Source organism: Amphiura filiformis, chromosome 3 (assembly GCF_039555335.1).
Source record: "Amphiura filiformis chromosome 3, Afil_fr2py, whole genome shotgun sequence".
In the NCBI taxonomy this organism is placed as follows: domain Eukaryota; kingdom Metazoa; phylum Echinodermata; class Ophiuroidea; order Amphilepidida; family Amphiuridae; genus Amphiura; species Amphiura filiformis.
The window spans coordinates 67413198-67557376 of NC_092630.1; the positions used below are offsets into that span (position 1 = coordinate 67413198).

At 36.9% G+C, this 144179-nt stretch overlaps 4 protein-coding genes and 2 long non-coding RNA genes across 11 annotated transcripts in view; 3 read left to right on the plus strand and 3 right to left on the minus strand.

Annotated features, from left to right (window-relative positions):
* Positions 1-24210: 24210 nt before the first annotated feature.
* Positions 24211-31456, minus strand: LOC140149014 (uncharacterized). Its single transcript, XR_011858547.1, has 4 exons — positions 31378-31456; positions 28324-28526; positions 26330-26423; positions 24211-25135 (listed from the first exon to the last, which is right to left on the minus strand). It is a non-coding gene; the product is annotated as an uncharacterized lncRNA (long non-coding RNA).
* Positions 31457-44249: 12793 nt separating this feature from the next.
* Positions 44250-54746, plus strand: LOC140147763 (uncharacterized). Its single transcript, XM_072169517.1, has 2 exons — positions 44250-44679; positions 53577-54746. The coding sequence occupies exons 1-2, from the start codon at positions 44377-44379 to the stop codon at positions 53826-53828; spliced, it is 555 nt and encodes a 184-aa protein (XP_072025618.1). The 5' UTR covers positions 44250-44376; the 3' UTR covers positions 53829-54746.
* A 12785-nt stretch (positions 54747-67531) lies between these two features.
* On the minus strand, positions 67532-89695 carry LOC140149016 (MSL complex subunit 3-like). 2 transcript variants are annotated; one of them, XM_072171150.1, is made up of 11 exons: positions 89502-89695; positions 82152-82234; positions 80918-81013; positions 79769-79842; positions 79348-79400; positions 78858-78965; positions 74196-74365; positions 73563-73706; positions 71121-71857; positions 70626-70710; positions 67532-70101 (listed from the first exon to the last, which is right to left on the minus strand). In XM_072171150.1, exons 1-11 carry the CDS (start codon positions 89604-89606, stop codon positions 70029-70031), a joined length of 1728 nt encoding a protein of 575 aa, XP_072027251.1. In that variant the 5' UTR covers positions 89607-89695; the 3' UTR covers positions 67532-70028. The 2 variants fall into 2 exon arrangements, with proteins under 2 accessions (XP_072027251.1, XP_072027252.1); XM_072171151.1 differs by lacking the exon at positions 89502-89695 and adding an exon at positions 89049-89130.
* On the minus strand, positions 84761-86238 carry LOC140149015 (uncharacterized). The gene is made up of 3 exons (XR_011858548.1): positions 86228-86238; positions 85238-86009; positions 84761-85130 (listed from the first exon to the last, which is right to left on the minus strand). It is a non-coding gene; the product is annotated as an uncharacterized lncRNA (long non-coding RNA).
* A 1476-nt stretch (positions 89696-91171) lies between the features above and the next one.
* On the plus strand, positions 91172-108666 carry LOC140149017 (TM2 domain-containing protein 2-like). The gene is made up of 4 exons (XM_072171152.1): positions 91172-91365; positions 104438-104525; positions 105166-105281; positions 106425-108666. The coding sequence occupies exons 1-4, from the start codon at positions 91184-91186 to the stop codon at positions 106636-106638; spliced, it is 600 nt and encodes a 199-aa protein (XP_072027253.1). The 5' UTR covers positions 91172-91183; the 3' UTR covers positions 106639-108666.
* A 33431-nt stretch (positions 108667-142097) lies between these two features.
* Positions 142098-144179, plus strand: part of LOC140149019 (fibroblast growth factor receptor-like) — a 124223-nt gene continuing 122141 nt past the window's right edge. For 4 of the 5 annotated variants that reach the window (XM_072171154.1, XM_072171153.1, XM_072171157.1 and 1 more), the window contains exon 1: positions 142098-142261. The gene's annotated coding sequence lies outside the window, so the exon portion shown is untranslated. The remainder of the gene's footprint in view (positions 142262-144179) is intronic. The other variant, XM_072171155.1, reaches the window with a different exon arrangement.

Genomic DNA, 144179 nt, shown 5'->3' on the forward strand with positions numbered 1-144179 from the left:
AACCATTATAGTAATCGATTGTCCAACGCAAATTTATTACCACGTGATAATATTAATCCAATGAGCGATCGAATTGTCCGCTACGGTCGACTAATCCAATCAATAATGACGCTATTGACATGTACGGGCGGAGCTCCACTGACTCAATTTTGGGGTATTTTTCATTGGTTTGCTGTCATTTACTCATCAAGGCGGTCCACCGTTATTATAAGGACTATGCTAATGATTTAAAGATTGACATGTAAAGAATAAACCATACTTGATTGACTGAAAGTACTAAATTTGTACCTATTACGGTTTGGTGACACCCCTCTTGCAAATGTGACCAAGTCAGGGCGGCCCGGTGAAGCAAAATGTGCATTGGAATAACACGGGAGTTTGGATATAGATGGTATATTTCTTTCTCATATAAATGTATGGTCCCCTGTTATTAAAGCTTGTATCGGGTTGAAAATTCAGATATTGTACTTTTTCTGAACCCTTCCTTATCATCAGAGGAACATTTTGGTATGAGTTTTAAATAAAATTAGCAGTTTAAAATTTTGACCGCTGCAAAAACTTTGACCTTGTAAATCTTGAATTGCCCAGGGTGACAATTCTACATCCCCCTTCCCAGCGAGGCCCATTCAGTGATTTGCTCATCCGGACGATCGTAAAATGATCAAAATTCAGATTTTGGTACCTTTGTCATTGTCATAGATGTGCTAACATAGCCTGCGAGTGGTTTAGCCGAAAGTCGTGTATTTAAGACAAAATAAGACATTTTACACGAATCTGTAATTTAGATACTGACAGTATCTAAATTTAGCTACATGTATTTGAATGGGGCTTCAACTTCGTCAGTAATGCTGTTTTCTTTGTTTTTTCCAAATTTGTCATTTCAAAAATACAAATGACAATTAAGCAATTTATAAACAATTTTAATTTTTTCACACTTGCACTGGGATCACTGAATGGGTCTTTAACTGTCAAAATCATCTAACCTGTTAAAACAATAGTGTGCAGCGGGACTAAAATCGGGATGTTTGTATAAGCTATTAGGTAATTACGATGGGCAAGTGGACTTCTTTAACTTTGTTTCTATAATTAGTCCCGAAGATACTGTCAGTATCTAAATTACAGATTCATGTAAAATGTCTCATTTTGTCTTAATACGTGGCTTTCGGCTGAACCACTCGCAGGCCATCTATGACAATGACAAAGGTACCAAAATCTGAATTTTGATGATTTTTACGATCATCCGGATGAGCAAATCACTGAATGGGCCTTTATAAAGTATATATTTGTTACTCTTAGTATAAAATAAGGAAGTACCTTGAGCTTTCATCACCCACGCACGAAATAAGAATACTAATTAAATAGCAATTTATGTAACAAAATACTAATTAAATAGCAACTTATGGAGTGGAGCAGTTGGTATAATTATAGAACAAAGCGTGCAATTAGTTCTATGATTCAAGTGTGCAAGGTCTTTTTCATCATGAGTAATAGTTATTGCCTTACATCAAATATATTCGTTTAGAATGAGATGATCGTGTAATTATTCGTGTTGGATTTAATCTTTTGTTTTTGTGGATGTGTTTTCTTTTCAAGATAGATTTATACATGATTACGCAATATCATATTTACTCACATTTGCATTTACCAATGAATACATACTAAACACATCCAAATTAAAAAGTCGTCACTAGTTCCATCCCCATTTAATCAGAGCATAGTGCACTTATGTCCACGGCAAATTCACCGCGACCTTTCCAGCCATAAACCCGCTTGGTGAAGATTAAACCGAGATATACAGTACTAAACCATTATAGTAATCGATTGTCCAACGCAAATTTATTACCACGTGATAATATTAATCCAATGAGCGATCGAATTGTCCGCTACGGTCGACTAATCCAATCAATATTGACGCTATTGACATGTACGGGCGGAGCTCCACTGACTCAATTTTGGGGTATTTTTCATTGATTTGCTGTCATTCACTCATCAAGGCGGTCCACCGTTATTATAAGGACTATGCTAATGATTTAAAGATTGACATGTAGAGAATAAACCATACTTGATTGACTGAAAGTACTAAATTTGTACCTATTACGGTTTGGTGACACCCCTCTTGCAAATGTAACCAAGTCAGGGCGGCCCGGTGAAGCAAAATGTGCATTGGAATAACACGGGAGTTTGGATATAGATGGTATATTTCTTTCTCATATAAATGTATGGTCCCCTGTTATTAAAGCTTGTATCGGGTTGAAAATTCAGATATTTTGAAAAGAATAAGTAATTGAAACATAGAGAAAGTACTAAAATCATAGCTTTATACTTTTTCATATATGATATATCTAATATATCTACAACACAGCGCTACCAGTAGGGTTCAATTGCCTATTGTGAGAGCCCCTGTGTTGTGTGCATACATGTAGTTAACAATAACTGCATGATGGTCTAATTAGTTTATGGCAAAATAATTTATATAATAATAACTTTCCTTCGAAGGTTGATACCAAATTTGATATCAAAAGTTTAATCATCGTGAGCATAGGAACCGTTGTTTAGAAATTCGTGCAATTTAAAAAATGATATAGGAAGTAAATCACCGTCCCGTCGGGCGTCCCGTACGCCATGTACGTACTGTGTTATGAACATCGTGTATGCGTTTGACACATAATTCCATCGTAATAATAAAACGACGGTTCCTGCGTTTTATTCAAAATCTCGGATTTTGACAAAAACTACAGCGCCTAGAGTCTTGATTTTTGCAGGGTATGTTCGTATAATAAAGTGCATTATAATCGTGTAAAAAATGAATTTTGAAAAATATTGAGGGCGTCCTCCTCAGTTAATGTTATAATCAGGCGGCGTAGGAAGCGCAACACGTGACGTACGAGGCTGGCGAAGATACAGGGCTGACAGCCCCATTCAAAATACACGGTTAGCAATTACAAATGGAAAATTAACATACTTACAGTGTGGTACATTGTCGTACCCCGACGGTTTTAGAGTAAGATAATTTTGCTTTGACACCACATAACAAATTTAGAATTGTTTGTGAAGATTTCATGATTATGTGTTAATCCAATGGCGACCTCAAAATTGGCGATATCGCTTCCATCACCGCCTGGTTATAAGATGACTTTAACTCCTATGGTGATTAAGCCTGTGAAGAATGCTATGTTTATTATCTCCTATAGGAGTTAAGCCTGTGACGAATGCTATGTTTATTAACTCCTATGGGGGTTAAGCCTGTGAAGAATGCTATGTTTATTAACTCCTGCGGAAGTTAAGCCTGTGAAGAATGCTATGTTTATTAACTCCTATGGGAGTTAAACCTATGACGAATGCTATGTTTATTAACTCCTATGGGGGTTAAGCCTGTGAAGAATGTTATGTTTTATTAACTCCTGTGAGAGTTAAGCCTGTGAATAATGCTATGTTTATTAACTCCTATAGGAGTTAAACCTGTATGGACGAATGCTATGTTTATTAACTCCTCGGGGGGTTAAGCCTGTGAAGAATGTTATTTTTATAAACTCCTGTGGGAGCTAAGTATGTGAAGAATGTTATGTTTCTTAACTCCTACAGGGGTTAAGCCTGTGAGGAATGTTATGTTTATTAACTCCTGTGGGATTTCAGCCTATGAAGAATGCTATGTTTATTAACTCCTATGGGAGTTAAGCCTCTGAAGAATGTTATGTTTATTAACTCCTGTGGGACTTAAGCTTGTGAAGAATACTATGTAATATGTTTATTAACTCTTATAGGGGTTAAACCTGTGCGGAATGTTATGTTTATTAACTCCTCTTGGAGTTTAGCCTGTGAATAATGTTATGTTATTAACTCCTGTGGGAGTTAAGCCTGTGAAGAATGTTATGTTTATTAACTCCTCTTGAAGTTTTAAAGCCTTTGAAGAATGCTATGTTTATTGACTCCTGTGGGGGTTAAGCCTGTGAAGAATGCTATAACTAAACCAAACCAAATTTTTTAGGCTCCTGAGACGACCCCAAAACATAATCTCACTGTAAAACCCCTGTTCTTTTGTCACCGATTGGCAAGAGTGATCATCTGTGTGTCCTGTGGACGCCAATTGTTCACAACAGGTTGAAACATCAAAAAGAGATCCGTGTTTCTCTTCCATTAGGTGAATCTCTGAGGGCCTTGGCTTGTCCCTTTAAATTTTAGTCATCTGCCTGTTTACTTTAATATACCTGCTGAAAACCTCCTCAGTTGTATCCGTGGGAAGTTTTTGCTGAGCTTGGTAAACTGAAGTCGGCCAAAGCCGCGGAGCCTAATCAAATTCCTCCTCGGTTGGTATTAGAGTTTGCATATGAACTGAGTGTGCCCCTGACAGATATATTAAATAGTTCTTACTCAGAGGTGAAGTTCCAAAACAATAGAAACAAGCAATAGTTGTGCCTATTCCTAAGCAAATCCCCCACCCCACTATTGAAAAACTGTGACCAGTGTCACTCACCTCTCGATGATGTTCTGCATAAAATTGATGAACGTCAATTTGGCAATATCAAAGTTCTCTCATCATCCCATTGCCTTGTTAACCTTCTTCACCATCTGCATTAAGGCGCAGAAGTAAGTCACAGTGTTGGAACGGTCAACGGTGGACCTAACGGATTTTTCCAAAGCGTTTGACTTGGTCGATGACCATCCTTGTTGATACGATAATCCGCTTGGGAGTCCGTGGGTCCATCGTTCCATGAATTTGTGATTTGCTTCATGATATGCAGCAATGTGTTCGCTTTAATAACACTCTTTCAGACTATGTTCCACTTCATGAGGGAGTACCTTAGGGAACGAAACTCGGCCCCATTGGTTTTCAGATTCTCATAAACGATGCTGCTCAAAATTCTACTTCTTGTTGTTGGATGGCTGACCTTTGCAGAATGTAAATAGATCGCAACCCTCCAGCTTTTTACAATCTGATCTTGATCAGTTTACTGAGTGGTCCAAGGGTAATGTGCTCAAATTAAATCCCTCCAAGTTTGCTTCAGTAAAAACAAACCCCAGACTGGCGGCTTGAGAATCGGTACAGAACCACTGTCATACGTCACGGAAGCTAGGATCCTTGGAATTTATCTTCAGGGCAACCTCAAGTGGGACACCCAGGTTACCATGGTTACTTACATGCTTTAAAAAGCCAATAAGAGGTTGTTTATGCTAAGGTCCCTCAAGAGGTTTGGCTTTGATAGTGAAGAGCTGAGTGTCGTTTACGTGGTTATGTTTCTTGAGTACGCCAGTGTTGTGTATAGCATTTCAATTAAGCAAGCCATAAACTTGAATGTATCCGAAAGAGAGCCTGTAGAACAATCCTGGAAGGAGATTAAAGTTCATATCACGATGCTCTGAGAGCTACTGTAAACTTGATTCCCTGTCTGATAGGGTGGAGCACTGTCGTAGGTTTGCTGAAGGGCTGCCGCCTAGTGAACGAACACGGAAATGATCCTTATGACATCCTGAACATATTAAAAATATTTGTGACCCCAAAGGTTAAAGTTCATGGTTCAAAGGTCAAATTTTAAAATTGGTCCAATCGAGCTCAAATTCAACAGGAGTGATCCTCGCGACATTCTAAACATGTTAAAATATGTGTGACAAGAAAGTTCAAAGTTTAGGGGTCATTTTGTCAAAGGTCATTTGGGGGTCATTTCTGCTTAACGACTACGGTACGGCTAGGTTCAGATCTACAGCTAGATCTAGTCGAACTTGCCTTCAGTTTTTGACTTGAATTTGTTTTTAAATTACAGCATGTAGCAGGGGCGGCGCCAGGGTATTTTGATGGGGGTGGGCAATACAATTTTTGACATTTGTTATGCGGCGCGACAGCGCTGCCCGTCGCGCTTGCGGCCCCCTCAGAATTTAGAAAATTTTCAAAATGAAAGCACAATGAAGCCATTTGATGCACCATTTTCACCCTTTTTTTGGGTTATTTATTTATTTTCCAAACGCATATTTTTATGGACATCACGGGCCCTACTTTCGGCCTGCTGGTTTTAGGCATGGACCTTCTTAACTCAATTACGTATCCAGCACCTTTTGGCAACAAAATAAGTTCATGTACAAGTCGTCGCTGATTTGGCATACTGTCGTATGACGAAAAATGCCGTTTTGAGAAAATCGCATTTTAAGTTTTTCCAATTTTTGAAGACCCACTGGAGAGCACCAAAGTAAAATATGTTTATTATTATCAAAGAATATAATCAATAATATATTTGTCTTTGTTCCCAACATAATACAAACTATTTACTCAATCACTAATTAGAAGTAATTAATCTGCAAACTCCTACGGCAGTATGCCAAAATATGCACAATTTGAAAACCTGTAAAAATATATGATACGCCATGTGATACGACAGTATGCCAAAACAGTAGGAAACTACAGTTATCATACCACTAAGGGAAACATCAAAGAACACCGCTAACCTGATATATTTTCGTATCTAGTCAGTGAGTGCGTATTTTACGCTTTATATCTAGTCAGTGAGAGCGTATTTCGCAAGCCCGATACGCGTGTACGGCGAGGTACGCGTATAAAGGCGATTCGTGTAAACCGGGCGCGTAAAATGCACGCAATCTGTAATACGCGGAACAGTCATCTATTTTTTGTAATGTTTTTCCTATTTAAGCTTATTTAGCAGCAATTAAAATGTTTAAAAACGTAATTATTTCAATATTTAGAATGACTTAGTGGTATGATAAATTCGTTATTAGGTTCAGCGTCGGTATGGTACTATTAGTTATTAGGTGAGGTTTGGGGGTGATACGGATTATATCTAGTCGAGGAGTCCGTATCTCCGAGACTAGATATAATCCGTATCACCCCCAAACCTCACCTAATGACGATTTTATCATACCAAAAAACAACCACACCATCACAACAATGACAACAACAAAAATACAAGAACGACATAGTTTCAGTTCAACAACAAAAAGTAATTTCAATATTTATTAAATATTAATATCAATATATTAAACTCAGTAGTCTTTTCAACGTGTCTATTCAGTTCAAGTGTCCATGCTTTTTAACCGTGCGTCGTCTCGGACATGCAGAAATTGTCAAGTTCAGTTATTTTGATAAATATTTACGTTGCAGTTTAGAAACTGCATCTGCCTTAGACGTGTTGCACTGGTTGGTGGCACATTTTCTGTATCAAACGAAGCAAATAGTTCTTCAATGTCCGACGCAGAAAGGTCAAAGTCAACAGTAGGCCTAGTTGGGCCTACTTCCTGAACCGCTGTTGAACTTGAAGCTTGTTTAGCTTGTATTGCCGGCTGTCTATTTAGGCATGGGCATGAGAGCATTTGTTAGGGTAGTCCCCATCAGTATCTTCTCCTCAGCTCCAACATGTTGGTATTGTGTCAGTGACTGCACTGACTTGTGGCCAGTCACTGACATAACTTGGGAATCGGCAAACCCACACTTAGTAAGTATCGACGCCCCGGAGCTGCGGCAGCTATGATTTGTGTACACTTTGCTCAACCCGCACTCTTTGCTCACTTCTTTCATAAATGTCCCGAGTTTTTTGTCACCAACCGGCTGATTACAGTACCATATTTCATCACCTTCTTGCACTTGCAATCTTGGCCGTTGCCATAGTCTGTCTAAGCTGGTCTAAGTTAGGATGCAGCTTGCTAATGTACTTGACAAAGCTGTCTACGGGGCAACGGGGATTACCTTTTGACTCCGGCATAAATCCTGAAAATGATTCGCTATCGTTTTCCCTGTCGTTTTTTGTCAGTTCATCCTTGGCTTTCACCACATAACGCACACCAGTGACAGTGTCAGCATCCGTTTGCACACAGAAACTCTCTTTCGTCATGCTGGCCATATTCTCTCCACCACGTCGACAGAAGAAATATCGAACGTCAAATTGTACCTTTCTGTACAAACCAGAAGGGGTTGAGGTGTTAAGATGCGAGCTGCCATACAGTTTAATCAAGTCCGACTTCTCAATTTCAGGGTAATGAGACGTATTCCCTAGTCCTTTTTGCTTCAGTTCAGCCATCGCGGCCTTGAAATTCTGATTTGCCACCCGAAACGCTGAGTCTTTGATAATGTCCATGTCTGGATTGACATTCAGCTTGACATACCTATTCAGGCTATGTCTGAAGTTGTCAAGACTGACTGGCACACTTGTATTCAGGGGTAGCGCTAGAACTAAACACTCCAGTGTCCGCAGGGACCCCCGAACTTGCAGAAAATTAAAAAGTAGGGGGTCCTGAGTAGAGTTTGGTGAGTCCGAGTTGCACAAATGCAGCATAAATGGTATGTCTGCAAATAGTGCTAGATTGAAAAATCGGGGGTCTGCAGGGACCCCTGAACTTGCAGAAAATTGATAAACATGGGGTCCGAACTCTATTTTGGTGGGTCCGGGACCCCAAAAAGCGACCTAGCGCTACCCTTGCTTGTATTCTCTTCCATCAATGGTCCTGGCTGCGAAGTAGTACTTCTCTAGAACCTGTGCAAGCTCGGGCGTACTGAGTTCAGTTAGGGGTTTCTCGCCGGTTTCCTGCCGGTAACTATCCAGTGCTCTAGCCGCTTTGTCGTTAGCCCTCTGTGTGCTTATGGGGGTCGCATTGCGACGCTTTGTCTCAATGTCTGCCTGAGTAAAAGTGGCAAACCTGCGCTTCAAAGCAGGCACTGGTTTGGTTGCCTGACACTGAAACGCCATTGTCATTGTTGTCAAACAGCCGTCGTCATGCAAGTTGCTATGCTAACTACGCATGCGCTGTTTTCTACTGACCTGATACAGCGCGTTGGGACGCATTCAGGGGTATGATACGAGAAATATCATGTCAGTAAATTGAGGCGATTATCCAATGAAAACACAGAAAACTACTTGATGGTATGATAAGGGAAAGTATCGTGCGCTCAGTGCCATACTGGGTTCAGCCTTCGGCTTCACCCAGTATGACACTTCGCGCACGATAATTTCCCGTACCATACCTCCGCTTCACCTAATAACTAATAATACACGGTGGCCTATGGCGACGTATCATGATACGACTATGATACGACTGTAGGCCCCCTATGCCAAAATACAGAATGAAAATTTAGGGGGGTTACATAAAAAACATGTCGTATCATACTAATTAGTGCCATATCTCATTAACTAATTACATTTATGTCTCAAAACTTTGTGAATATATAGAGTTGCATTCATAGATTTTGAAAGTTTATATAACTCATTTTGCCCAAAAGTCGTCATACGACACTATGCCAAAACAGCGACGAAGTGTGCACTGACGACGGTGCATGAAAATTTGCGATATTGAAACTAAACTGGTAAACTATGGTGGAAAAGTTAAATTAAGTCATCGCGCGAAGCGTGCAAAAATTGGCACTTTTTAGACTTACATGGCCAAATATGAGGTTACCATCTACCCTATCAAAATATTGGGGGATTTATACCCCCACCAAAACCCACACCCCGGGATTACGCCTATGGTCGCAACGCGGATATGCCGGTTTTTTTGTAAATAGGCACGATAAAATTTCAGTCAGAAAATGTAAAAATTTGCCCATTCCTCACTTTCTCTCCGCTCCCTTTTTTCTCTCCTTCTCTTTTTCCTTCCTTTTTACTTCTTTTTCGCAAATCATAGGGGGACAATTGCCTCCTGGTCGCATGTAGAAATTCGTTGTTACAATCGCCAATTTGCGATTGTACTGTTTTCCGTCGGTTTCTTTTTTCTTCTCTCTGTCAATCTTATTATAACGATCCATCGTCGTAGCCAAAATGCTTTAGGCGAGTTTGACCAAAAATATTTGGGATTTAACTTTCTGGTATCATGTCTGAAGTTTTATATTCATATATATGTAAATTTCAAAAGACTTCTCCCAGTTTCCAAGCTTTGTGAATATGAAACTTTTAAGTTAGAATGCCAAAGGAAGCTAAATTGGGCAAACATTTTAAGGTCAATTTGCCAGCCAACCTGATTTCAATTGCATTTCCTCTCTTTTTTTAGTTTTAGTTATACTTTTAAACATTTTTCTTATTCTGTAGCTGTTCTTTTTTTTCTTCTTTTTTTTCTCTGTCTGTTTCATTGTCATAATCATAAAAATCATAAAATTAGCCATCATTCTTTTTTGTGTTTAAATGTTTAATAAATCATAGACTGTGACACTATGGCTATAGGCGATAGGCGGCTGTCGAAAGATAACAAAATAAAAATTCCTTTAAAAAGGAATAGGGCGAGCAAATGAGGAAGTGTCAAGATAAAGGGGTAGTTATTTTATTGTTTGAACTGTTTCTTTAATATGCATTTATCATCATTAGTATTTTTCTACTTGCCTCAAATGACAATTTAGCCCATTTAATCTTACAATGAGACTGTACAGTGTATGGAAATTGTAGCCTATTTTTCTAATCATGTTGACTATTTGATTCTGACCATCATATGATTATAACATCAGGCTTTACTGATCGGTGAGCCATTGTTTACCAAGTGATAACGCCAGGCACGTAGGAAAAATACACTGGATATTTCACCGCCAAATAAATCTTAGTTTATTCTTGAACACGATTTAAGCAGTGACCTTCAGGCAGAATTTGAATACATATTATCCAGTAATGTTTTCTTGTATTTTTTGTCAATAACTGGAGTGCTTTATAATGACAAATTTGGACATTTAATTCTTTTTCCTTCCCCTGTTTTTTGAATGGATATGCCTTGATAGTTGTCCATGTTAAGAAACAGCATCATGGATGATGGTGTATAAAAAATGATTAAAATGTAGGCATTGTTATTTCAAATGTAGAAAATGGAACATAGGAAACTGCAATTAATGACCCCACCAGTCTGAGTTTTGCAAGATATATATATGGATATATTGATAGTACTTGTAAGACATGTAATAATTTGAATCTATAGAAAGTAATTATACATCAAATCAAACTATAGTTAAAACTACTACAATTATACAAAGTTGAACAAATATATATGCGCGGTAATAAAGTACATGTACAAGAAATAAAAAGTACGGTTGCTTTAAATCTAAATGTATGACACTTTTGTTCAACTTGGGAAATAAACATATTTACGGTATCTTAAGGTACAAGTTGATGATGATTGGACGGTTGTGCAGATATTACCAAAATGGTAAAAGTACTGTAAGAGTAAGAGAATGTTGCAATGTGTTAAATATATAAATAAGAACAACAAGTATAGAAATGAAACAAAACATTTTTACACAAATTGGCAATAAAATCAAGTTCTTAATAGCTAAATAGTCTACAACATGCCAACTTAGATTCCAAACTATTTGGTACACTGAAGTTTCCAAACTAGTTGGTACACAAACTATCAAATCGATACACAATAATAAGAAATTCAATCTAGTATTGCCAACAAACTATTGAAGTAATATTGAAGTAATATTTCTGACAACTTGAATCGATGTAGGCCCTAACTCCAGCACAAAATTGAGAAGATTGTCAAATATCTTTGTCACGATATTGATAAGGGGACGCCGATATCGACGCCACTTCAGTCAAGTTTATCACTTTAAAAGTATCAATGAATACAAAATGGTGCGCATCAACAACAATTGACCAATGAACATGATGAAGTCAAGTGGAAGTTAAGCACATGATCAAATCGTGCAATCTATAGGCCTACCTTATATCATGATGGCCATGATAATGACCTGCGTGTGTTGTGAGACGTGGATCTTTTAACAATTCAATGCTATTTTATCTCCGTGTTCTGACCTGACAATTAATTTTACCCGAACAACATTTTCACAAGATTTAATTTTTGTCTTTAGGCTTAAGGGGGTACTACACCCTTCGATAAATTTTTGACTATTTTTGCATTTTTCTCAAAAACTAATAACACACTGGTAACTAAAGTGATGCATATCATAGGGGCAAGGAATCCATTTACTACACTGGAATTTCAGTGACCCAAGACAAGCAGTTCGTTATTTATGATAAGAAATGAGGTACCGCTAGGATGTACCTCATTTCCTATCATAGGCCTATATACTGAACCGCTTGTCTTGAGTCACTGAAATTTTAGTGTAGCAATTGGATCCCTTGCCCCAATAATATACATAACTTTTGTTACCAGTGTGTTATTCGTTTTTGAGAAAAATGCAAAAACAGTCACACATTTACCACAGGGGTGTAGTACCCCCTTAAGGGATCTGGAATGAGCGTTTTAAGCGTTTCGACAGTATTTTTGTGGGACATGAGAGCACCTCAGACGTATCGAATTGCATTCTGAATACGAAGCATGTCTTTCTGATATCAAATAATTTTCATTTTTGAAATTCACGATAGGCCTATAATACAAATTTTATGACAAATTATTAAAATTTGATATTTTTTACATTTTTTATATATAACAGTCCTCGAAGTAAATTTTATAAATCTAATGATACATTCTGAAAGTGTATATAGCTGGGAGGAAAAGCCGACGATCAATTGAAAAATTTGACCTTTCATATTGAAGATATGGATTTTTTTTTCCAAAAAGACCTAATTTTTTTTTTTTGTTTTGGGAAAAAAATCCATATCTTCAATACGAAAGGTCAAAATTTCAATTGATCGTCGGCTTTTCATCCCACCTACATACACTTTAAGTATAAATCATCAGATTAATAAAGTTTACTTCGAGTACTGTTAAATATCAAAAATATCAATTTTTAATGATTTGCCATAAAATGTGTATTACGTTGCGAATTTCAAAAAATCAAAATTATTTGATATCAGAAGGACATTCTTCGTATTCAGAATGCAATTCGATATGTCTGACGTGCTCTAATGTCCCACAATAAATACTGTCCAAACGTTCATAACCCTTCCCTTAAGTGTTTCATATCCATACCCAAATATTATAAGCCTATAGGCCTAAGGAATATTTCCTGAGCAGTATATCGGATCCCTCAATCTAGTATATCCTAGTTTAGCTCAATATGAAGCTATTTACACACACTATTTATACCACCAAGTATGATACCAAGTGAATGTAGCTGGGATCGGGAGGAAAAAATTTACCTTTTAAATTGACGTATCATTTATATATAAACACAGCCAAAAAAGAAAGTCTCCAGTAGTTCCATCCCCATTTAATCAGATTCTGATGAGTTTATGGCAAAATAATTTATATAATAATTTTCTATACACTCTCCTTCGAAGATTGATACCAAATTTTATATCAAAAGTTTAATCATCGTGAGCATAGAAACATTTGTTTGGAAATTCGTGCAATTTTAAAAATGACATAGGGAATTGTATCACGTAGCAGAGCTAGCATGAGTGCCCAAGAATTACGTCGCCTGAATAGGCCGGCAGGTTAAAGGTTTGCCCATGCATGTCAAAATGCAAATCAAATACCCCGCTCTTTCAATTGTGCGCAGGCAAGTGTACAATGATTCCTGTACGGGCATGCTTCAGGCCACATAATAAGCTGATGTCGTGCATTGATTTTTGCGTGGTCAATTCGTAATTTGTCATTTTTAAAATTGCACGAATTTCCAAACAACGGCTCCTTTGCTCATGATGATTAAACTTTGATATCAAATTTGGTATCAATCTTCGTAGGAAAGTGTGTTGAAAATTATTATATAAATTATTTTGCCATAAACTCATCCGAATCTGATTAATATGGGGATGGAACTACTGGAGACTTTCTTTTTTGGCTGTGTTTACATCGAGTCCCAAAAAGAACTAAACTTTTTACAGTAAAAACTAACATTTTGTGGATTGACGAAATTGCCAATCTTGAATCTAGATCATTTTATGGAAATGTTACAATACGGCTTTAAAAAGTCCCATTCAGTGATCCCGGCGAAAGTATAAAAATTTAAAATTGTGTATAAATCCCTCAAAAGTTAAGGATAAGGCGTTAAAATTTTCATTGGGTATTTCTGAAATGAACAATTTGGGCTTGGGCAAAAACAAGGAAACAGTATTATTGACAAAATTGAAGCCTCATTGAAATGTAGCTAATTTTTATACTGTCAGTAAATCAGTAGCTTATATACTTTACAGATTCATGTAAAGTGTCTTTTGTCTTTCATACACGGCTTTTGTATAGCAGGCTTTGAATAGCCCAATGACAAAGGTACCAAAATCTGAATTTTGATATTTTTACGATCGTCCGGCAAATCACTGAATAGGCATTTAACCCAGAAGAAGAAGAATCGACCGATTGATCGATCGGCTTCTTTGAACCAGTCAACCAAGTAATAAAAGCTAATAAACTTAACATCTCAGGTAATTTAAATAACAATACTATAACGTGCGAACTTGCCTTTTTATCACGGCTTTTAATGGTCTGCATCATGGGGCGCCTAGTTCATCATCATGTGTTTTCACACATCATCTAGGGTAGCTGCAGGTAATATGGGACAGCAGGTAATATGGGACACCTGTTTTCATTTTAACAAAAAGTAGCTTAGAGAAGGTACACACTTTAAGTTGATTTGTTAAGTGTTTAGAGACATCAATTGTGCTTCTAGAAATGCAGTTTTGGAGTCTTGTATCAAACTCTTGGAAATCAATGCCAAAAAGAGTGAAATTGCCCAAAAATTTACGTCGTTTTTTTGGCTAGTGATATAAAATCAATGACGCCACATTTTATGATTGTGTATCCAAATACTCTGGTACTGAGGGTGCATTTGTCACTTTTTATGATCTTTAGGTGATGGGTTAAACTTATCAGCAGGTAAAATTCCACTGAAAAGTGGCACTTTCCTTTTATAAATGATTATTTTCTCTGATTTTCAACTGAATGGGTGCAGGTAATATGGGACACATAGGAAATTGTGTGCATTGTCAATGCGAAAAGCAAAACTATATAGAAAATTGAATTTTCTTGTTGAAATTTGCATTTAACATTCAAAATCATGTAGGCCTAACAAAAATGTTTTTAGAACAAAAGAGTGATTTTCTGAACATTTTGATTTTCACCATAGAGATAACACAGTGTCCCATATTACCTGCACATGCAGGTAATATGGGACACTTTGACGATGACGTCATTTTGACGTCATAGCGTCCAAACAAACATAAAAACAAGATAACATTGCCTGTTTTATTAATCTTAAAGGACAGGTTGTTCATCATAACAATCTCTTTTGGGCATATCTTCTATAGTTTTTATGCACATAAGCTAAACGTCCTTCCCATATTACCTGCAGGTACCCTATTTGTCACATGTTTATCGGATGAGCAGAATCACGGACATACTATTAAAGAATTAAAAAATCTTCCCGGGGAATCTTCTCTGGATAGGCCTATAGGCCTACCGGTACTTGTAATTGATACGCTTTCTTCATTTTTCCTGCGGCTTTTTTATTTCATCATTGCTATCATTTGGAGTGGTTTAATTAGTTTGTTTCTCGCAGCGTTTACCGGCCTCAAATCAGACTAATTTGTCATGATGGGAAGGTGAATCGAGGCTAGATTAAAAAGTCCACTTTTTCAAAATCAGCCCCCACCCCAAAAAAATCCTGGATTTAAGCATAGGGCCTGCACTTTGGCTCGTTTTTTGCAGGTTTACATGGTCCAATAATCACAAGATGACTGACATGTGGTAACAAAGGAAGCAGTCACTGCAATTTGATTATGTCCCATATGATTGGCCATTCCAGACACCCCTGTGAATATACTATAGCGGCCTTTTCAAAATATAATACCTGTTTGCTTGACTGTATTGACAATACCCGGAAACAATACACACAGTATATGCATTGGACAAACTTTTTACAATAAGCATGATAAGTGATGATGTGACCTCCAGATTTATACATCGTTCGTCTCGCACACTGACAACATTTGATTGAATGGACTGTAGGCTACTGCGCCGTGATAACGGTGAAGGACACCGGTTCAAATCCTTTGTTTGGAGCCAATCGATAAAAGCATGCAGGGCTTCTATACCCATGTACAGTTTATCCCTATCCATAACCTATGTCTTGAATACGCTGGCAAAGTTATGTAATAATCGGATTAATACTATATAGCAGTAGGTAAAAACAAGTTTTGAATAATCCGCGCTATAAAGTCCCATTCAGTGATCCCAGCGAAAGTGAAAACAAAAATCAAATTGTTACATTTATAAATTTTTTTGATGAAAAACAAATGGCAAAAAAACAAAACAGGAAAACGACAGTATTGACGAAGTTGAAGCCCCATTCAAATACATGTAGCTAATTTATATACTGTCAGTACCGGTATATAAATTACAGACTCACGTAAATGCATTATTTTTTGTCTTAGACACACGGTTTTCGGCTGAACCACTGCACTAGCAAGCTATGTTAGCACATCTATGAGCGTGTTTATAGTGAGACAATCTTTCCGTTATTTAGCTAAACTACCGCGTAGTCTAGATTTGCAATGGTTAGTAAAACATAAACAAATATAGACTGCGTGGCAGTCCAGCTAAATACCGCATAATCTGGCTCACTATAAACACGCTCTATGACAATGACGAAAGGTACAAAATCAGCCATAGGCCCAGGTAGCTAACGAGGTAGAATTCCACGATCTGAGAGTAAAGAGGAGAGCACACAAATAGGCCAAATCATTGATTTGAGAGTCTCTCAGATGCGCTAAAACATCGATCTGAGAGTCTCTCAAATCGGCTAAATCATCGATTTGAGAGTCTCTCAAATCGGCTAAATCATCGATATGAGAGTATTGCAGATTCAATGGGTTATTGGTTTTAGAAGATGAAGTGCACGAACGGATCGTTGCTCCCGGATATGGCCCCCATCAATGGTCTGTATTAAATAAAGCATATCGCGACTCGCGAGTAAACATTAAATTTCAAAATAACTAGGTGCACAGTTTTCATGTTTTTCAGAGCATTTTTCAGTTCAACTTTAAGATACTTTAATTTGAATTTTTGTTCAATAAGACTTCTGTTGTAGTCGTTTAAAATTTCGCACGTGTGATTTGACCAAGCTTTCTTTGGTGTTTACGATATCGGCCTATCATAAAAATGAATACTGGTATCATTGCCGGCGTGTATTTATTAGAAAATAATGATATTATTAGGGAGAGGCTTAAGTTATAGTAGGCTATAAATAATACCGGTAGGCATTAAGAAAATTTATTGCATCTAAGTTCAAACATTGAATGTTGGAAGCATTGTATAAGCCTATACACATGCAAAAATAACATACAAAAACAAAACAAAAAACGATCATTTTTATGTCATAATTATTTTTTTTCATAGACTTCCGTTGCAGTCGTTTTGGAATTCGCATGTGGTTTTTCGGTCTTTTGTCATTCCACCCTTGATGAAATATTTGATTTCCGAATTTGAGAACTTTAAGAAAGGAGTTTATACAAACAAAATAATGCATTGTTAACCAGAATTGAGGCGTCAGATCGTGCCTATGTCCTTAATACCGAGTTGCCTAATTTGTTCATAGACTTCCGTTGCAGTCGTTTTGGAATTCGCATGTAGATTTTCGGACTTTCACTCTTTCAAGTTTCATTCTTCTGCATAATATAACTCTAAATATTTGATTTCTGAATTTGAGAAGTATGTTCAAACAAAATAGTGCATTGTTAACACTGAAGCGTCATCAGATCGCGCCTCTGTCCTTTGCAGACCGAAGTTGGTATGCTGGCGGGTATGCTGGTCACTTTTGAGAAAACAAAATGACATGATGGACGAGCAAACAATCTTTGTCAAATGAGCTAGATATGTGTTCTCTTTGCACTTAAATAGACACAAGAAATAGATCGGATCTCTTTCTTTGTTCTGTATTTGTTTCTTTCTTTTTCAGAATGTCATTGTAATGACAAATTGATAATTTTAGCCCATTATTGTCATGATTCAGTACCACAATAAATAGGCCTACATGCGCACCCCTAAAACCCCCCTGTTTTTGTTTTGTTTTTGTTTTTTGTATGTAGGCCTATGTTTTTTGTTTTTGGCCCGTTTACCCCACCGTATGCCGGGACCGTATGAGACCTCATATTTTACTAGTGCCTTCCCAAGATTCCCCAGCACCATATTTTTCTTGTTCTCCTCCAAAAAGGCAATTAATGCTCTAATATTATGAGATTCATGCAATCCCCGACCCCATAATGCCTTGTCATTCCTCCCAAAAATGCATATTTTTGCACCCAATACCCTATACTGTTACAACACTCTGCTCCAAAAGACCCAATATTTAGCATCTGACCCTATACTGAACCCATTTTAGGATCTTGACCATCTTTAACGGTCATAGGGTGAGCTGAAACAAATTGACTCTGATCGACTCATAGTCATAATTCAGCTGAACATTGGAGTGGAAGAATCCTGGGGATTCACTTCAATTTGAAATGGATATAGGTGTAGGCACTTCCGCACTAAGGGGCATTCGGTGAGAGCAAAATGTAAAAAATATGGGGTCATTGGGTGAGAGCATGGTTTTAAGCATTCGGTGAGAACAAAATGTAAAAAATATCATCGGGGTCATTGGGTGAGAACACAACCTTTTTTTAAATGGAATCTTTGGGTGAGAACCGAAACAGCGTCAGCTAGAAACCTCGAAAATCGAATTTCTAGTTCTAAATGGCTTCAAATGTCTTCATTTTTCAAAATAAGCAGCAAGATCAGTGATAAACCAAGTTGCTGTTCAAATTGAACTGCCAAGGGTCTTTGGGTGACAGATCAAATGGAAAAATAAGGGGTCTTCGGGTGAAAGAGCATCATCCGTCCATATCTAGGTATATCAAACACCCAGATTTGGAAGCATTAATAGTGGATCGGTTTTATGCCGTGTGCATGGTCAGGCTGTCGACACAAATAATTAGCACCTATTTCTTAAATAAAGTAAGATGACTTTCTTTTTCAAATTAAAAAATATAATATATTTCTTTCTCTCTTTCAGTAACTTTCTTTTAATTTTATTCCACATTTTAACAAAACATTGCTTTGTCTTTTTAGCATGTTTTTGTCTATAAACACTATCTCTCAATATACTCAAACATGTTCAGCATTCAAACATGTCATCCGTCCATATCTAGGTATATCAAACATCATCCGTCCATATCTAGGTATATCAAACACCCAGATTTGGAAGCATTAATATCGGTTTTATGCCGTGTGCATGGTCAGGCTGTCGACACAAATAATAGCACCTATTTCTTACATAAAGTAAGATGCCTTTCTTTTTCAAATCAAAAATATAATATATTTCTTTCTCTCTTTCAGTAACTTTTTTAAATTTTATTCCACATTTTAACAAAATATTGCTTTGTCTTTTTAGCATGTTTTTGTCTATAAACACTATCCCTCAATATACTCAAACATGTTCAGCATTCAAACATGTCATCCGTCCATATCTAGGTATATCAAACATCATCCGTCCATATCTAGGTATATCAAACACCCAGATTTGGAAGCATTAATATCGGTTTTATGCCGTGTGCATGGTCAGGCTGTCGACACAAATAATAGCACCTATTTCTTACATAAAGTAAGATGACTTTCTTTTTCAAATCAAAAATATAATATATTTCTTTCTCTCTTTCAGTAACTTTTTAAATTTTATTCCACATTTTAACAAAATATTGCTTTGTCTTTTTAGCATGTTTTTGTCTATAAACACTATCCCTCAATATACTCAAACATGTTCAGCATTCAAACATGTCATCCGTCCATATCTAGGTATATCAAACATCATCAGTCCATATCTAGGTATATCAAACACCCAGATTTGGAAGCATTAATAGTGGATCGGTTTTATGCCGTGTGCATGGTCAGGCTGTCGACACAAATAATAGCACCTATTTCTTACATAAAGTAAGATGACTTTCTTTTTCAAATCAAAAAATATAATATATTTCTTTCTCTCTTTCAGTAACTTTTTTAAATTTTATTCCACATTTTAACAAAATATTGCTTTGTCTTTTTAGCATGTTTTTGTCTATAAACACTATCCCTCAATATACTCAAACATGTTCAGCATTCAAATTCAAACATGTCATCCGTCCATATCTAGGTATATAAAACATCATCCCGTCCATATCTAGGTATATCAAACACCCAGATTTGGAAGCATTAATAGTGGATCGGTTTTATGCCGTGTGCATGGTCAGGCTGTCGACACAAATAATAGCACCTATTTCTTACATAAAGTAAGATGACTTTCTTTTTCAAATTAAAAAAATATAATATATTGCTTTCTCTCTTTCAGTAACTTTCTTTTAATTTTATTCCACATTTTAACAAAACATTGCTTTGTCTTTTTAGCATGTTTTTGTCTATAAACACTATCCCTCAATATACTCAAACATGTTCAGCATTCAAACATGTCATCCGTCCATATCTAGGTATATCAAACACCCAGATTTGGAAGCATTAATAGTGGATCGGTTTTATGCCGTGTGCATGGTCAGGCTGTCGACAGAAATAATAGCACCTATTTCTTACATAAAGTAAGATGACTTTCTTTTTCAAATCAAAAAATATAATATATTTCTTTCTCTCTTTCAGTAACTTTCTTTTAATTTTATTCCAAATTTTAACAAAATATTGCTTTGTCTTTTTAGCATGTTTTTGTCTATAAACACTATCCCTCAATATACTCAAACATGTTCTAAATTTACACATTACAAAAAAAATATGTCCACAAAAGTACAAACCAAATCTGTGGCATCGGGGGTCGATGCTTTGCGTCACACGCGAGCGCGACGCGACGCATAAAGAGCGTGGTGCACAAATCGCGCAGCAGTTGGCGCGCCAAGAAGCATTGCACTGAAATATCTATTCTCATACCTCCAGTTTCCGAGGTCTATTTACTTTGTACTTCTATGTGGACAGACTATATTTCAGGCATTTTTTTCCACAAACTGGTTTAATTTTAAACTTCATATAAATAACTCGTTATTTTTCCTATTCACGCGCGCACATAGGTCTTCCATATCTAGGTATATCAAATACTACGTCGGCACATATTCCGACATGTCGACATCAAAAAAAAATTATAAAAAAAAAAAAAAAAAAAAATTAAATTTTCAAAAAATATTTTTGGCCAGAAAAGCAAGTTATAGGCCCAAAATTACTTGTTATTCATTAAATGTTAAATTTGTATATTTTGATTACCTTTGCTTCTATTGAACAGTCAGGGACACATTGAATTAGTATGCATTGCTAGCTGTTCAATAGAAGCAAAAGTAATTAAAATATACAACTGTATCCAACTTGTAAAAAAAAATTGGCATTTTTTTTGTTTTTTTTTTGATTAGCAGCATTTCTCTGGTTTCCAACCTTGAATAACAAGTCATTTTGGGCCTATAACTTGCTTTTCTGGCCAAAAATATTTTTGGAAAATTAAATTTTTTTTTTTTTAAGAATTTTTTTAATGTCGACATACTGTCGACGTCGGTATACGAATTATATCGACATGTCGACATTAAAAAACGGTGCCGACCACAGCACTATCAAATACCCAGATTTGGAAGCATAGAAAGTGGGTCGGTTTTTGCCGTGTGCTTAGTCAGACTGTAGCCATTTCATAGATAATTATTAAACATCTTTGTAAAGGGGATAACTTTCTGCATCAAAATTAAAAATAAAATATATTTCTTTCTTATTTTGTTTTCTCTCTTTCAGTGACTTTCTTTCAATTTAATTCCACAAACTATTCCTTCAAGTTGTCTATTTTGCCTGCTTTTTGGATGTTTTTGTATAATAGACCGATATATTAAACAGTTTTGAACTGATTTTCTTTCCTTCATTTGTTTTTTCTTCCTTTCTTTTCATATAAAATCGGGCTAATTATCTGTTTGAAGGCAGAATGAATAGGAAAACCATGTTTGTTTCTTTCTTCATTCATTCGAAGGTCTATAAACATTAACCCTCATACTCAAACATGTTTCACATTTAAACATGTTTACAAAGTGATGACAAGAGTGCGATAATATAGGGGCATTGATTTAATTTTAAACTATAGCTTTTAGCCTTTTATACATGCACATCATATACTTCTAGCAAACACCTACAATGTAAATCCAAACGTTTAGGTTTTAAGCACTTATTTAATCACCCCAGATATGAAGGTGTAACACTTTTAAAACACAAATGTGTTTATTTCGTCCATGGTGTGTTTACAACCTACACACTCTGCGTAAATGGATAAACACATTTAGTGTTGCAGTATTAAACATGTTTAATATCACGAACACTGCACTCAGACACAAATAGACACTAAACCAAACATTCTGTTTAAGTTATCAACACTTTGTTTATTAAAATAAACACACATTGCATTTATTAATTAAACACATGTACATGTAAGTGTTTATCAGGCTGTACCAATTTTTAAACACAGCAAGGTATTTACTTTACCAATACTAAACACAATGTTGAAAATACAGTTGAAATTAAACACATGTACAAAGTACACACATTGGTGTATATACTCTAAACACTTTAAATATTTAGCTATTTCAGTATCAACGTTCATTGAAAAAAATGTTTGACTTATTTAAACACATTTTTTCTTTCTATATGACTTATTAAACATTTTAATACAAATACATAAAATTGATGGATGATATAAACACAAATTTTAGCAATTTACACATTGTTTACCTTCTAAACATGTTACAGAGTGATAAATGAATGTGTTTAATTGCTAAACAGTTTTTATAATGTTTTGGCAAGTCTACCTCTCAGAAATACTGTATTTTGTGAGTTGCCAAAACTTCTTAATTATTCATGCAAGCTATAGTAAATATATAAATATCTCACAAAAGTAACTACCCCCTCCCCTTAAATAACAGCCATTACTCAAAAATGGGCAATTGTATTACAAATCTGTAAAATCTGTTTATTTCTCCACATTTTAACACCTCATTTGTAGCAATTATCTAAATATTGACGTCATGGCATACATTTAAATCAATGTAACTCAAGATTTGAAAGTTGCAGTAAATTCTATTGATTTGTATTCAATATAATGGATGGAAATCTCTGTAAAGATATCCCAGAGTGTTTTTGCATTGTTGTTTTTACAAGTGCAATTTTCAAATCTGGACCTCACTACATTAAATTGACCTGTGTTTAATTGAATACCTGAGTGGAAGAAGGACTCAACTCCATTTTACCAAAATGAGTTTATCATATCTTAGAAGACCTGTACCGTTGTCATTGCAACATAATATCATTTTGAAGGTATGTTATAATGTAAACTGGCCTCAAAAAGAAACTTATAATTTTTCACATGGTCATATCTTAAAATCCTCTCCATAAAAATGAACAAAAATTGCACACAGGATTACTTCAATACTCTACTCTAAACACATGTCAGTAACCAAGTAGTTGTTCAACTGACACAACAGCAAAATGCACTGACATGGAATACCTTTCTGGACCAAAATTCACATCCCAACAGATTTCCTTTGTTGGGTTCCAATTATTCGCCTGTGAATGTGATCCCGGAAGCTGTTCCGGATGTGTCAGTTGGACAACTGCTTGGTTACTGAAGTGTGTTTAGAGTAGAGTATGTAAGTTATCCTGTGTGTAATTTATGTGCATGTACAGGCGAATAATTGGAACCCAACAAAAGAAATCTGTTGGGATGTGAATTTTGGTCCAGGAAGGTGTTCCATGTCAGTGCATTTTGCTGTTGTGTCAGTTGGTCAACTGCTTGGTTACTGACATGTGTTTAGAGTAGACTATTGAAGTAATCCTGTGTGCAATTTTTGTTCATTTTTATGCGGAGGATTTTAAGATATGACCTTGTAAAAAATTATAAGTTTCTTTTTGAGGCCAGTTTATGTTCATGTACCAGTACTCAAAAACAGTCTATCTCTTAAAACTTTTCCAAATAGTGTGTTTTTTGTTAGTATCTCAAAAAAAGTGTTGATGGAGTTGGGCTCTTCTTCCACTCAGGTATTCAGTTGTTTTCTGGGCTATCGTATCAAATGAGGTGTTAAAATGCACAGAAATAAATTCTGCTTCCAACATATTTTACAGATTTGTAATTCAATAGCCTGTTTTTTTAATAATGGCCATTATTTAAGGGGGGTTAGTTGTTTTCTTTAAGATGTTTACAATTGAAATGTAAATGGAGAAGTAATCCAAAAATACTAGGGGGGGGGGGGGGTAAAACATTGATTTTGAGACCATAAAAACATCAGACTTTTTATAGTTTATATACCGGTATAGGCTCAATTATATAGTTTTCAAAAACACTGGAAACTCAAAATTTGTTTTTGGTACGTTTTTGAAATCTAGAAACTTCTAAAAATATATCTTGCATGAACAGTTAAGTTACAAAAAAAAACCCAGTATATCTTAAGGTTAACACAGCCTAAATGTCTGACATGAAATTTTGAATCCATTCCGAAAACTGTTCTGTAATTATTGGTAATTGTCACTTAAATCAACCATTGGTGGGATGAATGTTAGACAGCCGGGTACATGCGGGGACACAATCACCCCATTAAAAAAGTATGACATTGTTCATGATGTTCAATTTGTTCTTCCATAGCCCAGTGCAATTTTTGCCTGCAATACTGTTAAATACCACATGCTTTGTGTGCAATCGACTAATAAAAGTAGAAAATTGTATCTTGATTTAGGACTATAAATAATGAGAACCCATTTTTTCTTTTTTTTTTTGTTGAGGAATTTATCATCATGCAAAGTTTTGGTTTCTCAATATTATAACCCTAAATTATAGGTAATTTTCAGTGACGTTTTCTTAGTCAGGTGACACAAAGCATGCAAAATTTGTATATTTTACACTACACATATTTCAGGCAAAAATGCACACAAGGCTATTCAAGTTCAATGTTGATTTTTTTCATAGGGTTATCACTCCCCTGTCCCCAGCAGTACACAACAGGTCACAGGTACTCAAATTGAAACACATAAAACAAGATATCAAGTTGACAATTTAAATATAGTCAACTGGACTTACTATTTTTTGTCTAGATTTCCAGTTGACTAGATTTAAATTATTTGATATTTTTTATACCTGGATAACTGAGAATATACACAAATACATTTACAAGGCAATCAGATGGAGAAAGGCACCTGCAGAGCTATCCATACACTGTATGTTCACACCATCTCCTACAATGTAGTTGGTTTCGTTGAATATTACAAGATGAGGCAGCTCACCACTCTTCAATGCAGCGTTGATATTTGACACATCCTGTCATAAAAACACAAAAGGAATCATTATAATTCATGTGTAGCCTAAATATTTAAAACCAGGTTATAGGAATTAAATCAGCGCTTTCAAATAAAGCGCGTCCTTAAATCAAATACCCATGAAAGTAGGCGCGACCAAAATTTCTCTACGGTGCGGGTCCGCGTGACCCGTAAAAATTGAACCAAGCAAAGAGCAGAAAATCCTAGTTTTTTTGTTCCACAGGAAAATCTGGTTCACGTGATACATCCCGCTCCCTGGGGTACACTTCATTTTTCTTTCCCTTCAAGTTTTCAACCCGGTTTTTCAATTTTCTACAATATACATACTGTGATCGCCGTAGCTAATTCTCTCTCTTGAAATTTCAAAGGCAAGGGTCCAGAGGACCCTTGGATTTTTCTTCTTATTTCGAGGCCTGAATTAAATAAATCTCGTTTTTTATTATCTTGCAACATTATATTTTAAATATTAATTGATTAACTTTTAAGTCTTAAAAGACTTCAGAGCAAAAGATATTAACTTGTACAATGTACAGTGGGAGGATAGAGTGGGCAAAGAAAAGGGAAGGGAGAAGAGAGGAGAGCAAAGGATACCTGATTCACAGTTTGGTCCATGTCTAAGTTATCAAAAAGCTCGAAGTCACTTTCTGATTTGACATGTGCATCTAGATAGTTTTTGTTTTGTTTGTTTTCTTTCTTCTTTTGCCTGTATTACTCATTCAGTGGATGTTTTAAGGTATCATATGTTCTTCCATGAGGCCCAGGGGTCACATTAAAATAGTAACACTTTATTGGAGAATTTTATAGTAACACTTTAGTGAAGAAATATTGCATAGCAAATAACTAGCTAAAAAAACCTCAATATGGTATTAATTTTAGGGATTTTGCCCATTTTATACTAAATATATTATATATTGTTATACAAAAAATTCTCGGACAAGCAGCAGTTAGCATCTTGCATGATTGTCGGAAGTTTGTGGTGCTCTGTGGATTCAACTTGTATGATGCGACGCATACATGCGCATTTATCGTGCATATTTTACAGTGTATTTTGTGTGTATCACACAAAATTGCATTTAACTGTACATGCACTGTTTGAGATTTTTTTTGTTTCAGTCAGCAGTACAAAAAATGCACACAATTCACAGAAGTTCACTTGAAACAAGGGAGTATGGTATGTGATACCAGGTGTACTAACCTCTTTGATGATGATAATAGACTTTGTCTTGTCTCCCTTTCCCGATCCAATATAATGCGGAACACTTCTCCATAGCTTGTATGGCACATATCATCTGTCGATCAAAAAAAAAAGAAATTTAGAATGTTTACCTTTACCTTAAGTCTTCTTAAATTTAATAACTATATGAATACAATCATCAACCAATTCAAGACATTGGTGCAAATGCTCAATTTTGTTGCTAAATTGAGTTAGGCATGGTTTTGTATAAGGTTGGTGAGCTATAATACACGCATTGTTAGCACTCATAGAATGAAATAGCAATTTTCTTTGTTTTACCTCATTTGTTTGGCATAATAATTAATTCATCATAAATGTGACTTGTTTTCTGGTATTTTCAGTGACAAAGCCAGCTCAAGCAGTACCGGTACTTGTGTCCTTCAGTTTGTTCATTCGTTTGTACATTCACAATCCCTTTAGCGTTTGTGCAGGGTCTCCTTAAAATGTCTTGCGAATTTGGAATTTACACACATTACCGGTAGTGAATTAAATCCAAATATTTGTGGATTAATTGAAAAATTAAATAACATCATGTTTAGTTCTGTATTACTTATTGACAGTGTAAAAGGTTTTTTCAAAATATTGTACAATTACGAAAATATGACTTTAAGGGCAGAGTAATGGAAGAGAACATGCCCCTTTTCCAGCTTCATTAGTTCCCAAGTTTAAGTCCAAAGTATATAAAACTTTTTGGAATGGAAACAAAAGTCGGGGAAGCATTATAGTAAGATCAGATTTAAACAATTTAAATGTTTAGTTTTTGAAGTTCACAACATTGATTTTGAAAATGACCAGACATACAAAATTACAATTTTATATTTTCAGCAAAATTAATACAGAAATAGATCAGCTGAGAAACAATGAAAAGGTCAAACTAAAAAGCCACTAAAAAACTGAATATGACAAAATGTATTTTAGAAATCATTAACATGTATTACGAGGGGTATCAAAAGTTTTAGAAATCGCCCAGAAGTGAAAGAGCTATATCAATGAAATTTTGTCAGTGCAATCACTGGTCCTTATGTACATTATGGTCCAAAAATGGTCTCATAGGTCTGTTTACTTTTTTTACAGGTGGCACTAGATGCCAATAACCCGCTGCCCCAGTTACTGCGCATAAACTGCAAGATTGAGAAAATTGAGGCAAGCAGCATTATTAAGATCCTGCTTTTGAAGGGTTGCAGTGCCTAGAAAATTGATGATGAAATGAAAGTTATCTTCGGTGGTGATTGTGATAATGTCACTGTCGCTTTTTGGAAAAGGAATTTTTATTTCATCACAGATTTTCTGGGCACTGTAACCCTTAAAATGGAACTTAATCATGGTGCATGCTTCAATTTTCTCCATTTTGCTGGTTATACGGTTACATAGGCAGGTAGTGACATCTAGCTCCTGTAAAAAATGTAAACATACCTATGAGACCATTTTTGCACCATAGTGTACATAAGGACCAGTGATTGCAATGACAAAATTTCATTGATATAGCTTTTTCACTTCTGTGCGATTTCTAAAACTTTTTGATACCCCCTCGTATATACACATTTAAGTGTTTATTACATTATCAGTTCAGAATATTTTAGATTATAAATTTGATGTCTGTTCTGATAATATAATATATATGCATGTAAGTTTGATGCCTACATTATACAGTATAACTGTATTTTTGAGGTATATCGCATTTGTGATTTGTCTTGAAATTTATTGGGGCAACATAACATTGTTAAAAATACAAGTGTTTCCTGCTACATAATCGGTTGTCTGTGATTTTCAAACCTTTTGAATATGTGAAAAATTACACTTGTATTTCCACTTCTTTTATTATCCTGTCGGAATGACTTGTATACAACATAATATGGGAAGGTGATTTACATCTGACAATGTCATTCAGGCAGGATAATAAATGAAGAAACTGAAAAAAACACACCGAAATACTGGTACCGACAATATGTATTTACCATGGCCACACAAACATGTAAATATAGCTCCTTGGTTGCCTCATGTTGGACTCTTGAAGAGAAGCTTCTTCACAATAACATCTAGGTGCTGAGAAGGTGTCCAGTAGAAGAATCACAGTCTGCGACAACACATGTATAAGTAGGCCCTTCATAGTAGTGTTTTGACTGCTGTACACAGTAGATGCATCATATAACCGGCAAGTCTGCAAAAGACAACATAACAAGAATAAATTAGTACTGTATTTTCTTGCCAAGCAAACTGCTGTGTAAAATCACCACTGAACAATAAATAATAATATTATTAGTTATTAGGTGAAGCGGAGGTATGGTACGGGAAATTATCGTGCGCGATGTGTCATCGGCTTCACCCAGTATGACACTGAGCGCACGATAATTTCCCGTACCAAACCGACGCTGAACCTAATAATGAATTTATCATACTAAGTCATTCTAAATATTGAAATAATTACGTTTTTAAACATTTTAATTCCTGCTAAATAGGAAAAATATTACAAAAAATAGATGACTGTTCTGCGTATTACAGGTTGCGTGCATTTTACGCTACCGGTTTACGCGATTCGCTTTTATACGCTTACCTCGCCAGACACGCCAGATCGGCCTTATGCAATACGCTCTCACTGTAGATATAAAGCATAAAATACGCACTCACTGACAAGATATGAAAATATATTAGGTTAGCGGTGTTCTTTGATGTTTACCTTAGTGGTATGATAAAAACAAACACCCACTTGTTGCGTCGCGATCGGCTGCGGTGTGAGTGGTGTCATGCTTCAGTGAATCCGACTCGATTTTGAATGCAATGATCTCTACTCTCTATAGCCTCAAATGTGAACCTAATTGGTGAGCAAATTTGTGACTAGACTTCTCGAGCAAGTTCAGAATGGCAAATTTCAGAAGCATCATTTGAATAATTACATTTTTTTGTACACAGAAATATCATTTTATTTATATTGAAGATTTAAGCTTGCACTGATCATGACTATAAAACCGGGAGCCTGTAAAAAGGAAGTAAAGCTCACACATTTTCTTTGTCAGGGTTCTTTGTGTACACTGTAGTGTGATACTGACACCGTACTTCAATGTAAATGACAAATTATTACAGGCACGACACACTTTTCTTGTTTTAAGCGGTCTGCAAAAGTAACGAGCTTTGGGGCGAGTTTTACAAATTACAATAATTATTTAATTTCTTGGTCGGCATGACGTCACTCACGATCATAGATCGCTTCATCTCATTGGTTGTTTTTGCCAGGGTTTAGCTGTTCCATCTTGCGCCCTCGGACACAACAAAAATACAAAATTGCTAAATTTATATTTAATTATATTATTTTAATTTTGGATTTTCTCCTTTAAAAAATAACTTTTAATGACTTTTACTTGATACTTTCTAACATGAATCATATATCAACAATAATGATGAATAAACAAACAGCATAACTGCACTTAATATACTATGTGTAAAAGTAAGCATATTAATAAAATAATTAAATGCCGACTCCTGTCAAAACGGGTTGATAATTAGTTGTGATAGGCCTACTAAATAAAGAAAATAATAGATAATTAATAATTAAAAGTCACCTTGTCCTATTTTTAAAATCATGAACAGTAAACTCAGAATCAATTGTGAAGGGCCTAAGCATTAAAGGAGTATTTCCGATTTCGTGATCCTAGCATCCTCTTTTTACGACATTTTCCAGTAGATATCCATGAAAAAGCTTATTCCCAAAATTTCAGTTGATTCCGATTATGCATGATTATGTGTATATACTGCTCCATAGACAATGTGTTGTAATTTTGTTCTGGAATACCAGAACGAAATTCAAATTTCAAGATATCTTTGCTAAACGAATTAATCTGCAAGAAATATTTTGTACATAATAAACATAAATGTAACCAGAGGTTTCCAGTGATATATAAATCTCAACTTTTTGAGAAAAGTTGGGGATGATGCTGTGCTGGGGGATCACACAGCCTCATTTTGTGATCCACGTACAGCCTCATCCCCACTTCTCTCAAAAAAGTTGAGATTTTTATACCACTGGATACCTCTGGCTACATAATGTTTATGTACCGAATATTTCTTGCAGATTAATTTGTTTATAGCCAAAATATTAAATTCTCGATCATGAGAGCCAACTTGGGTACGCACAGTTATTTGCGCCGAGCGTACTACGCAAATACCGGCGCTTACGGCGCATACAGCTTTTGAGAATTGACCAATCACACGATCGTTGCTAGGCAAGGTCAAGATTCGGTCATGCAGGTCGCGCGATCGTGTTATTCTAAACTATGAAAAGTACGCTGACACAGAAGGTACATCCTCTCATGATCGAGAAATTGTTATTTTGGCTATAGCAAAATATCGCTAATTTTGAATTTCGTTCTGGTATACCAGAACGAAATTACAACAGTGGCCTATGCCATGAGCAGTGTAATACACATAATCATGTTTAACTCGCAAACGCAAAATCGGAATCAACAAAACTTTTGGGAATAAGCTTTTTTCGTGGATATCTAGGCCTACTGAAAAATATCATAACTTAGAAGATGCTAGGCTAGCACTCAGGATCACGAAATGAAGTGTTATTGTAAAAATTAAAGAAAGATATTAAAAGTTGATATTTAATTGTTCGATATGCAGGGCTGTCAACTTTTTGGAATTGCTTGTCGTGAGACAGAGGCGTATCGGGATTTGCCGACTCCAATGTTCATTTTGTACCATGATTATTTGAGCCACGGCGCCGAGAATGTGAAAAGCGGGGTGGGGGGGATAGGAGTAACAAATTATTCATGACGATGCGTGAGATTTTACTTATTTTCCAGCTTTTTGCGTGAGATTTACTACCTAGGCGTGAGGTTATACTACCTTGGCGTGAGACCGTGAGAAAGTGACCCAATGCGTGAGACTCACGGCCAATGCGTGAGAGTTGACAGCCCTGTCGATATGGGATAACATTTTTACTGTTTGGGTTCACTTTGCATAATTATTTATGAATTAGTACTCAATTAGATCATAAAAATATTGGAACTTACGTCGTCGTTGGGTTCTCATCGGCAGAGCATTGGCCATTGGCATTGCAGAGTGAGTCAGTCATTCAGTAAGCTTACAACTAGCTCGTTCACGTAGCGTTTTCGTTGTCCCACTGGCCTACTACAACGTAGATTGCCTGGCGATCGGAGTGTTATCGTCAGAGCACCTCGGACTAGCTTACAACATGTACAAGTTACATAAACGCCTTGGCTTTGGTTGAAACACGGAACTTGCGATAAAGAAACCGCATTCTTTTTCTTCCCTTTTGACAATAGTACTACACCGTCCGTGATCATGATACAATTTAATTTTACCTGGTAACTTCGGCTTGAGGAGTAATTATAAATTGACATGATATTTTTTAAATTTGAACTTTAAAAATACGAAAATCGTCTCGTTGTTTTCATAAATGCAGCTCGTATGAATTGTCGCCAGATATGGTGAGGGCGCTATCACTCTCATTTGGCAGAATTCCTGGATTTGAGAGTAACTCTCAAACGAGCTATTTTATGGATTTGAGAGACTCTCATATTGGACAATTCTTCGATCTGTGAGTACTCTCAAATGAGGGTTTTCCTGGATTTGAGAGACTCTCAAACTGGACATTTCATCGATTTGAGTGCTCTCAAAGCAACTCTCAGATCGAGGAATTCCTTTGCTCACATAACTCATAGGCCTTTAGATAGCAGAAGACACAAAAGTGGTGTTTTATGACCTTTGACATTCTTTTGTGGCGAGTGACATGGTATTTCAATTCACGCCGAGTGTCCTTGACAGGTTTGACTATGCTTCAGTGGTCATGAAAGAATTCAAAAGATAACCTCTGCCCCAATAATCCCAAGCAATTGTCTGAAACTGCTCCTCGGATCATAAGAACTCAGTCCTCAAATGATAGTCATAATAATGTCCAAAATATAAAAATTACTGACTATCATTGAAGACTGAGTTCCGCAGTCTAGTATCCAAAATCTGAATTTTGATGATTTTTACGATCGTCGGGATGAAAAAAAATCAAAAAATCACTGAATGGGCCTTTAGTTCCCTCTCCTTACCCTGGCAATATAAATCAAAGAAAAATAAAGAAAGAAAACAAGAAAAGAAAATTAACCAAATTAAGGGATCTGGAATGAGCGTTTTGAGCGTTTCGATAGTATTTTTTGTGGGACATGAGAGCACATCAGACATATCGAATTGCATTCTGAATACGAAGAATGTCTTTCTGATATCAAAAATTTCATTGTTTGAAATTCACGATATAATACAAATTTTATGACAAATTATTTAAATTTGATATTTTTCACATTTTTGATAAATAACAGTCCTCGAAGTAAATATCATAAATCTAATGTTACATTCTTAAACAGTCCCTGGCATGATACCATACATGTATAGGCCTATGTATAGTAAATTTGTCTGCTTTATCTGTTTTGTGCTGTTTAAGCAAATAGTTAAACATAATTTCCATAAAATGTAAGCTTTTACTGTCAGCTAGATATGTCCCCTTTTAATTTTGAGCAGAACAAGTGAGGTAAAGCAAAGAAAATTGAAATTTACTACTACTAGCGCCAACGAATGTTATAAGATTGTAAAACGGTACGATCCTCTGGGTGGGGGTGTGTGTGGGGGTGTGTGCGTATGTGTGTCCTGCACGCGTATTTTTTTCTGCAACTATAACGGGACGCAATACGATACCGGTATGTTATAAGAATCAAACTTACAAGAAAGATGACTCTTGTCAAATCCTACAATTCTGTCAGAGAAAATATGCATATTTGCATTAAATTTTTAATTAATTGACATAATTGATTAATTAATTAATATTTTATTTAATGATTTACCATAATTCCAAATATGTCAAACAATATGTCAAATTAAAGCTAATGAAATGCTTTATAAATTGGTCAGAGCGCATTTTGCAGAATGCATTTAGTACTTTAGTTACATGATTCCAAACATTCTATTCCAATTTTTTGCTATACACGCATAGGAGCTGTACTTTTAAAATCCGCGCCTAATCAATAATAATAGTCTTTCACTCCATTGTCAAAGTACTGTGCTCCCTGTAGCTGTAGCATTATGGAGTGACCAGGTCCTAGAGTGTGATGGTTTTGTAGCAGATGACAGTGCTTATTCAAGCCTGTCAAGGTCAGTTAGTAGCCACTTGCTGAATGGATGGCCATGATCAGCTATCAAAGAGATGCCTTGTGCAGCTGCCAATCACAGTAGAGGTTTGATAACATTTTGTTAAAAACCCAAATGTGATATAAGGACAAAGCTGTGCATGTTGGTACTTAATTGTTTGGATTCTTACGTTGAAATTCCCTTGTATTAGTATTTTTATGTGTAGTGTATAGTGGTCATAAATTATATAGCTTTTAAATTTTGGGCATTTTTGCTCTGTTGCACTGTACCATTATGGAATTTGAGCAAATCAATTACCGACACAAGCAGGTATACAGTGTATTATTTTATTTTTATTTCGTATCTCAGGGCACAGCTCACTTGGTAAGGCATCAGAATTTGGTACACTAGGGCTTCGAACTTTAAATCGGAAGGTGGTGAGTTCGAGCCTCATCACGGTCACATTAATTTTATAAACCAAATATTGTTTGAACTTTTCATATTTGTTTTTCTTTTGTTGTTTCTTTTCTTTGTCTTTTTTTTTTTCTTGTTTTCTTTATTTTTCTTTGATCCATATTGCCAGTGTAAGGAGAGGAGGGAACTAACGGCCCATTCAGTGATTTTTTTTCATCCGGACGATCGTAAAAATCATCAAAAGTCAGATTTTGTACAAGACTGCAGAACTCAGTCTTCCATGATATAGTCAGTAATAATCTTTTGGTCATTATATGTGATGCGATCAAGCAAAATCAGTCGGAACTCGGAGATAATAAATTTTCAGTTTCTTATAAGGATAGTAACAAACATTTACACAGCTGCATTTTCCAGAAAACCCCAATTAAATTGAACAACCAGTTCCAAAGATATGAGCAATTAAAGAGTTTCCAAAACAACAGGAAACAAAAGGAAATCAATATTTCCGAGTTCCGACTGATTTTGCTTGATCGCATCACATATGACTATCATCATTTGACGACTGAGTTCTTATGATACATCATCCGAAGAGCAGTTTCAGACAATTGCTTGGGATTGTTGGGGCAGAGGATTTTTTTTTAATTCTTTCATGACCACCGAAGCAGAGTTAAACCTGTCAAGGACACTCGGCGTGAATTGAACTGACCATGTCACTCGCCACAAAAGAATGTCAAAGGTCATAAAACATCAACTTGGTGTCTTCTGCTAGTGGTTGAGCCCTAAGCCGTGTAGGCCTATTTAAGACAAAAATAATGCATTTACGTGAATCTGTAATTTATATACTGACAGTATATATAAATTAGCTACATGTATTTGAATGGGGCTTCAACTTCGTCAATACTGCCGTTTTCTTGGGTTTTGTGCCAATTTTTTTCATTAAATTTTTTTTATAAAAGTAACAATTTGATTTTTTTTTTCACTTTCGCTGGGATCACTGAATGGGGCTTTGCAACGCGATATATTCAAAACTTGTATTCACCTACTGTTATAGCATTAATCCGATTATTACACAACCTCACCAGCGTATTTAAGATATCCAATGCAAATAATCACCTAGATTATGACGTATCATACCGTAAATATGGTGGAGTACTCAAATTCATTCAACAAAAGCATGATTACAAGCTATTGCAATCTACCGCGACAGCTCGTCTCACACACATAACAAATGCACAAATACGATCAAATAGGTTGACGACAACGTTTGATTGAATGCACTGCATTGTGCCATGATTACGGTGAAGGACACCGGTTCAATTCCTTTGTATTGAAACGGAGAGCCAAAATGCGATTCCAGCTTTTTGGCCTGTTTTTAAGCTTACCTCCTGTGTGTTTGTCCATTGCAGAGATACGAAAATTCAGCTCTTGTCAAATTCATATTTAGAGAAAAGTCACGATGCTCACGTGTTCGTGGTAGTTTTTGATTGTTATTATGCATTTAAAAATGATTGCATGGCTCTGCACAAGGTATATTTTTGTAAATATTTGGATTTGTTTATCTGCCGATCGTCAGTTTTTGCCGTGGGTTGAAAATACGGCAGATAAAATTTGTCACGACGTGCGAGCGAAATTGGCCTCAAATTTCACTATTCTGCTAGAAGTTGTACAGAGATCTTATAGTATTGTGTAAATAATTTTGTCAGGAACAAAATAAGGTATTACATACCGTCTAGGAGTAAATATTCATGATGAAATTCAGGTTTTTCCTGTGTTGTGTACAGAATTTTGGATTTGTCATTTTGAAATTCCCCGGCCAGCAATCGTCTGGGAACGTAAACAAGTTTTTCCTAAAAATTGTAAATTTCCTTAAAAACGACTTTCGTAGATCAAACGTTGGATTATTTAAGATGTAATTGTTTAAGGATGTAGAATTTTAAGATATTTTTGAGTATTTTTATGTGTTATACGGTCCAAAAGGGGCTCATCTTACTATAAATAGGGGAATGTTGTATCTATCTATCTATCTATGTATGTATCATGGAAAGGCTCCGTCAGTTTCGATCCAAATGTCGCCAAATTCATACGGGAGATCGATGAATATACGGGAACGTGTTTAAACTTTATTTGGTTGAAAACGGTCAAGAATTGGCTGCAAAAACAGTGAAAATATGGGTAAAAACGGGTTTTTTGTTATGAAAATCGGTTGTCAGCATACGCGTCACTGCAGCTGGCCGGCAGCGCGTCGGCGCCTCGTGCGTAATGCGCACTACGCCAATGGGCGCGTAAACGGCGCAGAGCCACGCGACTGCGAGCCAGAGACCAGTGGACATGATAATACGGAAAGAAGGAAAAATAAAGGACAAAAAGGTACATGGACGGGTCACGGGATTATGATAACGGGTGAACACGTCCGCAGACACGCTATGAGTAGTAACTAAATGAAATCTTACTATAAATAGGGAAATGTTGTATGTATCTATGTATCTATCTATGTATGTATCGCTATAAAGGCTCCGTCAGTTTCGATCCAAATGTCGCCAAATTCATACGGGAGATCGATGAATATACGGGAACGTGTTTAAACTTTATTTGGTTGAAAACGGTCAAGAATTGGCCTCAAAATCAGTGAAAATGTGGTACGTTGCTATGCTGGGTAAACAAAAAAGGAGTCAGTTGTCAAGCTAGCCCGTGCGCGTCGTACGGGCGTATCTAATGCCAAGCCGCTCGCGTAGCGCAGCGATAGCGCGCGGGTATCGCAGCACTACGCCATGTCGCGCGTAAACGACGCAGAGTCTCGCAATGAATGATAATACGGGTGAACGACCGACCGTAGGCGTAATAAATACGGGGAAAAGATGTGTGTTAAAAAGTACATACAACATGAAGAGGTAGGCCTACTGTAATTAAAAAAAAACAAAATGAGGACAAACAGGTAGGCCTACGAGTATGTGGGTTAGCCTATAGTTAGTCACAGTAAGAAAATGAAAACGGAATAAAATAGGCTAAAGAAGGAAAGAATAACAAAATCTAATAAAATTAGATGATTTAAATAAAAAAAAGCTATTAGGCCTAAACTGAGGACAGAACTAAATAAATAACATGAAAACGGGAAATCACAAGCTAAGCAGCAAATAAAAATGAAGTCAACAGGAAATGTAAGAAAGGACAGATTTAGAAAATAATGGGAACGGGATTGAGTAAATAAAAAACATGGTAACGGAAATTTGCAAGCTTAGCAGCAAAATGTTTTTAAAAAATGGAACAAAATTGGCCCATGTAGAAGAAACTAAAAAGAAAGAAAGAAGCTAAAATGGAAACTTAGGCTTAACGAGGGTCAGACTCAGATAAATGAAATTTACCTTTTCAATGATTCTACCTGTTCAGTAATTCCTCCCGTTTTAGTGAACGCTCCCATTTACTCACCTAGCGGGGACCCGCGCGTAGCGCGGGTGTCCCGCTAGTCAGTTTAATTCCTGATTTAAAAACACTTTAGCAATTGTTCTAGTTATTAAATTGTTGATTTCGTCATGTTCAAAATCTTTTCGAAAGTGAGCGCCTGACGCGGAGTGACTACGCGTTATCCATAGTAACGGAGCTTACGCTTTGAACGCAGCCGCCAAAAGGTTCCATGAACGCGTTCAGGAGTCTATATAAAGGCCGTGCACGACGCGAATTAATCAGATTGCTTGGTGGACAATAGTCAGGCTAGCGACACTCCGGCACTTATTGGAAGACACGAAGTACAGCAGACAGTTACATGTACAATGTGATTTTCTCATTTATAATTAGGATTACGTCATTGCCAGAATGCCAGAGCTTGTTTCATTTGTTCATTAGAATGATTGACAGCGGTGGGCGGACTTATACTCTAAAAATGTGATTCTCTAATAAATTATAGGTCACTAGGTCAATTCGGACCGTCTCTTCCTCAGATCTCTATGTAGGACTCTATGGTATCTTCTCATTACACGTTCGTAGTAAGACTTGGCCGGCGACGACGCCTGTCTTCAACCGCTGTATAGCACGGTATAGGCAGTTTGCAGAGAGTGTCGCTTCTCTATCTTTATTTTCTCTGCAATAGTCCACCCAAACCTTCACTCAGTTTGAAGGTAAGCACTGCCAACCAAAGCAAATACGCCCTACTCTGGAGCTCAGATTGAGCTAGGGGCAGCTTGGCTACCACAATAGTGGCACTGGCAACACCAGGGTGGTTATGCACTCCGGTGTTTTGGCCTAGCGCCTATGCCTATTGTGCAAGTGACTTGCCGCACACATTCACAAGTCCAATGGAAATTATGCACTGTATTTTGTGTGCATTCATTGTTGCATAGCAAGTTCGTATTTGGTGTACAGGCATGGATACTCTGCAGTATAGGCCTACTAGGCCTTGGCCTAGCCTACGACTATGTCATGTGATGAGAGATTCTGTTGATTAAATTGTATTTTTATGCTTCTCGATTATTCAAGCAGATAGTATATATACTTTTCGGCAGCATTTATTGGTAATTTATTTGGATTTAAAAGAGATAGGCCTAAATAAGGAAATATCGTCATGATCAACAACAGAGATTGTGTATTTACCAGTGTTTACTTGTATTTATGAATTGTGATGTGATAAGACAAATATGAAAGCAAAATAACAATACAAGATATAACAAAAGAAGCAAATATAAAACAGAATTGTCAAGTCTCATTTTTACCTGTTACTTCTCCTTTCATGCATCACTGATTCAACATGTCTTGGGGAGAATTCTAGTCTTTGATACTACGCTACCACTTGTATGTTTAGAAGGCTAGTCTTCTCCATCAGTCGTTTACAAAAGTATTAGGGGCAAGCTCGGTCCCGTTACAACTGGTGTCTGGCGGTAGGATAAATCAAAATTTTAACACATTTTGGCTCACGATTTATTATGGCAGCGACTGAAGATAGTGTTGATACTTCTCCAACCGATACCAGCTCAGAAATATTAGCTGGTGATGAATTTAATGTTCATGAAAGTGATGAGTCAGTGAGAAGTAGGCCTAAACTTTCTAGCAATGACACTCAGCCTGGAGTAAAAATAAAGCCTCAAACTTACGATGGGACCACTTCCTGGTCAGACTATTTGATACAATTCGAAAATGTTGCTGAATGGAATAAATGGAATGATAATACCAAAGCCATTTCTAGTCTAAGAGGTGTTGCTCAGAGTGTACTGGGATATTTGGATTCCACTGAACGGCATGATTACCACTCACTTGTGGCCTGTTTGAACCTGAGGTTTGGAACCGAAAATCAGGAAGAGCTATTCTGGGTGAAACTTAATAACAGAGTAAGGCACCCAAAAGAGTCATTGCCTGACCTAGCTCACAACATCAGGAAGTTAGTCAAACTAGCCTTACCAACAATACCAAGTCCTTTCTCACAGGAGATAGCAAAGAGATACTTCATTAGTGCTATCAGAGAAAGCGAGTTACGGTTAAATATCCTGCGTGCAAAACCTGTTACTTTTAATGATGCAATTAAGTTTGCCGTGGAAACTGAAGCTTTTTACAAAGCTGAAAAGTACAGGAAGCATCAAAATGATGCTAATTCAGATGGAATTGCTGAAGGGCAACTTGTAGACGTGACAAAGAAGACTGGAAGATCATCGAGAAACAACCGGAAGTCTCCCTCATCACAAATGCGAGCCAGGAGAAGGTTAGCTTTCTTAAAAAGCCAGAACAAGTTAACCAGGCCGCATGCTCCCTTAATTGGGAAAGACTGTGATGATCTACCCTGCCAAATATCATGCTCAAGCAGTTTCAAGAAGAAAGGGAGAAGGACACGAAAGTCTCCATCATCTAGAAGACGAGCCAGGAGACGATTAGCTGTAAGGAGACAGTTAAGTGGTCAGGAGACTCCCTTGATAAATGGGGAAGACTGCCAACCAGCAGGTACATGTACCCCAAGTGATCAGACGGTGTTAGTTGACCGTATAGGCGTAGGTGAATGGAATTCATCTGGCCAATACGCCGACACTCTGAGAAAGTTGTCATCTCAGATGAGTCTTTGGAAGAGGTCAGCTATGCTACTTGAGGACGGTCATGATGGTATAGGCACACGATCTGGCATGTGCACCAACTCATTTACAACAGGAGACTTGCCATCATCAGAATGAGTCTGGAAGAGTGACCAGTTATCATGCAGACATGCAATGATGTATGATGGTATGTAATTTGTAAATAGCTTTACGAGGGAGACGGAAGTTATCGTGTTTATGGGATAATGAGATGCGGAAAAGCCCTTGCCGTATAAAATAGTCATTGATCCTTGTGGTGTATGAAGTCCGGAAAAGGGCTCACCGACGTCTTGCACTACATACTGATAACTCCTTGCCGCTAAAATATGAAATATTATTACTGTTTTATGCATGAAGTTGAAGTCAGGTATAGGCCTTGCCGGCATCATCATCATATAAACGTATTTTATAGCGGATTGTCTACTCTACATGTAGATCCTGTATATAAAATGGTTTTCATTTGAAATTGTTATTATGTAATCATAATAACTCGACTCTGAGAGGAACAGCCTCCAATAAATAAAAAAAACTTCATGAATGAAATTTTTATTTCTGGCAAAACGTGATTAGAAGTTTGATATGACTTTACTGACTGCAGCGGTATTGACATGACAATCTTTTGATCAAGTTTTGTCTCTGAAATTTCTTGTTCTTTTTTAAAAAAAAGAGCAATATTCTGATTTCTTAATTTAGATAAAGTGAAAGACACCTCACTTTATTTCGACACAACTATTCTTACAATCATTTGGAATGATGGATATGGGGACATCACCATGAAAAAATGGACAGTGTTGATTGTCGGGCACTCATGTTGTTTTACATGAGATTTCATGCCTTAATTCTGAATTGAATGTCAGATATTGCAGATTACGAAGACAGATGAAGAAAAATAAAATGGAGACGGAGATAGCTACAGTTAAATAACAGACATCGATTTCAAGCCTACAATAATGGTTGCTTAATTGAATAGCCATTAGATATGTACGTGCTATCTACTGAAGATAGCCAAGTTTCGTCGTATACGGCATGTGCTCTTAAGAAGATTAACGAATGAAAATCAACTAGATATCATCATCTGTTTTCTTACTGATACTGTTGAGGCATCATCACGGGCCGTTTATGCAGACCTTATGATTTTGGAACTCTGGTTGGTGCGACGGTGACTCACTGATTGCAGTCATGATGTTTTCAGAGCAATGTCAGGCTATGTAGGCGCATTGGTAACAGAAAATCAAGTTTCGCTCTTGGGTGGATTGCCAACTGAGAAAGTCTTCAAGGACTTTTTTCGAACTCAGGTGCAAGAATGAATGGCAAAAGTGATATTTGACTAGTCAATGGTTATTCTTTACCAGGTCAAATGTTTTATGGGATGATGTATGGTTTCTTTACACCTTGCATAATTGATGTAAGGGCGGCGCAGTCAACATTTCCTCTCATGATCGACGGTGAACCAATCTGGCAAGTTTCTCATGAGAGTTGCGAAAGAGGTATGATAATGTAGATTCTCAGATGTTGAAGATATCGAAATGAAGACTCGAACTGAAGACAAGGTCCATCAGAAGAAAGGACGCTGAGGAATATAGAACTTTTATAATATCTGAACTTAAATAAATTGATCGATCATTAATTGATGTCAAAAATGATGTTTTGTGTAACTTGATGCAGAGACAGACTTCTGTTCATTAGCTCGAAAGTCAAGATTAAAACTGGTATTGTTCATTTGAAAATGAAATTTATGGAAATGTGCAGGTGTGCACCAAGGTGAATTAAATGGTTCTTGTAAATTAATATTTTATTGGTGAAGAAGAGTATGCATAAAAACCAGATGCTTAATGATTAATATGCTAGAGATACTGTGAAAGATTTATATAAAACTTGTAAACATAATAATATAAAATGCATGTGAAATAGTTGCTTTTATAATGTACAGTTGTAAATCTGCCGAATAGCCAATTAATTTTGGGAAACTTTTTGAGGTCACGAGGTCACGACAATGTTATTGTCAGCCTGTCACCCAGGGTTGCCAAACCCGCGATTTGGGCGCCCAATTGGGCGATTTTCAACTTCCGTCCCGCGACAAAGAAAGTGCTCCCGCGATTTCGCGACATTTGGGCTACTTTGAAAATCTCACCCGCGAAATGTATTAAATGTTGGGCGATTTGTGACAAAGCCGACTTCAAAACTTATTTTTTGATCATGATTGACAATTCTTTCAATGGTCATTTAACAAAAGCACCAAACAAGTAATTCAATAAGCAACTAGTTACAAAACACTCTGTGGTCAGTGTGCTTCCCATAACAATGGCACGCACAGGGAGGGGGCTGGTTAATCGCATCACATGTTGTTGCTAAAGACCACTTGAGCTGGAGGATTATCCTTAGAATATTCCCATCTAAATTCTCACAAGTGGTTACAGTATGGAGCCAATCAATAATTTCACGCACATCCTCTATTATTGCCCAATTATTGCCCGGGATGATTGCACACTGTAAAAGAGCTATTGTTATAATGTTTGATGAAATCGTGTTTAACTACCGTATTTGCTTAAGAAGGAGCACAATACAGATAACGCAGACAGATTGACTACATGTGGTACATGTATATACATATTAATATAGGGAATGTGTGTGAGTCGAGTATTACCTAATTATAATAGGGGCGTATCCAAAAATGAATTCACACCCCTTTCAAATGTCGAGCCAAAGTGCAGGCCCTATGGCTACCGGTAGGCCTATCGGTTTCTGACCTCACATTAAACTACTAGGCCTAATTTAATTCTAGGCCTATGATTAATATAGGCCTATTTAGGCATAGGACTATGCTATAATTAATAGGGGAAGGTGGGGCATAACGGAACACTTAACTTTGAGGATGCTCTGTGACGTCACCATAAGTAATATGACTGTAAAAATTATATGTTCAGTTGAAGTTTGTATTTACCTTTAATATACCATTAACCAATATAACTTGAATCTTACAATTTTTTATAAAAATGAAGAAATATTTTCAACAACAAAAAAACCGTTTTGCCCCACTATCGGGGCAAAACGGAACCCCCCTATGGGGCAAAACGGCACCCTGGGTGTAAACTTATATCAGTTGTTCCATCGGTAGGCCCTAGGCCTAGTTATATGTAGGCCTATATTCAGTTACAATATTAAGTGGGCCTATCATCTCTGTGGAGTGAGTGGTTAACTTCCGGCCTAGTAGGCCTATAATGTGTATGACCAATATTTGATCAGAAAGAAATATTCAGTAGGCCTACCATCTCTGTGGAGTAAGTGGTTAACTTTTAATCATTAATTCTATCTGTAGGTCTAGTTAGGCTATATGTCTATGTTTCAGCGAAGTGTTTACCATGTTCGAGTAGGCCCCTAGATAACGCCTACATTTCCTTGAGTGAAGACAAGTTATGTCCAATTGGGGCAAAACGGAACCCATCTGTGGGACAAAACGCCCGGGGCAAAACGGAACCCTGTTCCGTTATGCCCCACACCTAGGGTTCCGTTTTGCCCCATAGGCCTACCCGATTTTTTAGAAATAGGTTGCATGCATAATACATCGTAGCATATAGGCCATGCACTTAATACAGCTCATGGCTAGTACCTTCGTGTTTACAATATACACAATTATTTGGGAATCCGATATTAATGAAGTAAAATTTCAGCGCATTAAACATCTAGGCCTACATATCTTACACCAGACGGGTTGTAATTTTTTGACTCGATCTTGCTCGAATGTCAGTGGATTGTTTCAGATAAAATTTTTGTTGTAAATCCTCGTAGCCATACTTGTGTTCCTCAATATAATTTGCATAGACGGCAGTATTGCGAAGGCCTATTTTTCCAGGTGGTTCCGTTTTGCCCCGGGGGTCCGTTATGCCCCACCTTCCCCTAGTAGCCATCTCCCTCCCCTCCCTCCGAGTGGCGGCGCCAGGATTTTTTTTCAGGGGGGGGGGCAAAGCCGGGGGCAAAGTCAACCAAATTTCCACAAAATTACCGCAAAAAGTGGAAATTTTCGTAATGTTTGGTTTTTCTGGGGGGCAACAGGGGGGAAAGAGTTCTGACTGGGGGAATTCCCCCTCCCCCCGTGGCGCCGCCATATGGCGAGCCACTGCTCCCTCCCCTGAAAAAAAACTGTCCTTTTAAATTTAAAATGACCTTTGACATACTCGCGCGCTTCCGCCGAAAATACGTAACCTTTTTGCAGTAAATCCAGCGCCATGGGTGCAAAAGAGACAAAATATGCGCAGAAAAGTAAAGACTTTGTGAGAGACTATGAAAGTCGCAAATCTTCAGGGATTTTCAATACACAACAAGCATGACATGTTGACAAGCTAGAGAACACATGATAATCTCACTCTGCATGAAACACACGTGTGACAGAAGTCACTGATAGAATATTCCTTGATAATTTACTTGAGAATGTCTTTTTTTGGTGCAGGACAAATCGGAGGAAGAGGTACGTGGATTGCCACGTCGAGTAACAAATCAGTACCAACTCAAAGTACCAGCAAAGCACAGCCAGCCACCAGCAGTAGTAGTAGTTGGCAGCAAAGGATGGCGACTATACAGCGAGCTGATTTTGGCAGTTTAACTGGGTCACACAAGCACGAGCCACACAGCCCACCATCAAGTCCACCATTGACATCTGCAGATGAATGGGATTCAATTGATGCCGCTAATAATAACAACGACAGTGCAAATTTATCACCAACTTCAGAACAGGTAAGCAAACTACTAACTAGCATAAAATAAATAATGTTCATATTGTATATCGTCCAAACATTCTCAATATTATCATGATTATGTAGTAAGGGAGGCTCAAAATGTGATGAGGGAGATCATCTGGGGGAGGCCAGTGGCGTAGCGTCAGGGGACCAGGGGCACATGCCCCCCCCATTGCAATTCATTGCAAAACAATTAGAAAATCCCTGAGAGCCCGGTCCCTGCATGCCTGAGACCCCCAATTCACTGAATTATGGTCTCAGGAAAATCCCGTAGGAAAATTGCCAGACAACTTGTGTCTCCCTAATCATTGTCAGGGCGGATCCAGGAATTTTCAATAGAGGGGGCGCCGAGCCACCGCCGCCGCGGCTCGGCGCCCACACAAAGTCAGGCGCCACTCTGCAAAAATACACAGAGTCAGGCGCCGATCTGCACAAAATAGAGGGGGGGCGCCACTGATTGTTGTAGGTATGCTAGGTGAATTCAAATTTGCCATCAAACTGCATCATTTTACATACGGTATATCAAATTAAAGCCCTTGAGTAAAGAAAGACAAAACTGAAAACATTTTTGTCATAGCACTTTCCGTAACAAAGTTACATCTTGTCAAAGATTGACTTTCATCAAAAAGATTCTGCTAGCAAAATTCCCCAAAACGGCATTTAGGGGTGTTTCTAGATCTTAGTCTCATGGCGATAGCAGCTTTTTTTAATGGAACTGCTATCAAAATCCTCTAAAATTCCATGTGCGACTTGATTATCACCATAAAAATCATATATTTGGGTCAAGTGAAGTATAGAAAACATATATTTATGTAGGTTTCCTTCACCGACCTATTCTCGAAAAAAAATTTCTATGTAAATATGCATTGTGTTTGGGACCCGGACTAGGCGAATTTCGCTGACTAGTAAATGTGTTAACTAAGGTTTGCCTGGGATACCTAATTGTTGGTGCCCCCCTCCCAATATGATGACCCACGCTACAGTACACCACTGGCCCTGGCTTAGGGGCTGTGCAATAATTGGTCCTGTGTCTTTATGGTGGGGCACATTTGCGTTACAAGCACTGATTTTGATCATTTGTCTTCCTTTTCACTAAAATTGATACATACCGGTATGTAACAATACATCTCACACCAGCAAAACTATACATTTTTGGAAAGCTTATGTTCCAAGGAATCCAACTATGCAAATTTGAAGTTGGTATACAGGGTGTGTACGAAAATATATAGGGTGATATCATGAAAAAGTTTAATTTTACTAGTAAATTGATAATTTATTGCACTTGCTACTGATATGGAATACCTCAAATGAAATCTAATTTTGTGACAGGCCACACTATGAGCTTTAATAAAATATATACTTTTGCTATGTTATGGTGGACCAAAGTGGTGATACAGGGTGCGAAAATTTATGTAAATTCATGCACCAAATGTTGATTACATTTTTGAAAATATTTTCTTTAGAGTGTATCCTACATTTATTTTAACTGCATATATTTAGATTCCTGGGGTAAAAAGCTTTCCAAAAATGTATAGCCTACTTTTCCTATCTTGGAATTGAAAGCCAAAACGCATGTTGTAACTGAAAATTTTGGCATTTGTGTGTAAGTGAATAGGAAAAAATTGTGGTTCTTGTGACTTGCGGTTCTCAGTGAATACTTGTAAACACGATTTGATAAAATTAATAGCTGAATATGAATAATGAATGAACAAGTTTTCATTTGAGGTATGATTTGCATATGTACATGTATAGCACACAATTTGACAATGATATAATTTAAAATTCAAAAAGATATATCATGTCTTCAAAGCATTTGCCATAGAGATTGTACATACTCCTCTACCACTTATCCTCTACCACTTATCCACCAGGTTTATATTCGTTAACATTTTAATATTTTTCACTAATTAAACAAATTTGAATTCCAAATTGTGAAACATATTTTTTTGAAAATTAGAATAATCAAGCTGTATAATGAGCCCAAATTTGATGCAATTGGACCAAGAATAGCTTTGTGACAACAAGTTATTTCAGAAAGAGGAGAGAAAAAATGTAACGGCACCAGGTATTTTGGGGTCCCACCATAAGACACATGACCAATTATGAGCCCGGGGGGAGTAAAATTGGAGGGGGGCCAAGCAGTGCTGTACGGTGCAAAAACTGATTGAGGAGCCAGTGGCTCCTAACTTTATCAATTTAGGCGCCCAAATTTTGCTCCCAAGTAAAAAAACAATTTTAAGTTTTTTAGGCTTACTTCCATTTCCAGTTCCGGGTTCTACTAGGTTCATTAAAAGTATCAACTGCTGTTGGATTCCCTGATTTAATTGTTTCATCGTCATCCTTCTTGTTTCCCAAAAGCTCCATCAAATTAATTTTTTTATATTTTTACGCCATCTTGAGTGCTTAAAAACAATCAAAACTTTTGACCTATCCTATATTATCATCAATATGTATATGTTTTGCATTTGCTGGCGATTAAAAGCTTTAACAGTTGGTCGCCATTGGCCCCATGGATTGAAGGTTTAGTCACATCAGAAAAAATCTAGTCGCCAATGCGCCTAAAATGGTCGTACCGTACAGCACTGGGGCCATGAAATCTTTGGCAAGCCGAAAGGGGGGGGGGGGGCAAGCAATTTTGGCCAGCCTGAAATACTGTTCAGAAGAGCTGTAGGAGCTTACATGGATCGAATCCATGGGTTCCTACAGTCTGAGGGCCGATGTCGATGACACACATTCGATGCGATGGGTGTAGTAGGAGAGCTCCGGCTCAATTGAGCCCAAAAATGAAGGTCAGACATTCATGGGTCACCTTTTTAGGCCCATGTCCATGAAAGTCAATTCCAAGTTTATCGTCACTTTTATTTCCAGTTTGGTGAGGTGACTTTTTCATTTTTCATTATTTCATCAGATTTCATAATTGACCTAAAAAAAAAATGCATGTTGATTTAAAGCCAAACTCATACGATTTTTAAACATGTTTTTTATATGGGTAGAGGAAAGCATGTATGATTTGATAACAAAAGTCCTCTTACATTGTATATAGATAGATAAGCAGCTATTAAACTAAAAAAAATATTAGAACATATGGCCCATGAAAGTCAATTCCGAGTTTATCGTCACTTTTTTTTTTTCCAGGTTGGTTGACTTGGTGAGATGACTTTTTCATTTTTCATTATTTCATCAGTTGTTTGCAAAAATGGAAATAAATGCGACGAAGAAATTGTCACGAAAAGTATGCGCATTTAGTTGTTAATTTGCATAATTTATGCGGAACGCTTCTACAAATATGGTTGGAAATCTGAAGAAATTTGCCTTGTGGAGCTGTATCTGGGGATCCGTAAGAACCCTGGCGCTATGATGATGAAACTTGGTAGGGGGTAGCATGACCAGAGGACAGGGTTGTAGCTACGCTGGGCAGCAATTTTTTTACCATTTCATATAAATTTTACCCGGCACTAAAAATTGCCTAGTTATAACCCTGCCAGAGGATCTCGACCTGATTCGATTTTCAGCACAAAATATGGCAATTAAGTACCTAATTTGCATTAATTTATGCAAAAATGCAAAAACCTATTTTCTCGGAGACTAGGGGTGACACGTTCTTCAAACTTGGTGGGTGGTGCATCTTCACCCCAGACAGAACAAGTTTGTATTGGTCAGTGGGTCAAGGCCACCCGAGGTTATCCAAGGGTCATCTGAGGTCAAATTACTAAAAACTGTCATAATTATGGGCATGAAACTTGGTGGGTACAGTCAACATTTAGAGTCAAATTTTTGGAAGGTCATTTCAGGGTCATCCAAGGTCACCCAGGGGTCATCTGAGGTCAAATTACTAAAAACTGTTGTATGGGCAATTGGGCATGAAACTTGGTGGGTACAGTCAACATTTAGAGCCAATTTTTGGAAGGTCATTTTGGGTCATCCGAGGTCACCCAGGGGTCATCTGAGGTCAAGTTACTAAAAACTGTTGAATGGGCATGAAACTTGGTGAGTACAGTCAACATTTAGAGTCAAATTTTTGAAACTTGGTGGGTACAGTCAACATTTAGAGTCAAATTTTCAGAAGGTCGTTTCGGGGTCATCCGAGATCACCCAGGGGTCATCTGAAGTAAAATGACTAAAAACTGTCTTATGGGCATGACACGTGGTGGGTACAGTCAACATTTAGAGTCAAATTTTTGGAAGGTCATTTCATGGTCATCCGAGGTCACGGGTTATCTGAGGTCAAATTACTAAAAACTGTCACATGGGCATGAAACTTGGTGGGTACAGTCATCGTTTAGAGCCAAATTTTTGGACAGTCGTTGCAAGGGCATCTGAGGTCACTCAGGGGTCATCTGAGGTCAAATTAGTAAAAACTGTTGTATCAGCATGAAACATGATGGGTACAGTCAACATTTAGAGCTAAATTTTTGGAAGGTCATTTCGTTGTCAAATTAGTAAAAACTGTCGGATGGGCATGAAACTTAGTGGGTACACTCACCAGGCTTCCTGTTAGTGTGCGTCATTGCGTCCAGACGCGTATTTTACAAATTTGGACGCAAGTTCACATGGCTAATCAAGTATTTTAAGTCCATGTCACATGCATGTGGGCGCGAGACAAAACTTGAAATTTTATCATTAATTGATGATAAAAATAAGAAATTTGTATTCTTTTATATTTTTAAAATAATAAAAGCCCCAAAATTTTGACTCACCTGCTAAGAATTGAAGTAAATTCTGCAATATTTGTAAATGCAACGTCAGGAAATCGTGCACTTTTTGCATGCTTTCCTAACGATCGTTGTTTGATGGCCTGGGGAAGTCCCGATTGATTTGTTTACAAGCTGAACATGTGCCGCTAACGTGCGGTTAAGGGTGGGGTATGAACGTTTGGACAGTATTTATTTTGGGACATTAGAGCACATCAGACATATCGAATTGCATTCTGAATACGAAGAATGTCATTCTGATATCAAATAATTTTGATTTTTGAAATTAGCAATTTAATACACATTTTATGGCAAATCATTAAAATTGATATTTTTGATATTTAACAGTACTTGAAGTAAACTTTATAAATCTGAATATTTATACTTAAAGTGTATGTAGGTGGGATGAAAAACCGACGATCAATTGAAAATTTTGACCTTTCGTATTGAAGATATGGATTTTTTTCAAAAAAAAAAAAAAAAAAATTAGGTCTTTTTGGGAAAAAATCCATATCTTCAATATGAAAGGTCAAAATTTTCAATTGACCGTCGGCTTTTCCTCCCTGCTACATACACTTTAAGAATATATCAATAGATTTATATAATTTACTTCGAGGACTGTTATATATCAAAAATTTGAACAATATTAAATTTTTATAATTTGTCATAAAATTTGTATTATATTGTGATTTTCAAAAATGAAAATTATTTGATATCAGAAAGACATGCTTCGTATTCAGAATGCAATTCGATAGGTCTGAGGTACTCTCATGTCCCACAAAAAATACTATCGAAACGCAATAAACGCTCATTTTAGATCCCTTAATGTATATTAAATTATTTATCACAACCTGACAATATTCAATTTTTAATATTTTAAGTTTATTTTCTCATAAATAATCTAGGTTTCCTTTATTTTAATTAGTATTATTGTTACGATGAATAAAAGCAATTTTAAAGACAAAATTCAAATGATAACCCTTTTTTCGTATTATTTGTGGCAGCGCACTAGTTTTAGCTTTGTAGCATCAACAGCACGTTAATTTAAAAAAAGAAATGCGGAAGTAAAATTACGAACGAAAATTTGTTCCAGATTGACAGACTTTGCTCATGTTTTTGCACCTGTTTTTGACCACCTTTCTAACCAAAACTGACACGGCGAAAATGCACTTTTATTTTTTTTTAACAATCAACATTTGATGAGGTGTAGACCCGGGGTATGTGTGTATCGTCATAATCGTGAATTTCAGATGGACGCACAAAAATCTGTCTGGACGCAAGTTTTTGCAACCTCGTCAGCAAACTTGCGTCATTACGGACGCACATTTTAAAACCTTAACGGGAACCCTGATACTCACCATCAGCCAGGTAATTATGCCCAGCAGAAAACCACCAAAATTTAGGGGTCAAAGGTCAAATTTCAATATTGGTCCAATCCAAGCTCAAATTGAACAGGCAAATCACCGTGGGTTGTTGCTGGTTCATTTACTTCTGCCAAAAGTAATCGGGAAAGCAGGCCGTCACGAAAGCAGGCGAGACTCATGGTTCGAGAACCGCCTTGTTTTTGTTTGTTTTTTATTCCCTGTGCTTGGAACTGATGGAGGGAGAAAAGACATCAGTTCCCAACGATCATGAACAATTACATATAATCAAAAAATTCTTTTTGAGCAACAGATGTACAAAGAGAGACAGACGAGACAAAGACTATGGACGAAGACAGCGATCACCCTCACTCATATACAAAACATACAAAAAGACATACATACAATCTACATTGTAGCCATGATATATACATAATATAAAAGTTACTTTATCAATGTCGAAAGAAAACTTTTTAAAGTGCTTGCCAAGATGCTAATTGTTTTCAGTCTGCTACGATAATTGCGGAAGTCATTTTTTGTAATTTTGAGAACGAAGTACAAAACAAAATGTGGTTCAAACATGCAATGCATTTTAAAAACATATTCATTCACCAATCTTTTCACAAGAACAAATGATAATGAGGACAAATTAAAAAGAATGATCAGAAATAATTACTAGGGTGATTACGAAACTGATGCATGCTTGTACCATGGAAGAAAGAGATAAGAAGGAACCACAACGAACGCATTCACTTTGTCCACTCCCTTTACCGACATTTAGTTGACATTGTTATTCATGAGGATTTACTTTGATCAATACCCTGCGTTAAATAGGTGATTGGTATTGTATTCCATGTATTTGCATGTCTTCTGGAGCGTGTGTGAAGGATGATTTGAACTAATGACCTTCCGTGCAAGCACCCTATAGGATTTTCTTTGGTGACGTGATCATCGGTCATTGATGGCCTACATCTTTTTCTTCCATTTTGCCCAATTTTTTCGAACTTTGATGACTTTTTTCTCAGAGTTGGCAGTCTTTGGCACTGAAACGAGTTAGCTAGTTACGATTATACACATATAAACTATTAAATTAAACAGGTTTTATGTACCGGACTCAACCAGAACATTGTGCATTATTTAAGAACATTTTACATCTATTTTCCATCGAAAAAGCCACCAAAATCTTACCTTATTTGCTAAAGATGAAACTCGCAAAAAACGGCCGATTTTGATTACCTTTTCGATGTTTTATAGGACATTTTCTACACAACACGATCAAGAAAACAGTTTGACTGTAGATCCCAAAACAAAGCTACTATACATGTTCAGAGCATCAGTGAAATTCCATAATCTTACTTCTGGGTAGCGTTTGTTTGTTCGTGGATGGGTTTGTTATAAATTTTTTCCAGTAATGATTTTGCCAAGCATCGATCGCGGTAAATGGATCATACATGAAAGTAAGTACCATTGATAGCTTTTCTTTTCATGCGTCAATAGATAAGCGGATTAAAACTTGGCCGATCGAAGTCGTTGTGGTTCCTTCTCATCTCTTTCTTCCATGCTTGTACCATATTTTGTACTATGTTATCAAAATTTAAAAAAAATGAATTGGGGAATTATCAAAGCAGGCTGTGTTTGGCTGACAATATGGTTATTGTACTTATTTTTGTGTATAAAGTTCCCCATAGAGTGACAATTATTCTTCTAGTTCTCAATTTCCATGATAATTCACAAACGTGTGTAGTGTAATTAATGACTCATCTGATTGTAGGTAACAATAGGCACACTCTGCCAAATAGGCTTCTGATGCATTGCATTCAAGTGGTTTCACACAAGTTTGAAAAGAGCCTACAAAAGGCTCTTACTGGTATTGATCACTTTCTGGATTTGGTATCATTTGTATCTGATCCATCATTTGCAAATTACCGTATAGTACCTCAAGTGTAATTTCACTTCAAATTTTCATGGTTGTGACCACTCATTAGTTATTAGCCAATTAGCAAGTCTGTTTACTGACTTAAGGTGGTATTTGAGGCATTTTGGAAGACAAGTGCTCTATGCATGTTTTAAACAGATTTGAAATTGAGTACAGAGCAAAGCACACTTATCATCAATATCAATATGCCTTTTGTTTGAAGCAAATCAGTGGTTATGTATGAATATTACAAATACGGTAACTATAGTTCTGAATGTTTCCATGTTCCAGTGTATGATGCGTAATCCTCTTCCTCTGTTTGTATGATTATATTAGGCTGGCGGGTAAGCATCATTAATTGATCTCGTACACTGGTATGTAATGTGTTGTTTGTAATGTTCACCCTTGACTGCTCATATCCATAAGTACCAGACTTGAGTCCTGTTTATCAGGGACAGTCTGTGAAGCTCAGTGGTAGAGCACTCGCCCGACAAGCGAGAGGTCTGGGGTTCAAGTCCCCGCACAGGCAGGTATGTCCAGAGTTTTTACTCCGGTATATCTGCCTATGCATGTTATGCGTCCATTTGTAAATTCATGTTTAAATATGCTAGTGTGCGATGCGTAATTCTTCTTTCCCCTGTATATAGTTCTGTGTTATCTTACATGCTCTTCGAATCTTTTTAACTGGACCTAAAAAAATACAGGATTTTTGTGGTGGTCAAACTTCTGGTACTCCACCGGAACATAATGTCAATGAAAACTCAAGCCTGTTGGATAGTGAACACTAAGCCTAAATGTATATAATTCAATTAATTTTGATAAAATTAGAATGTTGATTTAAAGAAATCTAACTTGGGGCCCTTTGCATGCACTAGAATAGCTAATAATCACCCATTTTGTTTTGCTTTCTTTTAATTACTGTTATCAGTACCATCACCCACAGGAAGGTATCACCAAGTGCATCTGCAACAGGAACTTCACTGAGATCAGCTGTGTCTCTTGCGGAATGACATTTGAAGGACGAGTGAGAACCCCTTGCCCTAGACATCCCAATACCATTCACCTGATGGACATGGACAGATGCCCAGTATGTCGTGCCACAAACCTGACAGAGGTGGAGGTGATGTCAATGACAACACCAACAAAGACCGGGATGATGCATCAATCAAGGCCCCATTGATTCAACAGCCCCAGATGACTTATGCTGATGAACATTGTGATGAGGAAATCAGGTGGATTGCTCATCTCTAATTGATGGTTTGATCATGTCTTTTCTATGGATCTGAAAAACAAAATATAATAATGCCTAGATGGACATGACTATATGACATGATGTGATCTGATCTGTCTAAAGTTGGCAATAATGGAATTGATATAATGGGAAAAAATTAGGAAAAAAAAAACATTTAATAATGGCCATTAAAAGTTCATAACTTTGCAACCAAGTTTGCCAGGGAATACAGGGACTTGGGGATTTAAACATCAAAACAGAGGTACTGAGCAAGTTACAAATGGTAATTACTAAATTTTCATAAATTTCTGACTTTGTGATGATTGGATCAGATCATGTCACAAAGTACATGTAATGTAGGAGACAAAATGTGTCCAATTGTAGTGCTTTTGGTCAGGGACATGTACAGTCAGTGATTTCGGTGTAGATGTCATTTGGTGCATAGTGCAGGTGCAAAAGAGCTGCCTCATTGCTATGACATAACTGACTGCACTAGACTAAAACAGCACTAAATTGGTTTGCCAAGGAAGTGGCATTTAAGATGATCAAAACTGGCAATGGTGTAATTTATTACTTTTGAATTAATCTGTATGTTTATCCTTGTGGGTTGTTAAACATTTTGATTGAGCAGGTAAACCATTTGTATTGTGATACTTATTAGTAAATTATTACATTTTACATCAATTATACTGTTGGAGTCAAGCAAACTGATGTGGTCACATGTTGTTGGGAGAAGTTTACAAGGGACAGTCATGAACTGAATGGATACAATTGTGGGGAACATAAAGAAGGGTATGCTACATGAATACATTGTAAGGGGTGGTGCAATAATTATGTGTACCCCAGGGTGGTGAATTCTCAAAATGGTCTGCCAAAAATCGCTTGCCCCCTTTTGACCGTGCCAAAAATCTTTGCCCCCCTTTCGATGTGCCAAAAACCTTTGCCCCCCCTTTGACGTGCCAAAATATTTGCCCCCCTTACCCATGCAAGATTTTTGTGAACCCCAGTTTAAAACCTTAGATTGTCTTATCATATAATGCGAGCACATTTTGCATATTTGAACGTGTTCCTAACGTTTTCCTACGCCTTTTTTAGGGCGTAATATAGAAACAGTGCCCAAAATATCTGTGCCAAAATTTGCTTGCCCCCCCCTTTGACCTGCCAAAATCGCTTGACCTCCCCCCTTTTGACCTGCCAAAAATGCTTTCCCCCCTTTTGGCCTGCCAAAAAATCTTTGTCCCCCCCTATAATTCACCCCCCCGGGGGTACATATAATTATTGCACCACCCCTAAGTGTGGGGGAGTGTGTGTGTGTGAGATGTGGGGTGTGCGCATTTGTAAAGACCTACAAACCTGCAAAGACCATGTCTCATTTGCTGGTGTAAAAAGTCCTGTGGGTTCACTGTTTGTAGTCTGGATTCAGGTGTGCAAGATCCTCAGTTAAATAGAACAAAGTTGCAGGTCCTCGATTGCAGGTCTTAACAAGTACTGTAATGGCGTGCGTGTCAGGGGTGAGTGAGAAAGGAGTCAAAGAGAGAAAGTAAGAGAAAGAAAGTGTGTGCTTATGTGCCTGTCAAAGATGTAAAGGTGGGTTGGTTTTGTGTGTGTGGAGGCATATGTGTCTGCATTTTATGTTAAATGTTTGTGTTTGGAGGTGTGTTTATTTTTCTGTGGTCATTACCCTTCTCCAAGTCATAAAATATCAACAAATTGAAGAACTATCCATTTTGTCATTCACTGTTAGTGGTTTCTTCACATACCAAAGACAAATCAGTTTATCAATTTACCAGGGGTTCCAAAAGCGAAGGTTTTACAGATTTTTTATGTATACTTCTCCCACACATGGATCTACATGTACTAGTAGATTGCTTTGAATGTATTCATTTGAGGAATTACTCTTGTAGCTAAAGTGAATGCAGAAGAAAATTTCAGTACTAAACCAATGTGTGCCTAGAATTTCATGAACAAAAAATACCAAATAATGACTTAGTCATGAAAGGTAGATCTTTTCCACAATTTAGGATAATATTTGTCTGTATGTGTGAGCAGACACATGGAAATGAGAGGAGCAAATATCAGCTATCAGCTGAATTGTGACTGTGGAATTATCACACATTGAAGTGCCTCATGTTTTGCCCTAAATTTATAAGTTAAAGTTGACTCCAACTTATTATGTGACACATTTTTGATTTTGCAAGTTGCAAGACACTTTTAAGTGATGCTTTGTGTTATACATGTACCAAATATATCATTTAATGTTTTGATAATAGAAAGGGATACATGGCCATTTGAAAGCATAGTATTTATAATGCTTGTCACTTTCATACTCATCCATATTTCGAGAAAGATAATTCATGTTGAAATTCATTTTGAAATACAAGGAACATTTTTGGCCGCAAAGACATGAATCATTTTTAACATGAGAAACATTGAAAATGGTTAATCCTACCAAAGATGGATTAGTGTTGTGTCAAATTGAAATGGCTGTATCACCTGAACAGTATGTCTTCAGAACTTAACCACACTACTTGAGTTGCTCTTATAATGCATCATTTTGTTATATCTTCCTTAAAATAGTGAATGTGAAGTTTTCCCAGGGACCTTATATTTCAAGAAGGATATGCATGTGTTTAAAAAGAATGTAGTATACAATTTACCAGGGCTCATTATGTGCTAGGACTCGCTGCCAAATTTCACAAAATATTCTAGAGCTGTGAAAAATATATGTCAATGGTAACAAGAACTTACTCAAGGGTCTGAAGGCTATACTGCTTGTAGAATCCATCCGCAGTATGAAGCCCTTCTAATTAGCCCTACAAGGAACACATGGAGGGATCAAAATGAGAAGATAAAAGGTGAAAATTTCAATTGTTTACTTATTTAAGTTGAGGACAATTTTTTTTCACTTGATCTCATTCTTATTTAGGGTAGGAAAACTCTTGTTTAGGGTGGGTAAACAGTGTTGGTAAGTTTTACTTTAGGAAAACCTGTGTTAGTCTACATGTGTATAGTGTAAACATGTCATGATATCCAGTTTATGTTAAGTTTCCTCGTCTCTCATAATTCCAGAAAAATACATCACCTTTGGACGGTTACTGGATATTAAGGTCAAATTTTAGTGTGTTTGTAAAATCCACTTATGTAAAAAGAACTGAAAATAATTTCTAATTTTAGGGAGGTTGGTTACTTTTTTTTTCTTATATATAGGTTGCAAGCAGGATTGTGTTTGTGGGTGGACTTTTTTACTTTTAGATTGTTACTATTTTAGCAAAGACAGCAAAGTTGTCAACATGGTCTGTTTTACTCTGAATGAGTGATGTAACATGCATTTTAAAGTGGGTTAAGTTCTGAAGATAGAGTACGTCTTCGCTTATTATAAACTCTTCAAAAAAAGTTTGGAAAGTTTCCAAAATGGCTTTATATCAGAAGTATTTGAAATCTATTTCCATATTGTTTCATATCAATACAAACATTGCTCTTTCCTGTCAAAAATGACACCAAATTTTGTGACCATTACTTATTCCATGGTTGAGTAATTGTCTTTGAAAGACAAGGAGGTCTCAATCTCAAACAAAATGTGACAAATCTGCTATTGTCTGCGCCATTTGCATCAGTAAACATGAATAAGGAATATCATACTGTTTCATTAAAAACGGTTTCAAAGTGCTGCCAGTCTTCTGCAGCCGTTGTTTTTCTTGGGCGGCCACTTCTGGGTCTGGCTTTGACATCTCCGGTCTGACGAAATTGGGCTTTTAGCTTGGAGATCATACTGCGGGAAACTCCAAAAGTTGCCACACTTTGATTCTGAGGTATGCCAGCCTCAAGCTGACCAATACCTTGAGCCTTATCCAGATCTGATAATTTGACCCATGGTTGATTAGAACTTTCTTGCAAATGACCACTATGAAGAAGTGACCAGCAAGGGAGATTGACTTGCGTTGATCCATTAGAATCCACATGTAGAACCATCCTAGCACTTTTTATTCAGCATGATGTACCGGTACTGCAAACAACTTTACATTCATTCTTTTATTCATATATTAAACCACTCGTTCATTCATTCAAAGCAATAAGATGAGTGCAGACAATGGTCATTTTGGCACATTTTCTCTGAGACCTCTCTGTCTTTCAAAGAATGTTACTCAGCCGTGGAATAAGCTATCGTCACACACAAGGTTTCATTGTTGACAGGAAAGAACAATGGTTTCACTGATATGAAACAATGTGGATATAAATTTCAAAATTTTCTGATATATAGCCGTTTTTGAAAGTTTCCAAACTTTTTGTGAGGAGTTTATATTTAAGAGTTGAATGTACTGTACTTGTAGTATGTATTGAACAAACCAACAGATGGGACTATGCCTATGATTTGTACGAGGAAGTTTTTTTTTCAGAGATTGCACAGAGATCTGCTCAATCACCAGTTGTCGGCAGAGTTTACATTTTCCTTTTCACTGCACTGACATCTCAAAAGTAAACTCTTTCAAATGGTTTGAATTTGAAATTTGGCTTCCCAAAATTGGGCTTATGCTGCAGGGGGGTATTTTTGGCACATCAAAGGAAATAAGAGGCCGTCAGCGTGACGTCATATGCCGCCATCTTGTGGGTACACGCTGCGATGGTCGTTCAATCTCCATGCGTGAACAGTAAAATCACTGCGCCGATGCGTGAAAACAGCTGCGTGGCAAGCTGCGCCCTGCGCGTAGTGTCTGGCGCATGAACACACGTATCATTTGTACCCACAAGATGGCGAAAGGCTGACGGCCTCTATTCACACACATGAGAGTTGCACAGTCCCTTTTAGAGATGGATTTGACACAAGTTTTGATAATACATCATAAGTATCTGTCTTACCCCATTGTAAGTTTTTGCATTTGAAAATGAAGATTCAAATTGAGGTTGAGCATTTACAATGTGTTCCCAATCTGCATGAAGTTAATCCTCACTTCTGTAAATAAACCCAACTCTGATATTATTGGTTGATTCCAAGAATGGTTCAAATGCAGCTAGGATCGATCTGTTGGCATGTTCTCTTGATGGGGCTGTTGTGTTTACAATGCCAATGGCATACAACTTTGTCCTGGGTGAACAAAATGTCAAAAGTACCCACCCATCTGGAGGGTTACAATTTCACACCAGTATGACATGAGAAAGTCTTCCTACTGTTTAGAATATATATACGGTATATGTTAAAATAAAGCCCCGATGCAGTAGTTTTTTTAAATACATGTACATTTATAGTTGCCCTTAAACAGGGCTAGGGATGAACGCCAGGGTCTTATGTTGCTGTCAGGCTGATAAAACATTCCAAAAAATATGCCAACTGGCTGATAGAATTTACCACATGGGGAATAATGTGTACCACCCTGATATATTGTTCTGTAAGACTGTATTCTAGGATAAGGCATGATTTGCAACTTGTATTTGTTGTACATGATGTTGTAAACAAAACAATACGGGTGGTTGCAGAGTTTAATACATGCATCATGCATATTATCTGTACTGTTTTCTGTCCTTTTGTCTGTGTCTGTCTGTCCATGTGTCAGTTTGTCCGTCCTTCTGTGTAAAAATCTACTACACGTAAGTATTCATTACATAACATTCCTAATGATGTAACTCAACTTTGTACTATTAAAGTGTTATGCATGCTACTAAAGTATTACAATGTATTTATGATCAGTATTTTTTGTATTCTTTCATTGCATTATATTCTCATGTATGTTAACCATTGTTTTTCTTTCTTTGTATGTCATTTCAGAAAGATGTACCAAACCTGTAGTACTGTAGTAAGAAGTTAACAAGATAGTTAACAAAGGTAGTAATATGTAAAATGTAGCATTAAAAGAAACAATAGTTTGCTTCCAGTTGTGCACACAGCAGCTGATGTTTTTATCCCATTATGCTTTGAAGTACCACAATGTGACTGCATGTGCTATAGAAAGTGTACACAAAATGTTTCACTTCAACTTTCCATTACTTCCCTAAATCAGGGCTGCTTAGATTTTTGTTTGAAAAATGTTGACCTCTGAAGTATTGTGAAACTATATCCATAGCTCTCAGTGGCTCTTATTTTTGTATACATTTGCTATGGAGCAAGCAGATAAACTGCAATGCATGATGAGATACTCGCTTAAGCTGCGGTGTGTTGTGCAGTTGAACAGTGGTGTATCAGGGACAGTTATCTGGTGGGAGGGGTCTCAAAAATAACAATTTTCAGGATTCTACTGGGACAATGCACCCGGTAGATGGTAGATTATTAAGCTGGTCTGCCCGGTACCTCTGAGAGGTATCCCCACCCCCGCCACACACCTTAATACGCTACTGTTTTGCATTGGTTACTGTATTTATGTTGGTGAAAATTGGCAACCTGTATCAGTGGAAATTCTAAAAATATAGAAAGTAAAATCCTACATTTTCATTGCTGTATGCTTGCAATCAAGTATTTTGTAACCAAAATGTTTTATTTAGATGACTTAGTTTTGTTTGCTTGTTTATTTATGGTTTTTGTGTCACCAAGGATTCTTTAGAAAGTTACTTGACAATTTGAATTGAAATAACAAATTCCATCCAAAACAAAGAGTATTTTTTGGTCATCGATTTACTAACTTGTTGACTTAACAGGTCAAATGTCATTAATAAGTTGACTCAAATTTGACAAATATGACATTAAAAATGGATCATAAAGTCGATATAATGATCTGCTGTCAGAGGTGCAAGGTTTTTCAAAATCACATTGCCAACTATCTCAAGGCAGGATGTTATCTATTCACAGTAGAAACAGGCTATGTGTCAAAGGTTAAGAGGTCAAATCTGCAGCAGCACAATTCTCAAGAATGCTGACAGTGCAAGGGTTCCAGGGTACTTTCTCTTTTTGGTTCCCGAGTTTCAACACCTGAAAATTACAGGTGTAGGGCAGTATTTTGACCTTGTCGCTGGTGCAAAGGTTAAATTGACTCAATGCTGGTCTTATGTGGAAAATGTCATGCTCTTAAAATTTTGGTTTTGTTAATTTCATTTTGATAGGTTACACATGTGAAAAAGTATAAATTCTCTTTATTCTTTGAAATGGCTCCTGGTCAAGTGTATATTCAAGTGGTGTTTGCTTCAGTATTCAAAAATGTCATATTTTTTCATATAGGCTATGTCTTTCACTATAAATAAGGCTTGTAGTTGACAGCCAATTAAACTCTGATCATATAATCACTCAGTCACTATTGGTGTGGTCAGACATGAGGTCAAAGGTTATGTTCAAGTTGGTTTGTTCTAAACAGTGAATTGGGATTAGTCTTCTGTGTACTGGTACTTGGTTACAGCAATGGCAAGTGTATTTTATAACATTTTCTAATAGTCGAGGATTGAAGACCGTGAAGTTGCATAGTAATGTCATTTTTCTGCTTCAAACAAAGATGAGTACAAAATTTCTGTTCCACCGGGTGCCATGAGGTACCGTTTGGTAAATTAAGTTTTTTAAGGTCAAAGGTCACACACGGGGTTTAAATTCTAAAAATGCTTTTACCATAATATAAAATATCCCAAATTGTTCCTTTGGTCGTAAGGAATAAAATACAGAAAAGGTAGTTTGCTATATATCTGAGAAGTTATCTTATTTTAGAATCATGGACCCAGTTTCAGCAACCTTAATAGAATATAATGTAACCTTGACACTTCATAGCTCAGAACATTCAATCAAGACTCCATAGATATTGCAATCTATGCATTTTTGTTTTCTTTTTGTCAAGGTGTAGAATTTGAGACTATTTTATATTGTAATAGGAGCATTGTGATAATTGGACTCTGTACAATTTCATTTTTACCCTTTGGCCAATTTTTTACTTGAGACTAGAGGGAAAACTTCTGACATTTCTTAACTGGATTAACATGATTAAAGCACTTAAAAAGAAGTTCAGTCCCATGTGTGACCCTTGACCTTAGTAAAATCAATTTGTGCAAGGGCACCTTTTTGGCACCTGGTGGATTCTGAATATAAATAAATACCCCTGGTGATTGCTGATTACATTCATATGCAGCTTCATGCCCATACAGCTATTTTCCTGGACTATAACAGCACTACTAGAAGCAAACTAGACTTTCAACTTCCAAGTAGTGTACGAAATATGTCAACACAAGATCAGATGTATATAGTATAATTGTAGTCACTTATTTAAAATATTAGTAAAGCTTCATAATGTTATTAAATGTCAAGACACTGTGGATTACCTGTATTAAATAAATGATGGCCAACTGTATTTCAAATGATCTCAAAAAAAGCATTAAGATCCCAATTTAGGTCCAGTTTCTAATTTAGTTCCAGATATTGAATTTGGCAAAACAGGTGTTTAAGCCAAGTTTGTTGGAGTTGATTTCCCATTGTTTAATTGGTCTTAATTTAAGAGAAATCCACAGTGATTTAGGCATATTATGCAAATTCCATGACAAAGGTGATGTATTCAAACAAAATGAGTCCAGCTTTTAGTCCGCTTTCATATTTGATTGTTTTCTACATTTAATTTACACATTGAAAGAGTAGATTTTGCTGAAAACTACAGTAAAATTTAACAAGTTTTTGAGATACAAACAGTTTATAGGCACTTAAACAATAGAAAATGGCCATTACCTCAAAATGTATTTCTGGATTTCTGACTTTGTTTGAACAAATCACCTACATATGTATGTTACCAATGGACCTGTTATCAGCCAAAGTTTTGGTTCTTTTTAGTATGTTTGAAAAAATATTTAAAATGGACAGTGGCAAGTTAACGTATGAAGAGATATATTGTAACATGCTGTCGAAATGCATTATTTCGTTGATCCAGAGATTAACAAAGTTTGGATTCTGATAGACAAAAGTAATGTCAAATGATGTACTTAGTGCTGCTAATTGGTCTGTTGGGTGTTATGTTATGTATACCAAAATTACTAGCAGTATTTAGGTACCAATATTATTGTCACTTTTAAAGCTATTGAACTCCCAAATTTGGTATAATTGTACACTTTCTGATTGAAGCATGAGAGTTTCCACACATTACGTACATGGTCCAAAGTTTATCAAATGCAGAGGCATTTTGGATTTTGTCCCTAGAGGTCATGAAATGTTCAAATCGTGTTTGAATGATACACCAAATTATTTGTCTGATTTGTCGGCAACCAAGTTATTATACAAAAACTTTTTGGGTCAAAATAACACATTTTGGTTGTGCAGGGGTAAAAATTTCAACTTGATCAAATTTTGGTGAAAATGGTGACAAAATGTTTGTCTTGACATGAGAATAAAATTCAAGAAAAATTATAGTACTTAGCACTAGGGTCAAATCCAAAATGCCTCCACATCTTAATAATCTTTGGAACATGTACTTCATGAGTGCAAATTATGATGCTTCTATCAGAAAGTGCACAATTATTTAGCTTAGCAGCTTAACTATGTGTCATATTTATTTGTGTTAACATAACATATTTCTGTATATTGAAAATCCAAGAATTGTTACTCAAAACAAGCACATTTTATTAATATAGTTTCAGAATTTTTATTAGTAAGTGTGTAAGTGCCAACAGGCATTAGTTGTTTTACACAAAAACTAAAAAGCTGTGGTGTTTATAATTTACTTGAGCCAATACAGGCACACGCAATAAATTCAAGAAAATAAAATGATAAAGCAAATATGTGTGACTTGTTGAAGAGTAGCATAACTTGGTTTGGAAGAAATATTATGAAGAACTTGATGCCTGTTGATTGGGTATAATATTCATATGGATTTTATGGGGGAAAAAGATGACCAAACTTAGAGATGCAAAGCATGTGTATGCCAGAAATCTACTCAGGGAGTTGCAGGTCAAAGTTCAGTGTGTGACAAAGTTCAGTATGTGACAAACTAATAATATGTCACTTAACCAATTGAATCATAGCCAGCTCAGGTCAAAGTTCATAATATTGTAGTTGTTTTCATTGCCATTTTGTTTGATATTTGTGAGCCCATCAAGTAAAATGAGGACAAGTGTTAGGAACTGTAAGAAAGAACATTTAATTGCCTGCATCAATGAAACCCTTCCAACACTTGCGGGCATAATAAGTTTGGTAACATTGTCCTATTTTGCTTGATTGGATCACAGTTTATTCATTGGTGCCATAAAGCTAAGGTGCTTCATATACAGCTGACTGTATATAGTTAAAAAATATTTTTATTCGATTGTTTACTCAGTTTTATACTAATTTTATTTTTGTTAAACCAAACAAAACTGTATATGCGTTATGATAATAAAAGTCTCTACTCAGGGAATTTAGTAGTTGGGTGTTGTTATTGGGCATCTTTGGTTACAGTAGGCCTATCTCTGATGAATGTGGTGATGACCTGGTCTGTAGAGTTACCAGAGAGGGTAAAGAGATGACATTTTATCATACCATCAAGTAGTTTCTGTGTTTTCATTGGATAAGCACCCCAATTTACTGACATACCTCTTGCCATACCTGAGCCCGTCGCTGTGTATTGATGCACCGTATCATGTTAGCAAGGCCATATGCATGCGCAGCTCTGCATGACATCTCGCACAGCAACTATTGTTATACAGGCTCACTGGGCTACAAAGCCGATATGCCTGCATTGATTTCACTGAGATTTGCCACTCCAAATAATACAGAGAGCAAACATGGTAGTTTTTCTCCACAAAATTTCAGCAAAAAGCGTGTTTCAGTGGTCTCGGCAGAGTTGAGTTGGTGCAGGAGATTACCATGCTGGTTGAGCTCTCGGGCTTAGGATCTATTGGAGAATTGGAACTAGCTATGATTCTCGATCCTGTAGAAGCCAGGGTTTTCAAAAGGAAAATTGATCCAACCATGAATGCCCCACAAATTTCTCGTTATGTGAGACTATATGGATGGTATGATAAAATCATTATTAGGTTCGGTTTAAGGAGTGATACGGATTACATCTAGTCCCGGAGTCTCCAAATCACCCACAAACCTAACCTAATAACTACTGTCTGTTCAATTAGCTTAGATTCTTGTGTTTTTTTAAAGATATTTGAAAAAGTAAAACATTTTGGTCAAGGTCATCAAAGAAAAGTGTTAGTAAAATAGCCTCAACCAGTCATTTGGATACAGCTCAAGAAATGTTTGCACAGTATTTTTTGTAGTACATTGCATTCTGAATTTGAGGAATATCTCTGATATCAAATAATTTTGATTTTCTTTGAAATTTGCAATATAGATTTTATGACAAATTATTAAAAATTGATATTTTTTATATTTGACAGTCCTTGAAGTAAACTTTATAAATCTAATGATATGTGTAAGTGTTTTGCAGCTGGGAGTAAAAGCTGTCCATCATTTGAAAATATTTGTAACTTTTTGTACTGAAGATATGAAGAGCTTATTTCCAAACCGTGTTAAAAGGGCATTTCGTGATCCACAGCCTCATCCCCCCCACTTTCAAATTTTTATACTACTGGAAACCTCTGGCTACATAATGTTTATGTACAAAACATTTCTTGCAGATTAATTCCTTTAGCAAAAAATATCATCAAATTTTAATTTCGTTCTGGTATACCAGAACAAAATTACAACAGTGGCGTATGGAGGAGGGTAATACACATAATCATAACTCGCAAACGCAAAATCGGAATCAACTGAAATTTTGTGAATAAGCTTTTTTTGTGGATATCTACTGAAAAATGCCATAGAAAGTGGATGGTAGGATCACAAAATCCTCCTTTAAGTCCACAACCCCGTGTGTCTCGTTTGCTTGTGTGATACCATAATTACTTTGACAAGTTTGACATTAGCAACAATGAGTTGTACCATCAACAAACCATTATTTACCATAACAATGCTGCATAACAATATGCAGACTATTGTTCTCATTTGGGAAACAAAGCCTCATACAGTAGTATTGTTACTGTGCATCCACTGTTTGCTTTGTAATGGTGCATCCAACTGAAATTATAATACCTCCCATTGCAATATTGCGCAGGTAAATCAGAAACATGGGTTTGTGGACTTAACACGGTTTGGAAATAAGCTATTCTTCATATACATTTTTTCAAAAAATGACCTAAAATATTTCTGTCCTTTTGGGAAATACGAAAGGTCAAAATTTTCAAATGATTGTCCGCTTTTCCTCCCAGCTGCATACACAATAAGTTCATATCATTATATTTATAAAGTTTACTTTGAGGACTGTTCAATATCAAAAATATCAATTTTAAATAATAAGCCATAAAATATATATTTTTTCGAATTTCAAAAAATCTAAATTATTTGATATAGGAAGGACATTCCTCGTTTTCAATATGCAATTTATTATGTCTGATGTGCTCTCATGTCCCACAAAAATACTATGCACACGTTGCTATCGGATCGCTTAAACCCAAGACCCTGAAAATAGGGAAAATGGTAGATACAGTCAGGAATGCCATACTAGAAATTCCAGATGTCCTTGGTCACTATTTGTGGCTGAAAATTAAAAATGCTCCAATCCATTCGAAATGATACCATTTTGTTTATACTGTATGATCTAAGATATAATAGTGTTGTCATGATTGTTTCCGACCTTTATTCAGGGAGATACTGTGGGAAATTAATCAAAGGCCAAACCTGCATCGTATTTTACCTGTTTAACGCCCCTCACACAACTTTCTAAGCATCCCCTTTTCAATGAACATATGAATAAATTCCATCAAATGTCTGAATAACATTACCAAAAACCTTCCAGTTTAGGATTATGATACCCAATATTTTGAATGTTTATGCAAGTAAATTCTGATTTGTAACTTCCCATAATTTTATTAAGCACCCAGCAGAACTGATAAAGCACTCAAGGCATTTATTAGGTCCAATAAAAGCGCAAATGTTGTTTGTTATTGTTGGCATAAGAAGGATGCTTATTTTGTCTATTTGTCTAACAAGCCCAGGTACAATAGCTATCAGACAACTTGATATGAATCTACTGTAAAAGTAGATATTTTCGCGAGTGGACATAAAATCGCGAAAATAAAAACTCGCGAAAATAAACTTTTGCATTAGGTTTCTATTGTATCAATATCAAAACCGCGAAATTTAATTCTCGTGCAATTGACAAAATCTTCAAAATCGCGAAAATATTGACTTTTACAGTACTTCACAATTTAAATTATTAACATCACAGGTTAGCTATGGATCCAGTAACTAAATCACCGGCCAAATGGTGGTTTTTGCATTTTAGCATACTGAATGGTAAGATGAGTGTTAATATAATGTTTATATACCAACATCTAAAAGCTATTTGCACCTGAAGATGAAACAAGTGATCCTTTGTTTTGCTGGAAATGATGAATAAACAGCTTTTTACCTTTATGGCTTGGATAATCATGACAAATTACAATTATTAATCTATATGATCATATTATTAGCATTTTGGCATGCATATAAAATTTAATAGAGCGGTTTAAATTTTCAGTCCCAATACTGACCCCCTGTGGACCTATACTGAATACCGATCCCTAGCTGGATATTGGGAAATTCTAGCATGCAATTTTTCATACACCAACATGTAATGGGTTGCCCACACACTGGAAACAAAATCATTTGGTGACTTCTGTGGGAGCAGGAACCTCCTGGCGAAGGATTGATTAGCACTGTACTACATGTATAATAGTCAATACAAAGAATACAAACTCATACATCATTTAAATTTATCTCTTCCGTCACTTTATTACATTAACAAAATCTGTCCTGTTAAAATTTTCATTTTTCTATCCCAACAGTAATTCTTGTTTTGTTTTTGCCTACAAAATTATGCTACTTTAAATTACAAGTCATGATATGTTGGGTGGAGCATCAAGAGTTGGCTATCATCAGATAGGATCATCAAGGTTAGGTTTTATAAAATCATCACATGAAAAAGAGCATACTTCGTTGCCCACTGATACATACCATCACATGAGTGCAAGAACATTATTCTTATGAAAAATGGGAACAATAATTTTAGACTGTTTTCCAACATCCGAACATAAAATTTACAGGCCCACATGCGGGACTGCACATCCCAACTTGCATGTGTACATACGGCCAGCGCACCAAAAATATTGCAGTAGCACACAAGGAAGTGCATGATGGGATATTCAGTTCTCCATGCAGAAAAGCAAGCGGATGTGTACAGAACCAGTCAATTATAATACCTAAAAATAGAGTCAAGTGCAGGCCTTGAAATATTGCCATTTGACATGTGAAGTGCAATAAAATACTTATCTTAGAATACCACATCGGTTATTTAGTTATGTTTGGTTTATGCCTTAAAATACTCAAAAGATTGCGTTCCCGACAATAAAGTTCTTTCTGAGGCACCCTGTACATACAGTGATTACTTTCATATTTCTTTCACCCTTTTGTATACTGAATTAGACAGGTATAATTGAAGACAAAGATAAAGACTAGTTTGCGTCTGACGTCACTGTCAATCAAATTCTCTACGATCCTTGATTGGTTAATAGCGCGTACAAGGAAGGTTGATCGAAGAAAAGGAATAGCTGTAAATGGCGAAAAATTATGTACTTTTACAAGGCAAAAGGCAACTTTTCTAGGTATTGTTGACATGGTGCCTCCGCGAAAGAAAGTTTCCTACTATAAATACATAACTTTTGAGATGGTTTGTATGTTTGAAGGTGCAAAATTAACAATAAGGCGCCCAGTTTTACCGCTGTGTTCAGCAACTCATATCATCAAGACACTTGTAAACAAACCGTGCTCGAGTTTGATTGACAGATGACGTCAAACACAAACTAGTCTTTATCTGTCTTTCATTGTAGTTGATTTGTTGCAATTGTCAAATTAAGAAAAAAATAGATCATAAAGGCAGCCATTGCTTGCCTGTAAAATGTTCTTGAACTTGCATGTCCGGTATGTTCTGCTATCTTAAAAAAATTAATGTACTTGTACCCCTACCATACATAGCACACTTCTCACATAATTTGATCTAGCATTGTTGGCACAAACTTTTTATGCACCTCTGTGGTTTTGGCTGTGATTCTGCCAAAAATAACCTGAATGTTTCAACCGTTGAGTTTGTTGACAATATAGGATGCTTCTTAAAGAGTTACTCAGTGTGTTAAAATGGATAACCCATCATATATGTGACGTGTCATGTCAAAAGCAGACACTTTTGGGCAGGATCGTAAATGGAGAAATAGCCAAAAATCTGCGGGGTGATTTTTTCACAATTTGGGTTTGTTGCTAATTTCTGATGTTATTAATGTTAAAAGTACTGTCTGATAGTTTCAGACTCGAATATAGCTGGCATCTTGTATTTTTGGAGACATTTTTCAAGGAAATTCCTACTCTCAACATTGTCAATAATATTTTTAAAGGCCGATATCTCAATTTCCAATTTTATAATACCATAAATTACGAACTCAATATCTTCGTTTAAGAAAGTCCGATTACATTGGGGAAAACGGCATTGTGGCGCAAAATATCTCTATATTTTAGATATGTGAAAACCTCAAAATTGATAGCCTGCCCAAAAGTGTCTGCTTTTAACATGACGCGTCACATATTTTGATGAAAGCAAGAACTGCTCCAACAATTTAGAGGGACTTCAAAAGATCCATCAATTACCAAAAAAATCTTGACATTTGTCTGAAGTTGCTTACAGATTGTTATAAACTGGGAGCCCCTCCTTAGAACATTTTCTTTTCAGAAATACCAACAAAATATGAAGAAAACTGAAAAGTTACTTCCATCTTTTATAATCACATCCCTAATGAATTTGCACAAAATTCCTTATGCCCAAACATAAATTACCAATTTGTCTCTCTTGTCTCTCTCCCTTTATTACAATAAATTACAGTAAGTTGCAAACAAATTGTGTGGGGGAATAGTGTAGTTTGGCAGTGACAGGTTTCGGAATGTCCCTTAAATGCTTTTACTTTAATACTATCTTGGTGTAGATTATTTGTCCAGTTTTGAAAACATTAGTTTCATGTTTCTGGACACAACATAGCAAAGTGAGAAAGCATTGTGTCTTTTTTAGGTCTAAGCAGTTAAATATTTGTACAGTTTGAGTTCAATCTGCTACCTGTGCTTCCTAAATTGACAAAGATATACAAATGAAGACTCCTCATAGCAAATTTTATGGAATAGCAGGTGCGGCTATCCTACACTGTATCCTGTGATGTAGACAGTTCCTATAGCTTATAGGCTTTCTGGTAAGCTGAATCTGGGAAAAATGCCTCCAACTGCTCTGGTGCTGATAAATACCTGGAAAAGATGGGAAAATTAGTATGAGATTTAATAATTTAAATGATTGGGTTATGAGTAATCAACTGGTCAAGTACAACTTAGTATTATGCGTTCAATTATGTTTGACACAGAGCTTCAACTGATATTTGAAAGCATGACTTAGTTTTTAAGATATCACAAAACAGGTTTTTTCATATAACAAGACAGGTTTTCCTGCTCATAAATTCTAAAATTTGAATATATTAAATTTTATAAGTTCCACAATATTGGGTGCCGCTATATAGCTGAGCCTGCATCTACTACTCAACATATTGACCTGCTTATCCTATGGCACAATAGTACATTGTAGATACCAGTAACAAAAATTCCTATCTTTTATTCTCTGTGATTCTGTATATTGTAGCCAAAATGAGCAAGAATGCAAGGATGAAAATTACTATCCTGCATTATCACTTCAGATGTACAATGTTCACAACAAAAACTACCAGCTCTCTGCACAACTGGATGGTTTAAAAACAAACAAATATAGACAACCAACTTACTTGAGAAACATTTCCAGGTGCTTGACAAGTGGTTTCAGCTTCTTAGGAGGAAGGTCCATCTTACCAAGGATTTGAGGAAGTTTAACTGAAATCAAAATTAATGAAAGATTTAATAAAAAATGTAATTCTTTTGTTATTTAATTGAAAGCAACAAAGTACTTCAACAATCAACATCTTCAATCTTTATCCTTCACTTCTGCACTTCTGTTGAAGGATTATACAGCTTTATTCCGTATGCTGCCTGAACTCAATGGAGTCTTTACACTAGTCTAACTCATGAATATCTTGCACTCAAGGATACACCAAAACTCTTTGACACAAGATGTTATTCTTTTCACCATTTGTATTTGTATCAGCGTACACAGAATTTCTGTACTGCAAATATTATCCCTGAATTAAAATTTCAATTGACCGTATCTTAAAGTGTATTTTGCATTTATAACCAAATCTCTTATTCACCATCTACTTGATAGTTTTTCATGGTTGTGTGCTTACCAAATAGTCTCAATAAATGCTGGGCTCCATATATCTTAACAGGTGGTATTCTACCATCATAATTGGAATCATCAGCCATAAGTTTGCAAGTATAAATTCCTTTTGTAGATGACTCTGTCACACTACTTCCCTGATCTGAGTTAGTTTGTTTGCAATTCTCCTTGTCTTCACTCCCTTTATTGTGCACTATTTTCTCCTTATTGCTCTGCTCTGCCATTACTTTCTCCTTGTCCTTGTTTACATGTTTATCACGTTTCTCTTTAAGATGTGTTTTGGCATCCGGATCCGACTCAGACTTCTTACGTTCCCTAGTTGGCAGTGCAATTTCACGTGGGATTTCAGGCGGAGCCGTTCCGTGTGACGACAACCTTGCAGAGTGTCTTAATCCTGGTCTTGGAGTAGGATGACCCCCACTACTGTCCGAGGTCACAGATTCTGATCTTGTCTTCCGTGTGCTTTGGAGAGACCTGGGACCAGATTCTGATCGTTGTCTGAGTCTTGTTTCAGTCTGAACAGAGGCAGGATTGAGAGCACTACATGATAGTCTCCTTGTGATTCTTCTTGGTGGTGTTTCCTCTCTTTCATCTTCTTCTTCTTTATCGGACTCCTGCTTCTCTGAAGCTGGACTCTCTTTGGTTTTTGGAAAGTCTGGTTTGGCTTGGGGTTCCAGGACTGGAGGTGAAGGTGTTTTGGCTACTTTTGGTGGGCGCCCTCTACCTCTCTTCTTCAATGGAGTCCTGCAAACAACAATGTAAATTGGTAAACATTTTATAAGGATACAATAATTTCAGAAACTAGACAACCTATCACATTTCTTGTTGGATAACTGTGTGTACGTGTGAAATCTTTATGTTTTATAGTAGCAGCAAACACATGCAAACTCAAATGCAATTGTTCAAATAATTATGTGAAACAAGAGCACCCATAGAGCAGAAACTTACAATGACAATGGCATGGTACTATAAACTTATAACAGTACTAATTTATTACACTTTAACCCATGTTGGCTTTTGAATAACAATTACTAACATCCAGATTTATATTGATCTAATATTAATAAGCTTAGTGATCCTCATCTATGACTGTGGAATACAATTTTGCACCCTGCTTTTCACCCAAATGAAAAATTTTACAATTTGAGTCATTAACCACTGTGTGACTTTATAGTCCAGTCAAAGTGGGTTTTGACTCACCACTAATTGCAACAGAATTTTTTTCACTGCTATGAATGTCAGAGATGTACCCTAAACAGCATACAAAAAGTATACTAAAATATACTTGGTGGAAAGGTAGTTTTTGGCGGGAAAAGGTCACACAGGGGTAAAAAACTAAAAATTTTAAAACATTTTAAAAAGTATACCAAATTATTCCTCTAGTCATAAGGATTCAGAAAAAATATAGTTTGCCATATCTGTGATGTACGGTTCTTGAGTTATAACCGAAAAGGTCAAAGGTCAAATGTTAGGTTCAACAGAGGTCAAAAAACTAAAAATTGTCTGATTTTATCCAAAATGGTCTCAAATTGTTCGGCTTGCAAACATAATTCATTTAAAGAATATTTGCACTGTTTAGGTTGTTTAATTACATGCATAACATCGAAAACTAGGTCGGGGTCAATAGAGTTCAATGGTCAATGACCTCTTTTATCCTGCTACCTAGGTAACGAAACATCCAAGATACGGCAAACTATTCTTATTTTGGAGTGTTTTTAAAGTACGAACACATTGAGACCATTTTTAAGGAGATCGAGCATTTTTTTCAAGTTGACCCACGTGGAGCCCAAAATGTGACCTTTGACCTTTTTGCTTATAACTTGAGAATGGTACATCACAGATATGACAAACTATACTTTTTCTGAATCCTTAAGACTAGAGGAATGCTTTGGTATAGTTTTTAAAAAGATTAAAGCAATTTTGAAACTTGACCTCTGTATGACCTTTTCCCGCCAAAAACTACCTTTCCACCAAGTATATTTTAGTATATTTTGGTATGATATTCAGGGGACATCTCTTAAATGTATAAAAGTGAAAAAAATTCTGTTGCAATTAGTGGTGGGTGACACCACTAATTTGTTTAGATTGACTGGACTATTACGAAACTGGTTAATCTTGGTTATCAAACCTGACTTTTTTTTAGCATATTTGTAATGTCTACACATGTCCCTACTTACACTAAAATGGAATCAGCCAAATTTGTTGTGTTTGTCAGATCAACAGAGCAATATTGACAGGTCATAATTCTCACATTCAGTGCCCCATAGAACTCCAAAGACCAAAAAAGTAAGCCAGCGGGGTTTATTTCACTTTACCTTATTATTTCTGTTTAAAATGGACAGAAACCTTTCCTGACAGTTATTAAAAACATTATTTCTGTCATGCTGGTAACTTTTGTTGGTTACTTCCTCATCCCTATGTATACATTAATACAAACTCTTATACTTACTCTGGTGGTTTGTGCCCTGGCATATAATTTGCAGCAACCAGTTTGTTGTATTGATACTTCTCAGAAGCATATAGAAGATTTTTACCAACAGTGAAGTCAAACAAAACACGTAAACCATCCATCACTTCTTTCACCAATTCAAAACTGTAAAACAAATACAAGCAATGCTCTTCATTGAAGTTTAACCTTTTAATCAGTGTTGCTGGTGCAATTATATTCATTCTACTAGAGACACAAGATGAAAATTATATCACAGCCCTTTTTCCCAATTTTTCTCTCCATTTTGTGTTTTGAACAGCCAGAAAGAATTTTTTTTCTGGAGCAAAAAAATGGAATTCCTGCAAGAAAACAAAACAGTGGAATCTCTAAAACATAATGCCTACCTCCATTGGAAACATAAAATCTGAATTTTTGAAGTTAAATTTGCACAAAAAAATTAATTCATGGCATCTCTGATTAAGCAAAAAATGTAAATGTTTGATGCATTTTCCTCTTCCAGTACATTACTAATAAATAACTTTAACAGTTTATGTATCCAAGTTACATTTGAAACATAGGTAATCAAAATATTCAGTCAAAAATGTCTAATTGGACTAGAAATAAGAACCATCTATTCCTAATAGTAATACTTACTTGTGTTGTGGAAGAGGTGGTGGTGGTATGGGTTCTTTGGCCATGGCACTGATACCCCCTAAAACTGTAGGAGGCCACACAATATCCTGAGGTGGATGTTTGGATGCAAAATATTCCACATAAGATTCCAATACTGTGAGGATTGTTGGCGTGCAAGGCAGTTTGATTAGCTGTGCAAACAAATCAGATATAATAAACGCTATGAGAAATTGGCAATATGGATTATCACATTGGAAACAAAATAGTGTCCCACAGGCATTTATCAGCAAAGACCCTAATCTCTAAACTTTACCTTTACAAGGGTTTGCGTGCGTATACATGTAGAATTTAGAGCACAGTATGACCACAATGCATCACACACAGAATGAAAAAAAAAAGTTTGCAGGGTGCTTGGCAAAATAATCTGGGTTATATTTTGCCCTGTCCATGATGTGGCACAAGCATTTCAGAGTCCATCCAAACTCTCCATTTTCACCCTGATGTGGCAGTAACGTCAGTGCATATTTAACTGGGCGCAGCTTCAAATTGCTGGAGTTGAGTTCGCTCACAGCACTGGCATAAATACTCACACACTTAAAGACACGACATAGATCCTTTAAGATCATTGTAAAGCGCTTTGTTCATACTTATGCTAATAGTCCAGGCCCTAGCTAGAACCCGGCCTACACCGGATAGGGCAGAGATTTTGACACTTGATTTGGGTTATTGGACCTTTGAGGTTAAAGAATCACGGAGGTGCTTTTTACAAAGCGGCTGCGAATTCGAGAGTTCCAAGATGGCATGCCGTGCCATTTTGAAAATTTTAAATTTTAGTTTTCACTCAATATTCATGTGTAATACATCATTCTATAGGTTTTTGCATACAAGGAATCAATTTCTGACATTATTTTTATGATTGAAGGTCAGTATAACATGTTTACATTCAAAATGGCCGCTTGAATGGTTGCCAAAAGATGGGGTTTTCATTAAAATGCATTTAGAATTCAATATTTTAACTTATTTGATGTTAAAAATAACCATGGGATGCTGATATTATGGTGACAACAAAGCATAAGTCGTCTATGTCATTTCTATCATCTCCTGGATATGTTTAAAAATCAAAATGGCTGCCAAAATGGCCGCCAAAATAGTCTTTTTTCATTAAAATGTGTTACAGGAGTATTATAAAGTACCAGATTTACAATGAAATGGTGCCAAACATTGTGTTCTTTTGTATTCAAAGTATCCCTCTGGTAAAGGGGTAACAATATGACATCGGCATCAATTAATATTATCTCATATGGGCATGTAAACATTCAAAATGGCCGCCAAAATGGCTGCAAAACATGATTTTTTCATTAAAATGGTATTTAAAACAGCATTTTAATAGATGTTGTGTTAAATATTTCCATGGAACGCTGATATAATGTTAAAGGGATATTTCTATCCCAATTTCTTCCTGCTCATGTGTTTTTACATTCATAAAAGAATCTTAAATCCTAAATTTCATGCAAATCGGACATTCCGTTGTCGAATTATGGACTATAACATACCGTATATTTCAATGGTCCATAGGATTGTGTGTTATACTTTCGTTGGCGACAGAATAAAATTCAAAATCGAACATGTTGGCCGGTTTCTCTGAAAGGAATATATTTGCAAGATTCCTCTTGCACATGATCATTATGCACCTAGTATATAAGGGGTCCCGTTGGTATGAGCATGCCGGCAGAATCATTTTACGACAGAATGTTAACCATATGCCATGAAGCTGAAAAAATGACATCTCCTGTAAAAAACTGGTATCTTGAAAGTTGGTGTAACAGTCATTTAAAAGAATATAATATACTCTTTTAAATGACTGTTACACCAACATCCAAAATATTATTTTGGTGGCCAAGTTGAATTTTAAACATGCCCAATTACCCATAAGTCCATGCTGTTTTCCTATTACTGCTATGCTATAATGATTATGTGGGAAAATACTCTCCTTTTATGGCACCATTCCCTTGAAAACCAGATACCTAGTGTCGCTGTAACAGATTTTGATGAAAAAATAATATTTTGGTGGCCATTTTGGGAGTCACTTTTATTTCTTTGAACTTACCCATGGGATAATTTTGAATGACATATTTTACGTTACCCTTCTGCCACAAAGATATTTTTGGATCTCAAGAAAGCACTCATGTGGCACCATTTCCTTAAAAAATCAGATAAATTACCTGTTGTTCAGACATAATATTATCAATATATAAACTACTTGCATGGTCATTTTGGAGAAAAAAAGAAAGGAAAGAAAGCACTATTGTTGCACATAATACATTATGTAAATTGTAAGTTGCTGGAAGGTATGGGTCTTGCTTAAAATGCCATATAGTTGAAAGCTTTCCATCCTGTTTCTGTTTTGCGGAATTTGATGGAAAACAAAAAATAGACTATGGGGCAGGTTGGCCCACTTGTGCTGGGGCAGGTTGCTCCCATTGTGTTTATGGGCAAGAGTTATGCATACTTTCTCCATTTTCACCCATTTTGTGTCAAATGAAGCAAAATACAATTTACACACCAACACTAGTCAGTTCCATGGATAAAATTGTTCAAAGGCGGAGTATAGTACAAAAAAATCTATATTGTTGTCCTATTTGAGCACTTTTTGACTGGAAATAGCAATATTTCAATATCATATTTCTTTATAATTGGGAATTTGTACATAAAAAGTATTTCATCACTCAGAATAGTTAATAATGAACAAAAAAGTCAATTACAATTGTTATCCACAGCCTTTCAGTTTTTCGTTATGGGTTTTATAAGATGATTGGTTAACGTTATTTCCTTGATTTTAGCTATTTCCTCAAGAATGACCCATGATGGCGCAAAATGAATTTTATTTTTGATTATCTTGGAACTATGATAGGTGATATCTTACCGCAGTTGTAACTTTAGAATGTTTTATTGGAAAGAAATATGGCAATAACACACGGTTGTGCATAGAGGGCCAACCTGCCCGCTTGGTGGGCCAACCTGCCCGGCCTGGTTAATTTTCTTTTCGCTCTCTCCTGCAACTACTATAACTTTTGTATAAGTCACAGAGCCATATAAATTTGTTAGCATTTACCTAGAGTAAACAGCTCTCAAGTATCAAATTGAGAGCCTCCTAACCCACAAACTGAGCTCTCCAGATAAGTGGGGAAAAAGGGGCCAACCTGCCCCGGTCTCCCTTACTAGGTGCATAATGATCATGTGCAAAGGAATCTTGCAAATTTATCTTATAAATTTATAATTTATATCTAGAGAAACGGGCGAAATGTTCGATTTTGAATTTCATTCTGTCGAAAAACGAAAGTATCACACACAATCCTATGGACCATTGAAATATATGTTATAGCCCATAATTCGCCAACTGAATGTCCGATTTGCATGAAAATTTGGGTTTAGGTTTCTTTCATGAATGTAAAAACACATGAGCAGGAAGAAATTTGGATAGAAATACTCCTTTAACATTATATCAGCGTTCAATGAAAATATTTAACACAACATCTATTAAAATGCTGTTTTAAATATCATTTTAATGAAAAAATCATGTTTTTGCTGCCATTTTGTTGGCCATTTTGAATGTTTACATGCACATGAGATCATATTAATTGATGCTGATGTCATATTGTTACCCCTTTACCAGAGAGATACTTTGAATACAAAAGAACACAATGTTTGGCACCATTTCATTGTAAATCTGGTACTTCATAATACTCCTGTAACACATTTTAATGAAAAAAGACAATTTTGGCGGCCATTTTGGCAGCCATTTTGATTTTTAAACATATCCAGGAGATGATAGAAATGACATAGACAACTGACCATAATACCAGCAACCCATGGTTATTTTTAACATCAAATAAGTTAAAATATTGAATTCTAAATACATTTTAATGAAAACCCCATCTTTTGGCAACCATTTGGCGGCCATCTTGAATGTAAACATGTTATACTGACCTTCAATCATAAAAATAATGTCAGAAATTGATTCCTTGTATGCAAAAACCTATAGAATGATGTATTACACATGAATATTGAGTGAAAACTAAAATTTAAAATTTTTCAAAATGGCCATGGCCATCTTGATTTCTCGAATTGCAGCCGCTTTCGCAAAAGCACCTCTGTGATTCGTTAACCTCAAAGGTCCAATAACCCAAATCAAGTGTCAAAATCTCTGCCCTATCCGGTGTAGGCCGGGTTCTAGCTAGGGCCAGGACTATAAGGCGCTATATAAATTCCGTTTATTGTATTGTATTGTATAGATACATGCACAAAACAGCCGTCTCAACGCGTATAGTCTGTCTGACAGACCTCTTTCTTTGGAGTTTACAATTTTTCGTTGATTAAATCTTCATGATCTTTAATGCACAAATATTTAGGATGGTGATCTAGCTTGACTAAATTCTATCAGCTAAATAAAATATGAAAGTTCGAACAAAAGGAAGCATATATTCTGAAGGATTGTCACAACATCATCAATCAGATGCCTGACCAAGTCCGATGCTTTGAGTTGCAAATTTCAGTTCCAGTATTAGATTTAATTTACAAAATAATGTTTTGAACTACTGGATGAATAATCTACACCAAGATGTATATAGATTTCTTCACTAATACCATTCTTTCAAACAACATACATATTTTGCCTTCCCTTACCTGATTTTGGTACGATATGAAATAGCAATCATCTTCCAGTTTGGCTCGGAGTGGCTCCGGTAAGTTGATGGGAACTTCTTTATGTGTCATGTCATAATCATCACTAGACTGAAGTGAGAAAACAAACTTGGATGAGTACATGGTTTATATCATGCAAACAAGCACACACACTCAGATCTTGGAGGAATTGACTGCCAAATTGAACGGCATTGAATTGTTTAATTTATAGACTTGAACAATTATGGAGTTTAGATAATTAAGTATAATTTTTGCATCTGTATGCATATTATATCAAATAAGTAGGGATGCACTTTAACACCTGCCCAATGCCAATGGTGGGTAACTTTTCTGTCAAGCAGGTAAATTTTCTGAAGTGCCTGCCCGCCCAGCGGGTAAGAAATTGAGGATGATAAACGACAGCCCCAAATCAACATAATGAATTGAGTTTCAATCTTTGTTAATACCTTACACAACTGATTGCTAAACTTACTGAATCATCACTAGCATCACTGTCTGCTGTAGAACTAGTTGCTGAGCTGGAATCTGGAATGTCAAATATACACACATACAAAATCAAAATACTCAGAGACAGACATGGGAATTATTATTTCCTGGGAAGCAAACACAGTTTCCCAACATTTTTGACAACTAGGGGGAAAAATCAGAAAAAAATTTAAATGTTGTATCCAAAAGGGGCAATAATATGGAACTTACGGTCACTGCAGAATCTATTTAGCATATAGAAATGTGTACAAAATCAATGCACCTTGAGATCTTTAATAGATTATGAAGTGAACACAAGTTACAAATCTGTCCCTTTGGGATATAAACTTTCCTTAGCAGGCCTAATCCTACACACTTTAATGATTTGTCCCAATTCAATTTATTCAAGAAATATGTAGAAAGCCTACCTTCACGTTTTTTCCTCTTTGCTTCTCTCACCAGTTCTGCAATGGTCTTCTTCTTCTTCCTCTTTTTCACTTGTCTGTTTGGAGACAATCAAAATGAAGTAAAATATTGATTTACATAATTACATTCCAATTTCCACTGACCATATACTGTATACATGTACCTAAGAAAAGCAGCAGCACATCACTTGTCCTTGACATACACATGTTTGCTTTTATTTATTTTCAGTACCGGTAAGTAATATGTCAAGAACAGATTCGCCCACAATTTACAAACCCACATCCATTAATTCACCCAGTCAACCACAAATGCACACATTTCATGTTCACCTATATAGGTAATTAGATAATCATACAGGTAAACATACAGGTTACCTGTATGAAATGCATGCAGGGATCATCAAATAAAACTAGTTGAAGTGAACCATCTCATGATGAATCTGAACAAATAGCCTGTAATGTATTTTTGTCGTAATGCAGTGTATAATATGCCTACCTATGGTTGAGCCTGGTCAGTGTACATACTCAGCCCCCCTATCTGGCCATACATTGTATATTTTTTCCTTTTCAATAATATAATATTTGTATTTTTATGTATATTATGAATAAATTTGAAACGATTTGTAAAAAAATAGAATATAATAATTAGAATATTCCAAATTGCTGATCTTCCATTTATTTACCTGAACCAAATTTGTTTGATCTTCGGATTGACTGTCGATGCTGCTTTGATGCTTGTTATTAATGAATTATCAACTAATTAATCAGAATTAATGCTTAATTTATATTGGTCAATATCAATACAGGCAAAGATGCTTAAATGTTATCACAATTTACAATAGTCAATTAATTGATTGCATAAATAAAAAGGATCGACCAGGCATTGATGATCGATCAACAGATCGGACTAATTTGTTTCTATTGCTTTATGGTACTCGACATTTGTTTCAGTTTTGAAATTGTCATTGGGAAAAAGGAGGTGCAAGTCTATTTGTAAATGTAGATTATAGTTCTCAGCAAGAACCAGACCACACCAGGGTTGTGGGATTCTATGTGGCTTGTTCAGCAAATGAAGTGCCAATATTTTATGAAGTGATTAGTAACACGGTTAGCAACATGGGTGGAGTCACTTAGTAACTTCATGTAACTTACACTTTCTCCATTGCCTCTTGTTGAAGTCTTTCTTGCAGCTCCAAATTTTCTTCTGTGTAACTCAGAATGAAATCCTCTGGAGCCCAACGATCCCAACTAAAATAGAATGTTCAGAGAAATTGTGCCATAAAATGCTGAATTGTAACATGTTAGAAAAAAATAATCTTGAGGCAATTTAAAAACATTGAAGTTGTATCATAGGTAAAAATATGTCCTGCTCTTACGATCACCAACTATTTGGGGCAATCAATGGGGTCCATTATTAGATTTGCATGGAAAAAATGATATTTCACTAAGATAGGGACAAAAACACCGGTCCTGACCCATTGATGTGCTACACAGATCTGCTACCAGTCCTGAATAATTTGCTTTATTCCTATACCCCCTTAAAACTAAATTGGTGCATGATACTAACACACACACACACGTTTCATATCGGAATATAGGATGTCCTCCTTGTTTGGCTATGATGTCATAATGTACACTCATGATATGTAAGAACATTAAATACTCTTTGCAAATTTCTCACCCCACTTTCATGATTGTTGATTTGATACTTTACTATGCGTGCTATCAGGTAGCCGCCCCTAAATTACATAGGATATCCGGGCACACAATTACCTGTGAAGTCACACTTTGTAGTTTGTACACTAGCTCACAGTCATCTAATGTAGGACAAGTCTTAGATATAGTTATCTGTTTGGAAAGTAGCACCCTCATCCAAGTGGTCCTTCCTTTGATGATTGAGGACAATTTTAGACCCTGTCTGTGTCACCATGGTTATCATCAAGATCTGCTTGCTTCATAATATATTTGATGATAGACCAAAAATTATTCTCATTCTTGAAACAAATTCAGACCTGCCAACCTACCGAAGTCAGAATGAGGGACATTGAGACCAAAACCTTGTACATGAACACAAACCAGGTACCGACAAATTCAAAGACTTGAGATGTGGACTACTTTCAGAATTCAGAGGTTTTGCAGGTCTGAATTTATCACAATAGACAAAAAAGAATGCTATAACAAATTTTAAAGTTACATTTTCATCATTTTCTGCTGTTCTTACGGGGGTATTTAAATTTGCCATCACTAAAATTGTCAGAAAACAGGACTGTCCCTCATTTTCACTTTGGTAAACCCCAAATGAGGGACAGTCCCTCAAAATGAGGGACAGTTGGCAGGTCTGCAAATTATTATGCATGTATTTATATAGTAAACTAATACAACTAACCTGCTATTCCATCCAGTGAAGTGTACCAAGTATTCAGTAATTCGCTTGCCTCCCTCATCACGAGTCCAATCAATATCCAACACCTGTAATAGAGAATAAGTAATTAGTAAACTATGACTTGATTGACAGCCTCACTCCACCTCCCTTTCACCCCATCGAAAGTGAAATATTGGCACCTGCGGTCGCGGAAAGCTCATTATAATCACATTTTTCCATTAAAAACTCCAGTAAAATGTTATTAAGGTTACACGAAGAAACATATAAAAAACATATCAAAGACGTATACAGTTGTTCTCTAAAACCGCGTTTTCTCAGCAATCAAATATCGCAGTGAGTCAAATGTTGGTGCATGGATGTATCTTTACATTAATTTTGTGTGTTTATACACATTTTTAGAATCCGTTTGAAAATCCTTCGTTTAAATCATTTTTATGCACCGTGTTCACAAGATCAAAAACGTGTTTCATGCAGTTTTTTTCAAATGTTCGCTCCATATAAAACCACGCCGAGTGATTGTTTTCTTCTTTTATGTATTGTACTCCAAATCGACCAAAGAAATAATGTTGCCATGGGGAAGAACCAAATACAGTACCGATTAAATTTTATTAACCCGTTTTTGGGAACAATTTTCGAGCAAGCCTTGAAATAAGCGGGCACGGGGAGCAAATTTACCCTCGTAAAGCCACCAATTGCTCCTGGTCCTTGTAAAGTTCATGAACCAGGAGCAATTTTCTAAAATAAATTGCTCCTGGTTACAGTTTTGCACTTGATGCAGTTGTGCTGGTATGTTGTATTGTATATATGCAGAAAAGGATTTAATATTGAAAATTGCTCCTGTTTCTTCAGAAATTGCTCCTGGTTCTTGTAAAATCCCAGTGAACCAGGAGCAATGTTCAAAACAAATTGTTCCGTGTACGTGTTCGAGTCCCGATGTGGTCCATTCCATTTATTTTATTTTATTTTTCTCTCACTTTTTTTTCTTTTTTCTTTTTTTTTTCTTTCTGACTGCAGCGATTGATTGTTTTTGCCCGTTTTTTTTTTCTTTTTTTATAATTCAGGAATTTTTAGGCTTATACTAGTCTAATAGACGGCCTATGAATATAGGCCATATTTATACAAATTAGTGATAACAAAATATTGGTTGTTGGTTTTGTTATTGTAGTTATTGTTGTAGGCCTATATATTGCATAATCAGGGTATAAATAGTCCAACTAGGCCTATTATAGCCTATAGAAGCATTGATTTATTTCACGACAGATTTCATCCAGGATAATTTAAAAAATTGAAAATTTAGAAAATACAAAGGAAAATTGCCGAAAACGGCTGCCCACAATCCCCCCCCCCCCATCAGCCCATATGGTCCTATCATGGTCGCCCCCTCCCTATCCCTGCAACATATAGGATGACTCACGAGCCGCGGTTTGCCCGTGGCCCTAGTTCAGATTGATACACTATTGTACACGTGAGTTCATTCTTTTCTGATGGCTGTTTCCATTATTAACTTACGCCCCTCTGGAATCAAGCCTTGAAAATCAATTGTATTTAACCTTAAAGGGGCATTTCGTGATCCACAGCCTCATCCCCCACTTTTCCCAAAAAAGTTGAGATTTTTACACCACTGGATACCTCTGGCTACCTAATGTTTCTGTACCAAATATTTCTTGCAGATTAATTTGTTTAGCAAAAATATCGCTAAATTTGAATTTCGTTCTGGTGCACCAGAACGAAATTACAACGTATTGTCTATGGAGCAGTGTAATACACATAATCATGCATAACTCGCAAACGCAAAATCGGAATCAACTGAAATTTTGGGAATATGCTTTTTTCGTGGATATGTGTACTGAAAAATGTCATAAAAAGAGGATGCTAGGATCACGAAATACTCCTTTAAGTCTGACATATGACCTCTTCAGCATGGTGAAATCTAATGGCGAGATATGAGACAAAGAAATTAATTGCCTCAATATGTGTGGAAATAAAGAGGTACATATAATTCTTAAATTTTTAATATTATAATGCATTAATTACACCACCCTGTGTAGCCGATGGAATGCTACGCACGCTATGGTTCCTAGGGTCAAAACCCGGATGAAAACTAGTTCTTCTTTGTTCATCTTTTTCCTTTCCGATAGCCAAAAACAACTAATAGCATAAGTAGGGTTTACATCTGCAGATGAATCATGTGAGATATTATAGGGTCCACAACTTATAAGTTCCCCCCTAATACTTTAAATATTTAGCGATTTATTTTAAAAAGTAACTTTTAACTTATTGTGGACCCTATAGTAGCACTACTTTCCGGCTTTGTTGCTCTAATATACTACCCAGAGAGGTTGCGTCACACTAAAGCGCTTCGATTGAATGCTCCACGTGAAGCGCTCAGTTGCTCGCGCTCAGTTCCAATAATTGAAACTCACAGCTCCCAAGTTCAAAGAGGTGCTGTGTATATGCCGCCACTGTTTAATATGCATTCACACTTAGCCATCGGAACGAAGAAATCTTTGCTCTACAAATTATTGCAAATTACACATTTTATTTTGTAATCATTTTTCACTACAAAATATGATATGAAAACACAGATCATATTAGCAAGCAATGCCACATGATAACAAGAGCACCAATGGCGCTGTGGCTCTGCGCTTTTTGGTGACAGTGAAAGTAATTGTTCTTGGAGTCGCATGGGCAACAAGTGAAATCATTTGAGTATGTGACAGATCACATTCCCCCAACAGGTACATCTGGTAGGTTGGTAGCTATCTCATTTGCAGAGCATACAATGATACATCAATCAATTTAGGGAATTAGCGACATGGATCGAAACGGGTGGAAATGAGTCCAAATGGGCCAAAACACATCAAAATATAATTATATACAGGCGAGTAGGCCTATGTCAAGAATAGTGTTAGTCTGAATAAGGCTTTGGCTCTAAATGGTGACTGTACCACCAAGTTTCATGACAGTTAATACTAATTTGACCTCAGATGACCCTGGTGACTCTGAAATGACATTCCCAAAATTTGACTCTAAAAAGTGACTATGCCTAACAAGTTTCATGCCCATCCGACAGTTTTTACTAATTTGACCTCAGATGACCCCTGGTGACCCCAAAATGACCTTCCAAAAATTTGACTCCAAATGTTGACTGTACCCACCAAGTTTCAAGCCCATCAGACAGTTCTGACTAATTTGACCTCAGATGACCCCTGGTGACCCAGATATGACCTTCCCAAAATTTTGGCTATAAATGTTGGCTGTATCCACCTATTTATAAGCCCATATGAGTTTTTACTAATTTGACCTCAGATGACCTCTGGTGACCTCAAAATGACCTTCCAAAAAGTTGGCTCTAAATGTTGATTGTACCCACCAAGTTTCATGCCTGTCCGACCGTTTTTACTCATTTGACTTTAGATGACCCTTGTTGACCCCAAAATGACCTTTCAAAATTGGCTCTAAAATGTTGACTGTACCCACCAAGTTTCATGGCCATATGACAGTTTTACTAATTTGACCTCAGACACTGGATGACCACAGGTGACCCTAAAATGACCTTCCAAAAAGTTGGCTCTAAATGTTGACTTACCCACCAAGTTTCATGCCTGTCCGAGAGTTTTTACTACATTGACCTCAGATGACCCCTGTTGACCCCCCCCAAATGTCTTTCCAAAAATTTGACTCCAAATGTTGATGATACCCACCTAGCTTCACACCCATTGACAGTTTTTACTTATTTGACCTCAAGATGACCCCTGGTGACCCTGAAATGACCGTTCCAAAATTTGGCTATAAATGTTGACTGTATCCACCAATGTTCATGCCCATACAACAGTTTTTACTAATTTGACCTCAGATGACCTCTGGTGACCCCGAAATGACCTTTCAAAAATTTGCCTTTAAATGTTGACTATACCCACCAAGTTTCATGCCCATCCAACACTTTTTACTCATTTGACCTCAGATGACCCCTGGTGACCCCAAAATGACCTTCCAAAAATATGACTCAAATATTGACTGTACCTGCCATGCCCGTCCAACACTTTTTATTAATTTGACCTCAGATGACCTCTGTTGACCCCGAAATGACCTTCCAAAAATTTGGCTCTATATATTGACTGTACCCACCAAATTTCATGCCCACCCAAAAGTTTTTACTAATTTGACCTTGTGTGACCTCTGGTGACCCTAAAATGACCTTCTAAAAATTTGGCTCTAAATGTTGACTGTACCTACCAAGTTTCATGCCCATAGGACAGTTTTTTCTAATTTGACCTCAGATGACCTCTGGTGACCCGAAATGACCTTCCAAAAATTTGGCTCTAAATGTTGACTGTACCCACCAAGTTTCTAATTCTTGCCATGACAATTTTACTAATTTGACCTCAAATGACCTCGGGTGACCTTGACCCACTTGCCAAAACAAACTTGTTCTGTCTCGGGTCAAGATGCACCCACCCACCAAGTTTGAGGAACACGCGACCCCTAGTCTCCGAAAAAACAAGAATTTGCTCACCGATAGCTTCACATTCTACATTGCATTCAAAATCTAGTCGGATTTGCTGAAGAATGACACCGTGTAAGTTCAGAAGTAAACACAGCCGATCACAACAGGCGATTGCATCAAAAATGTTGCTAAAATTACATTTCACTCTTCGCAAAAAAGGCAAATCTTGCTCAAAAGATGCAGTTGACTCATCGAAATAACTTTCATCCAAATTTCAACATTAACAGAATGAACCTCCGTGCAAACTGCAAAAAATTGCACTGCTGTCTGCCTGAAAAACGATAGCAAAGCACTCTAGCATGGAATGCGTAAGAACGTGTACAAATTCGAAACTAGCCCGAGGTACTCACACCTCCGTCACTACGATTTCCACTGTCCTTCTACGTACGAAGGTCTGAGACTTCTGAGCATATCTGGTTCAGGGTACACATAAAATACCACTTTTTCTCATAAATACACTTCCTACCATTCCTCACGATGTGACTTAAACAAAACATATTTGGTGCATGTTCATAAATTTTGAGCACATTTGATGATGTAAAAGACCAGACTTGTGACTGTTATCGTCGCTGTGTTTTGAATTCTTCCTATAAATAGATGCCGTCAGTGTGACGTCATCACCGCTGACGTGACTTCACGGTGCCCCGCTTTTGACGTCACGTATGGCATTCAGGGCCTTAGTGAGGAAGGAACAGGGCCATGATGTTTGAGGCTAATTCGAAACTAGAGTTCTGGAGTAAACTGACAGACAGATAGACGTTGCGTAATGTGGGCATAATTTATTCAATATTTATATTATTATTACTTGTCTTTCTTTGGGCATTATTTTTATGTTTGAGAAAATATTTGGGCCATCGTAATTATCTATTTTTTTTTTTTGAAAAGCCAGTTGAAAAAGGATGTTTGGTTTGGTGATTGAATTCACTCAGTGGCTAGTAGTAATACTATGACTTTACCATGTTTACGTCCCGGGTTTACGCACATGTACCCATGATGTACCAGTGCTATGTAGTCCATGAGTGCATCATGTGCATGAGCATATGCATTATGCCATGATGATGGCTGATGACTGAGTGGTTTCCGACTTTAGTCATGTTAGTTGCATCGATCGTAGAGGTAGTACTGCTCCTACTCCTAGTCTCCCAGACACCTTGCGATCTCTCTTTGGGATATTTTTACCAAATAGAGTAACAATCTGTCCTTTGACATATTTAATTTCATTTGTTTTAACCATGTTTACGACTTATCGTGGTGCAATTTCGCCGGCGACATCTGTCATGTGCGTTCATGTGGGGGCAGACATCTTGGTTGTTTGTTGACTTGTTCCACTGCCACAGACTGTTCATTACGATGTCTGTGATTGGTTCATTTTGGGGCTTATTTCTAAGGACAGCACTGATTGGATAATTACGCATTACATCATTGGGAGATAACCGCGTTACCGAAAAAGCAAAAATTTGCACTTGCGCAAGTAAAATAGTCCACAAGGAAATTCATTTTGTTCCGATTTATTCAAGATTCGACAATTTTCATGACTATTTTTTTGATATTCCTTAACTATTTCTTTATTTAAATTGTAAAGAAATAGTTAAGAAAAGTTAAGAAAGTCAAAATAACTTTTGAATCTGAACCTGAGAGTACTAAAATCTTAAGACATTTTAATGTTAAACTTCCGTTGGTTTGCGCCATTGTCACGCAAGGTTAAATTATACAGACCAAAATAATCTCTAGCACACTGGGGAACCAAGTAATAACTCGTTATGGTGGCTTTTTTAACCAATTAATCACATTTTCTCAACTGAATTTCAACTCTATCGGGAGTGCAATCGATGAAAAAATAATTTAGCAAAACTTAGAAACCAATTTGAAAACCTAAAGCCAAGCACAAAAAATTCCTTAGCATAAAAACCAACACTGTATTGTGTAACCCTACGGTTCTGATGACGATGACTCCTTAGCTTCGCTGGAGCCAAAAATGTATGGATGGTTCATACAGGTTGTCATATTTTACTAGATTACCGTACTAATGCAATAATAAATCCTGGAGTCACTTGCACAGAAGGTTTTGTACACTGCAGAAGAGATAAACAACCACGCTGATTGGCTGATCAACGCACTTGACAACAATTCAGTTGACCCATTCAGCCATTGTTGTCGGTGCGGTGCGTAGTAGGCAACTTACCTTGTCACTTCTACGCGATCACAATTCACCAGCGCCTACCTGGACCACCACCCGGGACCACCACAGAACTCAGATGTAATAAAAAATTATTAACTTGAAAATGAAATACTTTTGGAATCACAACAAAACCATCTCTATTTTGAAAACAAAATCATCTGGCAAATTTACTCATAATATATCCAGTAAACACAAAAAACCAATTCAGGCTTACCTCCACTTAGTGCTACAGCAAGTCTTTTGTTTAGTAAAAACAGATATCAATCTATCTTTGAACGGTGCAAGCTGCAAGCTTTGCTTTGTTATTGTTCTAGCTGTATCATCAATAGAGGGAGACACACTTCGCGGTCGATATTGACCCTGAGGTCATGTCAATCAATCAAGCGTGCCTTGTACATGTACTTGTATCTAATTTTATGCAACCAAACAAAATATAAAATTCGGGCCATCAGAATCACTTTTCCCTTGCCAAAACTATTAGAATAATACATCACCATGTGCGCACTTATGTGTACTGATTTTTGCGTCTCTATTTTGTTCTGATCTTGTGAAATTGTAAGAACTAGTCGGTGCGATCAGAATTTAAAATCCAACCCAACAACGCGCATCGCGATTGCTTGACAAACAAGTTTGAAAACAATCACGAATCACTGATTTATTTTCTTACCTTTGAGTCATACAGAACTCTGGCTTTGGATTCATCTGGCTCGTAGCACAACACCTTGTCCCCTGCAGAATATTTAGCTGATTTAATACCCCTTGTTGATATCATTTTGGTGTAAATTTGAGGTAAAACCTCGACGAAAACTGTAAGTCAACTTCACCGTAAACACTCAGATGAGACCTCACAAACTCCAGAGGGCGTAATCAATCACCTTTGCTGGAACAGGTGGTGTAGGACAGGTACATGTATAGGCTATTCCTCGTTCAATGCGATTTTTTTTTGCCATAATATTGTTTGTTTGCTTGTTTGTTTGTATTTACACTTGAGTCATGATGGTACCGGGCTCAAGCTGACCTGTCGGAGAAAACCGTGAAGGAAAAAAACAAAGAATGAAGAAAACAGGACAAAGAATGCTCGGACAACCTTGAATCACTCACGGCACTCGTCACTGGCACCATTTTGCTATTAGCCCCCCCAGTCTAAAGAAAGAAACCAAAAATATAACATTGGGGGAGGGGGATTGGAGACAATTTCTTAATCAAGCACGTTTTGGTGACAAAATTAGTTTATGATACAACTTGCGTGCGAAGGTTTTTTTAAATTAATTTTGCAAGGTTTTTTTTATTAATTTTGCAAGGTTGCCAAGGTAAAAATGGCCAAATATGGGGTAAATTTGGTCAGAAACCCATATAGGCCTACAGGCGTCAACATTGGGGGGATGATTGTATGGACCATTCCCCCTATCAAAATATTGGATGGGTCCCCTGACCCCCGGGATCTACGCCTATAGTGGTCATTAACTCATTAGGGGTGGTGCAATAATTATGTGTACCCCGGGGTGAATTATAGGGGGGGCAAAGATTTTTGGCAGGCCAAAAGGGGGGGGGCAAGCATATTTTGGCAGGTCGAAAGGGGGGGTCAAGCGATTTTTGGCAGGTCGAAAGGGGGGGCAAGCAATTTTTGGCACAGATATTTTGGGCACCGTTTCTATATTACGCCCTAAAAAGGCGTAGGAAAACGTTACGAACACGTTCAAATATGCAAAATTTCCTGCTCGCTGCACTCGCATTATATGTTAAGACAATTTAAGGTTTTAAATTCGGGTTCCCCAAAATCTTGTCATGTGTAAGGGGGGGGCAAAGATTTTTTGGCACGTCAAAAGGGGGGGCAAAGGTTTTTGGCACGTCGAAAGGGGGGCAAAGGTTTTTGGCACGGCCAAAGGGGGGAGCAAGCGATTTTGGCAGACCATTTTGAGAATTCACCCCCGGGGTACATAATTATTGCACCACCCCTTAGCTATAAGTTACCGTTTGGAGTTATTACTCATTGGAGTCATACACCTAAATTGTAAAATATGCACATTTTGTTGAAGCTTGAGAGTACACATGCACAATATTTGCGTGGAGCGCGCAACCTGCCTTCTCGTAGCATCGAGATAAAAAATAGATATCTCGATGCTCGTAGGCCTACATTTTACCCCGGACTTTAACCTTCAAAGTTTTTTGATCCCCCCTATTAAGGACTGATTTTTTTTTACCCCCCCCCCCTTTTTAGGACCCAACATTTTTTATCCCTCCCCATATTTTCCAACCCCCCCCCCCTCCGAACACTCTGAAAGCGCCTGCACGGAAACAAAACACTGGTGCACCTCAAGAAAGCGGGATTTCCCTCATATTGACAATCACATGACAATGGCGACTTCCATATTTACGGAAGTATTGACGCTACTTTGGCTAACGAATTTCATGTTTTGTGAAGTACTTGCTGTAAATGATAAAGAGATTATAGTGACTCCAGGAAGCGGATGCTGGAATGAAAGCTGTGGCAAATTTGAACCTATGAGTCCTCTTATTTTATGCACTTATTTGTAAGTTAGTTCGGGTGCAATTTTAGACATCATCAGGTAGCTCGTTCACGTACAGTTCGGCAAATCCGTCAAAACGAGCATATATACCAAAACGGGATGTACATCCCGAACGGGATGTATAAGCGGAAGTACATCCCGAATGGGATGTATAAAACGCCAGGCTTTACAACCGGGCGCCCAGCAGGGCAGGGCCCGCGTAACTTAAGGGATCTAAAATGAGCGTTTATTGCGTTTCGACAGTATTTTTTGTGGGACATGAGAGCACCTCAGACCTATCGAATTGCATTCTGAATACGAAGCATGTCTTTCTGATATCAAATAATTTACATTTTTTGAAAATCACAATATAATTTAATACAAATTTTATGACAAATTATAAAAATTTGATATTTTTCAAATTTTTGATATATAACAGTCCTCGAAGTAAATTATATAAATCCAATGATATATTCTTAAAGTATATGTAGCAGGGAGGAAAAGCACGGTCAATTGAAAATTTTGACCTTTCATATTGAAGATATGGATTTTTTCCCAAAAAGACCTAATTTTTTTTGGTGTTTTGGGAAAAAAATCCATATCTTCAATACGATAGGTCAAAATTTTCAATTGATCGTCGGCTTTTCATCCCACCTACATACACTTTAAGTATAAATCATCAGATTTATAAAGTTTACTTCAAGTACTGTTAAATATCAAAATATCAATTTTAATGATTTGCCATAAGATGTGTATTAAATTGCGAATTTCAAAAATCAAAATTATTTGATATCAGAATGACATTCTTCGTATTCAGAATGCAATTCGATATGTCTGATGTGCTCTAATGTCCCAAAATAAATACTGTCCAAACGCTCATACCCCAGCCCTTAACTCATTTGTAGTGATTTTTTCCAGGACATTTTCTAATTATTTATAGCCTTTCTTGCAGCACATGTTCTCAAATGCGATGGAAAGCAATTTATTTTTATTTCAAAGATTGTAATTAATATATTTGTATGCAATATCAGATTTAACAGTAACTCAAACAGAAGATAGATCAGCCAAACATTGTTCTCTCTTAGAAAAAAAAAAAAAGGTGCAACGTAGAACCTTCTTTTTCCCCGCTTTCAGCGCCTAAGCTATATAAAGAACCTTAAAAAGTTACATAAAGCATAGACTCTACTTTCTAGAGTCCATGCATAAAGAAACTTTAAGATTTAAATAGGCCTAGTAGTAGGGCCTATAGGCCTACAGCGACTTTCAATCTAATTCTAATTAATCCAAGGACTCACATCACAAAGTTAAGAAAAGTAAACAGCAGTAGGCCCTATGCTTTTTTTTTTTTTTTTTTTTTGGATAAAACCATTTGCTTGGCTAAAGAAGATTTCTCTTTTTGATATGAATCTTTGAAGGGTTCTTAATGTTCCATCTTTAGACAAGGAAATGCTTTATTGTAGAACCTGGAACCCTTCAAGGGTTCTAAGTAGAACAGAAAAAAAGTTTTAGGCAAAAAATATACATTGTAGAACCAAAAGGGTATCACTTCTTTTCACTTTGTGATTAGTCCCTGAACTATTGATTATTATAAACTCGAAACTCGAAATTTGACACTCGAAACTCGAAATATAAAACTCGAAACTTGAGATTCGAAACTCGAGACTCGAAAATTTGACTCGAAACTCGAAGATATAAAGCAACACACACGAAGTATATAGCACTTTTTGAGTATCCTATACTGATTTTCATTCAATATGTAGAAGTCGGTTACGGTGGTTTTGTAATTTCGTCCCAACCCTATAGGCCTAACCCTGACCCCAACATTTTATTATAAACTGTGCTATAGACCTAGCCATAACCATAAAACTGCTAAATAATAATAAAACGTAAAAAATAAAAATAAACACCAAGAATTGTGAAGCGGATGCATGAAATTGCACTATAACATGGGCATAGGCCTATCCTTGATATTGCTCAACATTTAAAGATCTTACCAATTTTAAAACGAGTAGCCTACGTAACAAAAGGCTAGGCAAAAAATGGCCAGCCTAAAAATGTTTTGTCTAGTCTAAATATCTAATGCATTTCAAATAAACCATGATGATAACGTAAAATAAAGTAAAATTTGACGAAAATGGTCAAATATAGGTTAAAAAGTACACGGGGATCTCAATTTGCAAATCTTAAATGGTCTAGATATAGGCCCTATGTTGCGAACGCAGCGAGTAGGAAAATATGCATATTTAAGTGTTTCCGTATTGTTTTCCTAAGCCTTTTTGAGCGTTTTATTCAAAAGGTGCCCATGAATATTTGCCAAAATTAAAAATCGCTTGCCCCCCCCCCCTCCTCTCGGCTTGCCAAAAATGGCTCCCCCCCCACCAATGCTTTCCAATGGACATTTTATTGTGAAATGTCATTGTACAAAATTCCACATAGCCCCCGAATGAAAAGTATTTAATTATGTTTGTACTCACTCAGGTAGCATTTTGTGTGAATTTTACATCCGAACTAAGTGCTGTTAAATTTTTATGAGCCTTTTAATTTTACATGTAAAGTCTATGGGGTGACGATTAGAAATGGACGGCAATATTGAAAACCCCTCATTTTGGGCCATTTTAGACACTAAAATGCGCATAAAAAAGAATAGCACTTAGTTCGGATGTAAAATTCACACAAAATGCTACCTGAGTGAGTACAAACATAATTAAAGACCCATTCAGTGATCCCAGCGCCAGTGCAAAAAAAATTAAAATTGTTTATAAATTGCTTAAACGTGAAGGATAAGTCATTCAAATTGTCATTTGGTATTTTTGAAATAACAAATTTGGCAAAAAAACGTAGAAAACAGCAGTACTGACGAAGTTGAAGCCATATACATGTAGCTAATTTAGATACGGTATATCTAAATTACAGATTCGTGTAAAATGTCTTATTTTGTCTTAAATACACGGCTTTCGGCTGAACCACTCGCATGCTGTGTTAGCACATCTATGACAATGACCATGATGACAAAGGTACCAAAATCTGAATTTTGATGATTTTTACGATCGTCCGGATGAGCAAATCACTGAATGGGCCTTACATTTCATTCGAGGGCTATTATAGCAAAAACTATGGAACAAAGGTGCCCCCCCCCCTTTCGGCTCGCCAAAAATGGGCTTGCCCCCTCCCCCAGGGCTCATAATAATTATTACACAGCCCCTTAGTGGATAGGCCTAACCAAGAAAATCATGCATTTATTTCAAATCTATTAAAAACACACCTCATTTCATTGAAGATTCAAACATTTTGGCTCAAGATTGACATTAAAATTTGGCTTCCTATACCATTTTGGTGAGCCACACTGGGGTGCCGGGGGGGGGGGGTCCCCCACCGTCAGAAAATTGTGCGAAATAGGTCACAAACACCCATTTTCCCTCTATTTTATCACAATTTTTTAACGTCACCTAGGAAATACCTTTCAGCCCCCGCACCAAAATTATTAAGGGAGCTGAGAAGACATTCTTCGTACTCAGAATACAATTCGATATGTCTGATGTGCTCTCATGTCCCACAAAAAATACTGTCGAAACGCTCAGAACGCTCATTCCAGATCCCTATAACGGAAGGGGCTATGCAATAATTTTCTTTGAGTTTGATACATTCCTAAATCTGGTGTTCGCTCTCGCCAAAAAATCCCTCTCCCTGCTAAAATTGATTGCCTCCTCGGCCTGCAAAAGAAAAAGAAAAAAAAAAGAAAAAAAAAAGAAAGAAGAAGACATTTGCATACATTGACATTTTCTGTAATGTTCAGTTTCTAAATTCTTTTTATAGCTTAGGCCTATTATAGGCCTATAAAGCGTTTTAAAGTGTATCCGTAATATATATCCCCTTTTGACTTGCACCTTTCCATTTTTAACTTAAATGTTGATAAACATTTTGCATTTTTGTTCAAAACCAAGTGAATTTTTACTGACTACATAATTATAATGTGTAGTCCTACAAAAATATTGTATAGTGAGTAAAAATTTACTTCGTTTTGTCGAAAAGCAATCCAAAAATGTGTAGGCCTAAGCCTACATTACTGAACAAACCTGCATGATGAATCTATTCAACGAACTTAAAATTTGCTTGCCTTGCACAGCTGCACCCCTACCAAAATCCTCCCTTGCTTAACAAAATCCCCCCAAACAAAAACAACAACATGACAACAGCAACAAAACAAAACAAACGAACAATGAAAAACAACAATAAACAAACGAACAAAAATTTGAATGAAGTAGGCCTATTGTGCGTGTGCGATCTGTGCGGTGCGACTTGACTGATCAATATTTAGGCCTAAAATTGCATGCTTCAACCATTTTTACATCCGAAATCATATCTTCAAAACTGTTTTATCAAATGAGCTCTGTTTTTTGCAAATGATAGATAAAAGTCGTGACTTTCATCTTATACTGAATGATTGTTGGAAACACATTTTATAATGTCGCCCGTTCGTTTGGGCCTGCTTTTCTGCGACAACCTAACTAGGGAAGCTCTGGGACCCTGAATTCTTACAAAATTAGTTTTTTTAACGTAAAATCCAACTTTGAGGCTCTATAACTTTTTTTTGCAACGGTAAACCCCCCTTTTCCCACGGTTAACCTATGAGTAAAATTTTGTAAGGAATCGATTAAACATGTTTAAAATTTTCCGAAACCATGAACAAATTTCCGCCAGCATGTTTGTCACACCCTACCCTGGTACGCGTTAGCGAATACGAACTGCCCATGTGTTTCATTTCCAAATGCGCCATATACATCCCGATTGGGATGTACATCCCGATCGGGGTATACATCCCGATTTGACGGATTTGCCGAACTGACGTAGCGTTTTCGTTGTCCCACTGGCCTACTACAACGTTAATAATAACGTAGATTGCCTGGCGATCGGAGTGTTATCGTCAGAGCACCTCGGACTAATCATCAGGATGATCAGACATCAGACATATAGACATATTCATCTAAATGATCTAGACTGCGGAACTCAGTCCTCAATGATAGTCAGTCATTACACAGCCGTGACGTTAAGTCACGGCTGTGCAGTGTGTGTCTTTTTTCTTACAGGTTCTTTAAGTTAGGCGTGCAGCCTAACTTATTTCTTTCTTGCCATTTCTTAAGTTAGGCGGGCAGCCTAACTTATTTCTTTCTTTGCTTTCTTTCTTTCTTTCTTTCTTTCTTCTTTCTCACAATTTGCTTCTTCTGCCACATCCTTGATCGTATTTCGACCAAACTCAGTCAGAAGCAGTATTGGGTAGATGGCTACAAAAGTTATGGGGGTTTTCAACGTCGGAGGTCATCCAGGGGTCACAGGGGTCACAAAAGGTCATTTAACTGAAAAATGCTCCAATTGAGCTGAAATTTTAATACAATGATGCTTATGACTTTCTAAACATGTTAAAAATATTTTGATATCCATTTAAGGTCATTAAGGGGCCATAAAGGGGTCAAAGGTCAAGTTTTTCAAAATGCTCCAATTGAGCTGAAATTTATATGCAATGATCCTTATGATGTTCTGAACATTTTAAAAACATTTTAAGATTCATTTAAGGTTATTAGGGGCATTAAAGGGGTCAAGGTCAAATTTTCAAAATGCTTCAATTGAGCTGAAATTTAAATGCAATGATCCTTATCTTATCCAGCACAGTATTGCTGCTTCATCAGATCGTCACAATCATCAGCCTAACTTACCTCGTGCCCTTGCAAAGGGCACAGTTGCTCTAGTTTCTTCTTTCTTTCTTTCTTCTTCTTCTCACAATTTGCTACTACTTCCACATCCTGGATCGGATTTCGACCAAACTCGGTCACAAGCAGTATTGGGTAGCTGGCTACAAACATCATGGGTTGTTTAACGTCAGAGGTCATCCAAGGGGTCACAGGGGTCAAAAAAGGTCATTTTAATCGAAAATGCTCCGATTGAGCTGAAATTTAAATGCAATGATCCTTATGACATTCTAAACATGTTTAAAATATTTTAAAAATTTATTTAAGGTCATTAAGGGGCCCATAAAGGGGTCAAAGGTCAAGTTTTTCAAAATGCTCCAATTGAGCTTAAATTTAAATGCAATGATCCTTATGATATTTGAAACATTAAAAAAATATTTTGAAATTCATTTAAGGTCATTAAGGGGTAATAAAGGGGTCAAAGGTCAAGTTTTTAAAAATGTTCCAATTGAGCTGAAATTTCAATGCAATGATCCTTATGACATTCTAAACATTTTTAAAACATTTTAAAATTCATTTTAGGTCATTAAGGGGTCATAAAGGGGTCAAAGGTCAAGTGTTCCAAAATGCTCCAATTGAGCTGAAATTTGAATGCAATGATCCTTATGACATTTTCAACATGTTGAAAATATTTCAAAATTCATTTAAGGTCATTAAGGGGCAATAAAGGGGTCAAAGGTCAAGTTTTCAAAATGCTTCAATTGAGCTGAAATTTGAATGCAATGATCCTTATGACATTCTTAACATGTTTTAAATATTTTAAAATTCATTTCAGGTCATTAAGGGGCCATACAGAGGTCACAGGTCAAGTTTTCAAAATGCCAGCTTTCCACGATTAAGGTTTATCAAAACGGCAATTAATGAAACAATCTTATTAAAATTAATACTATCCAACACAGCACTGAGTGTTGCTGCTTGATCAGATCATCACAGTCATCCGCCTAACTTACCTCGTGCCCTTGCAAAGGGCACAGTTGCTCTAGTTAAGTTAGGCGTGCAGCCTAACTTATTTCTTTCTTGCCATTTCTTTCTTTCTTTCCTCTTTCTTCTTTCTCACAATTTGCTACTACTGCCACATGCTTGATCAGATTTCAACCAAACTCAGTCACAAGCAGTATTGGGTAGTTGGCTACAAAAGTTATGAGTTGTTTAACGTCAGAGGTCATCCAAGAGGTCACAGGGGTCAAAAAAGGTCATTGTAACCGAAAATGCTCTGATTGAGCTGAAATTTAAATGCAATGATCCTTATGACATTCTAAACATGTTTAAAACATTTTAGAATTTATTGAAGGTCATTAAGGGGGTCATAAAGGGGTCAAAGGTCAAGTTTTTCAAAATGCTCCAATTGAGCTGAAATTTAAATGCAATGATCCTTAAGACATTCTAAACATTTAAAAAATATTTCAAAATTCATTTAAGGTCATTAAGAGGTAATAAAGGGGTCAAAGGTCACATTTTCCCAAATGCTCCGATTGAGCTGAAATTTAAATGCAATGATCCTTATGATATTCTAAACATGTTGAAAACATTTTAAAATGCATTTAAGGTCATTTAAGGGACAATAAAGGGGTCAAAGGTCAAGTTTGCTTCAAAATGCTTCAATTGAGCTGAAATTTAAATGCAATGATGCTCATGACATTCTTAACATGTTTTAAATATTTTAAAATTCATTTAAGGTCATTAAGGGGGTCATACAGAGGTCAAAGGTCAAGTTTTCAAAATGCAAGCTCTCCACGATCAAGGTATATTAAAACCGCAATTAATGAAACAGTCTGATTAAAATTAATACTATCCAGCACAAAGTATTGCTGCTTGATCAGATCGTCGCAGTCATCCGCCTAACTTACCTCGTGCCCTTGCAAAGGGCACAGTTGCTCTAGTTGTGCTTTCTTGCACAGCCGCCATCGGCGCTGTGCATTGTTTTTACCGCGTTCTTCTTTCTTTCTTCTTCTTCTGTCAACATTATGATCTCAACATCATAATCAGCCAGCGTAGCCACATGCTTTCAGGCATGTTGACCATACTTGGTCAGTAGAACTGCGTTTGGTGGTGCCACAGATGTCACATGATCAACTTCCGGTCAAATGTCATCCACTTCCGGTCAATGGCCAAAACTTGGATTTTCACTAAAAATGCTTCTCCTCCCACATATTACATAGCACCGTAACGTCACTTACACACATGCATCATCTATAGCCAGTGTCTAAAAGTTATACCAGAAAATTGGAATCAAAGGTCATTAAGGGGTCACTTCGGTAAAAGTCTGAAAAATTTGTAAACAATATTCAAAAAATCACAGTCTTTACAAATTACATAGCAGAGAGTCGCCATTAGCACACATGCATCGCTACTAGGTAGGGTCTTTAGGATGCCTACAGTTTTGGGGTCAACGGTCATTAAGGGTTACTTCGGTCAAAAACCAAAATTATCAAAAATGTTTAAAAAATTTTATCTCAAAATGTAAACAGACCAGAGTAATATAACCATCATACGTGAATCAGTGTTACCTGATGTATGTATGGTTTTTTTATTTTGGGGGTCAAAGGTCATTAAGGGGTCACTTCCTGTTTTTAGCGAAATAACTTCAAGAATTTTTATCTCAACAACTAAACATATTAGAATTTTTTAATTAAAATTGGAACAATGCATTTTGTCGGTGTATATAAGGTTTTATTTTCATTGAGGTCAAAGGTCATTAAGGGGGTTAAAAAGTCAATCATAAATTTAAAAAATCAAAATCCATGTATAAGTTCGATTAAGCTGAAATTCACAAGGAATATTCCTTATGACATCCTAAGCACTATGTAATATTTTTGCGGGGTCAAAGGTAATTAAGGGATCACTTCCGTTATCAACAAAACCGCCTGGTGGCTGTGCTTTCATGGGTCGCAGGTGACCGCAACCGATCGTATATCTAGTTCTTCTTCTTCTTCTGTCAACACTATGATCAGCCATCGTAGCCACATGCTTTCAGGCATGTTGACCATACTTGGTCAGTATAACCGCTTGGTGGTGCCACAGATGTCACATGATCAACTTCCGGTCAAATGTCATCCACTTCCGGTCAATGGCCAAAACTTGGATTTTCACTAAAAATGCTACTCCTCCCACATATTACATAGCACCGTGACGTCACTTACACACATGCATCATCTATAGCCAGTGTCTAAAAGTTATACCACAAAATTGGAATCAAAAGGTCATTAAGGGGTCACTTCCGGTAAAAGTCTGAAAAATTTGTAAAAATATTCAAAAAATCACTGTCTTTACAAATTACATAGCAGAGAGTCGCCATTAGCACACATGCATCGCTATTATCTAGGGTCTGTAGGATGCCTACAGTTTTGGGGTCAAAGGTCATTAAGGGGTTACTTCCGGTCAAAAACCAAAATTATCAAAAAAGTTTAAATTTTTTTTATCTCAAAATGTAAACAAACCAGAGTAATATACCCATCATACATGAATTAGTGTTACATGGTGTATGCATGGTATTTTTTATTTTGGGGGTCAAAGGTCATTAAGGGGTAACTTCCTGTTTTAGCTAAATAACTTCAAGAATTTTTATCTCAACAACTAAACATAGTAGAATTTTTTAATTAAAAGTGGAACAATGCATTTTGTCGTTGTATATAAGGTTTTATTTTCATTGAGGTCAAAGGTCATTAAAAGGGTCAAAAGGTCAATCATAAATTTAAAAAAATCATAATCCATGTATAAGTTCCGATAAAGCTGAAAATTCACCAGGAATATTCCTTATGACATCCTAAGCACTATGTAATATTTTTGCGGGGTCAAAGGTAATTAAGGGATCACTTCCGGTTCTCACAGATTCATTTGTCACTGCTGGCTGTGCATCCTCGCGATCGCAGGCGAACGCATAATCAGATCTCGTTTACATTATTGATTTTTATTTAGGGTCAAAGGTTATGAGGGGTCACTTCGTGTTAAACAAAATACCTTCTAAAATACCTGGCGGTTGTGCATGCTCGCGGTCGCAGGCGACCGCAACCAGATCTAGTTTCTTTCTTTCTTTCTTTCTTCTTTCTCACAATTTGCTTCTTCTGCCACATCCTTGATCGGATTTCGACCAAACTCGGTCACAAGCAGTATTGGGTAGCTGGCTACAAAAGTTATGTGTTGTTTAACGTCAGAGGTCATCCAAGGGGTCACAGGGGTCAAAAAAGGTCATTTTAACCGAAAATGCTCCGATTGAGCTGAAATTTAAATGCAATGATCCTTATGACATTCTAAACATGTATTAGAAATTTATCTAATATCATTAAGGGGCCCATAAAGGGGTCAAATGTCAAGTTTATCAAAATGCTCCAATTGAGCTGAAATTTAAATGCAATGATCCTTATGACATTTGAAACATTTAAAAATATTTTAAAATTCATTTAAGGTCATTAAGGGGTCATAAAGGGGTCAAAGGTCAAGTTTTTAAAAATGCTCCAATTGAGCTGAAATTTCAATGCAATGGTCCTTATGACATTCTTAACATTTTAAAAACATTTTAAAATGCATTTAAGGTCATTAAGGGGTCATAAAGGGGTCAAAGGTCAAGTGTTCCAAAATGCTCCAATTGAGCTGATGAGCTGAAATTTAAATGCAATGATCCTTATGACATTCTAAACATGTTTCAAATATTTTAAAATTTATTTAATATCATTAAGGGGCCCATAAAGGGGTCAAAGGTCAAGTTTATCAAAATGCTCCAATTGAGCTGAAATTTAAATGCAATGATCCTTATGACATTTGAAACATTTAAAAAATATTTTAAAATTCATTTAAGGTCATGAAGGGGTCATAAAGGGGTCAAAGGTCAAGTTTTTAAAAATGCTCCAATTGAGCTGAAATTTCAATGCAATGGTCCTTATGACATTCTTAACATTTTAAAAAACATTTTAAAATGCATTTAAGGTCATTGAGGGGTCATATAGGGGTCAAAGGTCAAGTGTTCCAAAATGCTCCAATTGAGCTGAAATTTGAATGCAATGATCCTTATGACATTCTAAACATGTTGAAAATATTTTAAAATTCATTTAAGGTCATTAAGGGGCAATAAAGGGGTCAAAGGTCAAGTTTTCAAAATGCTTCAATTGAGCTGAAATTTAAATGCAATGATCCTTATGACATTCTTAAGATGTTTTAAATATTTTAAAATTCATTTAAGGTCATTAAGGGGGCATACAGAGGTCAAAGGTCAAGTTAATACTATCCAGCACAGTGTTGCTGCTTGATCAGATCGTCACAGTCATCCGCCTAACTTACCTTGTGCCCTTGCAAAGGGCACAGTTGCTCTAGTTCTTTCTTTCTTTCTTCTTTCTTCTGTCGACCATTACATTTGCTCTAGCACTCACATGCTTACATCGATTTTGACCTAACTTGGTCACAATGATCATTGACCGTGCCCCTACATGTCATATGAAACTTGTGGGGTCAAAGGTCACGCAGGGGTCACAGGGGTCAAAAACATGATTTCAACTCAAAATGCCACTTCTCCCACAAATTTCGCAGGACAGTAACGCCACTTGCACACATGCATTGTTATCACCCAGTGTCTATAAATCATACACAGATTTGAGGTCAAAGGTCATTAAGGGGTCACTTCCGGTATAAAACCAAATTCCTTCAAAAATTTTTGTTAGCTAAGAAAAACATAGGAGAGTGACGGTATGTGCACATGTGAATTATGTTAGCTAATGTATACGTGGTATTTTTTGGTTTGAGGTCAAAGGTCATTAAGGGGTCACTTCCGGTGTAAAACGAAATACCTTCAAAATGCTACTTCTCCCACAAATTACATAGGACGGTGACGCAACTTGCACACATGCATTGCTATTACCCAGTGTCTATGAATCATACACAGATTTGAGGTCAAAGGTCATTAAGGGGTCACTTCCGGTATAAAACCAAATTCCTTCAAAAAATTTTATTAGCTAAGAAAAACATAGGAGAGTGACGGTATGTGCACACATGAAGTATGTTTACCTTATGTATATGTGGTATTTTTTGGTTTAAGGTCAAAGGTCACTTCCGGTCCAAGACGAAAAACATTCAAAATGTCCCTTCTGTCAAAAATAACATGGCAGAGTGATACTGTGTGCACACATGCATTGATATAAGGCAATGCTTGTGGGGTTTTCGTAGATTTTGGGGTCAAACGTCATAAAAGGGTCATAACACGGCTGTGTTCGTGGTCTTAGACCACAGCTAAGTCTAGTTTATCTTTTGGTCGTTATATGACTATCATTTGAGGACTGAGTTGTTATAATATATTTTCCGAGGAGCAATTTCAGACAATAGTTGGGGATTAGTGGGGCAGAGGTTATCTATTGAATCCTTTCATGACCACTGTAGTGAAGCATACTCAAGTCTGCCAAGGAAGGACACTCGGCACAAATTGAAAGACCATGTCAACTCTCGACAAAAGAATGCATGCATGTCAAAGGTCATACGACACCAATTTGGTGTTTGTTATGCTCCTCGAAATTAGTACCTTACGGTCTATGTCTGATATTCATCGTGATCTAGTCCGAATAATCAGACCCAGAACAAAATATTAATTTCTGATATGATCCTGTTCTGGGTCTGAACTGTTTCCATATGAAATCTTGATGGCAAATTGGACAATAGAAGCACATGGTTCTACGTGACAGCTTTTTAATCCCTATTCATGTTGTTACAGTGGAAACTCATTATAACGGTTGTCAGGGACAGAGAAATTAGTCCTTTATATCCAAATTTTGTTATATCAGGATTGTAAAAACAATAAATAACAAAAGAATTTTGTATCTTGGTTCTGGAAAAATACTTCTTTATAACAGGGTTTTTCTTGTATCAGATTTCGTTATAATGAGGTTTTACTGTACATGAATCACGCTATAGTATTGTGGACCATCCTTCTGATACTTGAGTGTTTGGACAAGCGGAACGGTCGTTTGTCTACTTCTCTGTTTGTAAACAAACCAGGTGGTCGAAATCGTCCTCCTCGCCGAATACGAAAGTCAGCGTAATAGTACGGCACTAATCATGATCCAGCACTAGAACACGATCATGATCAGCTTAAGGTTGCTTGTAATTGTTCAAACTGAATAAAGAAAATAATAGATAATATATAACTAAAAGTCACCTCGTCCCTTTTTCAAAATCTTTAACGAGAAACTAATAATTAAGTGTGAAGGGTCTAATTATATATACATTTTTGCAACCATTTACTAGTATTTAGATATAATAACATCAGTATAATTTTGAATTCAACTGAATGCGTTCACATATTTTTATTTATCAAAAATTGATTATGGCATAGTCTAATTTGTGTAAATTGAATTTGTAAACACTTTGTTTGTTTATAGACCTGATGATTATATAGAATGTGATGAACCAGAAGATCTGAATGGTAATGATACAGCTAGAAAAGAGATAGGCACTGGATGTTCACAGGTATGATTTGTATAACTTAATCATTTGACAAGTGGGGTAACCTTTACTCAAATCTCACTAGGAGAAACAGCGTTTACTCAACAAATATGGTGTCTTAAAAGGGCAAGATGTCTTAAGTGTTATAAGAGGTGGCTCGGACACAAAGTGCAATTGGTTTTACACTTGTGTCTTTATGAATGTCAAGAACTGCTAATACATTTGGCAAATTTATACAAAATAATAATAACATTGCAGTGTCATAAATCTATCCATACTTATTCACAGCTTTGTTCAGGTCTTAAGTTAGCATCAGAATATTTATAAGCAAGACAAACACTGATGGTAAATCAACTCAATGGGAATGTTTAAAAATTATAGTGTAACTCAGTGTATTTTAATTTGTATATGTTGCTTGTACGAGTACGACAGATATCCATAAATGTATTACAGAAGCAAAGGAGTACCAAAGTTGCAAAATATAAGTCCTACAAACTTTTCAAACTTGGTTACATTGTGTACATGTCTGAAAGTTCATATCAACAGAAGGGGATGGATTGTTAACAGTGTTTTAAAAACCAGGTTTGTTGCCACTAGCCTTTCCTCCAAAAATAACAATCTTTCATGTACAGAAATCAGACAAGTTCATCCTTTCTTTTTTCAGTATGGTGAAGACAAGTATGGTGATGTACAAACAACAGCAGTAGAATGTCATGCATTGATTGGTATAGAATGTTATGGCAATAGGACATTTATTAAAGAAGGTGTACCATGTATCAAGTAAGTCCACACATGTTTCTAGGTTTTCAAATTAATCAAAGGAATAGCCAAAGTGTAAGCAAACTTTGAGGTACTAGTATCAAATTGTAAAACAAGAGCCAATAAACTGATCAGTTTTGTAATGGGATTTTGGAAATGGTGTCTGAGCTAGTTAGATACAAGTTGAGGTTTATACCCATTCTAAATTTAACCTCACAAACATTAAACAGGCTATAGCACAAGCTGACCCAGTGAGTTGAATAAAATAGTGGAAACTGCTCAAAGCAGAGAATATGTGATCTCCTCTGGTTAGAGTGGTGTGTTAGAGAGCATTTTGCAAACAAAGAGCAAACAACCTGTCCAAAATGATGGGTGGATGGTTGTCTAAAGAAGGCACTTTTTGAAATTGCACATGATCCTCCATATGATTTGTTTCAACCATAAAATGTAAAGTTGCAATATTTTGAAGAACATGGTTGGCAAAATTTCAACTTTCAAATTCTTTAGTTAACATGTTAACCAACACAAAGCAACAGACATTCTATTGGCAGGCTATACCATTTTTCACCCTGATGTGGCAGTGACGTCAACACTTTGAGGCAGCTGTTTCGCGTGTGCATCTAGGTAGCATCTTAAAGAAGGTGCATGTGTATACAGCCCTCGAATTAACCCACGGCACCCATGGCATTTTGCCGTGGGTGCCCATCCCCACTGCCGTAATGCCCTCAAAATATGTCCTTTACCCAAGGCAGTCACTTGCCGTGCCCTCTAATGAAATTGCCGTCGGTGCCCCAGCCCTGCCACTTCATTATAAAATTATCTATCTATGTTTGTGTGTGTTTTCTTCACTTTTGAGAAATTGCCTTGGTGCCCTTCTCAAATTTTCAACAGTTGCCATGATGCCCTCTTGAAATAATACAAACTGCTGTGGTGCCTTGCCTTTTCAGTGAAAATCCAAGGCAATTATCAACTTGCCCTAAACAAGTTGCTGTGCCCCTTCAGATCCTTAATTCGAGGGCTGCACTGTGTATACCAGTGCTTTAAGCAAACTCTAGCAATTTGGTGCTGCGCCCAAACAAATGCGCTCTGACGTCACTGCCACTGACTTCAGGGTGAAATACGGTATATAGACTAATTAGTTATATTGCATACATTTCCTTGCAGGTACACAGGTCACTACTTTGTTTCAACTCTACTGTTTTCCATCTTACTGGGATTCTTTGGTGTGGATAGATTTTGTCTTGGACATGTTGCTACAGCTGTAGGCAAGCTACTCACATTAGGTGGGCTTGGTATATGGTGGATTGTTGATATTATATTATTAGTAACAGGACATCTAATGCCTGCTGATGAAAGTAACTGGTGTCCTTGGTACTGAGACAAAATATGTACACATTGTGAAAATGATGTCATCTTATTAAGTCCAAATTTTGTAGTAGACTTTGACTGAGGATGTAATTATGTGCAATAGTAATATCACTCTTTCTGGGGTGGCTAGCAATGAGAAGCTAGCACATTGGTTTAGAGTCTTGCAAGATGCAGGTTCCTTTCATGGTGAATTGAGTGTAAAGATATCAACATTTTGTTGATGACTTTTCAGTTTTGATTTAAAGTTGGTGAAGAAAAAAGTAAAGGTATAAATGAGATGGCATTTTTAGAACAATGTGTATTTGGTATTGTCCAATAAAATCAGTACTACAATTCACCACCTGGATGCAATATTGTGATCTCCAACATATACAGGAAGTATTCAGGAAGTACATCTACACGAACAAGGCAAAACATTGCAGGCTTCATTCTGAAGAATTGAAAACAATCTTCGAAAGTCAGCCTTGTCACTACAATATTGTGATGTGGATAGAAATGAGGATTAGCTCGTATTCAGAGCCCTGGATTAGAACTGGCCCAGTTCCTCAGGACCGCGATGTCCAAATTGCGAGCATGCAGCATGAACATTGAGTGGCTACTGGCTTGTGCAAATCAAAAGCAACACTTCAGCGGAGGCTCTCTGAACTGCTTGTTAATATGATATTACCATAATGTTGATATAAAATTGGATCGATTGAGCCCATATTTTAAAACTCATAGCAAGACCAATAAATATTGGGCGTAAAGCATCCAATTTTATCATTATTATGTGTGAATCCAATATTTTCACACACTTGGATTCATCAAAACATAATAATGAATGAAATGGGACAGTAGTACTTTATGCAGGCTTAAGGCACTCCAGTGACTGGCCAAACATCTATAATCCAGTCTTGGTGTAAACAACCGTTGCTGTATTTTAAGAACTCAGCTGTGAATCTGAGTTAACTAGGATAGGTGCAATTTTATCACCTTCAAATTCGGAAGAGTCAATAGGCTTAAATATGACATGATCAAGGGGAATGAGTCACATGTCGACCCTGGTCGAAAATGAGTTTTAAATATGTTTCTAAAGAGGATATTTAGAGCTATCAGAAACTGAAAACCACTTGCTGATATGACTTTTCTTTGCGAAGTTACATCAATTTATCAATCGCTTAAAACAAAAGAATTTTGACACCTTCTTTGCCAATATCTCAAAATCAATATTAACTTCAATACTAGCTAGCTACAATTATATTAGCTACAATATAACTTGGTACGCAAGACCAGATCACAATTTGTGTGATGTGCTCTCTCTCTCTCTCTATCTTTGTTACTGTTATGTGATAAAAGAGAAGCAAGAGATCATCAACTACTTCTGATGGGAGTATAGTATTTTAGCCTTCAGTTATGTGATTTATAACAACACTCAACTGTAGGTCTATACATATTTGGAATGGAAATTAGTCAAAGAATCTAAATAAAAATACAAATTAGGGTAAAAATGCTTATTGGAGAAAATCACAAAAAACACATTTTTTGCCTCATATCTGTAAATACACTGTAGAAAAGTTAAGCCAAAAGTTGCCTTTTTGGTGTTCTTTGTAATATGTACACTACATTCCAGAAGCAACTTTTTTATTTTTTGGATACTGACCATATTTTTTACTTATTGACCAAATGAGTCCAATGTTAACTAAAAATGACTTTTTAGCCAAAAATGGCCTTATTTGGTTAATAATTAAAAAACATAAACCCAATATAAAAAAATGGACAAAAAAACATCGTTGAATGGAGTGTGTAGATAACAAAAACACACAAAAGCCAAATTTTAAGACTAAAAATGTGTTTTTTGTGATTTCTCCAAAATTGCTGTTTTACACCAAATCTGTATAAATTTATATTTAGATTCCTTGACTAATTTCCTCTCATGAATAATTTAGAAGTTCCAGCACTTTAAATTAAATTAATGCATTTCTGAGAGAGCACAGTCCCTTTAACTTTATACATGTACTATAGTATGGTGTAATAAAGTTTTGCTAAACAGATCTAACTAGATTCAGTTGTTGTCTTATCATTTTTATCATGGCTTTTTATTGTTCCACACAAGTACCTGTAATGGGAGTCGGGGCATAGCCAGGGGGTGGTAGGTCAAAGATCACAATTTGGGCTACAAGGGTCAAAACCTTAAAAATGCTCTTGATTTTTGCACAAACTCTTAATTGTATGATTTTTGATCCTAATTCAAATCCAAATATAAAGAGTAGTTTCTAGCAGTGGCAGTGGACAAGCATAATTTAGTTTCGGTTTTACTAGGACCTCTTGAATGCGTGCTAAAAATTCCAATCTTATACTATATAAGCCCCAAATGACTGTGTTTTGCTTGGAGGCTGTGCGTGCAAAATGTTACAATTTTACCCTATTTGGGCCAAAAACTTTATTATGCAGAGGGCAATTTTTTTTATTATTGCTTTATTTTTCTTCTATTTAATGTGATTTTAGGGGGGTCAGACCTCCCATCTTAAAATTCAGGGGGATATTGACCCCGCGTTTGCCCGCTTCCGCCGCCTATGATTAGTTTGCACCATCTAGGACGTCTCGTTATCGTTATATAGGTAACCGGGTGGGAGGGTATGACCAAAGAACTTCTTAGAAGATGATCTTTGACCTTGAGAACTATATGTTGCAGATAGGCCAAACTTTACTTTAATTTATACCAGAGGGATAATTTTGTATGGTTTTGACAACATTTGACCAAAATACCCACTGAATCATATTGATCTTGACCTATTGGGCTATGTAGCCTATGCAAGGATACATCCTAGATGGTGCAAAGTATTCCCAAGTTAAAATGTTTTTGCAAAGCGAACAATTGGAGACCATTTATGGTTAAAATCAGCATTTTTAGGTTTTGGCCCCTGAGGAGCCTAAAATGCAACTCGAGAACCATACATCTAGGCTAGTTGAAACCTTACTACATGTACTAACACTTGAGAACCATAAATTTGAACGAAAAAGTGGGCGTACGGGTATTAATAAGGGGTTATAATATATTTACTTTTGTTTGTGAAATATGGGTCCACTTTCAAATTTTTTGGAGACTGAGCTTTTTTTCCTTTTCCACTCTCTTCCTCCCCTTTCGATTTTTTTAAATATGAAGTGAATCTGGAAAGATCAACAGGGGCTACCCGAAAATGAAATCTCTGCTGAAAAACTTAAATCGGGCAGGAAACTCGGCCTGCAGGGAATAGTGAACTGTGATAGTGCCCTCTTGTAGCATTAATAAAAGTAAAACATACATAATATAACAAAATAATGGAAAGGGGCGCCCGTTCTATAAGTTTCAAGTTCCAAGTTTTTTCACGGCAGTGAAATGATGCCACTTTCCCCCACATCTCATATGCACAGTTTATCCGTTACATATCCTGTGTCATGAATAGGTATTGTAGCCCACCAGCCCTGTGGTTAAGAGTCTAGGAAATAATTCCTAATATCTCATACCCTAGTTTGTATGCCTTTATCTAATCTTGCCCCACATGACAACTTACTAATTAGCCCTAACCCGGAAAAGAGTCTGTCCAGTGTAGGAATAGACTATGCCATAGTCTATTTTTGATAAATAAAAGCATGTTAATCATGATGAAAGCATTCAGTTGAACTCGAAATTATACTGATATTTAATACATCAAAATACTAGTATAAAATTGTTATGAAAAAGTTAATATAATTATATTAGTGACAGTAAAAGTAAAGTGGCTTATATTATTGAATGCAACATAGGCCTATCATAATGTCATAATTGTATTGGCACTTCAATACTGAACAATTCTGATTTTAGAATCTGCCAGTTTATTAATCGCGAAATTCCAGGTTAAAAACTTGGGAAGCTAACAAACAGAGGGAGTAGGGTGACTGAAAAGATCAGATGTGAAAACCTATCAATTGTGCACACATTAATTAAATCAGAGTTTTAAGCTTAAATACAATATCCAGAGTATGCACAATGGGCAAGTGGACTACGGGGTAGTCTAGTGTAGGAATTGTTTAGCCTTTTTTAGAAACATGTTTGCAATTGGCTTATAGCCATCACATGCTGACAATACACATAACTGATTGGTTAATCAAAACTAGCAGGTCATGGCCAGGCCTAATTACAAAGTAAACATATCATTCTGTATAGAAAACTGTGCAGCAGGCGATTTACTTCAGAAAATTACTACATTGCACAAAACTAAGTCCATTATCTATAGTTAATTGAATGTTTATTGACTCTTGTAATAACCCATGTGCATAAACCTGTATAATATTGGTGTTCATAAAGACTATAAAGAGACAAATATCCCTGACCCTGACAAAAGCTAGCAAGAGCAAGCTGTGTAATTTGTTTACTTTAGTGATAAGATACAATTTTCTTCGTAGTTATAGCCAATTGTTTAGTATAGTAGGTGACTTAATAAAAATTCCTTTAAAAGGAATGGGCCGCCCAATGTGAGCTTGGTCGTGATGTGGTAAATTTCACGGTGTTTAGATTTGGTATTATTATCTCTTGCAAACCCGGTGACACCTCATTATAGAAATCAGACCTGTCGATAGGTTATAAAAGGGGATAGCCTTTTCCATGCACGAATTGGGCCATATATAAGAAAATTTTGCTACTTCGCAACGCAATAAAACCTAAATGCAAAATGAGATCCTGTAGGTGGCTCCCGAGGTGGCTTAAAAACTAAATGCAAAATGAGGTTTTAAAAAAATATTGTTTTCCAGAGTCAAGACGCAGGTATCCTTATTAAGCCTCATATCACTTATTTATTGTCGAATAAGTGCAGAGTAGGTTAGATATGAATATTAAATGTTAGACCAAAGTAGCTCAAAGTACATACACCTGATCCGTGAACTTGTCTTTTTTAAAGACAAATTCTTGTTATTGTTCAAGGTACAAAACATACATAAATTTCAGTACAGCACAATAATATCAGTTACCGTATTACAACAAAACAGGCCCGTACGCGGGGGGTGCGGCCGAAACAAAAAAAAAAAAGTATACAAAAAGTCCCAAAATTTCAGAATTTGCGAGCGTAGCGAGCAAAAAAATCAGGTTTTTTATGCTTTTTTGGTCTAAAGAAAGTCCACTTTTCACAAAATCTCACCCCCTTGGAAAAAAAAGTCCACTTTTTCAAAATCAGCACCCCCCCCCCAAAAAAAATCCTGCGTACGGGCGTGGCAACAAAATACATCAAAATTATTACAAAATATGAAAATAATGAAATTTGTTAGATTAGATGATCTCACAAATGTTTGGAATAAAGTAAATAAAATTGACTCAAGTTAAGAAAAAAAGCAAGGTACACCAACTTGATGTGGGGAAACAAGTAAAATGCAGACTAGACAGTACAGGGTGTCCCAGAAAAAATTACCGAGTGAATAAAATTGAGTGTAAGTCGAGAAATAGACATCAGAATCAAAAACTTCCAAAATGTGGCGCATAGCCTATTTTATTGTGCATCACATACGAAAATTTTATTTGATTCGGTTGACTGGTTGCGAAGAAATTAACGATTACATAATGCGCGCATCAATGCAGTTCATTCCAAGTTTGATCAACAGGCGCTTTTTCATACTCGCTCACCGCTTCCTAAAGTTTGTGTATCTCATTAAATTTAGTCCACATTATCTATTTTATAATCCGACGGTGTTGTGTTTTCCATGCTTCACTGAAGATAAATAACAGTTTGTCCGAGAAAACTTCGATTTCTGCAATTGGAAGCTAGTTCCATCTTCAATTCTTTATGCTGTGCAAATATGTTATATTTTAACTTTTCAAAGAACATTTGAGCCAAGAATGACAATTAATCAACTGCTTACAGTTTTACGTGTGATTTTTGATACTATACAACATTAATGTTTTGCATTACAATTTCTTGGAAATATTCCAAAAACATTAATAATGTGTGTGAGAATTTTTTTAAGCCAGCTGGAATTCTTTTTACAATAATAATTATGGAACATTTATATCAACATTAACGAAAAAAAGATATTTACAAGTACCGAGCATCATGTTACATGCAAGCTTTCATTTTCAATATCGTGCAGGTTTTCAAATTTGAACAAAACCTAATCAGATGTTTTGAAAGAAACAGATTGTTTAAAAAGAACGAAAAGGATTTCATCGAACAAAATATGAAGCCCAAATGACAGTGTTATAACCACTAGTGCGCATGGTGTTGAATGATCTTTCTTTCAAACTTGGAATGAAGTGAATTGAGGCATGCGTTATGTAATCGCTCATTTCTTCGCAATCAGTCAACCGATTCCAGTAAAATTAGCGTATAAGATGCAGAATAATATGAGCTACACGCTGATGTTTAGAGTTTTGGATTCTGATGTCTATTTCTCGACTTACGTCCAAATTCATTCGCCCGGTAATTTTTTCTGGGACACCCTGTATGCAGGGGGACACCACAGAAGTAAGTGCTGAACCTGCAAAAACAACAAGGATCAATGGTAATACAAAACTGCACTAGAACAAGTGATGAAAATCACTGTGCATATAAACAGGCACGCTAAACCAAACATCCAGAGTAGGCACAAAACAGGCAAAGTTCGATGGCCAAAAATTGCCAATTCCAGAGCCCACAAAAGTGTCAGGAAAACAGTACACTGGAAGTGATGAAAATCACTGTGTACGATAGCAGTCAAACACTAAACAGACAAAAAACAACCGACGTTTCGAGCAGATAAACTGCTCTTCTTCAGGGACAGACAAAAATATAAAGCAAACAACAAGAACGACATGCTGTAGTTTAAGCTAGTTTAAAAACAAATTCAAGTCAAAAATTGAAGGCAAGTTCAAAGTAGCAAACAAAGACAGCAAACTCAGAGCAAAATAAGTTGTGTCTTCGCTCATTGAGAGCAAATTCACCAATCACTACCGGTAGTGAAATAATGATGAAATAATATACGTAATATCAAGAAAGGTGTCTGTCTATTTTAAAAGGGCATTTCGTGATCCACAGCCTCATCCCCCACTTTTCTCAAAAAAGTTGAGATTTTTATATCACTGGAAACCTCTGGCTACATAATGTTTATGTACAAAATATTTCTTGCAGATTAATTCGTTTAGCAAAGATATCGTGAAATTTGAATTTCGTTCTGATGGTGCACCAGAACGAAATTACAACGCATTGTCTATGGAGCAGTGTAATACACATAATCATGCATAACTCGCGAACGCAAAATCGGAATTAACTGAAATTTTGGGAATAGATTTTTTTTGTGGATATCTAATGAAAAATGACATAAATAGAGGATGCTAGGATCACGAAATACTCCTTTAAGCCAAAATAATGAGGTATTATAAAAAAGGTCATCTTGACCGTTTAACATGGATTTGTGAAAATTGATCCGTTGTCCTAGACAAAAACAGACAATTTGGCTGATTCCATTTAAGTAGCAGCTGCTGCCTTGTGGCGTTATATAAGAGTGATTGAGGTTAACAGTTTGAGTAAATGAAACATTCATTTAATATGAAGATTCAAGACAGTGTCAGTAAGTTATGGATTACAGATCGATAGTATTAAGGTCATTAGTCCAAAACCCCAGTTATTTTGTTCTATACCCTAAACCTTACTACAAAAATACCCCAAAACTTAACCCTAACATAAGCTTTAATCCTAAACCTAAACCCAGCCCTAGGCCTAACCCCAAACCTTACCTAGCCCCTGACTCTCTGAATCCTAACTTTGACTTCTAACTTTTTTTTATGTCGAGCATATCTAGGCATTAACAGCTGAAAGCTAGGAGATAACGCTGATGACGAAACTACGGCCAGGCACAAGTGACCTGGTGAATGGGGTCGCCGTAGATAGCTTGTCGGGGTATTACAGGACAGGCAAGTGTAGCCGACAACCGGGCGTTACCATGATCGGAACCGACTGTAACCATGGTAACGAGGTCTTTTACCATGGGTCAACTGCCCCACCTTTACCAGATGAGCCACGGGGAGAGCGGATAAGATTTTTTTTGGGGGGGGGGGGGTCCATGCACACATTCCACTCCGCAACCCTTAATACACACACGCGTACACCTCGCATACCCACCCCACCCACATCAACAAATCCACACTTCATCGACTCCAAACACACCCCTATCCCCAAATACCCACTCTGCTCTAACTCTAATTCTACTAATAACTAATAAAATAATTATACATGCTGGAATATGGAATATTACTAGTCGTTTTAAACCAAGACCCACTCACTGATTTAGATCCGGTGTTTTATAGTTCAATTGGTCATCAAAGCGATATTAGAGAAGAAAACCGCTTTCCAATAATTGTTCCTTGCCCCAAATCACAATAAGGCTAATGAACAGTGTAAAGCCGGTTCCTTATATTTCGTCGCGAATCGAAGCGACGACCTATAAACACTTTGCAAAGGATCTTTTGAACTCCCCCACCCCACATAATCGCAAATTGACATGAAAGCTGCATTCCCATTTATTTCATCCAACACGGTCCTGTCATACACCTTCCCCAATCAAACACATTTCTCTTGCAATTGATCATCTTCTACTCTTAACTTTTCCCTAGAAAAATCATTATAATACCAAATCTAAACACCATGGAATTCACCATATCACGTCCAAGCTCACATTGGGCGCCCCATTCCTTTTTTAAAGGAATTTTTATTTAGTATCACCAGCAGAGACTAGACTAAATCCTCCAGTCCTTTCAACATCTAGGCACGGTCATCGTAAAGGATTGTGGGTAATAAAAGACGCCGCAATTCTGGGCCTGGAAGGATTCAGGCTAAGCAGATACTAAGTTCAATTCACATTAAGCATGCGCGTGCATCGACAACCTACATTGAGACCCGGGGGGTCACTCACCATCCGCGATAATGAAAACGCGTAAAAAGGGTAGTTTTTCGTGGGTAGGCACGATACGCGCGTATCGTGTTTAGGGTGTCAAAAACATTCACAGGCAAAAATTCACAGCAAACTTGGCAGATTCCTCTCATTTCTGGGGAATTTTTAAAAAAATCCATCGCCCCTTGCTGTCTTCGTCTATTCACATCTCTGAAATTTACAAATCAAAAGAAATTAACGATAAACATGATAAAGTTATTCATTTATTTATCTACTTAGAACAACAAACCGCAAAATAGGCTATGTATATCCAACAAATTAAAACCACAAACAGCCAACAATCGACGCTCAATAGGAATATCCAACTATCATGCCTACAGGGCTGCAAAGAACCACAAACCGCGAAATTTGAAAACTAAATTGCCCGGCAGGGCTACAAAGAACAATAAACCGCGAAATATGGATATGCAACAAGCTTAAACTATACATAGGAGTCCTACAGGCTTCAAGAATGAGAGAAATTGAAACCACAAACCCCGACAGACCGCTAACAAGCGCCGCTCAATTTATATCCAATAGATTGCCCGCAAGGGCTACAAAAGAACCACAAACATTAAAACATAATGATGGGGCACCACTATTAATATTATAGGCCATTGTAGTCACGCGATATCTGACCAGCGAGTTCTAAAAAATAATAAACGACTAGCTGTTCAAGTTTTATTAAAACGAAGATTTTGACACCATTTTCATTTAAAATTTTGACCCTTAGAGGTCAACACTTGATCTTTGACCTTTTTGGTAATAACTCAAGAACGCTACATCCCAGATAGGTAAAACTATACATTTTCTGAATCCATATGACCACAGAAATACATAAGTAATGTTTTCGACACAATTTAAAATTTGACCCCGTATAAAGTTTAATGACCTTTCCCCCACCCATGGGACAATATTTTGTTTTGGGAATAACAAAATTTGCGGCGTTTGTAAAAGACAGAATCACCTAATACCCTCCACTTCACTGGCGCAAAATCGTTTCACTTGCCCGAAAATAATTCCTCCGATATCCTACGCAAGATCACTGCGCACGTAGTGCTAAATATGGAGACTGTATTTTTCTTATAAATAAAAAGTAATTTAGTAATTTTACTAAAATCAACAATTGTGTTTTTATTTTTCTACTGATTTATTTACTGACGTATTTATCAATTACTTCATTGGTTTATACAATGTACTCTATCTGTTTATTTTTTTATTTTAATACGGTTAATTAAACAAATTATTTTTAAAATGTTTAGCGTCCCCGTCCGCTTCTTCTCTTGAAGATTTTTCAAATTTCTTTTTATTTTGTACACTTTTATTTATAACTTGGTCTGAAACGTTAAAAAGTAGTTTAAATTTATTTAAACATGTTAAAAGAAAAGCCTTGCCTTTGTGCAAGAAGCATTTCCGGAGTTTTGTGATCACTAGAAAGGGCATGATGCAGTCATGTCTACAGTAGAATTCACCACGACCTTTGCAGGACTTAAACCCCATTAAAAGCTATTAAACCAAGATAATACGCATTGAAAACAGCTCAACTGATTAAATCAGATCTTCTCTGGTTAAATCCACACTACACATGTTTCTGTTTTACCTGTGCAATGAGCAATGAGCTGGTATTATAGTTTCAGTTGGGTGAACGATTATAAAGCGTACGCAAGGTAACAATACTGTGTGGACTTTTGTTTACGAAATGAGACAATAGTCTGCTTATTGTTAACCAGCGTTCTTGAAAATGAGAAGCATAATGGTTTGCAGACTTAACACGGTTTGGAAATAATTTCTTCATATTTTTTGGTGTTATCTGTCGTTTACATATCCTTCCTAAAACACAAAAGTGCGAATATTTCCAAACACCTAAATTAGCTAAAAATTTAGGACATGTTACAAAACTATATTTTCTAGAATTTCAGAGAATACTTTAAATATTGGCCGGTTATTTTTCACACAGTGACGTTAACTAGGCAAAGTCCTATTACCTATAACATACACTAAAACACCAAAGTGCGATTATTTCCAAACACCTAAATTAGCTAAAATTTAGGACATGTTACAAAACTATATTTTCTAGAATTTCAGAGAATACTTTAAATATTGGCCGGTTATTTTTCACATAGTGACGTTAACTAGGCAATTAATGTCATTTAACAGAGAAAATGTCAAATAAAAATCAAACAATTAAATATTTTGCAATTTTCAATTTTTGATGCGGGGGGGGGGGTGGGAACAGTAAACTCAAAATCAATTGTGAAAGGCCTTATGAAAGCACAACTCTATAAAATCCAATTTGCGCAAAGCTTATAGATATAAATAATAATAATTGTTTGCTCATTTTAATTATTTTCTCAGTTCCGGTCACTTAGAAGTTAACAGCAATTTTCTTTTGAAGTCAGCTCCTCAGTCCATCGCTCATTTCCGTTGTCATAGTTGTACAGGTCAAACATGTCAGACGAAAATACTGAACACCGTGGCGTAGTTCCGAGAGCACAGTTGGAGTATTGAATCATTATTTTGTTAGTCAATAGTTATATTATATCAAAAAATGGGTTAAATGGATATCATACTGTTTACTTTATTCAATTATTGCAAGCTTTATTGTTTTCTTTCCATATTTTTATTGCAGTATGTCTATTTAGGGCGTAGGGGCCTTAGTTGTGTTCACATTTTGGGTTACACCCAGCGTAAACTAGTACGCTAATAAAAAAATTCCAAAAATATCATCCCTACTCCTACCGCGTGTCCACACCTAGCCTCAGTGATTTCTTTTTGACATTAGGGGATGAGGTTGGAAAAAATCTTGGAAGTAGTGAATCAAGCACCTTTTGGCGACAGATTAAAGGAGTATTTCGTGATCCTAGCATCCTCTTTTTATGACATTTTTCAGTACATATCCACGAAAAAAGCATATTCCCAAAATTTCAGTTGATTCCGATATTGCGTTTGCGAGTTATGCATCATTATGTGTACACTGCTCCATAGACAATACGTTGTAATTTCGTTCTGGTGCACCAGAACGAAATTCAAATTTCACGATATCTTTGCTAAACGAATTAATCTGCAAGAAATATTTTGTACATAAACATTATGTAGCCAGAGGTTTCCAGTGATATAAAAATCTCAACTTTTTTGAGAAAAGTGGGGGATGAGGCTGTGGATCACGAAATGCCCTTTAAGTTAATGGTACAAATGCGCATTGGGGGATGATTGTATGGACCATCCCCGGCACAAAATATTAGAGTTATTAGGGGGTGTCTTCCCCTCCCCGCGCCTATGCCTAGCCTATATAGACGAATCCAACGAGCCAGGTCATGGTCAGGATTTGGTCGGCCATTTTCGGGTCCCTGCTAGCCCGGTCCCTGCACTCCGTGCATCCGCGGGTATTCATGCTCGTCGAAAATTTCGCGAAATAAGGGGTGTTTTCAGATGAAGAAACGCGATTCGCGAAACACACAAAAAAGGGGTGTTTTTTTCAAACCACGTGTTCGCGAAATTGAAAAAAAAGGGTATTTCCATCCCGCAGCCGACGCGTTTCTGCCAGAAAAGAGTAGGCCTATATTAGAAATATCATTCGCGTTTTAGCGAAAATAGGGATATTGTCGAAGAAAAAGTGGGTAATGGTGAATCCAACGGACGAGGACACAAAACACATCAAGGATCAATAAATGATACAAGAGGATACCTTGAATAATAACAACAGGAAAGAAAAAAAGCAAGGTAGGCCTACACCAACTTGATGTGGGGAAACAAGTAAAATGCAGACTAGACAGTATGCAGGGGGACAAAAACAGCAAACGTAGGCAGAAGAAGTAGGCAAAGTTCGATAGCCAAAAATTACCAGTTCCAAGGCCCACAGAAGTAGGCCCTAAGTGCTGAACCTGCAAAAACAACAAGGATCCTCTATTTTTTGACTAGCAAAGGGCGCCGGTAACTTAAAAATACGAAAATTTTAAGAAATTTAAAAAAAGGAACAAATTCGGCCATGAACAGCAAACAATGGGCCAAAACCGTTGAGTTTTCGAGGGGGTAACCCCCTTTAACACATTTCTTTCGTCGTCGACCAAAAGGCGCGCGCCCCTTTATCAAAAATTCCTGGATCCGACCCTGAGTGCCAAATATTAATGTTCATGCTTTTATAATTTTGTGATATACTGACTATTGTTTTAATGATGCTTTAATAATTGTATTAATTTGTAAATCTGTTATTTTAATTTGTATACTCATTTGCCACGGACATCATGACTTTTATATTGAACATGTTTTACCGTATAAAGATGTTATTATTATTATTATAATCATATATACCGCATGATACACTCATGATTAGGTTATGATACACTCATGATTAGGTTATCGTTAAAACATATACAAAAATTATTTATGATTATATCGACAGATATATACTTTAGAAATTGCCGCAGAAAAATCCAAAATAGGACCTGAAATTTAAACCAGTATGGGGTATAAAGTGCAGATGTCCACCCACAATTTCCAGGTATACAACTTAGTTTCACGCAGCTCAGATGAATTATTTTTAGCCAGAGTGATTTTTAGCTGCGATAGTATGTTCCTCCCTTAATTTAGTTCGTTCGTTCATTCATTTATAGTAATGAACCCGCCAACAAATTTTACGTTGTTACAACGTCGTATAAAAATCATCTACGTTGTAAATTCATGTTGTGACAACGTTATTTCGGACCAGTGGCGGCAAAATCGACAAATTGTGGAAAAAGTGGAAATTTACATAATTTTGGGGGTTTTGGCTCAAAAGTGGGGAGCTGGGGAAAGAAAAATATCCCCCCCGTAGCACCGTCACTGTTGATATTATGGCGTCGTTTTGACGTTAAGATGTGAACGCATTATTCAAACATCCCTATTAAGTGCGGTAGAACATCGTATAACAACGTATAAATTAAAGAAGGTTAACTTCGTACGTGTTTAGACGTAAATAGCACGTCATTACCGAATGTTTCAAAAGGGCTTTTTGCATTTTTCGTCCTTATTGCGATGGGTTTTGGCTTACTTATTTCCTCACAGCGTTGCAGAATAAAAATAAAATAATCGTGCTGTCTATGTAATCAGGAAACTACAGAGGCGATAGTGTACATTTAAATTTGTCATTACTACTTCATGTTGATATTCAAACAGCGCTATAAAGTTGTCTTACCAAGGAATGTGTTTGTATTAAAAGAAATAATTGTTTTACAACTTGGATGAACTAGAATTACTTTTATGCAAATCCGAAAATTGCAACAGATATTTTTCATTTCTTTAAGATTTAGTGGTATTGCCAGATTGTACGTACAGTTGGGCTACATTAATAGCCTCATTATAGTTTTATTGATACTGGTTTTATTGATACTATAAACACACAGTCAATTAATTTATGTCAACATTAGGCGAGGCTGTCGGATTGCTCAGACCAAGAATGTTTGCTTATTGACCATTTTACCAGGAGAAAAGTCAATAACTGGTTGCCCTTTATCTGCTAACTTGGTTGAACATGGTGTGGTGGTATACAGCTGTACACCTTGAAGTCAATGTTCAATAAATGGCAAATGTTGCTAGCAGTAGAATAGTTAAATAGGCCTACAGCATGCAATGACAATAAAAAAGTTTACGATGTCGTCATGCGTAGATCTTAAGGTGGTATTTGAGGCATATTCTAGAAATTAATAAATGGCTGAGACAAAACCGTTTGTGACTTTTTGGTAACGAACCGGAGCGATATTGACATGTAAAACAGATGAAAAACTGGAAACATCAACCTTCTTTTGTGATGACTTTTAGCACCTTCTTTTGGAATGGAATGGGGGCATCTTTTGTGATGACATTCGGAACCGTTCTGGGCCATTATTGGCATAACCACAACCGTATTAATCAACCTTCTTTTGATCTTCTTCTGTTGTGACTTTCGGAACATCATGAAAAATGTTTTGAACTTTTGAATTCATAGTATGGCCGTCACATCTCTAATAAGATTTGTTTTGGTTTTTTTTTCATTTCTTCGATAATTTTTTCATTTCTTCATTCATCGATAAAGAAGAAATGTTTTTATCTAGGCCTAGGTGCAATTATTTTCGTTTAAACGAATAACCGTGACATGTAAAACAGACGTAGGCCTATCATGTAAACATTAATCATGATGATGGGGGCATAATTATGCGCATTATTATAGCGTATAACATTCAGCGGAAACTAATGAAATGTTCTCAATAAGTGCAAATCCTACCCTGTCAGCTTTTAAATAGAAAAATTAATTATGCAAAGTAGAGCAGCTAACTAATTAATTATCTGGAAGTCATTAGGAACACTTTAGTATTCTATTAAATAAAATGTTATTGAATATTAATGAGCACTTTCGAGTCAGTCATACATGTTTTTATCTAGGCCTAGGTGCAATTATTTTCGTTTTAACGAATAACCGCGGAACGACATTGACATGTAAAACAGACGTAGGCCTATCATGTAAACATTAATCATGATGAGAGATAAAATAGCATTGAAATAGAATTATATCTATCAAGGACGTTTATGAACATTAATAAGTAGATGTATCGAGGATGTTACGTTTATGAGCATTAAGACATAGATGTATCAAATTGTTATACGTTTATGAACATTAATAAATATTTGTATAGAGGATGTTACGCTTATGAACATGATTTTCAACATTGTTAACAATATTGCTAGTATGTCAACAAATGAAAGTTCTGTAATTTGTTGAAATCCTTCAATACTAAATTATTTTGAAGGTCATCAAATTGTAAATCTCTAGTCACATTTTCGAAGTATTAACAACTAGCTATATGTAGCAAAGACGTTAACTTCATGTACAAAACATTAACGCTCTTATTTTGTAAACATTGTATACCCGTAGCTACTTTAATCAACAATAAATGTTCTGTAATTGTTCATTATCCTTCATTTCTATTAGACTTTCAGTGTATTAGCAAGTAGATGCATATATGTATAACAGATGTTATTCGTTTGTAAACACTTTTGTTCATAATCATAGGATACCCAAAGCTACTTATTATGCTAACAATGAACGTTCATTTACTGTTAGGCTAAGTAAACGTTACAGGATAATATGTATTCAAATTCTGCCTCAAGGTTCCTGCTTAAATTGTGTTCAAGAATCAACTAAGATTTATTTGGCCCCACCTTTTGCCAGTAAATAGGCTGTCATGAATTATCCCCGTGAATTATCCAGTGTATTTTTATCACTTGGTACACAATAGCTCACCAATCTGAAAGCCTGTTTTAATCACAATGGTCAGAATTAAATAGTCAAAATGATTAGACAAATAGGCTACACTGTCCATACACTGTGCAGTCTCATTGCAAGATAATTATGATCGATGCGAATTATAGAAACAGTTCAAACAATAAAATTACTACACCTTTATCTTGACACTTCCTCATTTGCTCGCCCTGTTCCTTTTTAAAGGAATTTTTATTAAAATCATGTCCAGGTTCGTTAAAATAACGTTGTAAATACGTCACTATGCAACGTTACCTTGTTACAACCTAAAAGTACAACGTCGTCAAAACGTAGTGTATTGGCTGGGAGAATGAGTTTCAGTATAATAATGCAGTTTTACCACTTCCCGGAATACCGTTGTGTAGCACTTCCCCGGGAGCACTCCACAAACCATTCGCACATACGTACACTGCACGTCATCATATAGTATCGTGAAAAATAAGATATTACTTTAAGATTGTATTTTGTTGAATGAAGAACTGATGAGGGGCGAACTTGGAGAACTTGAGTAGGCCTAATTGATATATAGAGACAAGGCTTTATTTATATATGGAACTGATTCTGAATATAATACAGGGGTAGCGGGGTGACGGTTTGTAACACTCGCTCTTTTTAAACTCATATAGGCCTAAGCCCATAGGACAGGGAAACTATCCGTTTGTTCTTTTTGGGGCGCCCTCTACGGAGGCGTCCCACAATATTGGCATGTACTTGTGAGTAGCTTCTAATTTCAGTCTTACTAGATTTACTCCGCAATTGTTGTGCTATTTTGCTAAAATTATGCCCTTGCTCAGAAATAAATCCACAATATGCTTGGATTTGATTTTATTATTGTTTTCTGTTATGCACAGGATAAAATGGTGTGCGTATATTCTTTGTTTAAAAGACAAAATTAATGGATTTGTAAAAACACCAAATAAATCGAGACCTTTGACCTTTGTAACCACTTTGACCTTTGTAACCGGTTTACCGCCTCTTAGAACCCGATAGACGGTGACCAACACTATGGATTACAATAGCCTAATCTGAATGGCATAGTCCAATAAGCTCAAATAAACAATCATAGTGCAAAATTTGACCTAACTTGCAGAGTATGAGTTTTTGTACCCAAAGTTTCAAAGTCAGGCATCTTATCAAGATCAAGATAGTGATAGTGACATAACAATTAACACGCTTATCTTACCAAGGTCTTATCTATCTGCATGGGGTAATTGGAAATTATGGTGTAGCCTATTTGTTTTAAGGATGAAACAACTGGCTCCTTTTGCATGGAAATTAGAACAAATTACTATACAAGCTGTATCAAAAAGTTTGGTACCCAGCAGTTTTGATAGTAATTGAAAAGCCTGGTTCTTCCAAATGCAATATCGGGTTCCCCTTAAAATGATAAAATGATCAGATCATAAATCTTTTGTGACTGTTTATGACATTAATCAACAAATTATGCGGATCCTAGATGTGTCGAGGATGTTATGTTTATGAACAAAACGTTACGTTTGTATTTTCAACATTGTTAATCATTGCTACGTGTATGTTAACAAATGAAAGTTCTGTAATTATTTTAATTCTTCAATGCTAAGTTAGTAAGTATTCTTTTGGATATCATCAAATTGTAAATCTCTAGTCAGATTTTCAGTGTGTTAACAACTATGTATCAAAGATGTTACGTTCATGTACAAAACATTAACGTTCTTATCTTGTAAACATTGTATACCCATATAGCTACTTTTGAAGAATGAATGTTCTGTAATTGTCTTTTATCCTTCATCTCTATTAGATTTTCAGTGTATTAGCAAGTAGATGATGTATATGTATCACAGACGTTATGATGTATATGTATCACAGACGTTATACATTCATAAAAACTTTTCTTTTGGTCAACATAGGGGTAGATCCTCTTCTATACTATCCATCATATACCCCCTGCATAACGAAATTCAACAATATTCAATATCCAAAGCAATATCATCACTACAATATGCCCCAAAATTGAACTCCCCCACCCCACATAATCGCAAATTGACACGACAGCTTCATTCCAATTCAATTTATTTCATCCAAAACGGTCCTGTGATACACCTTACCTTCCCCAATCAAACACATTTGTCTTGCATTTGATCATCTTCTACTCTTCCCTAGAAAAAAATCATTATGATACCAAATCCCCGGGACCAAATCTAAACACCATGCCATGGAATTCACCATATCACGTCCAAGCTCACATAATTTGGGCGCCCCATTCCTTTTTTAAAGGAATTTTTATTTCAACCTGACTGTAGCTGTCACCAACGAAATTGTCAATGATAACGAAAATGATAACGAAAATGTCGTCCCGATATTACGACATGTCTGATTTGCCCGACTTTGTCAAGTTTGCCACTGCGATTTAGAGTGACCCCAGACCCCTATCCGGGACTTTATTTGTAAGACTGCATGGTGATTCTGATACCCTCAACTTGTTCCTTTACGAAACTGATGGTGACGACCTCGTAGTAGTATCTGCAAGTTCATTGGACACCTGGTCGGCCGGTCACAAGTTGAATCTGCTAACTGAATTTCACAATCTGAAAACTGAATCTCCATCTTCATTTGCGTTTGACGCAGAGGTGAAATAGGTTGATATATCCCTGCTGTGATTCATCGTACAACGTGCGTATAGATCAACTATATTTCACCTCTCTGTCTTATTTCTTTCTATATACTTGTGTTGTTTATGTTCATCTTTTGTTTTAATCCATACTACATGTATATGAACTTACAGTAATAGGCTACATTTTTAAAAACGATTTGCGAATTAATTTGTTAATGTAGGCACGGGGCGTATAGCAAGCGAATGGGCTATTCCAGAAAATAGATGCACACCCCCTATAGAGGAGTTCGGATATCCGGACTTTTTGTCCAGTCGTTATTTTTTGGAAATTCAGACTTTTAAAGTGTCCAAAGGCGAAAAAATCCAACCGAAAAACAGTTCAAAATCAGAAATCCTCAATTTGAGAGCTCATTTTGGACATTTCCATGATATTTCCTTCATTTAATTGGATTTCCAGGCATTTTCTGGGGACATTGGCAACTGGAGTTCCAGTCATTTTCAGAAAGCAGACTTGAAAATCCAGACATTTCTTTGATTGAAAAGTTACTCCTCTATATAGGGGTGTGCAGTTATTTTCTGGAATAGCCCAATGTAATGGAAAGAGTGAACGAAGTCCATGGGCCGAGGGTTCATGGGGCCCCGAGCAAAGGCAAAACTGAAGTGGGTTAGGGTATAGATTTTATATGATAATCTATCCGCACTGCTCCTTGTCCATGGGCCCCGGGCCTATTGAGAGACCTACTTTGATTGTTAAACATTAAAGTTTGAAGGAAATACCGCCGGCTGTGTAACCCGATAAAACAAAAGGAAAGACGTGCCTGGAATTATATAGACTTCTCCGCAGTCCACTTGCTATGGCTCCCGCTTATCTGGCTAGTAGTAAATAAATTCATAAAACTCTGATTTGTATTTAATTTGTGTACATTACTATATTTTCACATCTGATCTTTTCAGTCACCATATACTCCCTCTGTTTGCTAGCTTCCCTTAAGGAACCTTTGATATTAAAGAATCCTTGAAGGGTTAATTCTCAGAACAGAAAAAAGGTTCTTTAGCTAAAACAAAATTATTTTTAGAACCAAAAGGGGTTAACTCTCCTTTTCACTTTTCTTAACTTTGCGACGAGTCCCTGAATTAATGAATTTGAAGTTCCTAGGCCTATTTAAATCTTGACAGAACTTCTTTTTTTTTAATAGAATTTTAGCATTGCTTAGAGTGCTGTAAACGGGACAAAAATGTTGTAAGGTGCACCTTAAGAGTGTAGCATGTCAATATTTATGATTGCTGCACTGATTTTACATCAAAGTTTACATGATTGTCATGATTGTTAACATGTCGGATTTATCGCAGGAGAGCTGCACAAAACCATAACATCACATTATCAGCTGAGTATACAATGGTATAGGAAGATACCCTGAGATTCTACACGAGATAATAAATCCATCTCGGGACGGGGGACTCGCCGACATCCCACAGGTTTGTAAATGGAAGACACGGCAGGTATCTAAATTGCCCTCAATTTATCGACGAAACCAGTGGTGACGTGTGGATGTTCAGGTCCCTGGATGTGGAGATTGTCGAATTATTTGTAGCAATACCAATTTGGTTTTCAATCATAGATTCAATCCGTCTGTTATATTGCATGATATAAAAGCATTTTTGTCGGTGTGATTTTTGCCAATTGAGTCGGTTTATCAATTATCATGCCTGAAGCTATGAAGCTAAATCATTGAACTTGCGAGGTCGACAACGCGTGTGTCGAATTCAACACCAGTCTCCCGGTGTCGTCGCATGCTTTTAACTTAGTCCTTATGGTTCAGGGGGTGCTCGATCAAAAATGATCAAAATTGCGATATTTTCAATACTACCAAAATGCATGTTCAAGAGTCAGACATGATGGTCTGTGTGGAAAGTGTTGAGAAACGGCTGTAATTAGGCGAACTGTGAGCGCGAGAGCACACGAAGCTCCACGAGCGCCGGAGTATCCATGGGGTATAGGCCTACCAGTTCGAAACTATAGGGGTCTTTCTGTTAGAGCTTACCAAAAAGGGGGTCATTCGATGAGAATGAACAATTCAACATTGAATTATAGGAGCGGGGATGCGTGAAGTAAACAAACTGTCCCAAGCTTTTCGCGCAGGGTTGCGGGTCCATCACGAGTCTGACCTTGACAGACCCGCATAATTCTCCTAGCATTCAGTGGCATAACTAGGGGGGAAGGGGGCGCAACGTGCCCGGGCGCTACCACTAGGGGACGCCAAATCGGCCTCACTTAGAAAATATTGAACCGATGCCAATATCCGTTTCAATTTAATTTGATCCCCGTTTCGTGTCTGAGCCGTATGCCCCACACACGTATTGTTCCCCCACACATAATATTTCAAGTTCCCGACATTAATCGTGGCTCCGAAACTAGAGCTTTGACCCTGATTACAATGCGGGTTACAATGATAGGATTTCTAATAAAAATGAAGAATTAATTGGTATCCCCCGGGTTGGTATCCCGTTGAACGCATTATTTTAAAGGTTTTCAAGAGACCGAGAATAAGGATTCACTTTCATGCACTCCCTTTAGCATGTTTAGGATAAATACAGCGGGCTTTCTGATCAACAACTCTTCTGTTTTATAATGTTCCGCGTGGCGTAAGACAGAGGCGTCGGATACTATTATGAGCTATCACCATCAGAGCGTCTCTGGTTTCTAGGAAGTATGTGTCACGTAGTGCGTCAAGGTTTTGGTTCAGTAAGAGGGCGTGGTGATGATGAGACTGTCGACACAGAGCACAAGAATTTGCCTTTAGGCAAGGAATTGTGAAGTCAAAATCTGTGGTTTGACTATCGACTTGACTTACATAATACTTTCAAAACGGCAGTGTTGAAATCGAGTCCACTCGTGAAGCTATGATTGCCCACGTCCGAGTGTGGCATTAGGGTTCGAGTCCAAGTCAAGCCCGAGTCCATCGGAGTCTCAGGGCCCGAGTCTAAGTGCATAGTAACCCAAGTCTGGAAGTCTGAATCCATGTGCAAAATGAAGGCCCAATTGATGCATTCTGGTGGCCCATTTTGGTACTATAGTCCCGGGATTTATAGTGTAGAATTAGTTTGAAAAAGTTGACAATTGGTGAAATGAAGGCCGGATTAACTAGCCCTACCACAGGGCCTTTTTTTATTACACATTATATACTATACACTATGCTATATATACTGAGAACTGCTAAAAACCCAGTGACAGCTCACAACCCACTAACCGCTGTCCCCGAGATTCTGGGGAATTAGCAGTCACTGGCAGCAGCTCTCTGGACATCGCCAGGTTTTATGATATAGCATGGTTTTGGATCACCGCAGTCAAAAGGCCCTTTCTGGGGAATTAGCAGTCACTGGCAGCAGCTCTCTGGACATAGCCAGGTTTTATGATATAGCATGGTTTTGGAATCGAGTCCACTCGTGAAGCAATGATTGCCCACGTCCGAGTACGGCATTAGGGTTCGAGTCCAAGTCAAGCCCGAGTCCATCGGAGTCTCAGGGCCCGAGTCTAAGTGCATAGTAACCCAAGTCTGGAAGTCTGAATCCATGTGCAAAATGAAGGCCCAATTGATGCATTCGGGTGGCCCATTTTGGTACTATAGTCCCGGGATTATAGTGTAGAATTAGTTTGAAAAAGTTGACAATTGGTGAAATGAAGGCCGAATTAACGCCATTCGAGCCACTCTGAATGAAACACTTTCGCTCACTCCCTTCGACCCTCCCCAGGCTCATAAATTATTGCACAGCCCTATCATTTTTGAAAGTCACTAGCGATATTCAGGGCCTCGGCGATTTATTTGTTTTCACAATTATTTTGTTTTCTCGAAAACCAGATGGGCTATTATATCCCTATAATGGGCAATTCCGAGCGCATCATTCCGCAACGCGAGGTTATAATGCATTTCATTGATGATGCAACAGCCAAAAATGTAGGTGAATGGCATAATGGAAACTATTAATGGTAAGTGAGTGACTAAGGTACGAGAAACTTTTCCAAACCACCTTAATTTCCTAATTTGCATATGCGAACTTCGCGTTGCGGAATGGTGCGCTTGACTTGCCCAAATATCAGCAAATGAATCCCAATTCCCTTTTTGTCTTTGGTCAAATTAAAATACTGGTTGAATATAAAATTGCAGAAAGGAAAAGTAAACCTATAGTCTTTAATATTTCAACAAATGGATTTTTTTTTTTTTTATACCATTTAATCTTTCAACATCCATGACATGCTGTGGATTGTTTGATCTGTTGTTTCAGGTCTGGGAGGTCAACCATCGATATGATATTCTCCGTACGGCAACTTCAAGAAAATGTCGGGAGCAGAGACAACTACTCTTCATTGCATTCATCGACCTGACAAAGGCATCCAATCTAGTCAGCAGGAAAGGTCTCTTCACACTACTCGAGAAAATTGGATGCCCACCAAAGCTGCTCAAGATGATCATATCCTTCCTCCTCTGCTGCCTTCCCAATCAGGAGTGAAGTGAAGCAATGTGTGCTTGCTCCTACACTCTTCTGTATCTTTTTCTCTCTGCTACTGACGCATGCTTTCAGCTCATCAGAGGATGGTGTGTATCTCCACACAAGAAGTGATGGAGGTTTGTTTAACCGCTCACGTCTCCGAGCAAAGACTAAGGTGCAGAGAGTCCTAATCAGAGATATGCTATTTGCTGCTGATGCGGCTTTGACGGCAAAGTCTGAAGCGGATCTACAGAGACTCATCCGCAGCTTTGCAGATGCATGTAGAGAGTTTGACCTGACAATTAGTCTGAAGAAGACCAACATTATGGCTCAGGATGCAAGTGTTACACCCTGCATATATCGAGTATCAACGACTACATGCTTGAAGTGGTGGAAGTCTTCACCTACCTTGGTTCCAAAATTTCCAACAATCTATCGCTTGACGCATAGTTCAATACACGCATTGTCAAGGCATCTACTACAATGGCACGTCTCTCAAAGAGAGTATGGGAAAACACCATGCTAACCATCAACACAAATATGAGGGTGTATCAGGCCTGTGTACTCGGAACTCTTCTCTACGGAAGCGAGGCATGGGCACTATATGCACAATCATCAGGAACAGAGACTGAATGCTTTCCACATGCGCTGCCTCAGACGTATCCTAGCCATCACATGGCAGGACCATGTCACCAACAAAGCCGTCTTGAAAAAGCTGGCATCTTAAGCATGTTCGCACTCCTGTCACAAAGACGCTTGAGATGGCTTGGACATGTCAGCCGAATGGATGATGGTAGAATCCCAAAAGACCTGCTGTATGGCCAGCTAGAAATCGGCTCCAGACCTGTTGGAAGACCAGCCCGGCGCTTCAAGGACGTCTGCAAGCGAGACATGAAAAATTGTGACATCAACCCATCAAACTGGGAAAGCATGTCTGCAGATCGCAATAGATAGAAAGATGCCGTCAAGACTGGAGCACGTGTTGGAAACCAGAAGAAGGTCCAGCAGTGGGAAGAGAGAAGAGAGCGAAGACGGCAGGGCTCAGTGTCAGCTCCACCATCACAAGAAGTTGTTTTCAGTTGCAGCAAATGTAAGAGGATTTGCCGTTCCAGAATTGGACTGCATAGTCACAGCAGGCGATGCAGCCAAACATCAGAGTGACTTAGAGGGCACAAAACTCCATTGTCTCCCGAGACAGACGGATGCCATGATGTTGATGTGTGAGTGTACGTGTGCAAGTGTGACTGTGGGATTTATGTGTTTCTGCGAACACTGTGCTGCGATCGTCTGTTGCTTGAAGGATATTCATTAGGACTGTTTATGATAAAATTGTTTACAGCTTTCAAGTTCATACGACGTTTTGAAACTGAAAGTTTTGTTTTTCGATGCTATTGTTTCATCAGAGAAGACCAAGAATGGTCATCGGGGGGATTATCCAAAGAGGACTCTGCATTGGATTGGCTAGTTGTAAAAGTACAGGAGTAATCATCATATAAACGTGTACCTATACACGCCTGACCACAACATTTTTACCAGTGTTCACGCCAACCATGTATCTATGCAGACGATTTTTAATGTCCAACAAGGATGGCATACGCCTTAATAATATAGAATGGGCATCAGCAAACAACCTGACATTTTTTATGATCCAAAGGAACAGACAGTTTCCACTCAGCTCCCTGAACTCTGCCTCTGGCACAAACCCTGGCCTGGCTTTTGTGATCACCGTGGATGAGCAACGAACTCCTAACCAACGAGTCCTGGAGAAGTTCCCAAGGCCTCAACATCAACCATCACTCATAACTTCTTCACCCTTGGTAGCACCAAAGCCAAGCAGGTCTGTGAGACGATGGAACTTTCGAAAGGCTGACTGGGATAAATTCCCGGATATATTCAACCAAATCGCCAAGTCGTTTAGCACATGAAACCTATCTGCACATATAACAGCATGGATCTACATGTAAATTCTTCATACCAAGATTATTGCCATTATTATGATCATCAATGCTGCCAAACGATCAGTTCCCCGTGGTTATCAGAGAAACTACATCCCATGTTGGGACGAAGAATGCCAACAGCTGTATGAAGATCACATTATAGCTCTTCGCTTGATCAGCATCCACCTAGAGTTCCATTTACATAAAAATGAAACAGATTGGATTTGCAACTTCATGTCACATTCAATGGAAATGTGTAAAATCCCGAAGATCTGGCAGGCGAAGAGCCGGGGCGAAGAGCAACAGTAATCGCCCTTAAGCCCAACAAGCCAAGAGATGATCAACTATGATCCAAAGAGCTATATAGACCTTGCTGTGCATACCAGCTCCTTGAAAGACTAATCGATGGACGCATCAATCCCATCATTGATCCCTACTGCTACCCCATGAGCAAGCTGGATTTCGCCAAGGCTGACCAAGTGACGTTATTCACTCAAGACATCGAGGACTGCTTTGCGGGTTGTCCTTTTGACCTTACCGCTGCAGACGCATTACGGCACACTGCATCGTAGAGCTAATATCAAACCGTACGGTTTCATCCTAAAGACATGAACGACAACAAAAGCTAACAAAACAGACTCCGTCGACAATGGAATGATGTTCCTCAAGCATATTTTGTCCTATAGCTCTACTGTTGTCCAATGTATACATTCATGGCCTTCCGGACACAATCAATCTCAAGGAAATTAGTCTATGCTACAGACCGTGTAACTATATTGCACATAGGGAGAGAAACTACTGGGAACCACACACTCGCTACTCGCTAAGCTCGCTATGCGAGGGGCATCGCGGTTTGCGAATGGGGCTCGTGCCCCCTCAAATCGCGAGTAGTCTTTGACAACGACTTAAGGAAGAATATTGAAAACTCCTTTAGCCAGGATATGCGCACTTTGGGCACCGTATCTAAGACAGTGGCGCGCCTAAAATTGAGTGAAGGAAAGACAGTATCAACAGTCTTCCATTTAAACCACAGGGGAGACGTGACGTATGCGTCAACAACCGGCGACTAGAAGTTCCATCCAACTACAGGAGGTAGGAGGTAATTTCAGTTAAGCGTGACATAATCACTCTCCTTCCATCAACATCTGGTTGGATTCCGTGGCAAAGTTATGGGCACGAAGTGCACCCATCCGATCCGCCACCTTGTGAGAACTGGATGGGAAGCAAGTGCAACAACACTTCGCACATCCGCATTGGCCCAAGTGACTTTTCTAGTGTATGCCCCAGCTGAATACTGTGCCCCAGTCTGATGCAGGAGTAAGAACACCAGCCTTCTGGACGTAAAGTCTCCACAGCACCATGCGAACTATTACCTGTTGCCTACATCCCACTCTAGCTCCCGGCTCCAGCTACTTGCTGGCATACCACTCGCAAACCTCAGAAGGCAAGCAGCGACTTTGTCACTAGTCCGTCGAGCCTTAGAGCCAAAGAGCATGTAGAGTCAGACCTAATCCTCCATCATGTCATCATCAGAGATCAGAAACCGCGCACCTTGTCTTAAATCCAGACACCCCCTTGCTCCACGTGGTTTTACATCATCTGCCCCATCCACCGAGACCAAGGCCCACTGCACTTGGCAACCATGAGGTGGCGTGAGGAATGGCTTTCAACACCAAGCCCGTTACATACACACATTTAGTGACCCAACAACAAGATGTCATGATTTTAACCTTTCCGTCAACCATGGGCAAATGGTGGGTCAGACTAAACCGCCTTCGCACAGGGGTTGCACCCACGCTTCAACATGTTCATTACATGCTAACATGTGGAAATGGGATCTGTCTGACAGCCCAGCTTGTGAGTACGTGTGGAGCAGTACACCAGACAGCTGATCACATCATCTTTGAATGTCCCCTCTTTGGACTTACAAATGGATCAACTGGTCTCACTGAAGTGACGCAAAAACAAGGGACTGGCCGTTAAGAAAGCATTATGATATCTAAATATCTCCCGGTTTAGGTTACACACACAAGAAGAAGTTGCAACGATCTGTATACAGACATATGATGTTGACTGTACTTTAATCCGGGGGGTCACTCCCACTTTGGAGGTGACGCGTATGTAGGGCTGTTAAGATCCCCCTTTTCAGCGTCGGTGTCATCCAAAGACCCCATATCTTTTTACAAACACATGTTCGGTCACACGAAGACCCCCTATTTTCCATTTGATCTGTCACCCACACTCATAGAAATGACTTGTTCGCCTTGTTGGCGCAATTCAAAAGGAGTAAGTTTGGACAACTCAAAAATAGTGTAAAAGTTGCCAAAACTAAATTCATTTTAGTTATCCGAACTTAAAAAAAATGCTTAAAAAACCTCAAAAAGTTCCGTCAACTAATCAACTTTGTTGGCATTACTTAACTTGATGTAAGTCGTTGCGTCAACTTTTTAAGTAATGCCAACTTCTGAATTCAAGTTCAGGGAACTTAGAAAAATAAACAAGGTTCAAAAGAACCAATTAGTTGAGTTATTGTAACTCAACATGTAAGTTGATGTAACTCGTTCATATTAAGTTACTGGTACTTATTGTTTTGAGTTATTCCAATTTGGTACTTTGTTACTTAATTAATGCACAATTAGCAAATATTTATTTTTGTAATTAGTGCAAAATTGTGTATACTATAGCACACCTCCAGAAAATTATGCTAACCTAGGCTGGTTTCATTTTCTGAGTTGTAACAACTCAATAAAGTAAGTGCAAATGAGTGCGACCATCATAATGATATCGAGTCAGCGTTATTCAAAATTGTACTCGTTGGCATTACTCGGAAAGTTGACGCAACGACTTACATCAACTTACTGAGTAATGCCAACGAACAATTTCTACGAGGGGCAGTCAGTATGTTTTAAGAGTTGACTCGTGACGTCATATGTGGATTGTTTTCATGGCATTTCTCAATGATTACATAAACACTGTACCTTTGTCTTTCAAACAACACATGTAAAAATTATATCATACACATGATTACGTAACAGCATTAGCATAAAATCAATAGACTAGGGACACTGCCAAATCACGCAAAAAGGCGGGCCTTTTAAATTACAGCAAAGACACGTGTTTAAAATGTCCGAGAACAGCAAAAGTACAAGGTGCATATGGCTAGTTTTTGGGCAGGAATAAACAATAGGTCCTCAGTTTGCATTTGGTAAAATATGAGACTTGTGGAAATGGGACCTCTGAAAACTTCAACAACTTTAGGGCTTGAATGGAAGCAAAATTATTCTGCAAAAATGGCGAAAATGAAAAAGCAGTTATTACAAATGACATTAATTATATCCAAAATGAAACAGATTAAAATATAATGACTGGTCACGTCTGAGAGCTGGTAGGGGGAAGTGGGGCAAATTGGTCCACCTAATGTCCCATTTTGCCCCACCAGATTTTACTCGGCTATAATACTAATACCCGACAACTTGCGAAAAGTGACCACTACAAAACAAAATGTACATCACCAAGAGTCTAGTAGACTTACGTTTCACAAAAATTGGTGCCCGTCGGCCTCCGGCTTCATTATTTTATTAAGGTGTCTTTAAGGCGTCCCATTTTACCCCACTGCAAAATTTTTCTGTAATTGAAGCTGGGGTAAAATGGGACAGCTGGGGTAAAATGGGACGCCATTGATTTACTATGGGACTTTTTTGTTGGGGCAAGATGGGACAGTGCGAGTTAGCACACAGTAAATCAATGGCGTCCCATTTTACCCCAATTTGGAATATTTCTAAAAGAAAGCTTTTCTTATAATTTTCGAAGAAAAAAGTAACAATTTTTGTCTTATTTAATTGAAAGGGTGGCTTAGAAGTTATTTTTTAGTTTGAGAAACACTAATCCGGGCCATTGATTCAGATATTGAGCCACAAGTCGTGACCTCTGCTTAGACATGACAAAAAAATGGAATACTTATTTTGATGTGTTAAGCTTACGGCCCTCAGAAGTTCCTGTTTAATGAAGAATGGTACTTTTAAACGGTTGCAAATATAAATAGACATTATATCAAAGTTCTTTTGTTGCAAAAATGGGCAAAATGTGCCTATTTTAAGGTATAAAAGTATTTCCGAAATCACTGTCCCAAATTACCCCGTGTCCCAATTTGCCCCAAGTTACCCTACTCAGTGCGATGATAACTGGTGCAAATCAAACAACAATCTGCGCATGCGTAGGTAGGGTGACCGATACAACATGGTGGAAATGCACGAAAATTGCAAAATTCCATGTAAATAGGGCCTAAAATATTACAAAATGCTATGAAAATTTTAATTTTAATATTCATATGAATTTTTATGGATGATCTCAACCTGAAATGAACAGAAAAGTTTTAAAAATAAATTTCTCATTCAAACGATGGCCTCTCTCTCTCTCTCTCTGTACCACTACTTTTTGTATAAATGTAACAATGGTAGAATAACAGTTATATTTTAATCACGGATTCAAATATTTTCTAAGGAGACTCCCGTTTTAATGTTTGGAGATTAGTCAACAGAACTGGCAAAAAAACTTAAATTTCCACGTTTGCTATTTTTGGCAATATCAAGATTTTTATAGAAAGAAAAGCCTTGTTTTTGTCAAAAATAAGACATATTTGACCACGCATTTTAAATAAACTAAAACCTTTACAGCCCAACAAACATGGTTTAATGAACTGGTAGTTTGTGTTCTATTACTGTTCCAAAAGGCAGCATTCTCCATACTTTAATTCCCGAGAAAATACAACAATACCTCATTTCAGCCTCTTATTTCCCTTAACAAAAACGACTCAATTTCACCAGGTGACTCTAGACCATTGATTTTATGCTAATGCTGTTACGTAATCATGTGTGTGATATAATTTTTACATGTATTGTGTGAAAGACAAAGGTACAATGTTTATGTAATCATTGAGAAATGCCATGAAAACAATCCACATATGACGTCACGAGTCAACTCTTAAAACATACTGACTGCCCCTCGTATGAGTGCAAAGACCCTTATTTTTCAATTTGAACAGCAACTTTCATTTATCACTGATTTTGTTACTAGTTTTTGAAAAAAAAAGAAAAGTAAATATGGTATGAACTTCATATTTTTTTTAGTATGAGCTTGGTACGGTCCATGGATTTCCCATGGATTAGCATGTGTCCCTCACGGACCAACCTGGGTAAACAAACAATAAACAAACAAACATTTTGGAGTACACATATTTGGGTCCGTAACGTAGGCCTAATTGTAATCATGTTTGTTTTGAAGAAAATATCAGTATATCAGGGATATTAATGTGACAAATTTATTATATTAGATATCGGTAACATAATACTTAAAAAATATCGTATAATTAAAAAGGAAAATTTTAAACACTTTTGGAACTTTTTTTTCTCCTAGGCCTACCCATATGTTTCGTTATATACGGTAACAAAAGGCCAAGTAAAAAAAACAAACATGTATAGGCCTATATCGTCCGAACTTTTTCAAAAATCGGTGAGGAGGTCTTTATTATCTGTTACCATGTTATTTTTTTACCATTCATTTCTGTGTAAAATTGCAATTGCAATTGAGCCTCCAGTTTAAACTTCTTCAAGGAGATTTTTGGAGGTTAGCAACAAGTGCCAACCCAGCAAACATTATACAATCGGCCCGATACTGGCTCTATAAAAGCTGCTATAAAGGACCAAGAATGGCAGCCTGTATTGGTCCGACACGGTCGTGCACACGGGCATTCGACTGGCCCAATAGATATTGCCAGCACTGGGCCAAAATGGGTTGAAATTGGCCCAGTAGAGGTCCAATTTATTCAATACTGTACTGGGCCAATATAATATTGCCAATATATTCCCATTATGCAACCGTAAGCAAACGGTAATGGTCCAATTTTGGTCCTTTTTATTTTATTTCATTTTGGTCCACGTCTAGCTGTGGAATATTCTTCTATTCATTCCTCGATTATCCGGGTGGTTCAGGCATTATTGGTCAGTTTCACCTGTTGAACCAGATCTCCTTCTTTATAAAGGAGACCTACAGGTTACTTGCACTCAGCATATTTGAATTTGTGTTAACTGATGTGCAAAGTATTAAAGGTCGATAACAAACCAAGCTCACAAAACTGAGCCATTGATAAATGAAATATATATTCTGTGGTGTCATCAGATAAAAATTATGCCTTGTTCACGTAGATTTTTTACAAGGCAGTAAATAAAATATTCGGAACAAGCGCAAACTCACTGCCTCTTCTTTATAATAATAATAACATGTGGCCCTTCAAAATGAAGATGATACTGATCAAATATTGTATTTTGATGGTAGAAAATGTCAGGGTTTCAAAACCACGCCCACATTAATGCAACATTGGGCCAATACAGGGCCGGCACTCAGGGGCCTACAAGCCCGGCCTACAAGTGTCTGCCGCAACTGGACCAGTATGTATGTGCCGGCTCGATGCCATATTCGGTTAGTCTTCAATTGGCCCAATAAATGGACCAAGTATGGCACAGCTTATCCTGGTAAGAAAACGGCGGCCAAACATTGACCAGTATCGGATTTGTACTGGCGTTATACCGTCAGCCGTGTCCGGTATTGCCAGAAGTACACCGGTTTAAGCCATTACTGGGCCAATATTATAATGTTTGCTGGGAAGTATCAAGTTTGTCAAAATCGGGGAGGCCCCCTAATATTTTTGTTATTTCCCCAAAGCCCTACCTCTGGCCCTACCCCTAGCTCGAAGAAAGTGTTTCAGGGAGGACCCAGTAAATTATTTTGCCCACCCAGTAAATTCAACTTGCCCATTGCCCAAAAGTGCCCACCCAGTAAATTATTTTGCCCACTAAAAACTGGGCACCATATAATAATTACCATCTAATTTTACTGCTTTTTTTTTCTACGTAGGAGTAATGCTGAGTGATAATTAGTATAAGATTTCTAAATACCCAAAGTGAAATATAATATGGTATACATTTTTTTTAAAAGTTGCTACATGAATATGGCAGGGTAGGATCAGGCACATCTGAGCGAGGGCGCTATTTATTTTACTTGATAATAAAGCCCTATGTAAATCTGTGCCATTTTGTGCCACTGAAAACACCATTTTTGGATAAAACCAAAATTATTCTTTTTCAGATGCTGTAGTTTGCATTGACAACAGATTCAATGCTTCAGGAACCAGAATGCAACATTGACTTCACTTTTGAATATTTTTTTCTGTGAGATACGCCTGGTTGTAAATCGCCATTTTGGTCCAAAAAGGGGCATTTTTGGGAAAAAATTCTATTTTGACCCAAAATTCATTCTCTGACAAAAGGGAAACATGGTTTGACAAAAACTTTCATCCTTTTCGCATAACAATTCCAGTTTACTTATATGCTGGGAGAAAGCACTTTTTTGCCTAAAATGGGCTAAAAATGGCAAAAGTTGACCAAAATTAGCACAAAAATCACATTTTTACCACCTTAAAATTTGAATTTTCATATAAAATTTCACAGATGTGTTGAAAATGGTAATATACATAATATTCAACAAAAATTAGATTAAATTACAATGAAAACAAAAAATTGACAGGGGCACAAAAATGATCAAGTCCCCATCTATATGGTAAGACTAAATCAGAGAATACGTAGGCCTACGGTATGGCCTAATGTTCCGACAGTAATTTCATCATAACTTCACTTATACAGTATAGAAGATTGGTTTTGGTGTCAAATTGTTTCTGAGACGTTCTTTCTTCCAATAAACAACAATTCATGTTAATAGTAGGGTGGTCACATGAAAATTTCAAAACCACCCCTGGAATTACTTTTTCTGTCAGGATTGTTCCTTACTGCAAAATGATTAAAAAAACGTTTTGAATGAACTCAATCGGGCAATCCGTTGCGAAGATACAGCCTTTTAAAGATTCACAAAATTGGCCATTTTTACCCCATTTTTAGGAAAATCCTGATTTTGTCATAAATTTGCATATTCATGAAGCGATAATTGTGGGAATAAAGTCAAAGAAGGCATGAGATGTATTGTTTTTGTTTATTTAATGTTCATTTATGCAAATATTAAAAATCCAGGGTCATAATTGCTATATTTGCTTCTTTACAACATTTTTAAAATGGCTGAAATCACAAAAATAACTCTTTTGCCAGGACTTTTAGGTAAATATGTGTGATATTCACCATTGAGGGCGCTAGTATGTGCCAATTATGACCTTCAAAGGCCTGTATTTCCTAAACTACACAACCAAATTGTCTGATTTTTGCACAGGATTTTGCTCTGAGGGCCTAGATTGTAAAACTGAATATAGCATAATTGTACATCTTTGGGAAAATAGTTTTATTTGATGACAAAAATTTATTTTGTGCGTAACTTTTTTATGCGTGACCGTACAAAAATAATAATAATAATAATAATAATTTAATCTTATATAGCGCATTACAAACAAATCTCAATGCACTTTACAAAGCATACATAAAAGCATAAACACATGGCAACAATATTTAAATACGAACTAACATTTTAAAATTAATAAAGAAATAAGTTGATGTATATTGCACAGTTACGTCAGAGGCGAGCAAAGGACATTTCGATTTGGATTTGGAAGATACCTTCTCTTAAATATAGGTATTGCGAACCACCAGCATACATAACTCGATGTAGAGAGTCTTTCCTATTCAGAGGAAATATTGCAATTACACACCTTATTGCCTTTTAACAATAACCATTGACACTAGCACATATCAGAGAAGATGTAAGAAAAGGAGGGAGAACAGAATTGTATCCTTGAGATAATCCCGTAGGTAATCCTGTTGCACCTATACATAGCCCTTTATTCTCAAGTGGTGGGTTAACCAACAATTAACAATGAGAGGACATTCCTGAACCTCGTTCAGTTGGGGATGATTTGAAGTGACCGCCAATTATGACCATTTGATGTTTAATGCCAGCAATGTGAAAAAAAAGAAGAAATAATGTAGTGCCAAAATAATGTACCCTTTTACGGAAGGAGCAAAGTTTAACAAGTTATAACTCCGCTTCTGCAGTACGAATGTCAGCGGCGAATGTCAGGTTATTATTTCCCAGTCTTTAAAAAAAAAATTGCAGGCAGAGGTGGGATTCGATCTCGGTATCTCCCGGTTAAACAGCACTGTGCAAGACTACTAAGCCAACTAAATATCTGTTGTGAGATGTGTGACATTAATCTTTGATATTGCTTAATGGAACAAATCGCGGAATTAAATCAGTAATAAAAGAAGTAGATTCTTATATAGCGGTCAAATTAGATCAAAGGGGAAATATTTGTCCCTGCTCTAAAGAAAATATAGGTTAGAAAATTATCAAATAAATTTTAATTACAAATTGAGATTTTATATTTCTTTCTTTCACGAGGCGGCATTATCACAGACAAACACTGTATAAGCTAAAAACTCGACCCTCATCACTAGATTCTGTCATAGCTCAATGGTAGAGCATCAGACTGCTGATATCAATGTTGTTGGTTCGAGTCCTCCTGCCGAGCAAAATAAAATGCTATATTCACCTTCATTACGAGCAGAAAATTTTCTATCTAATTTAGTCGGGTTTGCACAGAAGTTACTAGGAGACAAATTATATGGAATTCAAAATGCCCAAAAGTTTTCCAACTGCTGCAGAATCTGTTACAATTTCCACCATACATTTGTGTATGTAGGCAGGGGTACACACAATAGCTGGCATTGTGGCCACCCTATTAATAGAATTAATTTGAAATTTGTTATGCCTCTCATATAGGCCTATGCTAAATAATTGCAGAAGATGCATTTGTACGCATAAACAGGTCTACATTTCCGAATATCCAAACTCCTGGATGCCATTAATTATCGATGCCCACCCAGTAAATTATTTTCCATTATTTGAGGGCAAAAATATATTAAATTGCCCACCCAGTAAATTATCCTTATTTATACCTCCCTGAAGTGTTTGCAATGATAACCAAGAACTTAATAACATGTCTTTTAGAAACAAAGTAAGGAAGCAAATAGGAAAAATAACAAAAATATATGAAAACCTCCAACAAATCGGTGAGGGCGGTGACATGAATCATGATGTTACTTACAGGTTTATACCTGGTTATTTATTTGACTTGGCCAAATAACCTGTTTCTGTTGCTGATCAATTACCAAAACTGACACCCCTATGCATTAAATGGTGTCACCCCTCCCCTGCAGGTATGTCCCATGTAATTTATCTTACGTGCTTTCAGGTACGTAGACTTGTAATTAACGAGGTCCAGCGAAACTACAGGTTTATCAACATTTCGAAGAACGCTACAGAGGGAACAAACTTTTCACTTGATTGACTGTGACTCTATCGTCCAAAATATCGCTATTTTCTCCCTTTCGGAAATTAACTTGGACTTATAGTGATTTATACCAAATATTGGATATATATCTTAGAACTTGGATTATATGGTACGTGTTATAAGGTAAGTTTGATCTTATTTTACTTGTTGAAAAGTTTTATGTTCATTGTTATGTGTCGGTATGATAGGTGAGTACAGCCGTGTGTATAGCCGTGTGTATGCAATATGGTGTGATGACCTTTGCACAACCCTTTCGTGGGAACCACGAAGTTTCGGCAGTTTTTCATCTAAAAAAGCAATGAATCGGTTTACTTTCTTCCAAACTTTACTCATAGTCACTTCAAACACAGATTCATGATTACTTTTTATTTATTTTAAACATTCGTTGAATAAAGGATAGGCTTAAATATGGGTATTTTGTTGGATAATGAAGTCTGTTCTGTACCCAAAATTGGTGGAGTTCGGAGTGGCACCGCGCGGGGTCAATCTTGCTGCGTGCTCGGATAAAAGGGTGCATTGATACCAATGTCAGTATCAGGGCAAGGCAACAGACCGACATAATGGCGTCTGTACATGGCCCAGGGTATCACTGGTATAGCTTCTATTTCGCTCACCATTTTGAAGAGAGGGAAACTATTTTTACATCTTTTCTAGGGCAAACTCGTTTCGTGGTGGTGCAAAGAGCCAAGGTCATGAGGTTTACATCCATGTATCAGTCAGCTCGGCTCGTGCAACGGCCCTACACAGTACAACTTCGATTGATCCAGCGATCCATAAAACGGGACGTCAATTTGCAAATGTTGCCTAGAAAGCTATTCAAATAGAGGATAATCTTTATTGATCTTTATTCAAGTCATCCTCAACTTATCTAAAGGAGATCGTTATTGAAGCCATTATGTACATAGTGTATAGTTCAGGTGTGGTAAGTGTACAGGAAATGTGTGGGTAAAAGGTTATTTTTTACCTTTTACATTACAACATATATACATTATTGTTAAATAACAACTTAAATGTGTAGTAATGGTGATGTAATATTAAATGTTTGAAGACAATGCTGTAATTTGTATAAATCCTAACTCACTAGCTCCATGTGCTAGCTTGTTTTTTGTTATGGTTTTGTTTGAAGGTACTGGATGCTGGAGATTATGTAACTGGCGCAAATAGCCATAGTAGCTGAAGGCGCCATTAAACCCAAAGAAAGAAAGAAAGAAAGAAAGTTATTGAAGCCAGTTGGCTTTATTACTAGCCGACTGAGTAAATCAAGTAAACAAGATTGGCAGTCCCAGGACTAATTTGATTTGTACATGTACTTTAAAATTTAAAATAAATCACACTTTTAAAAATAGTGAACCTAAAAAAACATAGTCAATGATTTTGTTTTAAAGTATAGAAAATTGTACCATCGCATTGTACACTACCAAGCATCATTTGCAGGCCTATAATATAGTGGGGATTATGCACTTTCAGTTTCCCACGCGTTTGAACGGGAATTGGATTGCGTACTTTTTCGATGTCTAGTGAGCAAATTTCTTCAATATTTTGAGAAAATGATGTCAAATTTTCTATTCTATATTGTTTGGTAATAATGTCTTTTGCCAATAGTATGTTTAAAGTTGTAATTTTGTGTTTTTGATCGCAAAGATCGGATATTTTTGTTCCCGATTCAATTCTGAACCCTTCGCAAGGGTGCCGATTTCGCAGAACTTTGACGATAATTTTGCCTTTTGGACACTAAAATGCATTCGATCCTTAATTTTGTTTCAACCGAGTCTTAAATTAGCAAGCAATAAGGTTGGTACCACTTATATACATTGGTGAAATTTTAAAGATTTTTTTTCAAGTTTCTAACCGGCGCAAATCGCTAAGTGTGTATTTCCCATTGACATCCAAAATGGCGTAAGCCAGTCCTTAATATACATAGGTACGGCGTATATAGGACTGGCAAGCGAGTCTACTATAATATAGATTGCCACATTGATCACTCTGCAGACTCTGCTGTAGTCAGATTTTTTAAAGGGGCATTTCGTGGTCTACAGCCTCA

What these genes read in the sequence shown, in the direction of transcription:
- LOC140149017 (XM_072171152.1), top strand. Translation starts at nt 91,184, where the DNA reads ATGACAATGGCGACTTCCATATTTACGGAAGTATTGACGCTACTTTGG. An exon ending in TAGGCACTGGATGTTCACAG is followed by an intron (nt 104,526 to 105,165) that starts GTATGATTTGTA and finishes TTCTTTTTTCAG; the next exon opens with TATGGTGAAGACAAGTATGG. An exon ending in GAAGGTGTACCATGTATCAA is followed by an intron (nt 105,282 to 106,424) that starts GTAAGTCCACAC and finishes ATTTCCTTGCAG; the next exon opens with GTACACAGGTCACTACTTTG.
- LOC140147763 (XM_072169517.1), top strand. Translation starts at nt 44,377, where the DNA reads ATGTCTTTTTTTGGTGCAGGACAAATCGGAGGAAGAGGTACGTGGATT. An exon ending in TATCACCAACTTCAGAACAG is followed by an intron (nt 44,680 to 53,576) that starts GTAAGCAAACTA and finishes TACTGTTATCAG; the next exon opens with TACCATCACCCACAGGAAGG.
- LOC140149016 (XM_072171150.1), bottom strand. Translation starts at nt 89,606, where the DNA reads ATGATATCAACAAGGGGTATTAAATCAGCTAAATATTCTGCAGGGGAC. An exon ending in GTGATGCTAGTGATGATTCA is followed by an intron (nt 78,966 to 79,347) that starts GTAAGTTTAGCA and finishes TTCTCACTTCAG; the next exon opens with TCTAGTGATGATTATGACAT. An exon ending in GCATTTATTGAGACTATTTG is followed by an intron (nt 70,711 to 71,120) that starts GTAAGCACACAA and finishes TTTTGATTTCAG; the next exon opens with TTAAACTTCCTCAAATCCTT.